The following is a 144,179-nucleotide window of genomic DNA, read 5'->3' as shown; positions in this document are numbered from 1 at the left end:
ATCTGTTCGATCTTTTGGTTTTGTCGGTGAATGACCTCATTGTTCACTTGGATTGCAAGGGTAACTTGCTCTTGAAATTGATTACATGCCTCTATGTGCTGATTGAGGCGTTCATTAAGTGGCTTTTCTTGTTATAAAACACATTCGTTAATTTATGGTTCTATACTGTCTGTCAGTTCCTCTTGTTTTTCTGTCTGTTGGTTCATCGGGTCACTAATTTGAGTGAAACGTTCGTCTTGTTTTTGCTGTGACTTTTTATTGCCATCCATGATTTTCGGAAACATGATCATATTGGCATTATTCGATAACCACCAATGTTTAAAGTATTTTGTGTAGACTGTTCAACAGTCTCAGCATTTTATATGTCTGTTGAGGTTAGGGAAATGTCATTTTGATTGGATTCTAAAGCTAAATGACCAGACTGCAAATTTAGTACAAGGGAAGTATGTATATCAGTGGCTTCCGCATTTGTGGAATGTGCCGTGTGACTAATTTCGACATCGGTAGGCAAAGCAAAATTCATCAGAACTGGTATTCATTGCAGCAGAGTAATTTGGCCAATGAGTATTTTCGGCATTGTCCATGACTGAGCTACGCGTATACTGTTAATCGTTTTACGCGGAATTATGTACACATATAATCAAAGAACAAACAAATAACTGACACATATTAGTAAATGCGCAGCGTAAGCTTACTGACTAAATTCGCCGAGTAACAAAGAGCATAGCGTATGCCTGACAGTATTATTTCAAAAGATTTCAAAAAGAATTTTGATCTGCACAAAGTTGTCGCAAAGTGAAACACGTACGTTAGAAATTACTTAACTGACAGTAGTCTGGAACACAACACTTGGAATGGGAATGGCATGTGAACATTTATTTTATTTCGCCGCTTATGCGCTTTACCCTGTACTGAACTTGAGAAAAATATTTAATCAACTGGGCATGGATCTGGGAACTGGTACTGACTTGGGGTGAGTAACAATATGGCACTAACCTTAAAACTTGTATTTTGTCTCTTTGAAAATTAATGATGCTCACAATTAACACACTCAATAAACTGATTATACATTAACGGCTAGCTTTACAAAATCATTGGATGTGAGTGCTATACCCTATACGTTGTCTCAATCATCACTTATGAATATGCACATGGCATTAGCAACAAAAAAACTTTCTTTACTCTGAACTCTGTAACGTATACCACGAGGTGGGCTCTCTGGGACCCCTATGTTTAAACCCAGATTTAAGGCAAAAATCGTTAGAAAATTTTAATTTATGCTATGTAACATTTATTTTTACAATTTTTAAGTGTTATTCGAATGTTTCTAGTTTATTTTATTGCACTAAACAAAGCCTACAGTATTTAACTATTTATTTTTTTGTGATTCTTTTAATAGTACACATAACTGGACTCTTAGACTGTGTCTTCTAGGTGGTCCCGGAAGTGGTACTGCTTGCGACCCCACGGTGCTGCAACTCTGTCAGTGGCGGGATCGAAGCTCATAGGGACGATAACGCTACGCGTGTGGTCGTGTGCGGCACCCTTGATGATAGCGACGTCAGCGCGGCCGCGTTTGGGAGAGAGTGTGGGGTGAAAAGGCCCCATCACTATCGCGTCGTGTTGCTGGGCCGCTCGCAGTAGCCTCCTCCCGCTGGTGGTCGTCACCTGGGAGTTCCACACCGGGTGTTTGGCGTTTCCACGCATCGACAACAGCGAGTGGAAGTCTCGCGGTTGCAGCAGCCGTCCCGGTTGGCGATACGCAGCCACAAACTTCATCTGGCCCGCTGAAGTGTTGACCACAACACCAGTGGCCTCGGCTGTGCGCAGCTCAGGCAGCTGAAACGGATGGTGGCGTAGCGATGTCTTCACATACACGGCCGTTCCGCCACCCGCCGTCTCCCAGCACCGGAAGTTCGGCGCCCGCACCTGCACTCCTGGTTTCAGCCAGGTTCCGGTGACGAGGCAGACGTCCACGGCCTCGTCACGCAGAAACTGCCGAAACTCGCCAGCTTGGTCACGAATGCCGTTTGCATTCCAAATGCAGAGGGTGAGCCCCAGTATTGGCGTATTAGCCTTGATGTGGAGCAGGGGCTGCACTTGTGGTGGTGGCCTGGTTGGCCGCAGTCAAGGCAGATACTATCATCTGCCGAAGCTGCAGTATGAACTGCTTGTATTCTGGCAGAATTTCATGCAGCTCTGCAGCTTCACTGGGCGCAGGTGCCGTCTCTGTCATCGGCGTCGGTGGAGGCAGGGCTTGCTCGGCGGGCGTTGTTTGGCCGTCCTTAGCGTCTGCCGCACTGATTTTCTGCCCTGGCTGGCGTGGTCTCTGCTGTTGGTGCTGCGCCGGCCGGCGCTGGCTGCTCTCTCCGCCGTCCACGCCCCTGGACGTCCGAGGGGTGGGCGGGCGGTCTCTGGGCCGGTCTCGATGTCGGTGCCGAGGATGTAGCTGCACCCGCCGCAAACCTTTTGCCCCCTTGCACAGTCCTGGAGGGCACAGGTCGTCCCCTGTTTGCTGCTCTCTTGAAGGCCTTGCAGCCTCTGTAGTCGGCAACATGGGCCTCCTTGCATTTGCAGCAGGTCGGGGCGTCCTTCCTGGGGAGCAGACACTCCCTGCTGGCGTGGTTTCCCACGCATTTCACGCTGCGCTGCATCATCTCGCAATATTTCGCGATGTGGTCGATGCTTTGTTAGCTGAAGCACTGTGGAGGTCATCTTCTGCGCCGTAATTTCTCCACAGTGACTTCAGCACTGCCCACCCGCTTTTCCTGGAAGATCTTTCTTTGTACAGGGTTGTCATCCAGGACAAAGAGGAACTGCGGCGGGTCGCTGTAGTCTCGGAGTGATTTCATCCGCGATGTGCTGCTGATGACGTAACCCTTCTCTTCGAGTAGCTCTCGTAGGTAGGCCGGGTCCATGTTGAAAGGCAGTTTCCAGAAAACTACCTTAAGTTTCTTCAAGGGTTCTGACGAGTACGTGAAGGAATGGAGTCGCGCACGCTTCGCCAGTTCCATCACGCCGCGGTAGTCATCCGGTGTGCGCGTAATAGCCCGGTACAGGTCTCGACCTGCTGTCCACGTTGCGAAAGAGTCCTTCACCAACTGTTTTAACTTCGTCTCGAAGTCTCTGAAGGTGCCTTCCCACTGGATGACGACCGGTGGAGGAGGTGGCACCCTCTTCTGCTGCTCTGTGTCGGTCACCTCCGCTGTTGCGTCAGGGAGGCTGCTGTAGCGGTTGGCGGTGTTTACTCTGCCTGCTGCTGCTGCTAGCATGACTGCCCTGGCAGTCTGCTTCCTCGTGGGCTTTCTAAACCCGGCTTCGTCGGTCTCAGGCGGGGTCCTGATCCCCTTCCGAGACGCCTTCTGCTGGGTGCGCACTCGTGGTGCGCTGTTGGAGGTGCTGGCGTCTGGGCGTTTTGCGGACGCGTCGTGCGATATGTCGGCACGACGCTTCCGGCAGGTGCGCTCCATGGCCGGGTTTTCTTCTTGGTTCCCCGCTTTTTGGGCTCCAGGGATGAGCCCCATCAGAAATTGGAGGTGTTTATCGGCCTCCGTTGCTCCCCCATTTTTGGGGTCGCTCGGGGCGCCATTGCTGATGTAGTCCACAGGTCGTCTGGCAGCGGCTTCTATAGTCTTGGAGGAGGTGGGTGGGTGAGGACGTTTCCGGCCCTCCCACGTCCAAGACACGCGCTACGTCAACAGCGGCAGGCCGTCGCTGGTAGTCATAACGCGCCATCTCGTCTTCTTGGCGCCACTCTTCGTACGCCGGTTTGCCGTAGATGACGCGCGGGACGTGCACGCCGCGCCACTCGCCTCGCCAGCCGAAGCCGGGTCCGCATAACGGCTTGCCGACGCAGTAGGAGCGTTGCCAGTCTCGATGTCCATGTCCAGGTGCAGGGCGGTCGTAGGTAGCGGATAGGAAGTGGCCTCCGCCAGAGCTAGCTCTGACAACTGCCGCCCCCCACCCCCACCCCACCCACCATGCTACTCACTTCAGTGGCGTGCGCCACCTCCGCATAACGACTGCTCATTCCCAGATTGTCCGCTAGCCCGTGAACCTCGTCCATTTGCCGGGTCTATGTAGTTGGGGGGCTGGATGGGGCCGCCGACCGAGCGAGCTCGGCCGGACAGCGATCCGCCACACCCTTTGGTTCGTCACTGCGGTACGCACGCGAAGGCATCTCTGCTCAGAATTCTGTTTCGCGCGACCATCCGACAAGCTTTATATACCCTTCACAGCTTGCGCTGCCACCTGCCGTCAGTGAGCGGTTATTCCACGTTGACGTCGAAGAAAGGTGGTGGTTACAATAATGTGACTGGACCGAGTATGTTATGTCTCCAAGTCCCGGATTATAGTGGAGCGGCGCAACACAGCAGAATTGAGCTGCACGTCGGGCAACTGCCGCAGCGCTGCTTCGCGTCCAGGTAGGGTGGAGGCAGGGACGGCGGGGCAACATAGAGGCTCTCTTCACTGCGTGGACAGCAAACACACAAGCCGGCCGATCTGCAGTCTTCCTCAAGCGATTTTAAAGAAACGACTCAGTTAAAGAAAATTATCCTCGCGCATATCATGGCTTTATTTGTCAGTTTCGTGAACTGAGTATCACTTCGTTAATCGTCGTAGCTATTGTGATATTTCAATATTGCAATAAAGTCGAGTAGTTAGCAATGAAAAATAGAGGACGCTATGAGTTAGCGCGTGGCGTATGTTTGGTCCATGTTGCCGCTATCAAATACAGATAACATACAGAACTATTCTTTAAACCTGGGATGGGATGCATAACTCACTTCATTCTCGAAAAATGGCTCGTATATAGCGCACTCCGTTCCACTCACGTCCTCAGACGATAAAACGAATTTACCATCCTTGTTGCTGTTGTTGTTGTGGTCTTCAGTCCTGAGACTGGTTTGATGCAGCTCTCCATGCTACTCTATCCTGTGCAAGCTTCTTCATCTCCCAGTACCTACTGCAACCTACAACCTACTGAATCTGCTTAGTGTATTCATCTCTTGGTCTCCCTCTACGATTTTTACCGTCCTCGCTGCCCTCCAATACTAAATTGATGATCCCTTGATGCCTCAGAACATGTCCTACCAACCGATCCCTTCTTCTAGTCAAGTTGTGCCACAAACTTCTTTTCTCCCCAATCCTATTCAATACCTCTTCATTAGTTATGTGATCTACCCATCTAATCTTCAGCATTCTTCTGTAGTACCACATTTCGAAAGCTTCTATTCTCTTTTTGTCTAAACTATTTATCGTCCATGTTTCACTTCCATACATGGCTACACTCCATACAAATACTTTCAGAAACGACTTCTTGACACTTAAATCAATACTCGATGTATTCTTCAGAAACGCTTTCGTTGCCATTGCCAGTCTACATTTTATATCCTCTCTACTTCGACCATCATCAGTTATTTTGCTCCCCAAATAGCAAAACTCCTTTACTACTCTAAGTGTCTCATTTCCTAATCTAATTCTCTCAGCATCACCCGACATAATTCGACTACATTCTATTATCCTCGTTTTGCTTTTGTTGATGTTCATCTTATATACTCCTTTCAAGACACTTTCATTCCGTTCAACTGCTCTTCCAAGTCCTTTGCTGTCTCTGACAGAATTACAATGTCATCGGTGAACCTCAAAGTATTTATTTCTTCTCCATGGATTTTAATTCCTACTCCGAATTTTTCTTTTGTTTCCTTCAATGCTTGCTCAATATACAGATTGAATAATATCGGGGAGAGGCTACAACCCTGTCTCACTCCCTTCCCAAATACTGCTTCCCTTTCATGTCCCTCGAGTCTTATAACTGCCATCTGGTTTCTGTACAAATTGTAAATAGACTTTCGCTCCCTGTATTTTACCCCTGCCACATTCAGAATTTGAAAGAGAGTATTCCAGTCAACATCGTCAAAAGCTTTATATATCATAAATAGTTTTAATCGTCGAAATAAAATTTGGGCAAATAACAATACGCAAAGATGGGAGCTTGTTGTAATATGGTTATTGTGCAAAACATCCTTATCTAGTGCGATTCACAAGTAATTACAGTTTTTTCAATGGAAAAATGTAATTTTTAAGGGTCATCAACAGCTGGTGAAATGAGAATTTTTACAGTTTCCTGGAAACCAGAAGTAGTTTTCGAGACATGGCTCTGACATTCACAATAGGATTCACAACTATTGTAAGAACTATGTAATCAACTACCAAAGTGTTGTGGGATTGCCTCCAGCCACTTCACATGAGAGAGCCTTCTGAAGATGACTTTCCAAATATTGTAAATGATTTATAGAATTTGCCAAATGCAGTCGGTGATGCTGGCAGAAAACACATTAGTATAAAATATGTAGAAAATTCTCGGTACAATGTCTTATAATATATTATTTCATTCGTTCATACTACAAACAGGTGCTGATACTCAAAGGTAATTCATTTTAATCGATGTTGGAGAGTACCATTGAGCCTGATGCTAAAAGGGGAGCTTAATGAACAGAAGACTCTCTACTACCAAAGACATCAATTCTGCTGTCTTTTGTGTTCATTGGAGGTAAGACACAGCCTTTGCTGAGGCATCTGATTGAATCTTACATTTGTCAGGTTTTAGATACAGGGAAAGAATATTCGAGCAAAGGCTTTTGCAGTGTATGACGATAAACTGATATGTTTTTGGAATAATAACAGCATATTTTGTAAGCCTAGAGAAACTCCACCAAAATTTGCTGGCAATTTTGTGAAATATACATGTTCTCCGTAATAATGGCTTTGTCGTAGAAGGATTCCCGAGTGGTGATGAAAAACGCAAGGTAGAAATCGAGCGTTCGATGTAGGACACTTATCAGAAAAGATGAAACTTTTAACAGAGCTTCAAATGAAGCTGTCCATATGAGATCTTAGAAAACTTTCTTTTACATGATAAAACATGATTTCATGAGTTTGTCAACTATGCTACTTCAACTTTATTACCACCTCTCGTTTTAAGACAGTGAAAGAGGTAAGAGATGAAGGAAATGAACTCTGTACTTTTCGAAAAGATATTTCCGACATTTGATTATATATAATGTGTTTATTTCACTACCTAAATTTCAATCTTAGGCCATTTTCAATTGTTACAACGTCAAAAACAGTCAGACTTGTGACGTCGAAAATAAGTATCAGGTTACACGTATAAACCAGTTGTCTCGTAAATAAGTTTGAGAACATACCTGCGACACATAAGGCTGAGCATTATTGAATTATATGAAATCAAATCATCATAACTTCTGAATGATTTGGGTTAGGGCGTTCAAAGAACACGGTTGGCCACGGGGCATGATGAGAAATTAATATGCGCATTATGGTTCGGTTTAGCGACGAAGCCCAGATTCATATGGATGGGTTCATCAATAAGCAATTTTGGCCCATTTGGGGACTTAGAATCCGCATTTCGCGATCTAGAACTCTTAACCCTCAACAGGTGACTGTGTGGTCTGCAATGTCCAGTCGTGGATTAATCGGTGCAATATTCTTTGATGGCGCAGTGACTACCGAATGTTAAGTGAAGATTCAGGAAGATGATTTCATTCCCATTATACAAAGTGACCTTGATTTCGACAAGATAAGACGGAGCTCTACCCCATCGAAGAAGGAGAGTGTTTGATGTCATCGAGGAGCACTTTTGAGACGGCATTCTGGCTCTGGGGTACCCAGAGGCCACTGGCATGGACCTCGATTGTCCGCCGTAATCTCCAGATCCGAACACATGCGACTCCTTTTTGTGGGGCTGTATTAAAGACAAGGTGTACAGCAATAGCCCCAAAACCATTGCTGTAATCTAGATAGTGAAATAAATGCATTATATCAATCAAGTGGCGGAAATATCTTTCAGAAACTTTTACGTGAGTGTAGCTCCACAAGTGAAAAAGCCACCTGGTCTGTACTTGCGTATAATTCCGCTGCCAACTAACCAGGTAACTTGTCCAAAATGAATCAGCTGCTACGACAGGTGCTTCGCGGGTCCCATAATTGGCACTGCTTAAAAACAGCCATTTTCCCAACAGTACAACAAAAGAGATACAAGTGCCAGTAACGCTACGGACTCCTCCGCCCGCATGAAGAGCCGAATGTTGCCGGCGTTGCGCGAACACGCCAGAAATCACTCGAACGCTCTGGTCGCTGCTCTGCGAAACAAAAATTTCTGATTCGCTCAGCGCCGCGCTACAAGTATGCCGCTGTTCCGAGCCATCCTGCTTCAGGTGCCACTATAATCACACGCACGGAACAGCACTGGTTTGTTTCGTCTGCGCTGTTTTGCTCGCAACGTCGCGCTTCTCTAGTCATGCCGTGTCGCTCCACTGTAACCGCAGACCACACTTTCATGGCATCTATAAAATGTGCACAAGACGTATTTTACGATTTCATGTGACAACAGTTTTTGCACGGAGACAAGGTCAACCTTCGTTTTGGGTTATAGCACGAGCATTAACAAGTCTGTCGAGTACGTGAGTACTAATGGTGAGGGTGTGGATGAGGGAGAGGAGGCGCGTCGAGAAGAAGGGATGGTATCAATCAGCGACTATACAGCTTGAGTCAATAGATCGGAGAAGACAAAGAATATTGTGCATTAGTATTCTGCCGAAGGCCATTGAGGACGTCTCTTCCTGAATGGTGGTTTGACATTGCGTGTTACTGCAGGACAATTGATGACACCAAGACATGGTACTAACAAAAACTTAACATACCGATTCCAAGTACACAATTCAGGGGCATGAAGATTTGGTTAGTAGCCTCGAAAACGATTATGTTATAGTACAGTAAACTACGTGACTGAAAGTAATTTAGTTGCAGTCCGAGGCAAATGCATTCTTCTTTCAAGTCATCATACGATTGAGTTCCCACGATTCCGTCAACGATGGATATTTTAATTATCAACAGACACACTTGCCACATTCATAACATAAACAACACTGATACACCACATTGAAAGGGGGCAGTGCACACGGAGGAAGAAAACCCTCCCCGATTAGGCGGATGAAGCTATTTCTCTGTGTCTCACAACAAATAATACCATGGCTATTTCTTTCTTTTTCATATAACATGCCTATAACTGGCCAAGTGGGAATTTAAAAGAATTACTGGAAAACAAAGCCCACCTTCAGCTTCATATGAAATGGCGTGCAAAGAGTTTCAAACCAGGGGAGATGAAAGACTGAAGGTAAAGACTGTGCCAGTACCATTCAAATATTCCGATAACGTTCTGAATGGAACTTCCAACCTTGGAAACACCAGAAGTTACACGGTCCTGGGATTAAGCTAAACTGTAGCAGCTGACTTTTCGAAAAAGCTTGTACTCTGTGGAGAAATATAGTCTTTGTGTTTGTCCGGAAGAATTCGAAGTGGGATAAAGAAACGGCTAAGTCATGAGATAGATACAAGATTTCTTTTTGAACAAGACCTGCTTAAGACAAGGAGATGTCCTCTCACAAATACAGTGCAGCTGCGTCCAGGAAAAGGTGATAAGAAAGTGGGAGAAAGGAATCCTTTCTAACGAAAAATTGTGGCTTGGAAAAGGGAGAAAATTTAAGGATAGGTAGGAACACACAGGCGATGTCGCAGCCTTCACCAGTGACGTGGAAACAGCAAAGGGAGCTGAACAGCTTTGGAGGTTAGTACAAGCCACAGGATTACAGGTCACGTTTTATAACTCTGAGTTCTTCACCAGCATCAAAGGTACCTCACACACTTTGGAGTTGGGAAAGGCAAAAGACGAAAGAGCTACATGTAGATAGGAGATATAAACAAGAGAACGTTACAATTAAAGAGCGTTTGAAGAACATCGAATCTGCCTATCAGCGAAGGACGTTTTGAACAAGGAAGCCTTTTCATATGTGTCTAGATTAAAACATCTCGATGTAGTTGTGAAACCTCAATGCTTCTATGCAGTGGATACATTGCAAATTATAAGAAAGATAAGTCTATAGGATATTTAAAAGTTGATGACAAAAAATGCACGAAGATGCATGCTGTGGAGGCAAGATTTAAATCTTACAAAGAACTGCTCCTGAATCCCAGGAAGTGATAGTATAATCTTGTGGGCATATATTAACATTGACCGACGAGAGTGTAAAGAAAATACTTTCCAGTTTCTTTAATCGAAGTGAGACGGAATCAAAACGGTAACGGGAGAAGTAATCTCACCAAATGTATAATAGAGAATGGGGGACCTTTACTAGGTCTTGTGGTTTTAGGAGAGTGGGGAAGTTATGCTTAAAAAGAAAATATTATATTTGGAAGACCAGAAGAGAGAAAGGATTAGGGAATATTGGTAGAACGTCAGAGCGGGAGTAATGAAATACATTGTAAAGACTGTTAAATGTGAGTCAAGGATGATTTACACTAAACCTGAATTAATGAAGGATGGAGAAATGACAATTTCGCTAAGCGAGAATATCAGGATTAAGAATCTATTTTTGATTTACTCAGAACAGAAGAGTGTAGATGTGGAAATAACTAAATGTGTAATCGAAAACTAATTGAAGCTGGTTAACTAAACTGAGGATGCGAAAGTTAGTGGTGTATTTCGTATATTCTACGTCAAAGATGTTTGACATGCTGCTTCATCCTCTGCAAATTCCATTACATTGAGCAGCCCTTATAAGACGTTGTAATAGAATAATTTAGAAATATGCTTGTACGACATAAACGAAGCAAAAGAAGATTCCTGCCTAAAGACTAACCATGCGAGTGACAAAGCACTATATGTTGTCTATGACAAATCGATGCTGTAGCAAGTCAGTACTGATTTGTTATTACTGTGATGTTCAGTACAGTAGTTAGGCTCACTAATTGATAGTGGTTTTTTGGCGAATTTCTCGCTAAAATTCCATCACTTCGTTAAAGTGTGAGATTTAGACAGTCGTTCAAGTAGACGTTTACCGGTTGCCAGTTTGTATAGCACTGCACTGCGCTATTGGAGGTCAGATAACGGCAACCCGGACCCAGGGAGGCAGCAGGTTGCGACGGCGTCCGATCCATCACCGAGCGGCCCCAGACGGCGACCACCTGTTGAGGAACTTTGTTTATCGCGATCGTTGAGACTGCTGGCTGCACAGTAGGCGGTCCAAGCCAGACGCCGAAGCAGGCTGCGTGCTCTGTGGAGATGTGTGCACAGCACTCTAGCGCAGTACCCCGCAGTTACGATGAGGCGGAGGAGGCGTTCGGATTATGTCAGTACGCATTGTCTTGTTTCGTAAGCAAGGGTGTAAGGTACTATTTCGTTCAGCTATTTGTTTCGTTTTCTTGCAGTATTAAGACACATATTATTCTGATGTCTGCTTCTGTAGATAAGCGACTAGCGTGTCTGACTGCCATGTAGAGGACCAGGGCTCTGTTCCTGGTACTGCCAGTACGGAGCACTTGAACGGTGTGCTGTTCGTCTCCTGAGAGCAGCTGAGGAGCTACTTTAACGAAAAGTAGTGCACCAAAGGTTCAGGAAAGTGAAAGACTAGGAGAGCGGTGTTATTACTTAGTGTCCCCCCACGCTGCATCTAACTGAGGCACAATGGTAGAGATGACACGGTGGCCGGTTGACAGCGTGTAGTCTTCTGGGCTAGGCCGTGTAGGTATTTTTTATTTTTTATACTGCCTTTATCATTTCCTAAATGTTTATGCTATTTGACCTAATTTCTCCTGAATCGAAGATTTCGTATCCAGTCTGATGTATGAATTGGAACGACGGCACTGGCACTGTTTTTACGTCAGAAGTGTATTCATGTTTGTGCAAACGATTTAGTCCCCGTTTATATCAATGCACTTTGTCTAATGGCTATCCACTGAGCAAAATCATAACCAAAGTGTATTCTGGAAGATTTGAAAAATACCTATCCATGGCTACAGAAGCTACCGCCTAACAATAACATTCTTTGAATGTTGGGATAGTTTGAAGTCAGCAAATACCAAACCAGATGAACAGTTCGTAAATCAGATACCTCAAATTTCCTAATGTCAGTTCACCTTTATAGCCGCGTTCATTTTCCTGCTAAAAGAGGTGTTTTTTTCATTTAAAACTCAGGCCCTCTCTCAATTCTTTTGCTTCATGCCATAGATCAAAGGGAAGTTACGTAATGTTTTTCAGTTATTGTATTTCTTCTCGCAAGATAATCAATAAAGAGAATCTCATTGTAACTGTAGCCGACATATTCGTCCCGAGAGAATAATCAACTGTCTTTAACGCAATTCTCATTGTTCTTCAGGCTCGGTTGTATAATCACATGACTGTTTAGATCTCTCTCGATCATCTTCAGAGATAAGCAATACTCTGGTATTACGTTCTGAGGCAGATCAGACGGATTCCTGACGCACATACTTGGATCTGAAGACGGTCCAGAGAGACTGAGACACGTGTAATAAACAATGTACAACTGAGCCTGAAGAATAATTGGGAATTGTTTTGAGTCCCATGTTCATTGCACATTTGGGGATGATGTGGAGAGATCGAAACATATAGTGTACTTAAAAATACGAGTGTGTGACTGAGACGGAATCCCACTGCAGAAAAATATGCGGCTTCTGGGAGATGCTATCAGTTTCGTTTTTCTCGTTTAGGACCATTGATTTTCATCCACTGGTATCATTGTTTCATTTTTGATGCGATATGATGGACTCAAGTCACATCCACGCAAAACAAGTCACCGCACACAATGTTCGTCTTCTCTTAAACGATGGGATCACGATCGAAACCTATTACGAAAACAAATGTTTAATTAATCATTCGTGCAATGGGGAAGCCAAATTGTACTAAGAATTCTCTTGCTTAATTTTTCATGTTGAATACAGTGTACTCTAATTTATTGATGGTATATTATGTCTGCTACCACATACACGCTTAGCCACCGTTCGAATAATGTACTGCACAGTTTCTCCATGATTTCACCTCTGGTGGCCGATCTTAGACGTGTTTGCCGTGGATCGTCTTAAGTGGAGCTACTTTTGGTGTCGTTTATTTATTAATAATTGTATGAGTAGAATACTGTTTTCTGCCTTCACCAACTTTGTATGAATTTTTGTTCGTCATACAAAGCTCAAAATAAATTTATAACCGCACAGTATTTTCGTTTTCCATTAAAATTAGACGCACACAACATGGCTACTAGTTTCAGCTGATCGTACAACCATCTTCAGATCTGGAATAATAACAGAAGGTTGCACGAAGCTAGTGTACCATAAGGGATTACAAAAACCGCAATAATACAAATAATCTCCTCTGTATGCGAAAATATCTTGTTGACTCCGATCTATATAGGTAGAAACGATCACCATGATACAATAAGGAAAATCAGAGCACGCACGAAAAGATATAGGTGTTCGTTCTTTCCGCGCGCTATACGAGATTGCAATATTAGAGAACTGTCAAGGTGGCTTGATCAAGCCTCTGTCAAGCACTTAAATGTGATTTGCAGAGTACCCATGTATATGTAGATGTAGATGTAGGGGGAAATATATACCAATTATAAAAATATGTGTATTGTCTACTCATAAAATAAAGGCTAAGACTCAAGATCTGAGTCACAGTGGATACTTATGTATGGCACAGATCGCAATAAAATAATTTCATACGCTATTATGTTAAAATATTAGGTATTTTTGACCTAAGAACTAAACAGAGCTGTACAAAATAAAATACAAAATTGCAATAAACCAAGCGAAAATATGTATAGCGCATCTGTATTAATTTGTACAACATTCTGCATAATATTATTAAACTAGTAACTTCTCAATCTAACCTCGTTATGTTCAAGAAACCTAATGAGTCTAGTACTATGTGGCCCATCCAGAGTTGTAAGCAGACTAATCAGTTATGTTTGTTTACACTGGCCCATAAAGAAAAGGCAACATGGCAATAGGTGGGCTACGAGTACACGTATCTGCACTAAATAACAGCACGTAATATACTCAATAAAATACATTGGGTAAGAGAATTAATAAAATAACATCCACCTAACATCATAAAACAGTATAGAAGATGAGGAAAATGTAATAAAAATTTCTGTGTAGAAGGCGAATATGTAAAAAATGATTTTGCCCACCAGTATGTGGGTTGGAAAGATGGTGTCCAGTGAAAGCATTCTTTGTGATAACTGCGAGAAAAACGTTAAAAATAAGGAATTCAGTGTTTTGTGTGGACTGTGGTGTGGAAAATCGTTTCACACGGAATGTGAGGGGCTCACCAACAGCGAAGATCGCATTCTAAAGTGCTCAAAAGTTCGCTTAAAATACGTTTGTGACAACTGTGAAGTGAGGTTAGCTGACGAAATCTCATAAGACATTAATACAGCGAAACATGAACAAATCTTGTATTCTAAGCAGCAGTGCAGTGTTGATCTAGTTGCATCAGTGAATAACCTTACGCAAATTGTGAAAAAACTTACCAGTGATAACAAACAGATAAAAGAAAAACTAGACACTGATTGCCACAAACGAAGTGAAGAAGCATCTCAATCATCGAGAAACACAGCAAGACAGTGTACATAGGATGTAGAAAACAACATGCCATGTATTATAGCCGGAAATAAAGAAGTAAACATCGCTAATCTGAGGCAAAGTTCAAATAATGGTTTGGAGTGTGTCAGAAGCAGCACCTACAACCATCACCAATCACAACAACAGCAAAAAGCCTGAAAATTCATCACGTGATAATTTTCCAACGAGAAATAACGTTGAAGATCCAAACATTGTTAGAGTGGCATCTAGTACAAATGTAAACAATGAGTGTGTCAGTGAAACTCAACCGCACATTAAAAACAAACCAAATACAGACGTAAACAATCTGATGGATGAAAACTCTTCGGAAGTCATGAATACAGACTGACAAGAAGTGAAAAACAAGCAAGGAGGCAGAATATATTCGACTGTAGCGAAACAAGAAAATGAACTAGCCATAACCACTGAAGACATGGGAAAAGACAACAAAACATCTTACAAGACTGTGCTGCAAAATGGAAAATCTGGTGAACAATGTTTGAGGCCCACTATACAAACCTTTTTGAATGCCAGTACCAAAAACAGAAATAAAGCCATAATAGGTATTGGCGATGATAAAGGAAAGCTGTATGGTGACAAAAAATCCTGGTTCCACCAAAGCAAACTAGGAGGTGGCACCACAGCTGAAACCGTAACTAATTTCTTACAGAACACTTTACCAAATCACAACAATTTTACAGTTGGAAGACTGGAAACAAAGGGCATAAATAATAGCTTCAAAATTGGTGTTGATTTCGACCTGAAAGATAAAATAATGGACAACAGTATATGGCCGAAGAACATTGTGATAAAATATTTTTTATTCCAGAGGATGCCCAGTGCACCAGTGCGATAAGATCCCAAGACCAAGAACATTCCAGTGAAAAAGGAAATTATATTATTGAATAAAATGCTGTCTTAGTTATAGCGAGTGTAAATGTGCAGTGCCTTAGAACAAAACTTGATACATTAACACTGTTTGTTGACGAAGTGAGACCTGATGTATTATGTATATATGAACACTGGCTAGCCCAACCACAAACAGAATACTATAGAAACACTGAATACTTAGAAATGGTGAATGCATGGTGTGGAGAAACTACTATCCGTGGTGGTGTGGCTGTGAATGTAAATAGTAAACTCATTGCCAATAAAATTGACGTAAGTAAATTTTGTGTAGATCTAGACCTAGAATTAGCTGCTTTGGGACTGTCAGATACCAACTTAATTGTTGTTTCTGTCTACCTGTAACGCCGGAAATGCATGTCCTCCTATTTCCATCTATTATACTATAAATTTTTTCCTTATTTTGTTACCTGAATATATGACATTTCTGTGCCTTTATATATTGTAATTGTTTTACTATTTGTATATATATGCATCTATGTCGATGTCTAATTGGTTTGTTTTCTAAATATTATTTGTGTTTTACGCTGGGTCTTGCCTTGGGAAAACTATGCTGTCGAACGAATACATCGATAGGTCGTGTGGAGAAGCAAAGTGTTTAGGATCTTTGGTAGTGTTGGCTCTGCCGCGTGGAGCGCGGGTAGACCAGAGTCTGGCTGGAGGAGGGCAGTGGAGCAGGTGTGTTGTGTGACGCTCCCGCAAGTTGCCGCGCTTTCGGGGTTTGGCAGCAGGTAATTGCGCTCGACTTGCTATGATAGTTTCTGACATGGTGTCGCGGACGGGAAGCGTTAGCTGGCACACATCAAGAGCCCGTTTCGGCTGGAGACCGTGTCGAGAAGAAGGCGCGCCAACATCCAGCTTCTGCAACAGCGACGGCCGACAATGAGTGACTGTCGCCACCTTCTCGATCGACGACTTCAAAACATCAGTCAACCAACAAGGAAGACTGGAAGCACGTAAAGTTTTAGAACTCTATGGCCGACCTCAGCTTTTAAAATTGTTGCATCACAAAATTACAGCAACTTAGTATGAACCTTTGTTGCTCATTGTCCCAATTGCATTACCAAGCAGGGTCCCTTCCTTTTCCAAAATGAACCCGAGTGTCGTTCAAATTCAGACGCCAGCATTAAAATACTATCATTCCATTTCACTGCTTTAATTTCAAAGTTCAGTTAAAGTATTCATAGCTGGCTACAATATTTAGATTACACAAGCACAAAATAAGAGTGCGAGTTTGGTTAGCATATTTCAGCTTACCTGTGACTGCAGCTCAGCTTGATACATACTAAATTTTACTATCGTTAATTGTTCAGAATCATTTAATTCAAGTTCAAAGTTAAATCTCTTATTTCTAAATTGCGTAGATTCAAGTAGCTTTTGAAATGATTGTTGAGGTAGCCCAAGACTAACCGTATTTTACTGAATTTCGATGTGCTTCAGAAACAAAGCTCACTATTAATTTCAGTCACTAAATTAACTTCCGATTTTCCGGTTTTATTAATTCTTTTGCTAAATTAAGTCAGAGTGCAGCGAAATTCTGACAAACTTTCAGTTTTCACACTACACGTATCAACCTTCAGTTGCCACGCTTCTAGTGCTAATTATATGTGTAATAACCTTTCTTTTTCAGTTACTATAGTAATTGTCCATAGGACTGGCGACCGTAATTTCCCCCGAATCTCAAATATATAATTACCGCTAGTTAATTGTTAATGTAATGGCCGCACATTTACTTTCTTTATTAACTTTACCCCTTTTCGAAATTAATTTCCACCAGTTTCATTTGCATTTTTCCTTTCATTTAGATGTAACCCCTTCCTCCCTCTTTGCGACAGATTAACTTCGGTGACGATTGCTTTTCCCAAATTTCCATTAGGTACAAGCGGTTTAATTTCTCACTGTCATTAAGGTCGATAAGGGAGGGGGACGTTACATACCGTTCTCCAGATGGAAATTTTGAAAATTTCCTCAACTAGTTGGAAAGCTCTCTGTGCCACCTAGTGCATGTACTTAGGGACAAAAATGTTTTTATGTGGAGACTTCAACATTCCTATTGGAGAAGGTAATGATAAAGAAAGCGCTTTCATGAACTTAGTAAGCAGCTATGGGCTATTTGTAGGAAACTCTCTATCAACAAGAGGAGCTATTTGTATTGACACAATTGTGACAAACCTAAATAGTTGGGACTACAAAGTAAGTGTGGTGGACCCTATACTGGCTGATCACCATGCAGTAATCATTAAGTTATGGACAAACTCAGTAAGTCCACAACAGTTTCCCAGCTGGCATTCAAGTTATGCATTCAGAAATAGAGTTATTACAAAGAAATGCTTAGATGATTTCAAAATTACAGTGTCTTCTATAGACTGGCACCAAATAATTGATGAATTGCCACCAAATTCTGCATTCAGTCACATGTTCCAGACCCTTAAAGTGACATTTAATGAACATTTCCCATTAAAACCCAAGAGATATTCAAATGCTAAATCAAAATGTAGACAAAAAACTAACAGAGTAAAGAAGTGGTATACTCCTAGACTAGCCAAAATAAAATGTGTTGTCCAAATACTAAATGACAAGGTCAAAGCTGCTAAAGATATAGATCTTGAGGATAGACTGTACTTTAGTTATTTACAGGCGAAAAGGATCTACAGAAAGGAAGTAGAAAAAGCAAAAAGGAAAGCAATGACAGATTTATTGAAGAAGCTCACAATCCTTATGAAGCAGCATGGGACCAGGTTAATGAGCACAGGAAAAACCCCACCTCTCGCTCTAATTCTTGCAGTCCAGATGAGTTTAATGACTATTTTATAAAAGTAGTGGAAAACACAGTAGATGAAATACCTGACTTTGGAATAGATCCTGCAGCTGCTGTTAAATTTGAGAATAAATGCAACATGGTAATGTGTAAGAGAATGTATCGAAAAGAATTAATAATAATTGTAAACAGCTACAAATCTTCAGGGTGGCCTGATATATATGGCATGACCTGTACTATGTTAAAAACTATAATCAGTGAAATTGCACAGCCATTAGCAGTAGTAATAAATAAAAGCTTCCATGAAGGGGAATTTCCAGACTTCCTGAAAGTAGCACACACAATGCCTGTTAACGAAAATGGCTGTCTACATGAAGTGTCAAGATACAGGCCCATATCTACAGTACCAGTACTAGCGAAGGTGATGGTATCGATAATGAGATAACAACTATTAAGTTACTTTGAAGGAAAAAGTCTCTTACATGGTGCGCAACATGGCTTTTGGAAGGGCAGGTGAAAAAACAACAGCTGTACTTGACTTAGTTACAAACATAAGTCAGGGTTTTGAAGCCACAAACTCTATAGCAGCAGTACTCTGTGACCTTAGTAACGCATTTGACTGCATCCCACAAAATCCCTGCTCAGAAAGCTAAAAACATATGATATAAGGGGATCTGTCCTACAAATTCTTGAATCCTACCTGAGAAACAGACAACAGACTGTCTCCGTGCAAGGAGCTGATTCAAGTGAGAAGGAGCTACAGCATGGTGTGCCACAGGGATCGGTAATGGGGCCCTTGCTGTTCCTTATCTTTGTAAATGATATAGGCTCCTATAGGGCACACCTTTCAGTTTGCGGATGATAAAACCTTGTTCTCAAAAGGAGAAAATGTTGAACAGGCAGTCCAATAAGCAGAAGTCTTGTTCAATGAAGTTAAGGCCTGGTTTATCATGAACAAAATGAAAATTAATGAAGAAAAATCTCAGAGGATGATATGCAGCCTCAGCAAAACTGGAGCACTGGGTAACGCAGCAGATGTTAAACTTCTGGGCTTTCTCATTGATGCCAAATTAACGTAGCAACAGCACACCAAACATTATGTTCCAAACTTTCACAGGTCCTGTACCTCTTGAGGAAACTGAAAAGTATAGTATCAGAACAGTACCTTCTAACTGTGTACTACGCAGTGTTTCACAGCCACATCAGTTATGGGCTGTTGTTGTGGGGCCATTCTGCAGGCTGCAAGAATATGCATTTACTGCAAAAGAAAGAAATGAGGATCAATACTTCATTTATAAACAGGCCACTGGAAACCAATTTTCACCAGGTTAGGAGTTCTGACTGTTTACAGCCGGTATATATTGAACTGCCTCTTCCACATACAGAGGAACCATGACATTTACAGGAAGAGAAATGAAGCTCACAAATACAACACTCGCAACAAAGACAGTATCGACATGCTAGGGTGTCAATTAGAAAACACACAAAACAGCTTCCCAATAGTGGACCTAAAATTGTTTAATGCTCTACCTGATTACATTTCAGTCTTTACTGTGGGAGCAGTTTACTACTACTATTTTGTGTAAGCTAAAAGAACAACCATTCTACAATTTTGAAGAATTCTTCTCTAGCAATAGCATAGTGTTCACCTGAGCTGCAGCTCAGTTCCATGACTCCAGCAGCAGATGTTATATTTAATTTCATTATATACTTGTATCTATTTTATAGTTGTGATATTATTGTAATCTAATTTATAACTTAAATATGTTTTGCGGTATTAACCGAATCTTCCGTCGGTTCTTGGTAGAACAACATTATAATCATAAACGAAAAGCACCAGTTTGCTTTTGTTCTACAATATTACTTTCATTGCTAACCGGTTTTCGGCTTACAAGGCCATCTTCACACATGTCTGAAGTTGGCCTTGTAAGCCGAAAACCGGTTAGCAATAAAAGTAATATTGTAGAACAAAATCAAACTGGTTCTTTTCATTTATTATTATGTTTTGCGGTATTAAATTACTATCATAGTAGAGTTCTATTCATGTATTTTGATAATGTTGTGTCTTGATGCTGTCTTTCCAGCTGGGGCTGGTGAATGTGAAACGTCCCCTTTTGAAAAATTATACAGGACTGTGCTTAAACTGGCACACAATATTTTTTAGCGCAACGCAATCTGACATTCAATAATCCCTACAAAAGAATGGCCCTGAATAACATTAACCTATACCTTTCACAAATCACTAACCTCACAAAAATATTCGTTACTCGAACCACTGCAATACAGCGAGCGCCACTACTGCCAGCTAAATAAAAGATTCAAACTACGGAAGGCACTAACTACTGATAGGCATAGTTAGCAAATGAAAGATTTTAATAGAGAACAAACAATGTATTTACCTTAATAGTCATAATATATATAGCAGTTCATGACATCCAGTCTTACAAATTTCAAAACTCCGCCATGTCTCTCCCCACATCCACCACTGCTGGCGGCTCACCTCCAACTGCGCAATGCTACGCGCTGTTCACAGCCAACTGTCGCTGCCCAACACTTCAATGGCAGACAACAATGCAAACTAGCCACAGACTGCACACAGCACAGCCAGTGATTTTCATACAGAGCGCTACGTAACGTTGCCAATAAGAAAACAAACAGTCTACTTACAAATGACATAGAATTGGTTGCTGTTGTTGTTGTAGTCTTCAGTCCTGAGACTGGTTTGATGCAGCTCTCCATGCTACTCTATCCTGTGCAAGTTTCTTCATCTCCCAATACCTACTGCAACCTACATCCTTCTGAATCTGCTCAGTGTATTCAGCTCTTGGTCTCCCTCTGCGATTTTTACCCTCCACACTGCCCTCCAATACTAAATTGATGATCCCTTGATGCCTCAACACATGTCCTGCCAACCGATCCCTTCTTCTAGTCAAGTTGTGCCACAAACTTCTCTTCCCTCCCAATCCTATTCAGTACTTCCTCATTAGTTGTCTGATCTACCCATCTACTCTTCAGCATTCTTTTGTGGCACCACATTTGAAAAGCTTCTATTCTCTTCTTGTCCAAACTATATATCGTCCATGTTTCACTTCCATACATGGCTACACTCCATACAAATACTTTCAGAAATGACTTCCTGACACTTAAATCTATACTCGATGTTAACAAATTTCTCTTCTTCAGAAACGCTTTCCTTGCCATTGCCAGTCTACATTTTATATCCTCTCTACTTCGACCATCATCAGTTATTTTGCTTCCCAAATAGCAAAACTCCTTTACTACTTTAAGCATCTCATTTCCTAATCTAATTCCCTCAGCATCACCCGACTTAATTCGACTACATTCCATTATCCTCATTTTGCTTTTGTTGATATTCATCTCATACCCTCCTTTCAAGACACTATCCATTCCATTCAACTGCTCTTCCAAGTCCTTTGCTGTCTCTGACAGAATTACAATGTCATCGGCGAACCTCAAAGTTTTTATTTCTTCTCCATGGATTTTAATACCTACTCCGAATTTTTCTTTTGTTTCCTTCAATGCTTGCTCAATATACAGATTGAATAACATCAGGGAGAGACTACAACCCTGTGTCACTCCCTTCCCAACCACTGCTTCCCATTCATGCCCCTCGACTCTTATAACTGCCATCTGGTCTCTGTGCAAATTGTAAATAGCCTTTCGCTCCCTGTATTTTACCGCTGCCACCTTCAGAATTTGAAAGAGCGTATTCCAGTCAACATTGTCAAAAGCTTTCTCTAAGTCTACAAATGCTAGAAACGTAGGTTTGCCTTTCCTTAATCTAGCTTGTAAGATAAGTGGTAGGGTCAGTATTGCCTCACGTGTTCCAACATTTCTACGGAATCCAAACTGTTCTTGAATTGGTAACAAAGGTAATAATAAAGTTACATTGCATGTAATAAAACAGGAAGAAAAGGGGTGCACAACAAATAACTAAACAGAAGACAAGACAGACTAGGCATAATATAGTTTGGTGACAAATTGCTTGATCAAAGATATTGTAGGAAAAATATGTTTGATCAATACGGACTGTAAAGATGTTTTACTACTCTGCTTATTTTTGCTTGGTTTACTGCATTTTTCTGTTTTCTTTTGTATGGACATCTCTATTTTCTACGTTTTCAATACCAAATATTTTAGCTCAATGATGTATGAAATTATGGTTTGTTGATAATTTTTACTTTTGGACCCTCTAGTTGCATCTAAATGAAACACAGTGGAAATGTATTCACTAGTATAAATTATTACTGCACCCAAAAAACCTGTTTTCATAGTGTACGGGGACTTAAGAATAACCTAAACAGTGAAGTATCAGCTGCCAAAATACTATATATTACTGAACACTTTTGAAGTCTCTCGAAATAGAGTCAATTGTATTACCACAATTCAGACTAGTTCAACACTTCAAGGAAATACTTCCAAGGTATAGGAAGGTGCATATTTGTGTAAGACAGTGTTGCAGCTACTGCACTGGACATAGGCAGCTCCTACTATGTTTAAAAAGACATAGAATTCCTTAGCGTTGAAATCGAAGATATTGATGATAATGTATTATGGGCTTATAGATATCTCTCGTTTCCCTTCCTTGTGTACAAATTTCACACCAGTATTAGGAAAAGTGATGCAAAGAAAACCATCAATGGTCATAATCTGGTGGTGACTATAACATTAATTTCCTCATATAAGCCAGTGACCAGTCTGACTTTAAAAACTTCATGAACTGTTACAGCCTCCATATCTAGGGTACATCCCCAACTAGAGTAATTAGTCAACATGTAAGCGCTCTTAACCAAATAATTAGCAACATGAATTGTTTTGTATGATCTATAAATCTGAGATTTTCTGACTATAATGTAGTGATTATACAAAGAGTTTTTCTGGACTGTAAACATAAACCCAAAAAATGACAATACATAGTAGATGTTACTGTCAAAATAATACTAAGATTTCTGTTCTGTATGCAAAGAGGAAACTGTGAAACTGTTTACCACTCTTAAACATTAGATGGAAAATTTGAAACTTTTGTGAAAATTTTCTGTTACTATTTCGTCATTTTCTTTAAAAACAAAAACCATATGTAACAACATAGCATCCTGTAACAGAATCACAGCAGTTACAATAACATCAGCAAAGAGAAAGAGAGAGCCTCTCTCCCCCAGCAAGACTAACGATGACAACAGTGAAAAATTTAAGAAATATCTCACTGCATAAAACAGAATTTTTATAAATGTGGTGAATGTTGCTAAAAAACTACAAAAAGACATCCTTCTGAAGTCGTCATATAATAAAAGCAATGCATATGGCAAACAATCAATGCTAAAACAGGTAGAAATAGGAAAGTTGCTTAGCAGAAAACTGAAAGTAAATTTAAAAAAAAAAATTGTTCAAATGGCTCTGAGCACTATGGGACTTAACATCTGTTGTCATCAGTCCCCTAGAACGTAGAACTACTTAAACGTAACTAACCTAAGGACTTCACACACATCCATGCCCGAGGCAGGATTCGAACCTGCGACCGTAGCAGTCGCGCGGTTCTGGACTGTGCGTCTAGAACCGCGAGACCACCGCGGCCGGCGGGTAAATTCAACATAAATTTCTAATCAAGAAGAAGTAGCTCGATAGTTGGATGAAAAAAGAAATGAATACAATCACACAAATAGCTAGGAACAGGGGGTATGGCACACATGTAGGACCCAGTGTCAATAAAAAAATAAAAACACAAATACAAACAAACACAACATACCTAATATTTTCAGAATGCAAGAAAACTCACGAGCTTCAAAGTCACAAACACGCACAACACACATACACAATGACAACATCACACACAAAAGAAGCAGATGGAACACTATTATCTACACACAGAAATTAAACATATTTAAAAAAACATAGCTTCAAAGTAGCATACAAAACTGCGAACCCTCCAATCAAACTTAGGCCAACCAACATCAAGAGCGACAAATTTCAGGGATCAGGAATATAAAAATCTGAATGGCAAAGTTCTACTGCAATAAACAAATACATAATTATGACGTGCAGGAATTTTAAAACACAATACAGATAAGACATGAGGTATTGGATTTTTAAACAAACTATTCCACATTTGCAGAGCACTTGAAACACCACAAACATCACCCCACATGCATTGAAAATTATCAGAATAAACAGCCATGACAAATACCATGTAAGAAAGCTAGCAGACTTGTACATCAAGAAAGCCATTGCTGAAAATAAACATGTGATAAATGTGCAAATGTACTTCAATACAAATTCTCTACTACAATTAATAAAAGAAGTAATAAGATAAAAATAATTCCACTTACCCAGGCAGGGACATTAAAATAAATACATTCTATCTCTCTCTCTGTGATCACGCACATACATGCAAAGTACATAAACAGATCACAGAAATCACAAAAATACGCTCAACAGCTGATAATAGGATTAGACCTTCGGCAATAGCGTTCGACAGTTGGCAGTACCAATGGAAACATAACGTCAACATAAGTGTTCAGTTCCTAGCGCTGCGAAGTCTGGAGAACAAAATTTCAAATGGCGACTATAAGAAGAAGAACTGCCTAAAAATGGAACAAAAACATGCCATGTGGAACAGCACACACAAAACCTGAAGTAGAACGTTAAATTATTAGTACATCATAGAAAAGCAAATAGCAAGAACTATTTGTAACCTTATATACATTGTCCTAAAATGTAAACTAAATCGTTTAAGCAAATATGTGTACATATACCTGGCCACCTTACAAAGATTAAAGATGAAACATGTATAGCACGAAAATTGTGTTACATTTAGTTGTAACTGGAAGGTCCAAAAGTAAAAATCATCAACATGCCATAATATTATACGCAACTGAGGACAGCAGGACTTCAGAAGATGAACTGTACGAAAATATTTTATGAAACAAAAAGCAAACTGCCTTCAGTTACAAATCAAGATTCATATCAATAGAAAATGCATTTCAAAGCCCAGGAGGCTAATCTTCAGGTGCTGGATCTGTTTACATCACTTTTCAAATTTCGGTTAATACTCAACCTGTTAATATTATGTAAGTACAATTACAAAGTGGTACTTCATGCATACAAGTTTTTATAAATTTTCTAAATTATTTACTTGTTCTTCATTCATTCATCCACTGGTGGTTGCTGTGAATTAACCATTCATTCTCTTCATTAACTATCAAGGATAAAAGTCAAAATCCATTCATACTTAACACGTATAGTCATGGGTGCTATCTTGCTATGGCCAATTATAGTTGCAGCCACTTTGGACTGAATACATACACACATCCCTATTGTAAGACGTAATAGCTTTGGCTTTGTAATTATGTGTTAAAATACATCAACATGCAATCAATTTAAGTACACAGAGGCATTCACATGAGGTTAATAAATGCTGTTAAAATTATTATGGTGTTTATAGACCTCAATAGCCCCTCTATAAATATGCGCATGATAATGCGACGTTTGCGATATGACACTCGTGTCAGTGAATTTTATTTCGTGATCACCCTCTTGGTAAAGATGTTCTGCTACAGCAGGTTTATCCGAATGTCCTAGGTGGCAATTCCTCTTCTGTTATTTATTTAAACAGAATAATACACTAACAATAAATTTCAAGTGCATGTCCACTTGAGCCATGAGATTCTTGGTTATCTGAAAGGTTCATACTGGACGATTGGTCGTTTTAATGGAGGATATTCCCGACTGAGTTCACAATTGCCCATTTGAACTGAGTAATTGAAGACGGTTAGAACTGCAATATCCACATGTTCTGTGCTCCAAAACAAAAAATAAAAAAGCCCCAACTAATGTATCATAAAGACATACATGTACTTTCGACACCGTCAATTCACAGTCCTTCACTCACTTCTCCACTTTGTCATGACACTCTATTGGCATGGACATCAACTACAAAACTCTCCGTGCACAGCAGGATCCTGATGTTTCTCTGGCATGGAAAAAACTATGTGTCGCTGTAACTCCTTCCACAAACTACTACAAAATCAAGCACAATTCAAGTACCCATCTCCATAATGAATTTCATAAAGACGAACCCTTCCCATTCTGCATCAATTATTGCGACATGCTGTGTCCTGCATTGCAATTCCTTCTTCGATTGGGAGACTGAATTTCATTACTTTTCGCCCGTTACATCCTTTATAGAGCAGCTTAGTCTTGCCTGGATCTGTTCTATTGCGTTTCAGTAACAGTTCCAGCCTCATCGATTGGTGGATATGGTGGAAATTTTCCTGTCCCCAGGGCTAAACCTGTTATTCCTGCCTTCATTAAAGTGATATTCTTGGCCCACTAAACTGCTTCTCCTCTTCTTGTCTGTCGCATGTTGTCCTCTCATAAAGCAAACTCTGATTCCCGTAATTGACTCTTAAGCGCTTCAGTGTCCTCACTACAATGTCCTCCAAATACCTGATGGTAATATGTAGGCAGTTTAATATAACAGAGCCTAATAATCTCACAAAGACTGCATGACCCTCTGAGAAATTGGTTTTTCTTGAACATTGTTTTGAAGAACTTCACAGGAATTTGGAATCAGGATGCTTCTAAATTCCTGTTCTTTATGATGTGTGTAATTCGTTCTGGGATTTCCACTGACCAGTCACTTGTTAGGAGATCATGTTCAAACACTTCATATAACTTACAATTTAGTAATATTGATTCCGAAATGGTTCAAATGGCTCTGAGCACAATGGGACTTAACTGCTGAGGTCATCAGTCCCCTAGAACTTTTAACTACTTAAACCAAACTAACCTAAGCACATCACACACATCCATGCCCGAGGCAGGATTCGAACCTGCGACCGCAGCGGACACGCGGTTCCAGACTGTGGCGCCTAGAACCGCTCGTCCACCCCGGACGGCAACTGATTTCATTTTTACCGTTGTTTCGCCTTCTTCGTAGCTGCAGAGAAACTCCAATTTCTGCTTAGTGGACATGAACATCGTCATGGTTTTTTCAAATTTCACCATCACTGTCTTAGGTTGCAAGGCGTCAGCATTTTTCTAAACGCTTGAATTTTTCAAACTGAGAGGAAGTGTTTATAATCAAATTCTTGTTTCACTTGCGCTGTTATTGTGGCTTCTGCCGATGGGCCTCTACCTCCTTCTATGCCTTGGAGACTGATAGAAAATCTGGAACATCAGCTTACTCGACAATTGCTTCTACTAGCCTCACGGACATCTCTTTTTCCGAGTGGGATGCTATTGTACACACTGTATACCTCCTCTTGCCAGCCTAACACTTGCATTATTATTTCTCAGAAACCAGTAAAACCTTTCCCTAAATTATAATTCCTCTTTTTTGTTTGTTATTGAGCACTTCTCGTCTCCATTTTTTTTTTAATGCAAGCAGATCTTGTTCTTATCCAGATTCCACAGTCGATAGAAGGCCCATTCCATATGAAACCTCGTGTATTTTCCTGACATCATCCTCCACAGTCCTTCAGTCACTAACTGCTAGTTATTTAATTGCTTCGCATAGTTTTGTTTTCATTTCTGCTGGCAAATGGGCGATCCTTTCTATGATCTCACTGACATGTCTTAGTATGTTATCAAATCATTTGTCCTACTCTTCTTGCCTCCCTTGCACCTCACTGGCATCTTTCTGCGAAATAGGAACTTGTTCTAACTGATTTTTTATTTCGCCTCCCTCTGTAGTTAATTCCGACAGATCTGCACGTGTTCCCTTCATTCTCTCTCTTGCTAGTTTCCTAGTTCCTTTCTTTTGAAGATTCAGATCCTTTAGATATTTCTTCATTTGGCCCCTTACCTCTGTTGCCTCCTGATCTATCTTCTTCGTTTCTACCTTTCCTGTTCTGTTTCTTCCCTTGCCTGTTTTGCCTCCACATCCATTTTTCTAATATCTATAATTTCAATATCAACATCGTTCGTTTCAGATGGCCTACTTCCTGGGGAGTGGCCAGACTCAACTGAATATCTCTAACTGTCATGATCATGTCAAGATGCCGTGATGCCATCGTGTCCCCAACCTCATTAGCGCCATTTCTATTTCCCTTTTTTCCTATGCAATTTTATAGTTTTGTCTTGGATACACTATAATTTAAAGCTCAGTAGGAAACTTCACCTGCTCTCTGTCTACCACAATCAATTTTCTTTCCTGATCTGCCTCCGTAATTTCGGATACTTAGTTGCTAGCCTTGTTTCTAATCTGGTCTGAGTGTTAGTTTGCATTCACTGACAAAAGACCGAACACACAAACTCTTAGCTCTAAAATAAGTTCACATAAAGCAACTCACGATGTAATATAATTTTCTCACATGTTAAATCCCCAAAAAGTTTCGCATCCATATTGAAGCTGGTAGATCAACCTTAAATCGAGCAGGGTCCGCAAAACCTGGAAGAGAAAAACAAGTATAACATTATCCCGCCAGCAGCTTAACTTGATTCCCGACTCGATCTAAATCTCGATGTTAAATATCAATTTAAAAAATGGCAATAAAAGTCTACCCGAAAATCTGGAGTTTACTGACTGCATTACGGAAAATCTTATTAATAAATTCAGTGCTGTCAGGGTAAACACCGACCTGAGTCCTTTACTTTATCTGCATCAGCGCTCCAGCTGAAAGGCATACTACTTCAATAAACTCAAATATTTATTAAAAATTAGGAAACAGATGTAATTAACGCATGCTATGAAAAAACATCTAATTCCAGGTACAAGTTTTCCCATAATTTACTATTAACTAACTTCGAAAATCTTGGACACTTACCAATATTTATTACAAATTGTTAGTGAGCAGAGAGTGATGAAGGATATTACAAGGTTGCTAAGGTAGCATACATCAAAGTGAGACATGAACCAAGCTGTAATATTCAACTACGTAGCTGGCAAAGACAATTTAACAAGGAAATTGGTTAGATGCAAATCAAATTCCTGATGTATTAATACTGGACCTTATGACCGCTAAATGGAATTAGTAATTGCCTGATCGTGCTAGAAGTAAAACGACTTTATGTTAATGTGCCTGTCCGCCGAGTCATGGAAGAACAGAGTGTATTTACTGAAACAGCAGCAATTATTTAACTCTGTTCCGCTCCAATTAGGCGATGCCACTACAGATTCTCGTCATTATGTGTGTGGGGACAAGTAGATATAGTGTTGCAGATGGATGTCACGTGCCAGTATGCCTCGCAAATGAACTCCGTCTGTTTACATCTAAGTCTGCCAGTAAAGAGGTCTGCATAAAACCGTCTGCAATTAGAGTGCCGTCAGAATGAAGTCTCCTTCCAGAATGAAGTCTCCTTCTAGAGTGATGTCTGCAGCCAGAATTGTAATATAAGAAAGACAAGAGCATAAGTCTCTTCTGCTTGCTTTTCTCAGAGACTCCTTCGAAAAAACGTTGCTCAACAATGAGCACCTAGCCAAAAATATAATTTTTTATGCTGTTAAATGATGGTCCTAAATTCTCCCACTACGACTGTGTAAAAATCGTCCTCCAATGGTTTGTTCTCCCGACGAACCGTTCACTATATTAACTTCACCCATTCACCAATCTATTATCTGAATTTGTTTCGCTAGTGAAAGAATGATGAGAGTGTTGCGAAGTATTCAGGTATATGAGCATAATAGGGCCTCCTGTAACGTACAGGAATAAAAATGTTGTTTTTTGAGGCACAGTGTGAAGAACGAGGATGCTTCAAAAATTAAAACGAAGCAGTATCGCAGACTGGCAGCATTTTATTTAGTCCCAAAGACGGTCCTTACACACCAAGAAGATAGGAATATTGTAATCTGAAACTAAGGAATAACAGAAGGTAGATAAAACGGTGAATCTGTTTTTAGTGCAACTACTCATGAGTGTTCGTATATCGTGATCAATAATGGGTTTTAAAGTTAGTTTTTTCCTTTCGTTGTAAATTGTTTTCTGCTCTTTCTATCTGATGTAGTAGAGGTCTGTGAGGCCAGATTCTGTCTGACGTTACTTTGTTAAACTGTTAGTATAACTTTCACTTTTAGTTTTAAATGTTTATTTCCGCAACAAATTTTTATATCTGTTTCTATAACATTGTGTCAATGTTATAAAAATGATCCTGGACGAATCTGTTGTGTGCTAAATTTTAATTCTGATCACTGAAATTCCTTGGCTACACATTATGACTGTGACCTTTGCTTGATTGCAATTACCTTTTTTTAGAGTTACTTTGTGTCCAAGCGATAGGCTTAAAATCCTTTCTTTTTGATTTACCACTTACTAGCTGAGTACCTGCATATCCTGGGTATGTAATAATTCCATTCTTTTAGTAGTTCACCTCCTCGTTCTTCCATTTCATCCTTCAGCCCTCTGTGTCTCTCTCCTACTTCATTTCTCTCTCCCTCGTCTCTGTCCACTTCCTCCTCTTCCCTTTCTCTACCCATTTCCTCCTCCCCTCTCTCTCTTTACTTCCTCCACCCCATCTATTAGCCTATCGCTTCCTCCCTCTGTCTCTGTCAACCTCTTCGTCTTTCCTTTCTCTGTTTAAGTCCTCCTCTGCCCTCTATCAGTCGATTTCCCCATCCCCTCTCTTTGTCCATCTCCTCCTCCGCTTATCTTTGTCCATCTCCTCCTTCCCCCTTGCTGTCCATCCCCTCATCCTCTCTCGTTCCACATTATTACACTCACCCCAATAGGACGCTGATGGATCTTACCTCCACAGTATTTCTTTCTATGAACTCATTCCAGGTGTTCAGTCTGAGCTTTTAACGGGTGGTTTGTCTGCGTACGCATCTGTCAGATATATTTAACATGTTTCACACACATTTGTATTGATATTTCACCTGTATCTTGAGATGGCATGAGCCCCCTCTCATTTTTCTGTCTTACGATTTTCCTCTCTAATTGCTTGGGGAGAAAAGTTGCTATTCCTTCACACGCGGACTTCCCATGCAGCGTCTCTCGTCACCCGGATGGTCCGGTGACAGGCGGGCACTGCTGATCTTGAAAGGGTAAGCTGACGGGTGTGAGGGAGTCGAGTGAATGCTTTCCAGACGCCGACATTGTAGAATAGCGGCAGACACGCTCGCAAGGGCCTGAAGTAGCGGTTGGGCTAGAGGTTCCGTTACTTCGCAGAAACTTAACGAAAACACTTTCTGGCGGGCTACCAGCGAGGCGTGGGAATGACTTGTGTACCCAGGCAGTTGTGGCGGGCAAATTCCCGCGCTTTCTGCAAAATCGTAACTGTGATTGGCTTGCTCATGGCATAGCTCCGTGACGTAGCAAAATCGGCGCAGAAATTGGCGCCAAGAATCTCCATTGGTGGAATGGTAGTGCTCCGGCAATAGAGTGAAATTTTCCGCCGGTTTTCGAGTTGCTTATTGGAACGGTTAACCACGGCCACTGTCGTGGGGGCGGGAATGTTCTGTGTTTGGTTTGTACGGGTGCTCTTGTGGGCAGTCGGCTCTCGCCTTTCAGTCGGAGTAGGTTACAACACTGAGCTCTCGCTGCTCTGGACAGCCTGCCTTCCGTTGGATGTCTAATATACTTTTATTTGATTGTAACTGTTTAACGAAGTTGCTGAAGTTTCGACTTCAACGTAACTTTCTGAGTACAGTTGGCAATTGAGCGTTCTGCGTACAAGCGGCCTATGTTGTCTGTCTTGGGCAGTTTTGGCTAAAGTTGACTGTATCGGAGTTACTGTGTGACTTCGCTTGTGAAAATCAATCACTGTACCGTCAGTGGTTGTGTGGCGAGCCTTCTTCGTCTCCCTCAGAGGCACATTTGTATTGATAGGAAGTCTTTAGTCTGGAACAACCAGACCAGGACAATTTGTTTCGGGCTATACTCGCGACATTATCATCACCATGACGGGACGTCGAAGCAACCAGCCATCGCTTCCAGTACGCCAGATCGTGTCCTTGCAGCTAAGAAGACAGCTTGGTAATGTACGTCTGCAGCACCGGCAAAGCAGGCATTTTTGCTAGGCGATAATCAGAGCTCAACAGAGCGCGCCTGTTCGTCTTTTCTAACTTTGTTCTATCTTGAGTGTTCATTGTCTGAGTTCTCACTGATGTAGCAGCAATTAATGTTGGGTTAGCTGTGTGTCTCTCTTAAGATTTGAGTTGCAAGGAATTGGCTTCACATACCACTTCGTCATAAACGTCACAATCTAGTTTAGGGACAACTTCACCTTCACAGCGTTTATTTGAGTATCCAATTTGAGCCAATTTGATGTATTGTAAATGTTTCATGTGTTTTTGTTTATTATTTTGTGTTTAGTCTTAATAAATCATATTGTTATTTTGGAAAGAACTTTCATTCTGTTAATCGGTAGAGCAACCCTATCATTTCTCACTACATTAATGAAACCTTCCTTTATTTCACTTATTTATCAAATGAAATTATTGCAGGTGCCAAACTCTTTTCTACTCCACTTGCAGGGTTGATTACAGTCAGTTCGCGTATCTTTTTAATCCATGTGCAACAGCAAAAGTCGGAGTTAGAATAGGGGGGGGGGGGGCTTAGAGTATCGTTTACATATGTAGATTCTAGAAGAATTTAGTGTTAAATACTTTGCTAGCCCCGGCACCTCGCAATCTCTAACGAATGTTGCCCTGCTTAACACAGCTTAATGCTTATGACGTCGTATTTCCTGAACAATATGCTGTACAGTTATATAATTATGGAGCTACATCCAGTGTTATATATGCTACTGCCTGCGATTTATGGTATGAATAGACTCAGGAGTAAAGAAGTAATAGATACAAACGTCATACATGATGCGGCAGTATTTGCCGTAATTCAGTGTTCTTGATGTCATATCTCCTGAACAATGTGTCACACAATGGTATAGTTTCCTAGATACATTCAGTGCTATATCTGGATAATGTCTGCGAAACGTGTTGCGAATAGAGTTAGTAGTAAAGAAGTAATTCAATAAAACGTTACGCATGAGGCGGCAGATTTTCTGGTTTCTCATTGTTTATGATGTCGTATCTCCTGATCTATACGTCGTATAATGATATAATTTTGCTGGTGCATTCAGTGATGTATTTGAATACTGTCTGAAAAATTTGTTGTCAATGCAATTAATAGTGAAGATGTAATAAACTAAATCGTTACGCTTCATGTGGCAGTTCTACTGCATGAACCGCGAAAATGTAGTAAGGGATAAACTTTTTTCCTTTTGTCATTACGTGAGGGTAGGCAGTGAGAAAAAGTTTCGTAATCGTTTCTTGTTATGTGTGAAGTTTATTCCAACTCACTAAGTGGTCTCATTCTCAAATATTGGTTGATTAAATTATGGCTACTCGCTCATCGTACGTAGGTACATTCATTTTTATAATGTGTATGGATTAGATGGCCGTACCGTACCGTAGGTGCAACCACAACAGAGGGGTATCTGTTGAGAGGCCAGACCAACGTGTGGTTCCTGAAGAGGGGCAGCAGCCTTTTCAGTAGTTGCAGGGGCAACAGTCTGGATGATTGACTGATCTAGCCTTGTAACACTAACCAAAACGGCCTTGCTGTGCTGGTACTGCGAACGGCTGAAAGCAAGGGGAAACTACGGCCGTAATATTTCCCGAGGGCATGCACCTTTACTGTATGATTAAATGATGATGGCGTCCTCTTGGGTAAAATGTTCCGGAGGTAAAATAGTCCCCCATTCGGATCTCCGGGTGGGGACTACTCAAGAGGACGTCGTTATCAGGGGAAAGAAAACTGGCGTTCTGCGAATGGGAGCGTGGAATGTCAGATCCCTTAATCGGGCAGGTAGGTTAGAAAACTTAAAAAGGGAAATGGATAGGTTAAAGTTAGATATAGTGGGAATTAGTGAAGTTCGATGGCAGGAGGAACAAGACTTTTGGTCAGGTGAATACAGGGTTATAAATACAATATCAAATAGGGGTAATACAGGAGTAGGTTTAATAATGAATAAAAAAATAGGAGTGCGGGTAAGCTACTACAAATAGCATAGTGAACGCATTATTGTGGCCAAGATAGACACAAAGCCCACGCCTACTACAGTAGTACAAGTTTATATGCCAACTAGCTCTGCAGATGATGAAGAAATTGATGAAATGTATGATGAGATAAAAGAAATTATTCAGGTAGTGAAGGGAGACGAATATTTAATAGTGATAGGTGACGAATTCGAGAGCAAGAAAAGGGAGAGAAGGAAACATAGTAGGAGAATATGGATTGGGGGAAAGAAATGAAAGAGGAACCTGTCTGGTAGAATTTTGCACAGAGCATAACTAATTCATAGCTAACACTTGGTTCAAGAATCATAAAAGAAGGTTGTACACATGGAAGAATCCTGGAAATACTAGAAGGTATCAGATTATATAATGGTAAGACAGAGATTTAGGAACCAGGTATTAAATTGGAAGACATTTCCAGGGGCAGATATGGATTCTGACCACAATCTATTAGTTATGAACTGTAAATTAAAACTGAAGAAACTGCGAAATGGTGGGAATTTAAGGAGATGGGACCTGGATAAACTGATTAAACCAGAGGTTGTACAGAGTTTCAGGGAGAGCATAAGGGAACAGTTATCACAAATTGGGGAAAGAAATACAGTAGAAGAAGAATGGGTAGCTTTGAGGGATGAAGTAGTGAAGGCAGCAGAGGATCAAGTAGGTAAAAAGACGAGGGCTAGTAGAAATCCTTGGGTAACAGAAGAAATATTGAATTTAATTTATAAAAGGAGAAAAAATAAAAATGCAGTAAATGAAGCAGGCAAAAAGGAATACTGACGTCTCAAAAATGAGATCGACAGGAAGTGCAAAATGGCTAAGCAGGGATGGCTAGAGGACAAATGTAAGGATGTAGAGGCTTATCTCACTAGGGGCGAGATAGATGCTGCCTACAGGAAAATTAAAGAGACTTTTGGAGAAAAGAGAACCACTTGTATGAATATGAAGAGCTCAGATGGAAACCCAGTTCTAAGCAAAGAAGGGAAAGCAGAAAGGTGGAAGGAGTATATAGAGGGTCTATACAAGGGCGACGTACTTGAGGACAATATTCTGGAAATAGAGGAGAATGTAGATGAAGACGTAATGGGAGATACAATACTGCGTGAGGAGTTTGACAGAGCACTGAAAGACCTAAGTCGAAACAAGGCCCCGGGAGTAGACAACATTCCATTAGAACCACTGACGGCCTTGGGAGAGCCAGTCCTGACAAAACTCTACCATCTGGTGAGCAAGATGTATGAGACAGGCGAAATACCCTCAGACTTCGAGAAGAAAATAATAATTCCAATCCCAAAGAAACCAGGTGTTGACAGATGTGAAAATTACCGGACTATCAGTCTAATAAGTGACAGCTGCAAAATACTAACGCGAATTGTTTACAGACGAATGGAAAAACGGGTACAAGCCGATCTCGGCGAAGATCAGTTTGGATTCCGCAGAAATGTTGGAACACGTGAGGCAATACTGACCCTACGACTTATCTTAGAAGCTAGATTATGAAAAGGCAAACCTACGTTTCTAGCATATGTAGACTTAGAGAAAGCTTTTGACAATATTGACTGGAATACTCTCTTTCAAATTTTAATGGTGGCAGGGAAAAATACAGGGAGCGAAAGGCTATTTACAATTCATGCAGGAACCAGATGGCAGTTATAAGAGTCGAGGGATATGAAAGGGAAGCTGTGACTGGGAAGGGAGTGAGACGGGGTTGTGGCCTCTCCCCGATGTTATTCAATCTGTATATTGAGCAAGCAGTAAAGGAAACAAAAGAAAGGTCGGAGTAGGCATTAAAATCCATGGAGAAGAAATAAAACCTTTGAGGTTCGCCAATGACTTTGTAATTCTGTCAGAGACAGCAAAGGACTAAAAACAGCAGTTGAACGGAATGGACAGTGTCTTGAAAGAAGGATATAAGATGAACATTAACAAAAGCAAAACGACGATAATGGAATGTAGTCGAATTAAGTCGGGTGATGCTGAGGGAATTAGATTAGGTAATGAGACACTTAAAGTAGTAAAGTATTTGGGGAGCAAAATAACTGATGATGGTCGATGTAGAGGGGATATAAAATGTAGACTGGCAATGGCAAGGAAAGCGTTTCTGAAGAAGAGAAATTTGTTAACATCGAGTATAGATTTAAGTGTCAGGAAGTCATTTCTGAAAGTATTTGTATGGAGTGTAGCCATGTATGGAAGTGAAACATGGACGATAAATAGTTAGGACAAGATGGGAATAGAAGCTTTTGAAATGTGGTGCTACAGAAGAATGCTGATGATTAGATGGGTAGATCACATAAATAATGAGGAAGTATTGAATAGGATTGGAGAGAAGTTTGTGGCACAACTTGACTAGAAGAAGGAATAGGTTGGTAGGACATGTGTTGAGGCATCAAGGGATCACAAATTTAGCATTGGAGGGCAGCGTGGAGGGTAAAAATCGTAGAGGGAGACCAAGAGATGAATACACTAAGCAGATTCAGAAGGATGTAGGTTACAGTAAGTATTGGGATATGAAGAAGCTTGCACAGGAAAGAGTAGCATGGAGAGCTGCATCAAACCAGTCTCAGGACTGAAGACCACAACAACAACTATGGATTATTCTCCATTTATTGTTATTTGCACCAACTGTTATCATACACTCTTGCCATGGATTCCACTACATTTGTCCACTATTCAGCACGTTGAAAATCAAAACCTCGTACACTTTTTGTTGACTCTTACCCAGTGTCCTCTGGTATTCTTTCTAAAACTGTTAGGTGTCTCAGTATTTCTACATAACCCTCAGACTCAGCCCTTCCGACGTCTGAGGCTGCTCTTCTCGTTCTCGTCCACCATTCACGAAACTGTGTCGTGTCCTGCCGCTACCTACTCTGGCGTCCCTTCAATTTATCGGCTCTGCCGTCTTGGCGACCACCTTTTGGTTGCCTCTGATTACACCCTGTGTCTTCATACGTTGCGCCAATGGGTACATTTTTAAGTCATTACCTCTTCTTTCTGGTGCTTTTTCTTAGCTTACTTCTTCAGTTCTGGGTAAATTTATTTGCCTATAGCACAGTTTTACTCTTTCAGAAGTTAATCAAATATGAGGTGACGTCGTGGGTTATGAAGAAATGGCAACGTTGCAGGCTCATCATACTTTGTTGACGAGCTCCAAGAAAGTCTCAAAAAAGTTGGAAGATGCTACATTTGTTTTAGCGTTCCATACCTCAATCGGTATGAAAGGAACCCCTGTTTGATCACTATGTCGTCCTTCTATCCGTCTGCCCGATTGATGAAAATCCTTCTTTTTAGGAACGGGTAGACGGACCTAGTCACTAAGATGTATGGTCCCCTGATGGTGTAAAAAATGGAAGCTTCTTACTCATTGCAGTCAAAGTTCACTGCCATGTATGTCACATATTTTGATACTCGCAATCTCAGTCATCAAAATCTATAGGGTACATCTCGTCGACCTTGAACAGTGGTCCCTAACTTATCTTAGACCTTTCCCCTGAGTACATTTAGACATTAGCCGATACCCCCGCCCTCCATTCCCCCTGCCATGTATTGCCCCCTACCCCTCCCCCACATTGCCATCAACTTTAGCACCTAACTAAATGTACAACGAAAGACTTTTCAAGGAATACTTTTATTTTTAAAATGATGAAAGATGAATGATATTTAGGGTGTGTGTGTGTGTGTGTGTGTTAGAATGAATGATGAAGGAATGTTTAGTGCAGGAGTGAGAGTACACACTTGTGACAAAACAAGCGTCCCCTGCATTACTCCTCTCCACTGCTGCACCTGCTGGACTTGTACGCTTCAACCTGTAGTGTCAACGCCAATAATCTGTGCCATCAGTATATGCGATAGTGCTTGAGATTTATGAAGTGGTGAATATTTTTCCAGAAACGACTTTTAAGCCTATACTTTACAACTGAGAAAAGACTTATAATTATACTGAGACTTATTATTGTATTGTGAAATGTCCAACAACAACACGTTTTATTATTTTTATAGCCAGTTTTCTACAAGGAATAATTATATAACAAAAGATAGTAGCACTAAAAGAATGTATTGGCATTGTCTTGTCTATGAAATCTTTCTTCTTCCGTTGTTCTGTATGACGTATGAAGTGGATGAGATCGAAGATTAGCTGAGGTCTGTTCTTTTAAATATTGTAAAAGGTCCAGAATGAGATTTTCACTCTGCAGCGGAGTGTGCGCTGATATGAAACTTCCTGGCAGATTAAAACTGTGTGCCGAAGCGAGACTCGCTCCGGCACACAGTTTTAATCTGCCAGGAAGTTTCACATCAGCGCACACTCCGCTGCAGAGTGAAATCTCATTCTGGAAACATCCCCTAGGTTGTGGCTAAACCATGTCTTCGCAATATCCTTTCTTTCAGGAGTGCTAGTCCTGCATGGGTCGCAGGAGAGCTTCTGTAAAGTTTGGAAGTTAGGAGACGAGGTACTGGTAGAAGTAAAGCTGTGAGGACGGGGCGTGAGTCGTGCTTGGGTAGCTCAGGTGGTAGAGTACTTGCCCGCGAAAGGCAAAGGTCCCGAGTTCGAGTATCGCTCCGGCACACAGTTTTAATCTGCCAGGAAATTTCATTGTAAAAGTTAGTCATATGTGATGAAAACAAAACTATAACTACAATTTACTAAATGGAATTCTAGTGTACAGACTTATTTGTAACTAGATAACCAAGTATGAATATTTTTAAGTTTTGTGTCCGCAGCAGTCCAGAATGTGCTTTGTCTGCCGCCATTACGTGAAAGTATCGAGCAGCAATTTCAAACTGCAGAACTAATCAGACATTAATTCTTTCGATCGATATGATAATATTTGAACTCCGAGGACAAGAACTTACGGGAATTTATTATTTTTCTATTCTAACAGTGAAAATATCATTCAGTAGAACAACCTTAGACTTACGTAAATGAAATAATTGTTATGACTGGTGCGTAAGATTAATTTTTCTCAGATTAATTTATCATACATTTTAATGTCACGCACTGAATTATTGAAACATCATTTCAACATTTATTTGTACTGATAAGGTATGACAAATTAATTTACTATAGTCGGGCTCAGCAGCACATAATAAGAATTATCAGAGATTATTTCTTATATTCAAATAATACTGTTATTCTTGCTGCTACATTTTCAAACGTTTTACAATAATACGTGCACACCACCATAACAACTTTAAACAGAACCAAAAACCAATTACAAAACCCATTTAAAGTCAAACAAGTGCAGATGGGTGCACTATACTTACTTATCATAAATCATTTTATTGCTGCACTCCGTACTTCTGAAGTGGCAGAAACTGGATGACTTCAGGCTGTTAATGCATTGTGTCTAACCACTCTGATAATAAAAAAACTGTTCCGCAATATAGAAGCAATTATGTAGTTACTGCTGTGTCGTGCTGCCTATTAACTCATTTATCTGATTCGAAGCGAGTAATAAAGCAATATCTGGAATACTACAGGCACTATCTACAACTTGGAGGAGACATTTCTAGGAATTTTAGCGTATACGTCTCACTTTTATGAGCAGCGATGTACGGGACAAATTATAACACAGATGTGTAGTGGGAGGACTACGTGAGGAACTGGTAATCTCCAACGTATTATTGCTGCTTCTAGATGTTAATTATTGATAACTTATACATATAATCAATATTAGTCTTACAAAATTGTAATAATAGTAACGATCGTTTGAAATTGATTTAGATTCGTGACTGAAACAGAATCGAGTAGTTTAGTATTTACTCCTCAGAAAATTTCATTGTCTACCTCAGGGGGTAATTACCCCGAGGTTGGGAACCACTGACCTAAAATCATGAAATTAGGCAAGAAGTAGGATTTCAAGTACGACCTAACGAAAAATTCTAAAATTGTTAATTTGTAACTTCCAGACTGTTCGTCCGTCTTTTAAGACACCTTTTTTCTCGGGAGCGTCTGGAGGTGTCACATTGACATTTGTGTTACATACTAAAGTCAATGGTCTCTTGGCGATATAATAAATGTAAACTTCAAAGTCAATACAACCAAAAGATATGGTCATTTATGTTACATATTCTCATTCTCACAAAATCACAGATCAAAATCTGTAGAGTACTTCCCATTGGCCTAGAATCATGAAACTTTGCAAGAAGTAAGTTTTCAACGTAAACGAAAAACCGAAAACTGTGAATTTGTAATTATATTGTACGAAACAAAGTTTTCCTTTCATTTTTTATCAGATAATCTATCTGTCCGTCCCCGTGTTAAGCCCACTTTTTCTCAGGAATGGGCAGAGGTCTCAAGCTGAAAATTATGTCACGTACTAAGGTTATAGTCCCTTGACGGTGTAGTGAAAGTAAGCTTCAAAGTCAACACAACCAAACGATGTGGCCATTTATGTCACACATTTTGATACTCGCACACTCACTCATTACAGCCTACAAGGTAAATTAGCCAAGAAGCGAGGTCTCAAGTAAAACTAAAGGGGAAAAAATCAGAAAATTGTTGATTTGTAATTATATCACACGACAAAAATATTTCTTTGTCATTTGTTATCCGACTTCCAGCTTCAAATTGAAACAGTCTCCATGTCGTGGAATCCCTGGGACCGATACCATGCGAGTATCAATGTCGATAACAAACAGAAATCGTCGAGATTCTCAATACCCTAGTAGATCAATTGTCTACATGCATAATTAAGTCTGAGCGGAATCCTAAGTGCTCGAGCCCGACTCGCATCTGACCAATTTCTTCTTTCTTATTAATTTTTTGTATGGATGCGACATGAAAACATTAATGTGGTTCGATTGTATCCCAAAAAAACAAGAATACCGATGTCATTCAGCTCATCTGCCGTTTACGATGATACTGCCTGATACACACTTACACGCCGATCGTCACGATGTATTCAGCTGTTAAGCAATTAGAGTATCCACACGAACAAGCAGATATACTGTTTGTAAAGTCAGACCCGAAAGGCGCAGTAGGCCAGCTGACAACAGGCACTTACCGGTTAGTTTTTTATTTTCAAAGCCATCAGACAGGGACGCTAACAAATACGTTATGAGTGAAGCCTGGTTCCAGGAATACATCTCCTCCCATTAACACTCGTGACGCTGCCAAGCAGTAGCTAATAGAGGTCTGGCCAACCACGGGGCGAGTACTAAGTGAAGTTGCCCGTCTACTGATCGCGGCTGAACCTGAAAGATATTAATGTTGGCATGAAGAGAGGATGCCGCGCTCTAAAACATTATTACTGCGTCTGTAAAACCTCCTAACAGCAAATAGTCTCATTACACTGGAACACGTGTAAAACAAAAGAAACCCTTTCAAAGAGTCTGTATTAGTGGGCAGGTATATTGGTACCTGTAATGAATATCTGCGTCGGAATACTCTACGATAAAGAACCATCCCTCAGGTACATCATTGTGAAATTAAATGCAACTGAATATCTTAATGCGGATGACGAACTTTGTCCCTGAGCAGTGAAACTGAAGTTGACACAATGTGTTCCATTTCAAAATGACTCCTTGATACGAGTTACAAACCGGACAGAATAGGAAGGACCAGGCCCCTTTGCTATTTTTTTTTATCGCTCGTTTATTACATCAGAGAAATACACATTTTAACACAAAATTTAAGTACATGAAATATTGCTCCCAGTAAAGCTTAACATAAGCAGTGACAAAACCAAATTCTCTTAAGGGTTTCTGCTGGCAACAAATTTTAAGGATGCAATGTAAGGTTTATATCAATTCAGCTCAAACACGTAGCTAGTGACTGAATCACGACACAGACTCTTTAACAATTTCGGCAACAAATAAATGGCGTGAATTTGTACTCACAGTAACCGACCGATCAACAGCCTTGCCAGTGAATAAGAAGTGGACCATTTGGAACGAATTACCAACACCCAGCAACTAGGGGAGTTAATACCAACAGTCTTTAAATGTCTTGCTCCTTATTAAATAAACAAACTTACTGTAATTAAATGAATAACAAATCAAACCTACTACACTCCACTCAAACTTTTCGGTGGAAGCCAAGCCAAAATGAAGATTCCATTAACTGGCTAGCACTGAAGTCACACTAAAGCTCATCTCTGTTCCCAGATTCACATGGGGCAAACTTATACAAGACATGATTTTGAAGGGAGCACATCAGTAAAACCGGTAGCGGAGCTAACTCATGCCACTGAAAATTAAGGTAGCCACTGAAAATTAAGGTACTAGACCGGGGCACAAGGTGGTATACAATGAGGTTGCCTTAGTGCTATACTGGACTCCCAAATATTAATTCAAATGGCCAATTCAAAATTAAGTACACATAAACCAGCATTAATTAACGAGGAGTGACACCAGGTCGCTCGAAGGGATGACAACACTCAATTGAACAGACGAATGCCGGAGTCACTTCTTGCTATCCAGGTAAACATTTAACCAAGCACAAGGAAGGAGTCCCAAAGAGAAAATTCAAATAAAACCCCCAAAAGACGAAAAAGGACAAGGAACCCCAACTACTTAAATTTAAAAGTATTAGCTCTCCCCAAAGGCAGTGTTAAAGCTAAGGCTACACCTAAGAGGCCACCAAAATTGGTTACAAAAAGTCTTATACATTTGTTCCTTTTCTTTAAAAAAAACCACAAGGCTGCTTAACTTCTGCTGGACGTACGATATGGCTCGTGTAGGATACACCAGGCAGCAACCCAAGCTGAGCGGTCGCAAGGCACAGCGAGCAAAATCAGCAGAGCAGACAGGCAGGCAGCCAACACATATCCTCCATCCTGAACCGACAGACCGCGTACAACCAACTCCACATATACGTGGTTGCTTCCCACCTCATATCTCGCGGCGTCTCAGCAGGTAGCCCGAGCAAACATCAACTGCCACTCACCCCGCGAATGCGGAAAACAACAAGACAAGCAAAGATAAGAAACATCGAAGGATCGATAATGGACATCCAAGAGACTGGCGTGCTAAGGCTCACTCCTGTTACATCTCACATCAATGAATTAATTCATAAGTTAGCAAAGTAATGCTGTGTACTTGGATAACAAAAAAAATGGTTGAAATGGCTCTGAGCACTATGGGACTTAACATCTGAGGTCATCAGTCCCCTATACTTACAACTACTTAAACCTAACTAAGTTAAGGACATCACCCCTAACTAAGTTAAGGACATCACCCATATCCATGCCCGAGGCAGGATTCGAACCTGCGACCGCTGCAGCAGCGCGGTTCCAGACTGAAGCGCCTAGAACCGCTCGGCCACAGCGGCCGGCACTGGAATAACAGATGGCATTCAAATTAACGACAGATTACCAAAAACTTGATTGTCTCAGGAGGTGGGTCGACGTGGCTTAGAACATGGACTTGATATAAAATAAAAATGATTACAGGGAAGCTCTTATTGAATAAACTGAAGTATGTACTGATGTACGATTGACAAAGCTGGCGAGAGGGTCGAAAAGTACCTTTAATACCTGACAGTAGTTGTGAACTGCAGAGCTGCAAGCAACCACAATACGTCTAAATCGGACAGTAATTGCTGTGTTCGGATGAACTAGCTGCGGACTCTGAAAATTCACCTTATAGGTGCCCAATGTGCCAAAGCTGTGAAATGCACACCATACATCTGTTGCGTTCTGCAAGGTAGCGATGAGTTCATCGATACGTCGACTCCTATGGAGGAACATCTCCTTCTCTCGTCCAGGATCAGCGTCTGTCTCTCCAAAGAAAACCACCCAGACTTGCTTCCTGACCATGGCCCAAATCCTCTACTCCATTCTCCTTCGCGGCCACAACTCGAATACCGCTTCTCCGTTATTCCATTATTTCCGAAAAACAGTCCGTGTGGGATACACTCGAAGAGCAAAATTCACCAGTCAGAAACGGCAGCACTTTCATGCACCAGTCACATAATGCTCCGAGTACAGTACAGCCTCACTACGAAAGACGGGAAAAACCAGCTCCTTCATCAAATTTTGTGACATAAAATAAGCACTCACCGGTACCTTTTCTGACGTCTATGCCAGTGTCACAATCAAGACACTGTTTTTTTTCTCTCGCCTAAGGAGCAGAGAGGCTGGGTTGCCCATGTGACAGCAATCCCGACAGCACTGTGTCGGGTGTTCTGTCGTTCTGGCCCGTTTCAGCCACCGAGGCAAAATGTTTTCGTGACTAACAGATACTTATCGCACACAAAAATCCACAGGAAACATCAGGTGGACAGCTGAAGAATCGGAGGAATGCACTCTCCTCGACAGAGAACAATTATCAGTGCCACGGTGGATCGCGACTGTGCTACAATTCATAAAAAGTTCTGCCACGAGCCATTGGGACTATGTACTGTGACCAGCTAAGTGGTCTTTCTGCCTGTGTCCAGCTGACCTCTGTGGTTCAGACCGTGTCCATCATCGTGCTTTCGTTTGCATGAAAGTGGCGACCTGAGACTTTCCAGGCCCAGCCGATATTCCCTCTTCCGCGTTCCCTTTTGTTCTCCGAACTCGCACCAATAAAGCAGCCTTTTCGCCATTTGCACACGGCGAGCTTTTCTTTCCCCGACTGCTGTTGTAAGTCCAGTCTCGTCATCTCAGATAACTTCGTGCAGTTACCTAGCAATGAATTCAGTCCCTCACCACTGTCAACCCTCTTCAATCGATCGCTGACCCTTCCTAAATTGATGTACGCATGACTGAATAAGGAAACTGAAAGAAAAGTGAACCCAAAAGACTTGCCATCTTCCACAATCACTCGCAGCAAATTTCTGCTGGTTATGGACAGGCAAAACTTTGACTGTCATAATTACTCACAAGTCAATTAATCTGAATACACACTCATATATATATATATATATATATATATATATATATATATATATATATATATATATATATATATATATGAATCGTGAATTCGTGAATTTGCCAAACGACTAAAGTCCCTAGAGGTACATTTTCAGAAACAACAAAAAACTGTCTGTTATCTTACTGAAGCGGATATTGCACTAAATTATTGCGTTATTTGTTACGTACATCGAAACTACATAAGACTGTTACTGCAGAAGCATGATCTTGTAATTCCTTCATGTTCAAATTTTGGTTTAAAAAAGCAGGACTTAAGTCGTTTTTCAAATTAACTTCAATTTTGCTTCTTATGTGATAAAGTTCTGGCATATAAACACATAATAATGTATTTTCTTTATTGAAAAACATATTCAGAATACATAGAACAGTAAATAATTCAGGGAAATAAACATGCAGGACAAACGAAATTGCAAATTACTCATTTATCTTTGTTTCTCAAGCTGCAATTTTCTCATAAAATGCATTGGATTCATTACAGTCTGGAATGTACTTGAGCATTTTGCATATATCTTTAATTTTATTTTCATTGATTGGAGACACACCATTTGGATAAGCTGTCTGTGTGATAGTTGGCCCAAGGATGAAAGAATGTTGAATTATCCCTCCTATGAATGGTTTTGCAATGACTGTTCCGAACTGTTCTGCTGAAAAGCAGACTTACATAAAAGTTGAAACAGTGAAAGATACCTTTCTATCTCTAGGAACGTTCTTAACAGACGTCCCTATGGAATTGGCATTTTTTTTTGTAAGAATGTGTCCACCAATCGTTGTAATCATAAACATCCTCACTTTCAACCATTGTAACTGTAAAATTTCCTTTAGCGCTGGAGCAGGTTATGTGCTCACATACATCCTTCATTGTGTATAGTCTGTCCACACGCCTTCGTCGTCTTTACACCACTGTGAAGTCCGTAAAATTTGGCAGAAAGGAGTATCCTCTGTTTAGCTGAAATTAACTTCCCCATATGATTTACGTGCTCCAGACTTATAACCTTAGCACGTTTTATTGTAGCTCTCTTGTATTCTGTAGCCCTTTTCATACCTTTCCTCCTTATTTGGTCATTATTTTCGTCATTTTCAACAACACCAACACATAAAGAACTGCTGTTAGACGCCATTTTCGTTTTCAACTAACGTATCGCATGTCTACCACACAAACAAAAGTAATGTAGATGATTTACCAACTTAAAGTTATACATGAATCTGTTAACAATTATCATTACCTGACAAGCAAAACAACTTAAGCCCTGGACTAAGGCTGTATTTCCGGTAAATACGAATGTTCAGTTATGGGCAATAATGTACAGACGTTTGGTATTAAGCGATGTGTGTTGGGTATTGGAACATTGCTGTGCCCATAACTCAAAAGCATGAAAATGTAGATTTAAGTCGTTTTTCAAATTCACGATTCATATATATAAATTTACATCCAGAAGTTGTGAGTTGGAAGTACCCCTATATACCGTCATACGCCACCTATTCACAGGATAGACGGAATGGGTTTATAATTTTAAAGTAAGGCACAGACGCTGTATGACGCTTGTCATACTTGGCGATAGTGTTGTTCGCCATCTCACAGTGCAACCATAAAAGACGGACTCCTGAAGGCTTTAAGTGAAACAATAAGGTCTCGCGCTCTGTCGAGCTCGGAAATAACCAACGCGGACGTGGGGAGAGGCTATTCCCATTTTGTTTCTTCATTATCTTTGTTTTATTTGTTTGTTGTTTATTTTGTTTTATTTCTTTGTTTGTTTGGTTTTGGATATTACGTTTGACATCTACTTTGTTATTTTAGATATTTAGGTTGTGTTGCATTATTTTGACAGTGAGTGCAATAATGAGGAGACGTTGTATTATCTATTGCAAATAAGTGCTGCATACGCATACACATTGTGCACCATGCACATCTGATTATTGCTACATTACTGCACAATTTACAGCACGTATCAAAATTTGTAAAGCAACAGTTAACAAGAGGTTCACGTTTATCAGGTTTTTCTGCGATGTGCCGGCTCTTGAACCTAAACATGTTCAGAAAGCGAGTGGACGGAAACTGATTATGAATCAACGATTGTAGGGAGCATTAATATGGGCTTATTCTGACCACATGTGTATTGCGACATATAATGCGACCATCTACTCTGGGGGAAGGGCGGCGATGAGAGCACGAATCCCTCCGTCTACCAAAGATCTCCGCACACGGCATGCAGCAGGGCTGGTATGGACATCTAATCGCTCGTCGGAAACATGACGATGAGGAAGTGTTGGTAGGAAGTGTAAGACAGGTATATATTAATGTATGCATGAAGTCCAACTGCATGCATACAGATGCACATACTGTCATTCGATAATCACCTTCCCATAAATGGGCGGCCGGAACTTGCAGACCAAATGTCGGATTGAAATCGATTATCGTATAAAGAGTGTAACACATTGAGTGTATACGCGTTTATTCCGAATGTGGCACGATGACTCCATAGACTGTATTACACCTATTACACAAAATCTTCGATCATCCGCAATAGGATGTCGACTCTATCGTTACCAACGAAGAAAGAACCTTCGCATTACATTTAGCAAATTTGATGAAAGGGTCCATTAACACCGACATGTTTGTAGACAGCTACGTACTTTGACCTGTGACGATGAAAGGGTATTTCCTGAGTCTGTCGCAGTGGAAGAGGTGTTTGAAGAGGATTATGAGGATATTGTGGAAGACAGCAAGAAGAGTAAAGTGGTAATAGATTTGGAATCTAAAGAAAAGGTAGTTACGATTTGGCGTGGAAAGAAGAGAAATAAGAGTTTAAAAACAGTCCCACATAATTTCAGAAAGGTTAAGGATACTAAATCACTATAAAGGTGCGTAACACAAGTCACTGAAGGTGGAACGTAAAGCGACCAATTATTACAGATTCCCAAATATGTATTGGAACAATTCCACAAGCCATGCTATGAGTCACTACCTATTCATGACTTGGAACTGAAACGATGCGGTTTGAGAGCGAGAGATGAAGTTAATTTGTCGTGCCACATATTCACAGCATAGGCGGAATGGGTTCTTCATTTTAAAGTAAGGCATAGAATTATTTCCAGAGAGATTAATAAATTTGTTACTCAGAAACAATCAATAAAGCACAATTAGTAGAACAAGCTAATGCATTTGTGGCAAAACTAATATGGAATATCGCATAATTAGGAAAGGACAATGTTTACAATTCGGCCCAATCTGGTTCAAATGGTTGAAATGGCTCTGAGCACTATGGGACTCAACTTCTGAGGTCATTAGTCCCCTAGAACTTAGAACTAGTTAAACCTAACTAACCTAAGGACATCACAAACATCCATGCCCGAGGCAGGATTCGAACCTGCGACCGTAGCGGTCTTGGGGTTCCAGACTGCAGCGCCTTTAACCGCACGGCCACTTCGGCCGGCGGCCCAATCTGGATTTCGTTTGGAGACACAAATAGGTCGTTCCTTTAAAGGAACACTAAAAGTTGAATATCTCGCTCACTCGTTGAATTCGTGAACCCTTATCTACAAGATACAGCCAATCCTATCTGCAAGTGGGGTTTGACAATCCCTTTTCTCCTAGTCCTGCAGGAAAAAGGTGACCATTTTTGACTCATTTTTCAACAGACTATGTACAAAGCCAGTAATATTGTTGCATTAGCTTCTACATCTGTTAAATTGACATCAGATCTCGCTATTAAATGGTTTTCTAATGTTTACTTACCTACTGTTGGTGAACGATTGTTTGGATTCCTGGACAGGATAAACGGAAAAGAAATTTAACAACATAGATGAAGGTAATAAGGACGTAAAAATTATGGCGATTCCTACTTTTTAACAACTGCCATAATTCGGGCACTTGATGTTTACACATTAAGACAATGAATTAATTTTCTAAAACAGTCCTCTGATGTAATTCTACTATACGGCTACGATGTAAATCTGCGCCTTAGGAGTAACATCCTAAAAATCCAATCTCTGATATATGATCAGTTTTCATCCACTCGTCCTGTTAACATGTTTCGGTTTATGTGGTTCAAGAGCGGACATATCACAGAAAAACCTGATCAATGAGACCCTCTCGTTAATTATTGCTTTAAAAATTGTAGTACATGCTGTAAATAGTGCAGTAATATTGCAATAACCAGATGTACAGGGTGCATAATGTGTATGTGTATGTAGCACTTACTTGCAATGGATAATACAACGTCTCCTCATTATTGCACTTTCTGTCAAAAATAATGCAAGGCAACGTAAATACTCTAAAATAACAAAGTAGATGTCAAACGTAATATCCAACGCCAAACAAACAAAGAAACGAAACAAAACAAACAACAAACAAATAGAACAAAGCTAATGAAGAAACAATACGGGAATAGCCTTCTGCCAGCTCCGCTTTGGTTATTTCCGAGTTCAACAGAGAGCGAGACCTTATTGTTTGAACTAAATACTTCAGGAGCCCGTCTTTTATGGTTGCACAGTGAGATGGCAAACAACGCTATCGCCAAGTATGACAAGCGTCATACGGCGTACGTAGCTCATGTATAGGGGTATATAGGGGTGCTTCCAACTCATATCTGACTACTGGAAGTTCGGGATGTAACTTTATTGTATATGGTTGAGTTTGTTGTTAAATAGAGAATTAGATTTACTACACATAAACTTCTTACCATTTCAAAAATGGTGAAGTGAGAGGAGGATTTCGAAATATATCAGAATGTTTAAAGATGTGATTGCACAGTTGTAAAGTACAGTAGCGACAACAGAAATCATGTTTCAACGTTTTTGTTACATCTCCTAGCGTTCTGACGATACGTTGTCAGAAAATCAACAACCGCGTTTTCTTTGGTAGGTTTCTCACCACTTCAGCGGCCGTATGGGACGTAAAAAAAATACGTGCCCCATATTTTTACCTAGACTACAACATATTCGTAGTGGAATCGGTGAGTGGCACCTGGGCAGAGTTACTTGCGAGTTTGGCTACGGTCTAGCTGAATGGATGAGTCACAAAAACTCAGTTGTTGAAAAGGTATCAGTGTAGATTGCGGGATGTCACTAAAAATTTTACTATAGTGGGTCGTGTTGAAGCATGTCAATTCTTCTGCATGTTAATTCTTCATGTTAATTCTTCTGCGAATACTCCAGATGTAGTTGAGCCCAAAAGGAAGAGCTTTGTTCTCGCCCCTCCCCCCCCCCCTTCCTCCTGGCGCCATACTGTCTGCTCCCTTTAATGTTTGCCAGCACTGGGTAATCCCTCTGGAATGTTCACTGTCATTCATATTTTCCCTCACTGGGAATGCTCAGGATGCCAGGCAACATACCTCAGAAGTCCCACTGCTCCCAAAAGCGGCCAGTTTCGACCTAGTGAAAGTGTAGTGAAGCGAATTTTGAGAGAATGTAGAGAAACTTCATGTCTTTTATCACCAAAAAAGAGTTCTGGCAGGCCACAGAAATTTGTATTGGACGAGGTCACACAGGGATTCATAAGAAGAAAATTCCACGACTTCTGTATGCAAAAGCAGTTTCCTTCAGTGGCAGCAGTGTTTGAAAGGTTGAAGACTGAAGTGGAAGGTTTTCCTGATACGAGTGAAACACCGCTTGGTGTGCTATTCAAAAACTGGATTTCAGATACCAAAATTTCAACAAAAGCCTGTGCTGATGGAAAATAACCAAGTAGCAACAAAAAGAGGCGAGTTCTTGCACGAAATAAGACACTTGCACAACAGTGAGTGGACTATTTATTCCACCGATGAGAGTGGTATGGCGTAAATCATTCCAGAAAGTTTGGTTGGCAGGAACAAAAAATGCCTTAAGCAACAGGAAATGTGTACGACTATCACAAAGGAAGTGTTCAAGAGTGGACTGGTTAGAAAGGGGGAATTCAGACAACGTCCGGTTATGGAAAAAGGATTATAAGGTGCCACACTGGGAACGAAGAAGCGTTTGTGCAAATGCTGGGTTATGTTTTATTGGACAAAGAAAGGTGCAGATTATCATTCTGAAACGAATGCCATGAATGCCAGACACTACGAAGAGTCTTTTAGGAGCGTTCTCGAAAAACTACCAAAGAGATCTGCAGTTGTTTTAGATGAGGCTCCATATCACACGGTGATAAATCCAGTACGACGCAATCTATCAACCAAATGGAGAAGGGATTCTGTTATTGAGTGGATGGAAAGCAATAATGTAGAGCTTCCATCTATTGCCTTATCATATGAGGAATTTACTAAAGCTGGCCTACTGGAACACGCACGACCGCACATTAGGGTGTAGGAAAAGCTTTTGGAAAGCATATTGCGATCAGCGGACAAGGAAATTAAACTTATTTGGTTACTTGTAGGGCACTATGAATTGTTCCATTAAGTTTCGTGTGTGCAGCCACAAGAAATCTCCTTCTTCTTCTACTTCTAATATTTCGGCTGTATAACGTACAGCCATCTTCAGAGTGAGCCGCAAGACTGCCGCTCCAGTTTTTTTTTTTTCCTTTATTGAATTTCAATTCCCCCCGAAGGGGGCGGGCTGGCAGCAGCTTAGTATGCCGCTCTTCAGCCTACAGACTTTTGTTAGAAAGATGAAGAGAATAAATAATAAAAACAGGCGATAAAATCGAAGACTTAAAGAGTAACATGGCGAAAAGAAATTGTGGAACTTAAAACAAAGAACAGAGGGATGATGACGCTAAGAAAATACATACAAAGCAGACAGGTAAAACAATAGACAGACAATTAAAAAACACGGCGACAGTCTGGTATCTGTTCGCAAAAGACATAAAAGTCACACCCAGCGACAGCATGGTTTCTGTTCACAACACGAGAAAGACGAACAACACAGAACAGTCACTGGAACACTGCACTAAAAAGTTGGCAAATGTGACATACCACAGCCGAGAGCAGGTGGGGGGAAAACTGGACAGATGATGGGGAAATAAAAAAGGAGGGGAGCCGGGAAAGGAGCTGATGGAGGATGAAGACCCATAAGAGGGGTGGGGGGCACTGGGCAGACGCGACAGGGGTAGGCAGAGGAGGGGAATACAAAAGGACTCGGGGGGGGGGAGAAGGGAGGTAGGGAGAGGTTTAGTGGGGAGAAAACAGGACGGAAGGGGGGAAGAGGGAGCCCAGGGAAAGGACAGAGGAAAGGAGGGGGAGTGAGGATCAGAGTTGATAGGAGGGATAAATGGAGGGAGAGAGGGCATCATCCGGGAGGGGGAGTTGATGGAAGCCACCTTGGAAAAGGGGATGTAGGGTGTAGAGATGGAGGGTAGTGGGGACACAACGGTGAAGACGTGGCAGGGGGCGGGGAGCCGCTCCAGTGCTCGCTTCGTCCCTTTATACTGTTGTACCGCGCGACTGCGCATGCGGCCACAGATGCAAATGCGCCAGAGACGTTGGTCGGCGGCAGAGACGTGCATAGTGCGCGAGTTGTATCTATGACTCCGCAGTTGATCAGTGTTTTCATATCGATATATCATTGTGAACTGCACTGTGACGACGTCTTTGCGAGTTTATTACAGCAAGTGCTGGATTCCATGATTTATCAAGATTGAAACCACTATCTCTATTAATTAAATTCGTCGTCAAGCGAATTTCAGTTGCCTCCTTCACTATCGAGTCCCAAAAGGATGATGTAGTTGCCAAAATTTCGACGTTGTCATACAACATACTGTGACCATTATGAATACAGTGCTCTGCCACAGCCGACTTGTAAGGTTGTAAAAGTCGTGTGTACCTCCGGTGTTCTGTACATCTTTCTTGGACAGTATGAGTTGTTTGTCCGATGTAAGAAAGGCCACATTCACATGGAATTTTGTAAACTCCAGATTTTCGGAGCAGCAAATCGTCTTTGACGGAGCCCACGAGTGCAGCTGTCTTGGGTGGAGGACGAAAAATCACTTTTACTTTGTGTCTGCCGAGAATGCGTCCTCTTTTTGATGAGAGGCTACCCACATATGGCAGGAAGGCCATCGATTTAAAGGTTTCTTCATCTTCGTCTGCTTTCTTTGTGGCCTCTTTCGGGAACCGCGCGACCGCTACGGTCGCAGGTTCGAATCCTACCTCGGGCAAGGATGTGTGTGATGTCCTTAGGTTAGTTAGGTTTAAGTAGTTCTAAGTTCTAGGGGACTCATGACCTCAGATGTTAAGTCCCATAGTGCTCAGAGCCATTTGAACCACCTGAACCTCTTTCGGTTTCATTTTCAGTGCCCTCTGTATTTGTTGTGGAGAGTACCCATTGTCTTCAAGCACTCTTTGTAAGTGGGAAAGTTCGTCTTGCAGACTGGTTTCGTCAGAAACAACATGGGCTCTGTGAGTCAAAGTTCGGAGGACTGCAGGTGAGCTACTAAAAACAGCATAGTCAACGCATTATTGTGGCCAAGATAGAAACGAAGCCCACGCCTCCTACTGTAGTACAAGATTATATGCCAACTAGCTCTGCAGATGACGAAGAAATTGCAGAAATGTATGATGAAATAAAAGAAATTATTCAGATTGTGAAGGGAGATGAAAATTTAATAGTCATGGGTGACTGGAATTCAGCAGTAGGAAAAGGGAGATAAGGAAACGTAGTAGGTGATTATGGATTAGGGGTAAGAAATGAAAGAGGAAGCCGCCAGGTAGAATTTTGCACAGAGCATAACTTAATCATAGCTAACACTTGATTCAAGAATCATGAAAGAAGGTTGTATACATGGAAGGAGCCTGGAGATACTGACTGGTTTCAGATACAATATATAATGGTAAGACAGAGATTTAGGAACCAGGTTTTAAATTGTAAGACATTTCCAGGGGCAGATGTGGATTCTGACCACAATCTATTGGTTATGACCTGTAGATTAAAACTGAAGAAACTGCAAAAAGGTGGGAATTTAAGGAGATGGGACCTGGATAAACTGACTAAACCAGAGTTTGTACAGAGTTTCAGGGAGAGCATAAGGGAAAAATTGACAGGAATGGGGGAAAGAAATACAGTAGAAGAAGAATGGGTAGCTTTGAGGGATACAGTAGTGAAGGCAGCAGAGGATCAAGTAGGTAAAAAGACGAGGGCTAGTAGAAATCCTTGGGTGACAGAAGAAATACTGAATTTAATTGATGAAAGGAGAAAATATAAAAATGCAGTAAATGAAGCAGGCAAAAAGGAATACAAACGTCTCAAAAAAGAGATCGACAGGAAGTGCAAAATGGCTAAGCAGGCATGGCTAGATGACAAATGTAAGGATGCAGAGGCTTATCTCATTAGGGGTAAGATAGATACAGCCTACAGGAAAATTACAGAGACCTTCAGAGAAAAGAGAACCACCTTAATGAATATCAAAAACTCAGATGGAAATCCAGTTCTAAGCAAAGAAGGGAAAGCAGAAAGGTGGAAGGAGTATATAGAGCGTCTATACATGGGCGATGTACTTGAGGACAATATTATGGAAATGGAAGAGGATGTAGATGAAGATGAAATGGGAGATATAATACTGCGTGAAGAGTTTGACAGAGCACTGAAACACCTGAGTCGAAACAAGGCCCTGGGAGTAGACAACATTCCATTAGAACTACTGATGGCCTTGGGAGAGCCAGTCCTGACGAAACTCTACCATCTGGTGAGCAAGATGTATGAAACAGACGAAATAACCTCAGACTTCAAGAAGAAGTCCAATCCCAAAGAAAGCAGGTGTTGACAAATGTGAAAATTACCGAACTATCAGTTTAATAAGTCACGGCTGCAAAATACTAACGCGGATTCTTTACAGACGAATGGAAAAGCTAGTAGAAGCGGACCTCGGGGAAGATCAGTTTGGATTCCGTAGAAATGTTGGAACACGTGAGGCAATACTGACCCTACGACTTATCTTAGAAGCTAGATTATGAAAAGGCAAACCTACGTTTCTAGAATTTGTAGACTTGGAGAAAGCTTTTGACAATGTTGAGTGGAATACTCTCTTTCAAATTCTGAAGGTGGCAGGGGTAAAATACAGGGAGCGAAAGGTTATTTACAATTTGTACAGAAATCAGATGGCAGTTATAAGAGTCGAGGGACATGAAAGGGAAGCAGTGGTTGGGAAGGGAGAGAGACAGGGTTGTAGCCTGTCCCCGATGTTATTCAATCTGTATATTGAGCATGCAGTGAAGGGAACAAAAGGAAAATTCGGAGTAGGTATTAAAATCCATGGAGAAGAAATAAAAACTTTGAGGTTCGCCGATGACATTGTAGTTCTGTCAGAGACAGCAAAGGACTTGGAAGAGCAGTTGAATGGAATGGATAGTGTCTTGAAAGGAGGGTATAAGATGAACATCAACAAAAGCAAAACGAGGATAATGGAATGTAGTCGAATTAAGTCGGTTGATGCTGAAAGAATTAGATTAGGAAATGAGACACTTAAACTAGTAAAGGAGTTTTGCTATTTGGGGAGCAAAATAACTGATGATGGTCGAAGTAGAGAGGATATAAAATGTAGACTGGCAATGGCCAATGGCAAGGAAAGCGTTTCTGAAGAAAAGAAATTTGTTAACATCGAATATGGATTTAAGTGTCAGGAAGTCGTTTCTGAAAATAATTTTTAGAGAGTGTAGCCTTGTATGGAAGTGAAACATGGACGATAAATAGCTCGGACAAGAAGAGAAAATAAGCTTTTGAAATGTAGTGCTACGGATGAATGCTGAAGATTAGATGGGTAGATCAGATAACTAATGAGGAGGTATTGAATAGAATTGGGGAGAAGAGGAGTTTGTGGCACAACTTGACAAGAAGAAGGGATCGGTTGGTAGGACATGTGTTGAGGCATCAAGGGATCACCAATTTAGTGTTGGAGGGCAGCGTGGAGGGTAAAAATCGTAGAGGGAGACCAAGAGATGAATACACTAAGCAGATTTAGAAGGATGTAGGTTGCAGTAGGTACTGGGAGATGAAGAAGCTTGCACACGATAGAGTAGCATGGAGACTTGCATCTAACCAGTCTCAGGACTGAAGACCACAACAACAACAACAACAATAGTTTCCTAAGTCTTTTATCACTCATTGAAATGAATTTTCGGCTGAATGTCATGATGAGATATGTACAAGCATAATGATGCACCTCTTGAACGTAGCCTTCCAACTATGTGATCCAAACTGAGGACCGTTATCGGAAATTATTTTGTCGACATGTCCATCTGCACAGCACTATTGACACAAGGCCATTATTTCTCTTAGTGGCGTGAGTTTAACGAATTTCAGAGTCAGCTCCACAACCATCATAATGTACCAAAAAACAAACACACTCGCACACAATATATATATATTCCTCCAGAACAGAATAGGCCATGAAGGCGCAACTGTACCGACCGGCCTCCGTGTCATCAGTCCGTAGGCGTCACTGGATGCAGATATGGAGGGGCAAGTGGTCAGCACACCGCTCTCCTGGCCTTATGTCTGTTTCCGAGACCGGAGCCATTACTTCTGTCAAGCAGCTCCTCAGTTTGCCTCACAAGGGCTGAGAGCAGCCCGTTTGCTGATAGCGCTCGGCAGAGCGGATGGTCGCCCATCCAAATGCTAGTCCGGCAGCGCTTAACTTCGGTTATCTGTCAGGAACCGGTTTTATTGTATCAGGGTTGGGGTTCCCATTAAACCTGTTGCCACTAATTCGTTGTTTCTTAGGCATGATGAGGTACAGTGGTGTCTGCATTATTACTGTGAAATGTTTTGCCTTTGGACAGAACTTACAGACAGCCCAGACTTTCCTAATTCCCCGCTCCATATGGCAGGAAAAATCTTGAAAAAACAGAACTTAGCAGTAACCTACAAACCCACCTGTAAGCTACAGTATCACTTAAAATTGGCCAAGGCCGTTCGCAAACCGTTGGAAGAAGGCGGAATTTGTAGGATTCCATATAGTTGTGTGGAAGTGTACTAGGATACTACGAAGGGAACGGTCAAAAAACAAATAGAAGAGCACAAAGGCAAATGTAGAATGGGGGAGAGTGTCAAAGCAGCTGCTGTGGAATGTGTTTTGAAGCCAGGAGACCACAACTTCCATTTAGATAGGACTCGGAAGTAATGGTAGCACCATGAAAGGCTATACAGAAGCCATAGACATCGTAAAACACCCCAGGAATTTTGGTAGAAAAGAGGGCGGCATGAAATTTGTTGACGTTTGGATCTTAATGCTGAAGAAGATGTGTGACAGTTTTTATCCATGGGCTGACAGTAACAGCTCGAATATTCAAAACTTGTGACGTCATGCCATTGTGCTGCAGCATGTGTAAATAGAATTTAGCTGGAGTCAGTAGAGAACCAGAGTGTGAATCGGACACTGAAAGAGGCTACGATCCCCCTTGAAAATGTCCTCTGCAAATGGGGACGAAGCACTGGGTTTTAGTGTGAAATCTATTCGACAACGGCATAATAGTCCAGGACATTTTATTATATGTGAGAATGTCCTCAGCTACAAGAAATACTTCCTGAGTGCAAAGTGAGCTTAAGTCAGTTGCTTGTTCCATATGACTTCGATGACGAGTTCCTCCGATATACACAACTCCTACCATGAATCTCTTGCTCTGCTCTGGAGGACAGAATTACCTCATGTAATAAGTAAGATTGCCTAATGGCTGCTTGGATCTGATCTTTCCATTTTTTTGGCAATGTGATCACAAAGTCCCTTGTTTTCCTCCTTCCAGATATTTTTCATGCTGGCCATTATATAATTTTCAAATGCTAGTTAATGCATGTAAAACAGACTGAAGTGGTTCTCTTCGAGTTCCTCAGTCACACTTTCAAATAAACAAAAAGGCATGACAGCGTATCTGCAAACACATTAGTCTTGCCTGGTACACACATTTAGGTGAAATCTGTTTCCACAAGATAGAGCACCCATCACGCTAAGTGCCTTGTGGTCTGTGAGGATTCTTGTTTTCCTGTCAAACAAGAAAAATCTGAATTTATGAAACCCCCAAACAACAGCCACAGCTTTTGCCTGAGTGAGTTAGCAGTTCTTTTCACACTTTGATAAGAACACGACTCCCAGATGCAGTTGCCCTGTGGACTTCACTTTCTTCATTTTCACTTTGTTGATAAGCACTGTCTATGGTCACGTTGGATTCTTCCGGCGTATTGAGTTATGGGATGCAGATCCTGCCTTGTGACTTTTTCTTACTCCTCTGTCAGTAGCTGCCCTTAGTGTTCATAAAGCACCAACTTCATTCATTACATTCTGATCATAGCTGTGCGTGGGCTTTGAACCTGTTCCACATCTGCTCTCTGTCAATCATGTAACACTGTTCATCTGATAGATTTGGAGGCTGCACCTCTACAATTTCCACGTGCTGATGGCTCCTGTCTGACTCTGTCCAGATTCGTTCCAAATGACTATTGTTATTCCCCCAATGAAAATTATCCCAGCTGTTTGTTTTATCAGGTTGTGGTACTTCTGCTCTCAGTCGCCCTTAACCGTGTACTCTTGGTGATCCATTTCCTTATTATTCCTCCTATCATTGTTGATAATTTATGACTCACTTCCTTGTCTTCTCTCTCTCTCATGTGTTGTGTTCCGTAGCCGGAACCTAGCTCTCTGAGAACCCTTTAGAATGCCTGAATATTGTCTCTGTACATTCTTGCAAATACTTGTTGATAGCTGAGTGGTAACTTCCTGTAACAGAAACGGTTAGTTTCACTGTCACTACTCGGCTTGTCCGGAAACTGACTCTTTTTGACTAGTGATATGAAGAGCTTTTATACGGGGCTTTTGAATTCCAGTGATTCCAGGTCCTGACACATCACAATTTCTTGTTTTACTCTGTATTCAGTCTCACGTGTTGGTCACGTGCTGCTGCACAGGCAACTGCATTGAACGCCGCCAATATGCCGTACAGGAGATACCGACGTCGTCGTCGCACAACTGTCTACAAGAATATAGAGAACATAGAACTTACTACTACATCTAGGGAAAAGAAGAATCGCATTCGAGTGACGAGTGTTGCAGCTCACGCTCTCGTCGATGGACCTTGTGTATTTCTTGGATGTTCTCTTAATTTTAGCTTGGATATAAATAACACATTCTCACATGGGAATGGATGGTTCACTGTCGCCATAGTGAGAGGTGGTACCGGAGTTTCTAGTGTGCCTGGACTTGAAAGTTTTAATGATAGAGATGTAATTGCCTATCGTACCTACCATATGTTTGAACTTCCTAATAAAGACTTTGGTAAATCTGCTTATTGGTGTTGAAACATCACTGAATTCTTTGTACGTTCTACAGGTGGCCGCTATAGCTCTCATTTTCTCGTCTACTGAACCTTCCGCATTTTCTTGCCCTGTTCCTGTAGTGTGTCCAGCACCTTCTTCATTTGACTTACTGCTACTTTTTTAGCAATCTTCGCGTGTTTCTTCATTACTAGTGCCTCTTCTCTTATTCCTAACGCTTCAGTCATTCCTTCGCTTGTATCTTTCTTTACGTCATATGCTATATGTTCTGACTCGGCTGCCATACCTCCACTTCTTATCCTTTCGCCTCCTCTCTCCTGACTGCTTGAAAAATTCCTGACATTCGTTACTTTCCTTTTGGATTTTCTCTTCTAGCTGTTCAAAAAACTCATCACTTTCTTCTGCCTTTTCCTCTCTGCCTGCTTTAAAAACTCTAGGACTGTGTTCACCTACATATTCGCCTCCTCTCTCCTGACTGCTTGAAAAATTCCTGACATTCGTTACTTTCCTTTTGGATTTTCTCTTCTAGCTGTTCAAAAAACTCTTCACTTTCTTCTGCCTTTCCCTCTCTGCCTGTTTTAAAAACTCTAAGACTGTGTTCACCTACATATTCGCCTCCTCTCTCCTGACTGCTTGAAAAATTCCTGACATTCTTTACTTTCCTTTTGGATTTTCTCTTCCAGCTGTTCAAAAAACTCTTCTCTTTCTTCTGCCTTTTCCTCTCTGCCTGCTTTAAAAACTCTAAGACTGTGTTCACCTACATATTCTTCCCCTTCACTAATTGTGGCATAGAAGCACATGAACTCATTGTGTTACGGCGCTCTAGTGGAAAGACCAACCGTTAACTATTTCTTGCTGAAGCATGTGGTTGTGACTACAGCATCTACATACTGGAAACTTATTCTCCCTTCTTCTCAATGTTATCGACTTCATTAATCAGTTCCGCACAATCTGAGGCTTTTCCATACTATTAGCTCTTCTGTCTGACTGCTCCACACTATAGTTTATCAGCTGGTAACTGAACTCGGCTATCTCCCTTTTAAAAAATTGCGTGTCACTCATGCGTTAGGGCTCTGCAGGATTATTAAAGATGTGAAACGCATGTGAGATCGTGCACGGCTTGTGGAAACCTGATCCAAAACGAAACTCGACGAAGGCAGTTTTCGTCTAAAATGAATGGAACAGGAAGTGAATAGGGGCATATTGCGTTCACATATAACGGAAGCAGTCCATATAGCAGACTCAACAGTATGTCGATCAGCTGTCGCATCTACACCAGCAGTGAGTGCGCCGCAAGTCACAAGCCGTGAACCGCAGTCTGAACCGTCACACAATGTTGTGCTACCCGTTGTTGTTGTAGTCTTCAGTCCTGAGACTGGTTTGAGGCAGCTCTCCATGCTACTCTATCCTGTGCAAGCTTCTTCATCTCCCAATACCTACTGCAACCTACATCCTTCTGAATCTGCTCAGTGTATTCATCTCTTGGTCTCCCTCTACGATTTTTACCCTCCACGCTGCCCTCCAATGCTAAATTTGTGATCCCTTGATGCCTCAGAACATGTCCTACCAACCGGTCCCTTCTTCTTGTGAAGTTGTGCTCTTCTCCCCAATTCTATTCATTACCTCATTAGTTATGTGATCTACCCATCTAATCTTCAGGATTTTTCTGTAACACCACATTTCGAAAGCTTCTATTCTCTTCTTGTCCAGACTATTTATCGTTCATGTTTCACTTCCATACATGGCTACACTCCATACAAATACTTTCAGAAACGACTTCCTGACACTTAAATCAATACCCGATGTTAACAAATTTCTCTTCTTCAGAAACGCTTTCCTTGCCATTGCCACTCTACACTTTATATCCTCTCTACTTCGACCATCATCAGTTATTTTTCTCCCCAAATAGCAAAACTCCTTTACTACTTTAAGTGTCTCATTCCCTAATCTAATTCCCTCAGCATCACCCGACTTAATTCGACTACATTCCATAATACTCGTTTAGCTTTTGTTGATGTTCATCTTATATCCTTCTTTCAAGACACTGTACAATCCAGTTCAACTGCTCTTCCAAGTCCTTTGCTGTCTCTGACAGAATTACAATGTCATCGGCGAACCTCAAAGTTTTTATTTCTTCTCCATGGATTTTAATACCTACTCCAAATTTTTCTTTTGTTTCCATTACTGCTTGCTCAATATACATATTGAATAAAATCGGGGACAGGCTACAACACTGTCTCACTCCCTTCCCAACCACTGCTTCTCTTTCATGCCCCTCGACTCTTATAACTGCCATCTGGTTTCTGTACAAATTGTAAATAACCTTTCGCTCCCTGTATTTTACGCCTGCCACTTTTAGATTTTGAAAGAGAGTATTTCAGTCAACAGAGTCAAAGGCTTTCTCTGAGTCTACAAATCCTAGAAACGTAGTTTTGCCTTTCCTTAATCTTTCTTCTAAGATAAGACGTAAGGTCAGTATTGCCTCACGTGTTCCAACACACCTACGGAATCCAAACTGATCTTCCCCGAGGTCGGCTCCTACCACTTTTTCCATTCGTCTGTAAAGAATTCGCGTTAGTATTTGGCAGCTGTGACTTATTAAACTGATAGTTCGGTAATTTTCACATATTTCAACACCTGCTTTCTTTGGGATTGGAATTATTATATTCTTGCTAACCATATGGTAGAGTTTCGTCATGACTGGCTCTCCCAAGGCCGTCAGTAGTTCTAATGGAATGTTGTCTACTCCCGGGGCCATGTTTCGAATCAGGTCCTTCAGTGATTCTTGAGCCAAGTGTTAGCTATGATTAAGTTATGCTCTGTGCATAATTCTACCAGACGGCTTTCTCTTTCATTTCTTATCCCCAATCCATATTCACCTACTGTGTTTCCTTCTCTCCCTTTTCCTACTCTAGAATTCCAGTCACCCATGACTATTAAATTTTCGTCTCCCTTCGCTACATGAATAATTTCTTTTATCTCATTATACATTTCTTCAATTTCTTCATCATCTGCAGAGCTAGTTGGCATATAAACTTGTACTACTGTAGTAGGCTACTCAGTAGGTGTGTATCACACATTACAGATGAATGTGCAGGAAGATGTAGCATCCAGTTGCCTAATAACGGCACACACCACATGAAAGAAATACGCATTTCAGAAGCAAGGGAAAGAATGAACACTAGTAATGTCATGGAATTCGACCGTAAGGATTTCAGTATTGCTCAGAATTTCTGACTTCTTTGTTTAGTCTCTTCACTCTCTAACCGTATTTTATTTCTTGTTATCATTCACATGATCCTCTAAAATCTCGTTATTAAAATAGAATGATTTGTGTATTATTCTTTCCAAAACTTCACTATTAACATACATGTACTACAGGAAACAACCACTCCAAAATTGAACAACATTGTCTTCGACACCATAAACCATAACAAGTGGTGCAGAAACCACCAACCGAAACATACTTAAGACTGTACAGCTGAGAAAGAAACACGTAGCAAATTAGCGCCAGCGACTGTAACTACAATCGATCTCAATGTTCACAATTTTGTAACATGAAACTGACTGGTAATTAAACTGAAAAATATCAGACTGCAAATCATATCAACATAACAAAACCACATCTTCCCAGGCGTTGACTTATACAGGATATTAGCACAACAATATTTGCCTGATTGCATCACAAAAAATTCTGAATTCTGCCGGGGAACGACAATTTTTTTAAAAAGTGTCCGGACTAGATGGCAAGTTTGTGGGTAGGCTAATTCCAATGAGCTACTGCATCGGAATATTCTGTGACACCGTATCACCCCTCAGTTACGTGACTTTCAAATCAAATGCTGCAAAATATCAATGTGCGAGTGACAAAGATTGGTGCTGAACAGAGACTCTGAAGTTGACACAACGTTTATTCTCCAAAACAACTCCTATTGTTTCCTATATCAATGAATTAATTTGTTAAATGAGCAAAGGAGTGCTGTCTGAAAGCATAACAGACGCTATTCAAAATAACGACAGATTTATTACTAAAGAAATGAATGATATTGAACTCTGATTGACCTAAGATAACACAGACTACGTTCAAGCTCATGTTGAATAAAATTAAGTATGTAGTGACGTACAGTTGACAAAGTTTCGGAGAGGATGGAAAATTTAATTCTGATTTTATTAGCAATGACGTAATCTGCCTGTAACTACTACGTTTGACAGTGACTGTGAACTACGGAGGTGCAAGCTACCAAAATAAGCTTAAATCGGATAGCGACGGCTGGTGTTTCAAAGAGCACGCCGCGGACAGTGAAAATTCACCTCGAAGGTGCCTAATGTGCCTTAGCTGCGAAATGCACGTCGTACACCTGCAATGGTGTGCAGGGTGGCGATCAGTGCATCTATGCGTTGACTCGAACGGTAGAACTTGTGTCCTTAATTCACCCAGGAGCAACTTCCATCTCTCAAAAGCCGGCCGCGGTGGTCTAGCGGTTCTAGGCGCTCAGTCCGGAACCGCGCGACTGCTGCGATCGCAGGTTCGAATCCTGCCTCGAGCATGGATGTGTGTGATGTCCTTAAGTTAGTTAGGTTTAAGTAGTTCTAAGTTCTAGGGGACTGATGACCACAGATGTTAAGTCCCATAGTGCTCAGAGTCATTTGAACCAACCATCTCTTAAAACAAAAGCCCAAATGTTCGATCAGACGTGCACTGCGACCAAGGCCAGAGCCCTTTACCCCATCCTCCTTCACAGCCATATCCCAAATACCGCTTCTCTGCCACTACTATGATTTCCATAAAACACTCCACTTGGAGTAACAAAAATCACGAACATGGAATGGCACCCCTTTCATGTGCCAATTGCATAATCCTCTGTGTATAGTACAGCCTTCCTCCAGAGGCCGAAAAAAAGTCTGCCCTTCCAATGCTATAAAATTTTGTGACACAAAACATATGCTTAAAAGTACTTTTTCTGACGTCACAGCCGACGTCCAACCCGAGCCACTGCTTTCACGTGTGTGTGGGAAGTGGTACGGCTTGGGTGCCCATGTGACTTACAAAACGCAAGAGCTATCTCGGCGACATTGTGTCGGACGTACTGCTGTTACGGGACGTATCAGCCATGGGAAGAAATGCCTTCATGACCCAAACAGATACTGATATCACAAGAACATCCAAAGAAAACATCAGGCGACACTTATCAGTAGAGAATAATTATCATGACACCAGTCTGTTGCGACTCAGCTAAAAAGTAGTAAAACGCTCTGCTACAAGCTCTTGGAACAACGTACTGTGGCCCACTGTGAGCGCTCCTCTGCTCATGGTTAGGAGACACCCAGTGGTTCAGGCCGTATCCACCACCATGCTTTCCACTGAAAGTGGCGACCAGAGATTTCCTAGGCCCTGCTGATACCCCTGCTTCTGCGTGTCCCCCCCCCCCCCTCCCCGCCCCCCTTGTTCACCGAACTGACAACAACAATGTGGCCTCTTTTGCTATTTATATCGAGCAAGCTTCTGTTTTCTCCTACGGTGCTTGGAAAAAATTTAGGTACATGCAACGGAATACCGACAACACAACAGCACTGAAAACTCGTTTTGTAATATATGGCACTTAAAGCGTTTGACATTTCCACTCTTCAAATGAGTGTCTGTTATTTTAATATGTAGGCCTAACCGCTCTCGTAGAAGACACGAGCGCGAACATCGTTCCATACACGTCAACATTTTAAAACAACATTTCTGCGGAAGCGGTGTACGAGCATAAATAGTCATATGTCACACACAACATTGCTATACACTGTCGAACAAACACGTATAGAGTAATGTTCTATGCGATATAATTACTGCCACTCCGGCAGTAATGTTATTTTAAAATGTTTACGTGTATGGAAAGTTGTTCTCGCTGGTGTCTTCTACGATATTGGTTACGTATTAAAATAAATGAAGCACATTTGTATACACAGACACAGAGTGACGGTGTAAATTTACGATGAAAGGATTGGCATGACACTAAGTTGTTTTGTAGTTCTTATTTATTACGATCAGTTTCGGTCACCGAACATCCTCACGGTTGAAAAAGTTACAATAGCAATTGTCTGACATGTGTTGTGATGTGACTGTAATAACTCTTATCTCTCGTGAGGATGGTCAGTGACCGAAACCGGTAGTGTTAAATAAGAATTACAAGACAGCATGCATATTTTCAAGTATATGAGGGGATCCTTGCCAGGGCGTGAAGGCCCGAGGGATGTCTACCGGTCATCCTTTACTTTGCGGCGTCATGGGGATGCAGTATGAAGAGGCATGTGACAATCATGCGATCTCCCAGCCGTTTTGCAGACTTTGCAAACCATGGAACCTCTGCTGTTCAGTCAAGGAGTTCCTCAGTTGGCATCAGTAGGCTGCGTACAACTCGTGCCAGTCCTCCCACCGTGGAAAAAAATCCTCGGCAGTGTCGGGAATAAAACTCAGGTCCTCCACGTGGTAATCATCTACGTGGACTTCCCAGTATATATAACTGTTAACTGTCGGTCACCTGATAAAAGTGTTTGAAAAGCGTAGAACTTGGAAAACAGTACAATGCTGAAATTAGTTGATTGGTGATATAGATGACTGGCTGTATTACAGCCATGGTGGAATACGGAATTGTCTTTTAAGACGAGTATCAATTACTTTGCTGTCTCACTCGAGAAAGACGGAACTAGGTTTCAGTAAGAAACGACTTACAAATAACCTGCCTCTGATTGAGTGCGACTTGGGATTTGTGTCGTTAGACTTTCTTGTCACAGTTACTTTCAAAATGGTTCAAATGGCTCTGAGCACTATGGGACTTAACAGCTATGGTCATCAGTCCCCTAGAACTTAGAACTACTTAAACCTAACTAACCTAAGGACATCTCACAACACCCAGTCATCACGAGGCAGAGAAAATCCCTGACACCGCCGGGAATCGAACCCGGGAACCCGACAGTTACTTTAACTAAAATCATTTTGTTGCTTGACGTCATCATGATGCAAAACACTGCTACGTTTCCGCCAAAGTAAAGGTGGCTTTTATCGTAATATATTATCCACTGTGACGTAAACATACACAGGGGGAAGAACTTTATTGGAAACGATATTGCGTCGTATGTTGTGGAACAAATTAAGCTAGGTGCTCTGTGGGAGGAGAGCGCTCTTTTCACCACATCGACTTGATCAATGCCACGAGTCATAATGCCGCAAGACCGTGTGCTGCCCGTCGACATGACGAACAAGCCCAAGGTGGGTGAGATGGTCCAGATATCGCATCTGATCGCGGTCAGAACGTGGACGCCAGATGACTGGCATACTTCATTTACTTCCGAAGTGTCCGACATGGACGTGGACTGTGGATAGGCCCTAGTTGGGAATAGGGGTCGGCCGAGAGCCGAGCTGACATAGTCCGCTCAAATTGCGATCAACGCTGTGCCCGGGCTCGCTGTTATTAACACAACTGACAACACACTATCACTTGTCGTCGCTAATTCTGCATAAAGTCCCGATGCAGCTGACATCAATAGTTCCTTCCCTTTCCTATCTATACCCTCCACATTCAACTTACAAATCACCACATTTTCGATGTAGTGAGGCGGATGGGTTTTTACGTGCCTCCAGGATAAGCCTGAACCACGAGTACTTTGATTCGGTGAAACCATCTCCCTACGGTTATCCACTGCAGAGACCAACATTGTGATGGCAGGGGTGTCCGTCGACTATCGCATATTGGAAGAAAGGGTGGACTGGCCACAGTAAAGCAAATACACAGCCGCCCTACATTTACCTCTACATATATATTAGTGAAGGCAGCAGAGGATCAAGTAGGTAAAAAGACGAGGGCTAATAGAAATCCTTGGGTAACAGAAGAAATATTGAATTTAATTGATGAAAGGAGAAAATATAAAAATGCAGTAAATGAAGCAGGCAAAAGGGAATACAAACGTCTCAAAAATGAGATCGACAGAAAGTGCAAAATGGCTAAGCAGGGATGGCTAGAGGACAAATGTAAGGATGTAGAGGCTTGTCTCACTAGGGGTAAGATAGATACTGCCTACAGGAAAATTAAAGAGACCTTTGGAGAGAAGAGGACCACTTGTATGAATATCAAGAGCTCAGATGGCAACCCAGTTCTAAGCAAAGAAGGGAAGGCAGAAATGTGGAAGGAGTATATAGAGGGTACTTGAGGACAGTATAATGGAAATGGAAGAGGATGTAGATGAAGATGAAATGGGAGATAAGATACTGCGTGAAGAGTTTGACAGAGGACTGGAAGACCTGAGTCGAAACAAGGCCCCGGGAGTAGACAACATTCCATTAGAACTACTGATGGCCTTGGGAGAGCCAGTCATGACAAAACTCTACCATCTGGTGAGCAAGATGTATGAGACAGGCGAAATAACCACAGACTTCAAGAAGACTATAATAATTCCAATACCGAAGAAAGCAGGTGTTGACAGATGTGAAAATTACCGAACTATCAGTTTAATAAGTCACAGCTGCAAAATACTAACACGAATTCTTTACAGACGAATGGAAAAACTGGTAGAAGCGGACCTCGGGGAAGATCAGTTTGGATTCCGTAGAAATGTCGGAACACGTGAGGCAATACTAACCTTACGACTTATCTTAGAAGAAAGATTAAGAAAAGGCAAACCTACGTATCTAGCGTTTGTAGACTTGGAGAAAGCTTTTGACGACGTTAACTGGAATACTCTCTTCCAAATTCTGAAGGTGGCAGGGGTAAAATACAGGGAGCGAAAGGCTATTTACAATTTGTACAGAAACCAGATGGCAGTTATAAGAGTCGAGGGGCATGAAAGGGAAGCAGTGGTTGGGAAAGGAGTGAGACAGGGTTGTAGCCTCTCCCCGATGTTATTCAATCTGTATATTGAGCAAGCAGTAAAGGAAACAAAAGAAAAATTCGGAGTAGGTATTAAAATTCATGGAGAAGAAGTAAAAACTTTGAGGTTCGCCGATGACATTGTCATTCTGTCAGAGACAGCAAAGGACTTGGAAGAGCAGTTGAACGGAATGGACAGTATCTTGAAAGGAGGATATAAGATGAACATCAACAAAAGCAAAACGAGGATAATGGAATGTAGTCAAATTAAATCGGGTGATGCTGAGGGGATTAGATTAGGAAATGAGACACTTAAAGTAGTAAAGGAGTTTTGCTATTTAGGGAGTAAAATAACTGATGATGGTCGAAGTAGAGAGGATACAAAATGTAGACTGGCAATGGCAAGGAAATCGATTCTGAAGAAGAGAAATTTGTTAACATCGAGTATAGATTTAAGTGTCAGGAAGTCGTTTCTGAAAGTATTTGTATGGAGTGTAGCCATGTATGGAAGTGAAACATGGACGATAACCAGTTTGGACAAGAAGAGAATAGAAGCTTTCGAAATGTGGTGCTACAGAAGAATGCTGAAGATAAGGTGGGTAGATCACGTAACTAATGAGGAGGTGTTGAATAGGATTGGGGAGAAGAGAAGTTTGTGGCACAACTTGACTAGAAGAAGGGATCGGTTGGTAGGACATGTTTTGAGGCATCAAGGGATCACAAATTTAGCATTGGAGGGCAGCGTGGAGGGTAAAAATCGTAGAGGGAGACCAAGAGATCAATACACTAAGCAGATTCAGGAGGATGTAGGTTGCAGTAGGTACTGGGAGATGAAGAAGCTTGCACAGGATAGAGTAGCATGGAGAGCTGCATCAAACCAGTCTCAGGACTGAAGACCACAACAACAACATATATTTCGCGCGCCACTGTACTGCGCATGGCATCATAGGGATACCACCAGTTTTCTTTCCTGTTCCAAATGCTTACTGATCCATGGCAAAAATGTCTTTGAATGTACATCTGTACGCGTCAAATCGTGGCCTGTTCTCAGGCGCTAAAGGGCAAAACATGATGGTTGCAGCACAATATCCGCGCAGTCTATTCAGCGCTGTACTACAAAAATCAGCCATGCTATCCGGGGCAACGGTATTGCTGCAGCTACAGCGGACGTTCTAGGCACCGCTCTGCCTGCCTGTAACGACGGATCGTTGTAAATGTTGTTCAGCAACCACAGCACAGCATGATGCCGTTGAAAACCACGTGACTCAATATATTTCTTTATCTCCAGCATGCTCGGGTTGGAACAGGTGCCGTGCGGAGTGGCCGCGCGGTGTGAGGCTGCCATGTCACGGGATGCACTCCTGTATGACTGTGTGTGTGTGTTGTTCTTAGCACAAGTAAGTTTAAGTAGTGTGTAAGTCTAGGGACCGATAATACAGCAGTTGGGTGCCTTAGGAATTCACACACATTTGAAACAGGTCTGCAATTATTATGTGATTACAATGACTGTTAGATGGACCGTCCGAAGCTGTGTATGAAGTTCTACTGGGTTGCTGCTTAAGTTCGTAGCGTTTTCTATAAGATTAATAAGCACGACAGATACGTACAACAGAGACTTTAGTCACCAATAATATATTATCCTTCACCATTTACAAGTCTCCCACCGCCGGGGTAACTTTTCGATTCTGTGACTGTAGAATTCACGTGATTTTGAGGTGAGCCTTGTTCGGTGCGCATTTTCATCCGGAAAGCAGGTTCCTTGAAGGCTGCTCGACAGGGAAGGAAAAATATGAAAATCTGAGGGCGCAAGATCAGATGAGTAAGGGGGGAGGGGGTGCGGGGTGCGGAATAACTTCTCAACCCCAGTGTTGTATCATCTTTTTTGTCAGTCTGCCAGAATGTAGCCGGGCCTACTCGTGGAGTAGCGTCACTTCACGCAGTCTTCCTGGTCGTTGTTCTTGGACTGCGTCTCAGTTGTTGGCACTGTCAGCAGTAATAGTTAGCTCTCAGGGAAGCAATTCGTAGTACAAAACACTGTAGCTGTTCCACCAGATGTATAACATTATCTTTTGTGGCTGCACACAGGTCTTTTTACCGAAAGTTGCTGTTTTCTTTGGGTTCAACCATTCCTTTCTTTTCCTTAGGTTAGCATAAAGGCACCATCTCTCGTCACCAGTAAATATGCAGGATAGGAATGGATGGTGTTGTTCATGACGAGAAAACAGAGATGTACATAGGGCCACTAGCTGATTTTTTGTGATTTCGGCTTAGAGCATGCGGTACCAATACGCCCGATTTTTTAACCTTCCCCATTGGATGCATATTTCCTACGATGTAGGAATGATCACATTTCTCCACGTTTGCTAGTTCTCGAGTTCAAAGACTTGGATTGTTGTGGACTAACGCGTTGAAACGCATTAATCAAACTGCGGAAGCCCTCCTGAAGGCGGAGCGTCACTATTGTTAAAACGATCCCTCTCAAAACGATAAAATCATTTTCTTGCCGTGCTCTATCCAACGGCATTATCCCCACACACGGCGCAAATGTTTCTGGCTGTCCCCACTGCTGTCAACCATCTACTGAACTCAGAAGGAAGATTATGTCGGAGTTGTTCCGATAACTGCACCTGGCAATCCATTTTCTAGCGTCCACAGCTCCATTCACTATCTCCAAATGCCAAAATGACAACATATTAACTCCAGTAGCATCAGTTTACTACAAATAAAAACTGACTGTCCATAAATAAATCCATAACAACCGTAATGCCAACATGCAAAGCCAAAACGCCCACCCTAATACTTGTTTTTTGATGACTAGTTTCGGATGGCTTCTCCATTATCAAATCACCGTGAAGAAAGAAATACATACAGTGAATGTCACAAATCATAGCAATGAAGGCATAACAAAATTCCAAATCTGTTCAAGGCAGATAATACACTCCTGGAAATTGAAATAAGAACACCGTGAATTCATTGTCCCAGGAAGGGGAAACTTTATTGACACATTCCTGGGGTCAGATACATCACATGATCACACTGACAGAACCACAGGCACATAGACACAGGCAACAGAGCATGCACAATGTCGGCACTAGTACAGTGTATATCCACCTTTCGCAGCAATGCAGGCTGCTATTCTCCCATGGAGACGATCGTAGAGATGCTGGATGTAGTCCTGTGGAACGGCTTGCCATGCCATTTCCACCTGGCGCCTCAGTTGGACCAGCGTTCGTGCTGGACGTGCAGACCGCGTGAGACGACGCTTCATCCAGTCCCAAACATGCTCAATGGGGGACAGATCCGGAGATCTTGCTGGCCAGGGTAGCTGACTTACACCTTCTAGAGCACGTTGGGAGGCACGGGATACATGCGGACGTGCATTGTCCTGTTGGAACAGCAAGTTCCCTTGCCGGTCTAGGAATGGTAGAACGATGGGTTCGATGACGGTTTGGATGTACCGTGCACTATTCAGTGTCCCCTCGACGATCACCAGTGGTGTACGGCCAGTGTAGGAGATCGCTCCCCACACCATGATGCTGGGTGTTGGCCCTGTGTGCCTCGGTCGTATGCAGTCCTGATTGTGGCGCTCACCTGCACGGCGCCAAACACGCATACGACCATCATTGGCAGCAAGGCAGAAGCGACTCTCATCGCTGAAGACGACACGTCTCCATTCGTCCCTCCATTCACGCCTGTCGCGACACCACTGGAGGCGGGCTGCACGATGTTGGGGCGTGAGCGGAAGACGGCCTAACGGTGTGCGGGACCGTAGCCCAGCTTCATGGAGACGTTTGCGAATGGTCCTCGCCGATACCCCAGGAGCAACAGTGTCCCTAATTTGCTGGGAAGTGGCGGTGCGGTCCCCTACGGCACTGCGTAGGATCCTACGGTCTTGGCGTGCATCCGTGCGTCGCTGCGGTCCGGTCCCAGGTCGACGGGCACGTGCACCTTCCGCCGACCACTGGCGACAACATCGATGTACTGTGGAGACCTCACGCCCCACGTGTTGAGAAATTCGGCGGTACGTCCACCCGGCCTCCCGCATGCCCACTATACGCCCTCGCTCAAAGTCCGTCAACTGCACATACGGTTCACGTCCACGCTGTCGCGGCATGCTACCAGTGTTAAAGACTGCGATGGAGCTCCGTATGCCATGGCAAACTGGCTGACACTGACGGCGGCGGTGCACAAATGCTGCGCAGCTAGCGCCATTCGACGGTCAACACCGCGGTTCCTGGTGTGTCCGCTGTGCCGTGCGTGTGATCATTGCTTGTACAGCCCTCTCGCAGTGTCCGGAGCAAGTATGGTGGGTCTGACACACCGGTGTCAATGTGTTCCTTTTTCCATTCCAGGAGCGTATAACTCGCACATAAGACCTGCTTTACAACCAGATGCGCATGTAGATTACTGATCACAAAACATATAAGTGTGGAATAGATGGTTCAAATGGCTCTGAGCATTATGGGACTTAACTTCTGAGGTCATCAGTCCCCTAGAACTTAGAACTACTTAAACCTATCTAACCTAAGGACATCACACACATCCATGCCAGAGGCAGGATTCCAACCTGCGACCGTAGCGGTCGCGCGGTTCCAGACTGTAGCGCCTAGAACCGCTCGGCTACTTCGGCCGGCTACAAGTGTGGAATACACTACGTGGAACCACATATGAACAAACTGATACTAAGGGTATTTGCAACAACCACGTAAGCTACACTTAAGGCCGCTAGTCGCACCGTGCGTCAAACGATTGAGGCTTGTTATTGTAACACAAATACAGTTTACAAAAATCATTGGTAAAATACAATCATAACAGGTTGTGGACAGTCTATGTTAATAAAACACCCTTAAAATATAAAAATAAAAGTACATGAGGTATTATGATGTCGCATACAGCGTACTCTGAAACTAACGCAAAGGAAAACAAGGCAAGGACTTCCGACAAATCACCTACAATACAAACAAATTACAACAAAGTATAGCCTGATATAAAACGTCTTTATAATGTGGACGCGGTGTCATATATTATACAAAAGGACCTATTTTTAGTTATCTGTATATCAAATGTAAACGAAGCAGTAAATCACACTAAATGTTGACGTTAAAATATTAAATTCAAAATTAAAAGGGGAAGGGTTATGGTAGCCTTCATACAACAGGGTTTGTTCGTCTGTATATTTGACAAAAATATACAGCCACCTTGGTGACAGCGTTGTGTTAACAGTACAAAGCATGAAAACATAAATTTGCATAAAATACTATTGAAATGGAACTGTAATAAATTAGTGAAAGTCCCAGTGGAGTATAACCACAGACTATGATACATAAAAAACATCATGTGTCATACAGCAGTGTGACAAGATACTCTAAATATTTTATGATATTTAGTTACATTTGCCCAACACTGTGTCATTGAAGTGGAAGGATGGATCTGTTTTTGGAAAGTCTGGACTCTGCATAGCAAGAGAGCATTACAAAAAAGGAAATAGGCTCCATGAAATTCAGATCCATCCTTCCCCTTTTCTTATCTAGTGATGGGCAAACATAACTACATATCACAAAGTATTTAGTGTAGGTTGTCATGTTACTGTATGGCATATGATGATTTTTATGTGAACCTCATAGTTTCCATTGTCACTTTTGTCGTACGTCAATCTGCACAGTGAGTGTATTAATGTGTGCAAACTTATCTTACCTCTTAGTGCGCAAATGGACAAAACCACTGAACTGTCTCCTGAAGCCCAGGGTGTCAAACAGACATTCTATATAAATATGACCTTGGCCCTGTAAAGTAGCTAATATCCGGTGCAGATCGTAACAAAAATCATGAGAAATCCTGCTGTCCAGTACCTTGAATGCATGAATTATTACAAGTGGAAGTTTGGGGGTCTATTCTAGAAAAAAAACACATATTCCCTTTTTCATTCTATATATATTTTATCAACTGGTGCTTGCAGTGGTCAAGTGGTACAACAATTATGTTCAATAAGTTTTGATAATCAGTAACAAAATATTGAATTCTTAGACATACTGAAATGATGATTATTAAAATCGTTATTTCTACACATGAAAATTTTTTATCACAGGGAAGAATGAATATTGAAACCCTCATCAGCTCATTTAAATCTATGTTGTCGTAGCTGGTCAATGCACCGAGTTGGTGGAGAATGAATTTACTTTTTGAACCAATGAGATAACTCTGATGTACTCAGTGTGAGTGTAGGTTAGTATCCTAGCTTTTGATATTCAGTGATCAAAGCATACGCAACATGGAGTGAGCAAAATGTAGACTCAACATTTAGTGTGGCCTAAGGCATGATGGTACTTTACCAACTGGCATCTTCAACAGCGTTGTCTCTGTGCTGGATCGGAAATGCTAATTCCCTCTCTGGCCTTGACTGAATTCACTCAGTCGCCACTTTCCTGCGTAGAGTAGAACGTTAATCTTTCACTGGTCAAAATAATGGCTATTACACACTCATTACGGGTTGGAGTTAACGTGCACAATTTCTTTGCCAGCAAATATTCCTGCAGGAATATTTAACTTCCGCTATCGCCACGATATGTGAAGCGTACTATCCTCACTTTGCAGAAAGCAAACTCCCAATGCCTTTGCTATTTCCACACACTTGTGCGGTCCAGCGTGAGATGAGAGAGTGAGACAGAGAGAGAGAGAGAGAGAGAGAGAGAGAGAGAGCCTTAAATTTAGGTCTCAAAATGCATTTGTATAATGGGAATCTCCCTGCCGTGTTGTGTCTGTATCGCCAAGTTTGGCTTCAGCCAATCACCATCTCGCTTGTGGTGAATAAACATTTTTACTTTTCTTTATGGGTCATGGCCTAGCCCTGTTAATGACATGCAGCCACTTACCCTTGGTCCTGGCCTTATTTTCACTAAAAGGAATAATGTATTGATCTGGCCTTATCCCTTTCTTCACTGGAGCTCGGCGTTCTCTTGTTAATGGGAGTTTCACGATAAAATTAGCCACCTGCTCGGTTTGTCTCCAAAATGCATTTTGCTTCAATTTTTTTGTATCATGCCACTGTCCATATATTGGTAGAGATTGTCTTTTTAGTTTTCGGGTACATGACATTAACTGCAATTGCCTTTTGTTGATATAGTATAATTATTATTTCCTGAGGCTGTCATACTGTATCATACTGTCAGTATGGATTAAAGCTCATGTAAGGTACGTTAAAATCATGATGCCTTACACCTTCACTAATTTTTGGCAGTTCTGCCTGAAGAGTACTTCACGCAAGTTTGTCTTTATGCTTTGCACTGGTAGCACAAGGCTTCCACCAACGTGCCGGTTTGTTTTTGTCAAATAGACAAACGTACACACTTTGTTCTGCAAGGGCTACCATAACCCTTCTTAATATTTTTTACTAGCTGATAAACCAGGCGTTACCCAGGTATTCACTTCGCCAATTCTGTATTAGAAACGAGAACAAAGAATGAACTGTGTTTGTAGCAAACTACCGAAAAACATTCATTTCCGTGCATTCGTGAAAAAACATTTGGCATTATGAAACAGTCATACAAAGAAATATGCATAATGTACAGACGTATAGGTATAGCATTCAAATTAAGAAACATGATTCCAGAGAGTTGCTGTATGCTGTTTCTTCGTGTGTCTACAGCTCAATTTCGTAAGTGTGTCTATGGCAAGCTTCTTCAGAGCTCTATAGACAGTAATGCTTCCACCTATAGTAGTTTGCTCTTCACAGTTGAAAGTTGTCAAAAATTCTGCAAGGTGACAGTGATTTCCTTAATTTGCCTCCACTGTACTACTCTCTTAGTACAAAAAAAAATTAGTAGATTAAAACTTCATACATGAAGTGGCAGGTTTTCATGTATGTCAGTGTTCATGATGTCATACATCCTGACCTATCTATAGATTAACTTTGTAGGTACTTCAGCGGCATAGATGGATACCATCTCCCACATATATCGAGAATATAGTTAGTAGAAAAAAGGAATAAATTTAAATGTCATGCTCAGTGCGACAGTTTCCTTATGCACTTCAGTGTTTATGACATCGTATCTATTAATGGTACCATGATACACTTTTGTTGATGCACTTAGCTCCATATGTGCATACTGTATGACATATTTATTGCAAATACAGTTAGTACCACAGAAGTAATACATTTAAATGTTATGAGTGATGCTGCGATTTTTCACGCATCTCATTGATTGTGACGTCTTACCTCCTGTGTTATGTTAAGTAGGCGTTTCTTATCTTTTATATTTTAACGTCTGTATTTAGGGTGGTTAACTGTTCCATTATTATCTGACGTACTCGAAGAACAAAACTATGACTGCTTCCTTTTGCATAATATGGGGCACAAAGCCTGCATTATTCAGATGCCTTATATCAGGCAATATTTAGTTTTATATGTTTGTATTGTAATTGATTTGCAGTAAGTCATTTCCTTGTTTCCTTTTGTGATGGTTTGAGAGTACGTGGTGTATGGTGTCATAGTACCTCATGTACTTTTTTATATACTAGCGAGTCTATCAATGCTTCGTAATTTGTAAATATTTTGTAGATATGCATCCTAATCTTCTTCTTCCTGTCTCTTTGTCCCTCACCTCTTGGCACCCCTCTCTCAGTTTATCACCTTCTCCACCCTGTCACAGTTTATCTCCTCTTTCTTCCTTGCTACATCCATTTCCTCTGACACATCACCACCATCTGTCTATCTCCTCTTCGCCCCTCCCCCCCTCCTCCACCCACCCCAACCACCACGGGTAGAAACTTCAAGCAAATCGGCCAATAGCTTTTCACGATTGTTGGTAATAACGTTAAGCAACGGCTTTTGTTCATATTGTAAGGTGGCTGTAATTTCGCACCTTACAAGCACTCATCTACATATTTTACCGTGATCTACAACCACAATTAGGTATCATTTGATAAGTTGTACATTTTATACATGAATATTTAAAGAAGACTGAAATTGTCCTGTACACCTGGTAAATAATTTTTAACGCTTTTGCATGAAAGGTGACGGAGTGTCTTTATTGTCAAAACGGTATAATGAATGATTGTCTATACTAGTAGACGTTGGAACGCCAGTGGAGATGAAACGGCAGCCAGAACTCAAGCCCTGGATGAAAAAAGCCCACACGGGTGTGTTGGTCCTGGCTGACACAGGAAATGCCAAAACAGACAGCCTGGACAGCTGGGCACGGGAACATAATACAGCGGCGGCTGGCCGGTGTTCTAACTAGACCAGAAGAATAACTGGAAACTCTGGAAATCTTGGATGCAGCTGAGAGGAAAGAGGAAGCGTCACCTCGGAAATCATGCGGGCTGGGTTATTTCTAAGGATTTTTACTCAGAAGCACACCATTCTATGAGTAAAGGTATTACCTCACGAACTGTCCGTGCTGGACGACAAAAGACTAAAACATGGTTGGTCGGCCTTCAGAAGAATCTGTAGAGAGGGCGAATATTCAGTGGTTTCGGGAAGAGGATTCGCCTTCTAGAGTTGCGAGGGAGGGGAGCTGAGTCTTGCTGAGAAGCCAGTGGTGGATAGGTTCAAATGGCCCTGAGCACTATGGGACTTAACTTCTGAGGTCATCAATCCCCTAGAACTTAGAAATACTTGAACCTAACTAACCTAAGGACATCACACAAATCCATGCCCGAGGCAGGATTCGAACCTGCGACCATAGCGGTCGCGCGGTTCCAGACTGTAGCGCCTAGAAGCAGTGGTGGATAGGAAGAGGTTTTCTAGGAAGAGGTCTTCTATTTTGAGCGACTGTGTGTGATGGTCGCTCAATATCACCTTTGTTGGTACAGATGGACTTTATGTCTTCACTCTCAGGAGAGTTTATAAAATGGCTCTGAGCACTATGCGACTGAACTTCTAAGGTCATCAGTCGCCTAGAACTTAGAACTAATTAAACCCAACTAACCTAAGGAAATCACACACATCCATGCCCGAGGCAGGATTCGAACCTGCGACCGTAGCGGTCGCGCGGTTCCAGACTGTAGCGCCTTTAACCGCTTGGCCACCAAGGCCGGCGGAGAGTTTATAGTTAGAAAGGTTAGGCAATGTACTGTTGCGAACTTATATGGTTCTGGACTTCGCCTCTGGGTTGAAAGTCGTCATTGAGTACGCAGCGTTCAGTGGTTGAGAGCACTTCTTCTGCCTATTCTTACGTTGACACGTTATTTGAACTCCGTCCTTGGGGCTGGGAGTTCGCGTTTCCCGTCTGTAGAAGACAGTATTACGAGTATATTAACAAATTTCTCTTCTTCAGACACGCATTCCTTGCCACGGCCAGTCTATATTTTATATCCTCTCTACTTCGACCATCATCAGTTATTTTGCTCCCCAAATAGCAAAACTCCTTTACTAGTTTAAGTGTCTCATTTCCTAATCTAATTCCCTCAGTATCAACCGACTTAATTCGACTACATTCCATTATCCTCATTTTGCTTTTGTTGATGTTCATCTTATACCCTCCTTTCAAGACACTATCCATTCCATTCAACTGCTCTTCCAAGTCCTTTGCTATCTCTGACAGAATTACAATGTCATCAGCGAACCTCAAAGTTTTTATTTCTTCTCCATGGATTTTAATACCTACTTCGAATTTTTCTTTGGTTTCCTTCACTGCTTGCTCAATATACAGATTGAATAACATCGGGGAGAGACTACAACCCTGTCTCTCTCCCTTCCCAACCACTGCTTCCCTTTCATGTCCCTCTACTCTTATAACTGCCATCTGGTTTCTGTACAAATTGTAAATAACCTTTCGCTCCCTGTATTTTACCCCTGCCACCTTCAGAATTTGAAAGAGAGTATTCCAGTCAACATTGTCAAAAGCTTTCTCCAAGTCTAGAAATGCTAAAAACGTAGGTTTGCCTTTTCTTAATCTAGCTTCTAAGATAAGTCGTAGGGTCAGTATTGCCTCACGTGTTCCAACATTTCTACGGAATCCAAACTGATCTTTGACGAGGTCAGCTTCTACTAGTTTTTCCATTCGTCTGTAAAGAATCCGCGTTAGTATTTTGCAGCCGTGACTTATTAAACTGATACTTCGGTAATTTTCACATCTGTCAACACCTGCTTTCTTTGGGATTGTAATTATTATATTCTTCTTGAAGTCTGAGGGTATTTCGCCTGTTTCATACATCTTGCTCACCAGATGGTAGAGTTTCGTCAGGACTGGCTCTCCCAACGCTGTCAGTAGTTCTAATGGAATGTTGTCTACTCCCGGGGCCTTGTTTCGACTCAGGTGTTTCAGTGCTCTGTCAAACTCTTCACGCAGTATTATATCTCCCATTTCATCTTCATCTACATCCTCTTCCATTTCCATAATATCGCCCTCTTAGAGACCCTCTATACACTCCTTCCACCTTTCTGCTTTCCCTTCTTTGCATAGAACTGGGTTTCCATCTGAGTTTTTGATATTCATACAGGTGGTTCTCTTTTCTCAAAAGGTCTCTTTAATTTTCCTGTAGGCTGTATCTATCTTACCCCTAGTGAGATAAGTCTCTACATCCTTACATTTGTCCTCTAGCCATGCTTGCTTAGCCATTTTGCACTTACTGTCGATCTGATTTTTGAGACGTTTGTATTCCTTTTTGCCTGCTTCATTTACTGCATTTTTATATTTTCTCCTTTCATCAATTAAATTCAGTATTTTTTCTTTCATCCAAGGATTTCTACTAGCCCTCGTCTTTTTACCTACTTGATCCTCTGCTGCCTTCACTACTTCATCCCTCAAAGCTACCCATTCTTCTTCTACTGTATTTCTTTCCCCCATTCCTGTCAATTGTTCCCTTATGCTCACCCTGAAACTCTGTACAATCTCTGGTTTAGTCAGTTTATCCAGGTCCCATCTCCTTAAATTCCCACCTTTTTGCAGTTTCTTCAATTTTCATCTACAGGTCATAACCAATAGATTGTGGTCAGAATCCGCATCTGCCCCTGGAAATGTCTTACAATTTAAAACCTGGTTCCTAAATCTCTGTCTTACCATTATACAGGGTGATTCAAAAAGAATACCACAACTTTAAAAATGTGTATTTAATGAAAGAAACATAATATAACCTTCTGTTATACATCATTACAAAGAGTATTTAAAAAGGTTTTTTTTCACTCAAAAACAAGTTCAGAGATGTTCAATATGGCCCCCTCCAGACACACGAGCAATATAAACCCGATACTCCAACTCGTTCCACACTCTCTGTAGCATATCAGGCGTAACAGTTTGGATAGCTGCTGTTATTTCTCGTTTCAAATCATCAATGGTGGCTGGGAGAGGTGGCCGAAACACCATATCCTGAACGTATCCCCATAAGAAAAAATCGCAGGGCGTAAGATCAGGGCTTCTTGGAGGCCAGTGATGAAGTGCTCTGTCACAGGCTGCCTGGCGGCCAATCCATCGCCTCTGGTAGTTGACGTTCTGGTTTCATAACTAACCTTTTTCGTAGGACTCTCCATACAGTTGATTGTGGAATTTGCAGCTCTCTGCTAGCTCTGCGAGTCGATTTTCCTGGGCTGCGAACAAATACTTGCTGGATGCGTGCTACATTTTCATCACTCGTTCTCGGCCGTCCAGAACTTTTCCCTTTGCACAAACACCCATTCTCTGTAAACTGTTTATACCAACGTTTAATACACCACCTATCAGGAGGTTTAACACCATACTTCGTTCGAAATGCACGCTGAACAACTGTCGTCGATTCACTTCTGCCGTACTCAATAACACAAAAAGCCTTCTGTTGAACGGTCGTCATCTTAGCATCAACTGACGCTGACGCCTAGTCAACAGCGCCTCAAGCGAACAAATGTACAACTAAATGAAACTTTATAGCTCCCTTAATTCACCGACAGATAGTGCTTAGCTCTGCCTTTTGTCGTTGCAGAGTTTTAAATTCCTAAAGTTGTGGTATTCTTTTTGAATCACCCTGTATAATGTATCTGAAACCTGCCAGTATCTCCAGGCTTCTTCCATGTATACAACCTTCTTTCATGATTCATGAACCAAGTGTTAGCTATGATTAAGTTGTGCTCTGTGCAAAATTCTACCAGGCGGCTTCCTCTTTCATTTCTTACCCCCAATCCATATTCACCTACTACGTTTCCTCCTCTCCCTTTTCCTAGTGCTGAATTCCAGTCACCCATGACTGTTAAATTTTCGTCTCCCTTTACAATTTGAATAATTTCTTTTATTTCATCATACATTTCTGCAATTTCTTCGTCATCTGCAGAGCTAGTTGGCATATAAACTTGTACTACTGTAGTAGGCGTGGGCTTCGTATCTATCTTGGCCACAATAATGCGTTCACTATACTGTTTGTAGTAGCTTACCCGCATTCCTATTTTCCTATTTATTATTAAACTTACTCCTGCATTACCCCTATTTGATTTTGTTTATAACCCTGTAGTCACCTGACCAGAAGTCGTGTTCCTCCTTCCACCGAACTTCGCTAATTAATATTTTACCTCCGGAATATTTTACCCAAGAGGACACCATCATCATTTAACCATACAGTAAAACTGCATGCCCTCGGGAAAAATTACGGCCGTGGTTTCCCCTTGCTTTCAGCCGTTCGCAGTACCAGCACCGCAAGGCCGTTTTGGTTAATGTTAAAGGCCAGATCAGTCAATCATCCAGACTGTTGCCCTTGCAACTACTGTAAAGGCTGCTGCCCCTCTTCAGGAACCACACGTTTGTCTGGCCTCTCAACAGATACCCCTCCGTTGTGGTTGCACCTACGGTACGGCTATCTGTATCGCTGAGGCACGCAAGCCTCCCCACCAACGGCAAGGTCCATGGTTCATGGGGTGAAATTGTAACATAAAGAGTTGTTTTTTAATCTACAATCAATGTAAAATGAGCAACAACGTTTATCATGTAGTAGTATTTGTTGCCTTAATCATTCATGTATATTTAGGTTGTAATTGATATGCTAAAGTGCATTAAGAGATTCTAAGATGTGCTTTAGGGGTTAGTGAGACAGGGCCTAATCTTGATTATAGTGTTCAATATTTTCCGTTGGGCACATGCATTTTACACCTGCCTGGAGTAGCGTCTAGTAATACAGTACTGTACTTTTTGTAACGTTTTATTAATATTTACTGCAATAAACTTGTTATGATTGTATTTTACGAACAGCTTTTGTAAACTGTATTCGTGTTACAATAACAAACTCCAATTTTTCTGGGTGGCTTTCGAAACAAGATATTTTAAAACATGCCGTGTAACCTTTCCACTGCAAAACGACTCAGTGAAAGGGGTATGGCATCATACCAGAACCAAGACTGATACTGATAAGGCTTGGGATGTGTTAAAAAACTACACTGCTCAAAGGTATTTCGTGCCAGAGGGAACTAGTCAGGAAGAGAAAGCGTGAGCATCGGACTAACATTAACAAATCATGGAGTGAAACATCATCACAGTTATCTTTCACAAGACTGGAAATGCTCTCCTATATCACATTTTGTTTCAAGATTCGAAATTATCATCCAAAATTCATTGTGGTCGGACTAAAACTGAAGCTACAGCAAAGAATGTATTGGCTCCACATTCTCTGCAACAAATTCTGGAAAAAAGTTTAAGCAACTCCATTCTCAACTGCATGTGATGCTTCAAATAAAGGAAGTACGAAATAATTACGAGTTGCTATCCGGTACTTTGATCAAGAAATAGGAACGACTTCAGCTGTTACCGATTTTTATGAAAACGCCGACGAAACAACTTCTACAGCCTAGAAGCTTACAGAGAGCTTCGTTAAGACTGGTCTTGCTACATGTAACTAGTCCTTACAACTGTTCCTTCAATCACAGGAAAAACCAAACCGTTTTCATGGAGTTGAAAGAAATGTTTGAAGCATCACATCTTATTGCAGGACATTGTCACTAGCATATACTGCAAAATACTGCGAAATATGGACTAAAACTACTGTCATATGATGTTGAATCGTTAGTGGTAAAGGCACTTAATGAGTTTCTTCAAGTGCCAAGAAGGGAAGTGAGCTGAAGAACTTTTCTGAGTTCCTACAGTCAGAACACAGCACACTACTCGAGCATGTTCCTTTTTTACGATTTCTTTTGCTGTAGATAGATTGTTGCAGAGCTGGACATCGCTGATGTCATATTTTCGTAGCCAGGGTGAAGACAATACTGCCATACTTATTTGGACATCCGTAGCCCATGAAAATGAAAGTGAAGTGGACGATGAAGTAACACTCCGAGACATTTACATCTATTTTGTCCAAAATGTAATGCATTTATTTATTTAAGCCATAAAACAAGTGGAATGTGATTATATACAGATAAATGAAGTATGTTCTGTATTCCTGAAACTGCGTACAGAAATTATTAATAGACAAACACATAATTTCTTCGGGCTCAAGATATTACGAATACTGATCAAGCAAAATTTATCAGAGAAGCTCAGCAATTCTATCAGATTTTGGAGTATCTAGAAAAATGTTTGAGTTCAGTGAAGACTCAATTTTCAAGCTAAGCTCTAAGTTAAATCTTGAAGAGCCCCTTAAAATGGAAAACATACAGAAACTTATAGATTATTTCAACATAAATATAAGCGGCAACGAACTATTTTCTGAAATATGAGCACTGAATAACGTCTTGCCATTCATTAAAGACTTACCAGGCCTAAATATTTTAAACAAATTATGCAAAGCACATAGTTTGCTGAAAGTTTTTCAAGATGTGCTAGCAGTGCCACCACCCAATGCTTTTGTAGCCGTTTCCACCCGAACCCACACCATCGTGCGGGTTTGGTTTTTATTTTTTTACGACAAACTTGCTTCCAACTGACCTACAGCGATCGTGCAGGTTGTGCGCTACGCGTTTCTCATGTTTATGTTGCCATTCGGCGCCAACAGATTGCAGCACATGTTGCTTAAGTTGGTCGAGAAGTGAGCATTATGCCGGCACCTGGTTAGTAGCTCATAATTAAGTTAAATTGAATTGTTTCGGCGATTTGTTGGATCTGGTTACTTGTAATAGTGTGTACAACGTTGTGATATTGATAATTATTAGCAACTTCATATCTTTGCACAGTAATTGTGCGTTAAATTTGTACTAGCATGATTGTGCGGGCTAGGTGTTGACTGTGTAACTTCATCCTCGAGTGGGTGTTGTTGATTGTGTCATTGGCCTCCCTATATTACTGCTTTTCATACAGTTTTGAATGGGAAAGTTTTTATGCACATTCCCGTTATTGTATGCAGGTTTATCAGATAGTCCAATTCGTTCTTTATTAGAGGATTCGGATTTGAGTGGCATTTCGTCAGATGAAGACGACGAGTTTGTGCCTTCTCCTTGAAATATTCAGCAGGCAGACGACTCGTCTGACGATGATTTGAGTGCCGAAGAAGTTCCTGAAGTTCCTGAAGAGCGCAGGAGTTCACACAGTGTCACAGAAGGTGTCAGACCACTGCTTTTTCGGAGATCAAATTTTTTTCAGAAGTTTCATCCACCAAACATTAATTACAGTGCTACAATGAAATTTTCACTCTACAGCGGAATGTGCGCTGATATGAAACTTCCTGGCAGATTAAATGTGTGTGCCGGATCGAGACTCGAACTCGGGACCTTTGCCTTTCGCGGGCAAGTGCAACTGAACTACCCAAGCACGACTCACGCCCCGTCTTCACAGCTTTACTGGTACTGGGGGAATTAAAGCTGTGAGGACGGGGCGTGAGTTGTGTTTGGGTAGCTTAGTCGGTAGAACACTTGCCCGCGAAGGGCAAAGATCCCGATTTCGAGTCTCGGTCCGGCACACAGTTTTAATCTGCCAGGAAGTTTCAATTACAGTGCTGTTGGGGTCAGTGGCAAAGAGGTGCGATCTGAGTTACCTGTGTATCATTCCCATTTTCTTACTAAAATATCTTCTTTTTAATTCTAGAGTCCTTCATCAGTTGGAACTCTTGCTAAATATTTCTATGAATATTTCAGTGAAAAGTTTTTTGAAGAGGCAGCGAAATATACAAATACAGGGAAATCCCTAGGGACTACAGCTCAGGAACTGAAGGTGTTTTTTTGGGATAAATTTAATGATAGGGTGCATAAGGTATCCTAGGCTACCCATGTACTGGAAGAAATCTGTTTCTTTATCAGCTTTTAGTGACATTATGTCTAGAGACCGGTTCCTTGCACTCAGGAATAATGTGCACTTTGTTGATACTATAAAAACACCTGAAGAGGCTAAAACTAATAGACTGTGGAAAATTCAACCAGTGATCGACACAGTAAGAAGAAGATGTCACAGTTTGCCTCGTAGCTTTAACTACTACAGTTAGAGGTCTGCGCGGATAAGAAAAGTGCAATCCGCATCCGCACCGCATCCGCAAGGTCCTAATCGCAACCGCATCCGCAGCAATTAATCCGCATCCGCAAGTTCCTTATCCGCATCGGCATATATTTAAGTTTTGAATGAGTAAGTAATAGTAATAGACAGTAGTACTTAGAATTATGGTATGTAATGACATAGTTATTGTTTCTGCGACAACTTAACTACTTTTGACTTCTTAAATCACAGGAAATGCTCTATACCTACTCTAAAGCAAACTATTCCAAACAGGAAAGCATTGGCGCTCCGGAGCACACACAGTAGCGGCTCGGATCTCGTGAGATTGGAAACGCTATTTAAAAAACTAAAATTCAATTTAATAGTATTAAATGATGTAAATACGTGTATAGAAACAATTATATTTCGCTTCTCTTGTGCCAAGGCAGCTGAAAATGACGATGGTTTTAAACTGTTACTAGCACATTGCATCATTTACCGACAGTTTTTTTGTACTCACTGCTTGGATGTGTCAAATTTTGAAGCCATTCATGTCAGCTGATGATTATATTATAGCTTACGCATTCAGTCCTCGTCATTTTCAGGTGAAAATATTTACAGTATTAGGCTTACACTGCAAAACGCTGGCGCACCCGTGAAAAAGTTAAACTGCCAGCAACAATTGACGTTGTCTGGAAAAAATAACTCGTCTTCCGAAGAGTGACAACAAAATCAGTGGTTATAGAAATTAGGAGTCCATTTAGCTTTAGCTAAAAATACGATTGAAATCTCGAACCTCACCTTTTGGCTGATTTATCAAATAACAACCTAGGGATAAATGAAATGTCTGTTTCATTCTCAACTAAACAAAGTTTTTCACACTTTAATACATCCTCAACATAGGTCTAAATTACTAATACAAGAGCCGGCCGGTGTGGCCGTGCGGTTAAAGGCGCTTCAGCCTGCAACCGCGTGACCGCTACGGTCGCAGGTTCGAATCCTGCCTCGGGTATGGATGTGTGTGATGTCCTTAGGTTAGTTAGGTTTAATTAGTTCTAAGTTCTAGGCGACTGATGACCTCAGAAGTTAAGTCGCATAGTGCTCAGAGCCATTTGAACCATTTTACTAATACAAAATGTGCAGTGGATTTCGCAGTTAATACTTTCAATGTTACAAAATAATTTTTTTCAGAGTTTAATGGAACTGCAAACGATTTCAAGATGTCTACATAAAAACAACTGCCCCATAACTACAAATGTTAGGCACTGTTCCCTGTTAAGCAATACCGAGTTACAGTTAAAATGTTCAATTTTGTTACGAATTTCAGCCCTTATCTTTACTAATTGGCTGGTAAACTAAAAGACACATTATTATTTTGGATGATTTGAATATTTTGTAAGTTTTCAATGTGATCAGAATAATCTTTCACGGGCTATCGCAGTCACAGCTTGTTGGTAGTCGTGAGCCGTAGTTTGAAGTCCCACTCGTAATTAATTACAAGGCCCGCCGTGCCACCGCTCCGGCCGGGCTGTTTCACTGTTCACAAAGAGCGACAATTCTCGGCGGCTGCAAATGTTACTCTAGTGCACGTTAAAATTTAGGTAGGCACTTATGAGATCATCATTACCTAGTTTAATAATATTGACGTGTTAGATGTTGAATGTTCTTGTTGCGAAGACTAAAAACTTAAAATTGAGCTCTTTAATATGAAAATTACAACAAAACAAATTGCTTGTTAAATATTTCCTTCATTTACCTAATGCTACTTAAATGTTCTTGTTGGGAATAGTAAAAATACTAAGCATATGTCGAGGAAATTCTTTACTATAAATATTACAATAAAAACTCACAGGCTTCAGACTAAATATTTTCATCTTCTGCTTGTTTCTGATTCAAATTCTGTAAAAGAAAGAACCAGATGAAAAAAATGTAAGTAATTCAGATAAGCCCAAAAAATACAGTGAAGTAAGAGAATGTGTACAAGTACCTTTTTACTTTGGAAGATTACTATGAAAGAACATGATGTCACCAATCGTCTGTGGCTTCTAAAGACGTGTGTCGGTCCTGCATTATTTGTCCCGCAGTAGAGAAGGTTCTCTCAGATGGCGTGCTGGACGCTGGAATGCAGTGCACGAAGTATGCGAGTTTGGAAAAACGCGGATAGACGTTTTCACGTCCATGCCACCAAGCTATCAGGTCGATGCCTTCCGAAAATTGGACTTTATCATTTGTATATCTGAGAATTTCATCTGACTCAAAGTCAAGATCTCTCGTCGATCCATCTTCTGAGGAATCTTCAAATTCATTAAAAAGTACGTTAGACTTCTGTTTTTTTTTTTTTTTTTTGCAGGAATTCCAGATGTTGTTTCCTCCTTATCTTTTAACTGTGGACAATTTCTCCCAACATAATTTTTCGCTTCCTTTACAACTTCATCTTTTTCGGCACTGCTAAGAAATTTTAGGTTTTTATATTTTGGATTCAAAAACGTTGCAAGTTTATGGGTTACTGTTATGTCCCACTTGCTGATTAAAATAGATTTGCCTGTACTCTTTAAATCTATCAGAAATGGGCTGTGGCCATAATTTTTTTCAAGGAAGGAGAGAAGTTTTAACTTCCACAACACACATAAATAAAGCGTAGGGGTTTTGGAGGCTCCGAGATCACAAGAAGCTATTTTAAATGGTGTCAGAAAAGTTATTATAGCTTCTAACATCCTCTTGTCTATAGAATCAATCAAATTATCTTGATTTTTCTCTGACAAAATTGACAGAAGTTCTAACCATTGTGAATTAATATACTCAAACATATCCAATTTACTGTTCCATCGTGTGTCTATATCTCCTTTCAATGACTTCTGAAGGCGATTCTGAAGACCAGATCTTTTAAAGAAAGTTGTGATAGCTCGACAGGAATTTATTAGTCGCTGAACGTCACTCTTCTCGTCATTCGCGTCTCCTCGAGTCGTGTGCTCCAGCACAGTATTAAGAATGTGTGCTGAGCACGAGAGCCTCTTGTATTGGCGAAGTGCTGCCACAATATTTGGACCTCTATCCGTAACGAACACGATGCTATTCACAGTATTAAATAAATCGAACGACCGTAGTACCTTAATTAATTCAAGTTTACTGTTTTCTCCTGTTTTTTTAGTCTCACTCTCAAAATTTCTGGTGCACAACACTCGATTAACATGTTTCACTTATTCATAATTAACATAATGTGCAGTCACTCCCATATAGTTTATTTTACGGTACGAATCAGTCCATAAATCGACAGTGCTCCACCTATATCTCTGAATATATTCTTCACTTACGCGGAAACAGTTTCACGCAGACGATCGGCCGTTTCTTTCAAATTTCTGGATATGGTGGTTGGATGAGGTAGCATTTCCTTAGCACTCACTGCACCATACTTAGCTCCCACATCAATAAGAAACTGTGCCGTCTCGAGAAACCAAGATCCACAAGCAACTTCGAATGGTAAAATGTCTTTGCTAACAAGACTGATAAGTTTTTCTGTCGCGGCTGTCTTCAAATTTGGCGGAACTTTAGGAACTTTCACGTCTCTTTTGGTATTTAAATAAGTAATTATGCTACTTTGTTCAGCCTCACACGAATATTTTAGCAAATTTGAAGTTGCACTTTTGAGCCCAGTGTAGGAATATACTTTTCTATATGCAAAACAAGCCACTATATCTTTTATCTTTTCGTTGCCATCAAATACGTATCCGAATTTTTTCCAAATTGGCGATTTCAATTTGTTTTCCTTCACTAATGTAAAATCTTCTTTTTTCACCTTACACGAAATTGTATCCATCGATATGGTGTTCATTTGAAGAAAGAACTCTCACTGATACTTGCTACGATGCACGTTGTTACTCGGTCACTACAAAGCGCTAACTGAAGGCAGCGGAAAATTGCAACGGGCACCTGTCTGGTAGACAGGCAGGTTTGCCACCCGGAAGGCACTTCACAGGCCACACAAAAGACACGGGAGCGGAAACAGATTAGGCGCAGGTCTCTTGGGTACAGCTACGTCGGTCGTAGCCAGATGCTGAGGACAACAGACATCCGCTCTACCCGGGCCCTGCAAGATTCCAAGAATGTCAGCAGACTTGAAGTTTTCAACTAACATTGCAACATACGTCCTGGATTGATGACTTGCTCATTATCCGCAGATGACCCGCGGATATCCGCGCCGGTCGCGATTTTATTCGCCAAGTAACAAATACCGCGGAAATCCGCGGATATATCCACGAATATCCGAACCCGTGCAGACCTCTAACTACAGTATCGATGAGCAAATGACCCCCATTACTGGGTGTCCGCAGCTCGTGGTCGTGCGGTAGCGTTCTCGCTTCCCGCGCCCGGGTTCCCGGGTTCGATTCCCGGCGGGGTCAGGGATTTTCTCTGCCTCGTGATGACTGGGTGTTGTGTGATGTCCTTAGGTTAGTTAGGTTTAAGTAGTTCTAAGTTCTAGGGGACTGATGACATAGATGTTAAGTCCCATAGTGCTCAGAGCCGTTTGAACCGTTTGAACCCCTTTACTGGGTGTTGCAAACTGAAGTAATATGTTAAAGGAAAACCAAGGCCTGTAGGTCCTAAAAACTTTATCATGACCTCAGCATCAGGTACAGTGTTGGATTTTGATATCAGGGAAAAGCTCATCAGTGCACTCGTAACTAATGTTGAAAGTTTTCTTTCTGTGCTTGTCTCTCTTGAGGCAAAAATTGCAACTAAAGTAACAGTGTACTGTGACAAGTGTAGCTGTAATAATCACGTAGCATTTACCCGAAGAAAGGTCAATCTTTGCGCCCTTTCTCTAAGGAAATTAAGCCATAAAATGCAGCCCGTATTCAGTTTATCTACTACAAATAACAGGTATTCATTTACTCCATCTCCCGGTTCTACTTTGATCCAGGCTTACAACTTTACACTGTGACCTGCTGCCAAAAGCACCAACAACCCGACAGTTCTGCACCGGATACTTAAGGACTTCATTACTATTTTTTATTTGGTCAAATAAGCCCTGGGAAGCCACACTGATAGCGGCGACTGTATACAGAACGACAGCTGTAGGAATTTGCTCAACATTGCTTTGGTCTTTGGTTTCACAATTCGTTTGGGCTTGTCTACACAGTTATTATATACTTCCAGTAATTCCTGCCTCATATCGGCATCATCGTTGTATCGCAAAAGATGCAAGAATACTTCAAGAATCTCTCTCTCGCTCCATTCCTAGGCCAACATGTGAGAGCAAAATGTCACCGACCTTAGTCTTGAGTTATTCACCTGAGGACGTGACTCCTTAACCACTACAATTTTGTTCATGGTCGCATCTTTTCGAACATATTTGATATCTTCATAGTACCCCTCAAGAGAGACAAGCACAGAAAGAAAACTTTCAACATTAGTTACGAGTGCATTGATGAGCTCTTCCCTGATATCAAAAGGTAAATTAGTCTTTAGTATCCTTAATACATTTCGTTGCGAAATGAGTTCACTGCAGTACTTTATCTTACTCAGATGCTTCCCACAATATTTCCGTAAATTAACATTCTATCTATTGAACCTCTCAGGGTTGAAAACCTGCTGATGCAATCGCTCATGAATACCTTGCGACCAGTACTTAGTTTGCTCAAACTCTTGAAACTTTTGACAGAATTCAATAGCTTCAGTTGCCGGGAGGACCCCGTCACCTTGAATGAATCCTGCCACATATTGTATTTTCTGCTGCTCTGACCATGAATTTGGTAAAATCCTACTAAACGATCGTATGAACACTGCAGGGTGTAAGTTATGTTTTTCATGAATGAAAATTTGTGACTAAAGGTTTCTTAAAAGGTTTTTTTTCGTAACACATAGACAGTGTTGGATCTGCCGCCATATTATGTGCAGGAAAAGCTGGCGCCAGATTGTAACTGTTGACTATTCCCCTAGGGAACCGCTCACTCGGTGTCATATGATCATATAAAGACGGCATTCTGTTTGCTAAACTAGACTATCCTTACCCATTCCTTTTGTAAATTACCAAGCCGAGTATTAAATCTCTCCATACCGGTATATCTTTATTTATAATTTCCTTAATTTGACTGGGATCCGTTCGAAGTGACTTCTGTGTTTCTGTCTGTTCTACGTGTACGTCATCGACAGAACTGTGTATGGCTTATCTTACCTCTGAAGCAATTACCTCGATAAGATGTGTTTCTTTATGTACAAAAATTCATTAAATTTTTGTCCTTGATTAGCAGAAAGCCGTTCTAACGCGTCATTAAATTCCTGAATATTAGTTTCCATCGAATGTTGTTCGGTTTATGTAGCAGTCATCCATTGCGAAAGTTTTCTTTTTCGGAACTTCATGATACGCAACTTGGAAATTAAATGTATCAGTTCTTACTGTATCTTGCCTGACAGTGAACCCGACTAATGCTGACACTACCGGCGTCATTTGTGCTCACATACTCTTTTGTTCCTCACTAACTGGGATGCCATGCCTTTCTCCGCGGCTGTTAAAGGGGCTAGTTCAAGACGTACATGTTCAGTATGTGGTTAGCTACATGTTCGGTTAGCTCACCTTTTGTTGGTTTCAATTGAAGATCCAAATGTGCAGAGATTTCGATTTTAAAACGTTCGAACTCCTGTTTATTTTCATTTCTGAAATGATCCAGCTGATATTTTCTCTGATCCGAGTGTTGTCTCACCATTCCCATGAGAATCACCGAAGGAGAAACCTGTTCGGACTTCGAAGTTTCTCTAGGCAAATCAGAAATGAGATCTGTGTTTTATATTGCAACGTGATCGCTATCCACGAGTGATTCACATTCATCTACAGTAGCGTTCTTGTTTTCGTTTCTGTCTTCGGCGAATTCACCATGTGTTGCTTCAAGATGAGCAGCATTCGAAAACGAGACATCATTTTTATTAACTGTCTACACGTCCTTACTATACTCGTAAACACAACACCAATACACAAATATTTATCTCTTCACGTTATGTGTTTGATTCATCAACAATTTCACAAAGTTTAACCCACTATTAACGTGAACTTTCCCTGGCTGGACACTGTCTGCACATTAGCATTTCCACCATGTTGTGGAAAAGACACGTTTAAATTTTGAAATGTTAAAATTTTGTTCACGGTCACTACTAGCATTGATAAGTTGCTTTTCTCACATATTCTCCTGGCGGGAAAAGCACCGCAGGCGAACAGCAAATATAAACCAGGCTAGAAGTTACTCTTAATTTCACGCTGAGCAGCGATGTTGTAGCCCAAACTCTTGAAAATCTTCATAATTATGCCTGTTTCTTAGCTTCTTATTGTCTCACGATTCTTGCAACAGTATTGTGAATAATTTCTCCGGCAGCGATTACAGTAGCAGGGCATGAAAAATTGGAACAAGTTACAGTACACAGACAAGATAAAATTTTATATCTACGTAATGACATGGAGTTACCTTTGGGAATCGATCCAAGTGTTCTGGCACTACTTAAAACGTTTCCCCTAATTGGAGAACGGGGAACCAACACATGCTTTGATTAAAGTTTGTATTTGTATTTAACATGGACAGAGCTCAAACGTTATACCTAGCAGTACCGTTACGTAAGTTGAACTTGCCTAATTTCGCTTCTGTTAGGCACAGAACTGCTAAAATTTAAAAAGATTTCTCAGCTGATTATTTCATTGAAAGTTAGAATGAAAACTGAGTATAATTTTTATGCCATTATTTCTACATCGTCAGCAGTACGTCAATAATTGACTATGCGCCAGAAAATTTAAACTGCCGTGGTCAATGAACATTGGCTTAGAAAAGATTTGATAAGCTGATGCATAAAAAGCATATTTACTTTTAGAACAAGATTTATATATTAAGAAGATGAGATCTGTGGTTGTTGGCGTCTGATCGAATGTTCTAGTCAACGTAATGTTACCAAATTCTGATGAGCTACAAAAAGATTCTTGTTGACATTTATCACTAGGATACAGTGTCAAATTCCCTGTCATAGAATTACAATTCATGTTTGGGGAAAATGATAAAACTAATAATTATCACTGTACAATGCAGTATTCATTAACTATAATTCTGTAGAGAAATTCCTAAGTCCATTTGGAGGCGCTACGTGGCCTACATAGAACTTGGCACATTACAAGTGATTTAGTACGTTCCCCTCTTGTAGAAAGCTCTTGAAGTGTGCTTTTGGCATTGGGGAAAATTGTCCAGTAATGTTATGTGCATAAAATGATGTTTAAAACTTCCTGGATTTAAGCGTTCTAGCCTCATTCGGTGACAATCGCACACTATTTATTAAGGTCTTGAGGTAATGGGTCCAACACAGGATAAAGAAGAGAGGAGATCTGTTGTTTCTGTTTTTTATGCATTATGGAATTCATCACGGCAGGACTGTAGATACCGCTTGATGCTATTGTTTTATTCTATTTAATTGAGTTTCAAAGTTGTGATCACTCATGAGGATGGATACTAACTGTTGTATCATTGAACGAAAGGCAATATGTTTGTCAGTCACTGGGTATTGAAAATTGCCAGATATTACAATGCCAGTTATGGTAAGCTTCCTGTAAATCTTTAAATTATGAATGTGATCACAGATATCTATAGTTAGATCTAAACAATTTACAGAGTTGTCTCCATACTCCATTGTGAATTTGATACTGTTGTGTTTCGAATTTATCTGCCTGATGAATGTTTGAAATATCTTTTAGTTTCCTTCAGCGTAACACATCATCAGCATACCTAAAGCAGTAACCAACCTTGGAAGCCATAGAACTGTTTTCCAAGAAAGGTTTTTCAAAACTGTCCAAACTTTCTGCTAGGACTGGACTGAGGGGGGATATCATAGCTAGACCATACAACCGTTCATATTTCTTGTCACTGAAACGGAAGTAATTCTATGTTAGACATGTGTGTGCTTCTAGTCTTATATTATCTGTGACGACTCTGTTTTATCAAGCAGGTCTGTGAGACTGACCTAGTGAACAAATTAAATGAAATCCAAATCCCGCTTAGTACAAGAGCAGTTTCCTTTTATGCCAGCAGATTATTCACTAATATTCTTGTTCAAAGTACCTAAACTATTTCTAGAAATAACTGCTGCCTTTGAACGTCTATGTTTACCAGATTGTGATCGTAATGACATGATCGTTGATACGAGGGGTATTCCACAAGTAATGCCACGCTATTTTCTCTGCCAGTTTCAGTGGTAAAAACGTGGAATTTATTGTGGGACATCGTGGTGTGTTCCTACCTAATCCCCAAAAGTTTCACGAAGTTCCGATAGGAGGCGGTGCTATACGTACCCTTCAAAATGGCGTCTATAACGGTGGAGCGTTCCAAGCAGCTAGCTGTCACTGAGTTTCTTTTGTCGGATACCTAGAACGTCGCAGATATTCATAGGCTCTTCCAGAGTGTCTGCAGAGAGTGTGTGACAGTAAACAAAAGTACGGTGAGTCGCTGGGCGATGAGTCTCTCATCATCACTACAAGGTCGCGCAAACCTGTCCGATCTCACGCCTCCCTGCCCGCCGCATGCAGCTGTTGAAACGTCCTCCTAGAAAAATTAGTGAATGATTGTGCTGGTAAACATCTTACGTTATTTGATTTTCAAACAGCTGAGCAGAACTGAACGTACTCAGACATTTTGCTCTTTACTTATCCTGATCAACACTAAACTGACACACAACATTTTTAGCGCAACGCAATCTGACTTTCAATAGTCCCTACAAAATAATAGCCCTGACTAACAATAACCTATACCTTTCATGAATCACTTACCTCACAAAAATCTTCGTTACTCGAACTATTGCAACACAGCGAGCGCCAATACTGCCAGCTAAATAAAAGATTCTAACTACTGAAGGCACTAACTACTGATAGGCACAGTTAGCAAATGAAAGATTTTGATAGAGAACAAACAATGCATTTACCTTAAAAGTGTTCAAAAGTCATTATATATATATAAAACAGCTCATGACATCCAGTCTTACAAATTTACTCTTTCTGGCTGACACACGTCCAGATCGTCCGCTCTCACAACCCCGCCATCTCACTCCCCACATCAACCACTACTGGCGGCTCACCTCCAACTGCGGAACGCTACGCGCTGTTAACATCCAACTGCCCAACACTACAATAGCAAATTGCAACAATGCAAACCAGCCACAGACTGCACACAGCACAGTCAGTGATTTTCATATAGAGCGCTACATGGCGTTACCAACATAAAAACCTAAACAGCCTACATACACTGTGACTCCTGCAGTGTTGAAGAAACTACTAGAACGTGTTCGTCGCTACAAAAATTTAAACGAACTTCTCCTTCTGCATGACAACGGAAGGCCTCACACAAGTCTGCGCACCAAAGAAATGGTTCAAATGACTCTAAACACTATGGGACTTAACACCTGAGGTCATCAGTCCCCTAGACTTAGAACTACTTAAACCTAACTAACCCAAGGATATGACACACAGCCATGCCCGAGGCAGGATTCGAACCTGCGACCGTAGCAGCAGCGCAGTTCCGAACTGAAGCGGGTAGCCGGCCGGAGCGGCCTTGCGGTTCTAGGCGCTACAGTCTGGAACCGAGCGACCGCTACGGTCGCAGGTTCGAATCCTGCCTCGGGCATGGATGTGTGTGATGTCCTTAGGTTAGTTAGGTTTAATTAGTTCTAAGTTCTAGGCGACTGATGACCTCAGAAGTCGCATAGTTCTCAGAGCCATTTTGAAGCTCCTAGAACCGCACGGTCACAGCGGCCGGCCGTCTGGGCACCGTAGAGGGGTGGAGTGTTCTTCCTCATCCACACTACAGCCTGGATCTCTCACTTTCCTGTCCAATAAAGGATGCACTCCGCAGGAAGCAGTACCTGGATCATGAAGTGGATGTTAATGCAGCAAGACTGTAGCTCTGACTTTGACCAATAGAGAGGTGCCATGTTTGCATTGACTCTTTCAGTAAGGTGGCTTAAGGCCATCGCATTTAACGGAGACTATGTTGCAAAATAAGATTTTCTAGCCAAAAGAGTGGAGAACGATTCGGTGTAATACAATTCTGTACAAAATCAACCTGCGTTTAGAAAAATGGTTTTCGTGAGCTACCGAAAGACCCACGCATATAGGACACGAGGTACGTGCACCTAGGAACCGCCTTAGTTTAATCGCCATGAACTGTGGATGGCTGTTGTAAGGCAATGGTCAGGAAAACATGCCGACGATATCACTGTTTCGTGAAGGCGACCCCAAGTGTCGGTACCAAGGCCATTACAATGGAGGTATGCGTTTTACTGTTATTCAGCGGCTGTTGTCGGAGACTTGAAAATGTGAAAATCTAGAAAGACTAAAAGACTGAACAATAGCGATGTTCAGTACAACTTGGAAGACTGTACAAGTGTGCATAAGAAGATGGTTAGACGATCATTTATATCTAACAGATCCTGTACGCGTCTGTGGATTGTCTGGATGAAATGTTTCACTGTCTGTGATTTACCGATATGGGATCAGCTTACTTATATCTCTGGAAATGCTGTGCCAGTCGAAAGAAGACGTTACAAGTTACAGAGACGGCACCGGGGCAAGAGAACCAGACTTCGCTACAGTGCCTTCTGTATTTCGACACGGAGTCGGATAAATAACCGTGTGCATTACGCTTCTCGCCGATTAGAAGCAGCGAACTGTTTATAAACAGTTAGAGACAACCTTCGTGGAGAATCCGTCTTTCGCCGGAACCAAAGCCGCTGGGCAAGTTATTTATGAGGCAATGATTTCTCGATAAAGTTAATGGCCGTAAACATCCGGCGGCGCAGAAGAAGCGCGTCATTGTTTGTGTGCCGCCGACGCGGCGGTCCCACGTGTGCGCCGCCGCGCCGCGGCGCGCCGCTTGCCGGGCCGGGCTGCCACGCATGTTCGTTCGGTCCATTGCTCTGAGGCCGGCCTGAGACTCCGACTCTGGCGATCCGATTAACGACTGATTGTTTAACAATCGAGTGGCTAGTCGGTTGTTTTTTCGTTTGGTCATTTTTTCTTCAGTTGAATAAAAGAATCGAATTAAAATACTCTTTGTGACTACTTCAATTTTGTCATGTTTTCCACTCACTCTCCAGGTCAGAGTGGTTTCCCTCGATGCGAGACACTTGACTAACACAAGTCTCTGTCGGTTACGTACTTTGTATGAATGTTTTCCATCTGACTCCGAATTTGAGTATTGTATTTACACACTTTTTCAGCGTTTTCAGTTATAGATGAACCATAACTATTTGTTATGGGCTTGTCAACTTTTTTAGAGAAAAATAACGTATTTTATTTCAAGGAGAGCTGATTAGTAAGTGCATTTATATAACTGAAGTATTTTCTAAATTTATGTATTTGTTTACTTACATATGAACATATCGTAACTCCACAAGCTACGACATCGTCGCGAAAAACAGTGACCCGTATATGTAATATGTTTCCTTTAATTTACGTCTATGGTCACAAACATTTTGTTAACAGATTACCGGTTTCGGTCTTTAATTACCATCATCAGATCTGCAGCAAAAATGGGAAAAACATAAATACACTCGCAAACTGTATACAGTTTAAGAACAATACATAGACCATAATGAAAAGTAGTGCTGACAAAAATTTACATTTGCGCGCTTTAAATATCAAGAGGCATACCTGTATCATAAAAACAAAGTCCTAATGTACTGCAACCATAGTGGCATCGTCAAATGTTAAATGCGGAATCAGCACCAGCATCCTCAAATACATTGGCTCGTGCATGTGATGTTATCTATATGTATTTGACGATGCTGGTGCTGATTCCGCGTTTAACATTTGACGATACCACTATGTCTGCAGTACATCAGGACTTTCTTTTTATGATACAGGAATGACTCTTCATATTTAAAGCGCGCAAATGTAAATTTTTTTCAGCACTACTTTTCATTGTGGTCTATGTATTGTTCTTAAGCTGTATACAGTTTGCGAGTGTATTTATGTTTTTCCCATTTTTGCTGCAGATCTGATGACGGTCATTAAAGACCAAAACCAGTAATCTGTTAACAAAAAGTTTGTGACCATAGACGTAAATTAAAGGAAACTTGTAATAACCTCATTAAATCCGGATTTCTTGTTGGTTTTGAAAGGTTAAGAACTGGTGCTACGTTATCTCTTTGTGTTTAAATAAACGAACAATTACTTTTATATTTAAATGTATTGGAGCTCTCTGTGTCACTTCTCGATGGTTCACACCCATCGCTGATAATTCTCTTTCAGTAAACGCTGAGGTGACGTGAGACAATGCAGTAGTTTCTTTAAATTTTTGAGAACTTGTAAGTAGGCTGTTTAGGTTTTTTTATTGGTAACGCCACCTCTGTATGAAAATCACTGGCTGTGCTGTGTGCAGCCTGTGGCTGCTTTGCATTGTTGTAATACTCGCCATTGTAGTGTTAGGCAGCTGGCTGTGAACAGCGCGTAGCGTTGGGCAGTTGGAGGTGAGCCGCCAGCAGTGGTGGATGTGGGGAGAGAGATGGCGGAGTTTTGTAATTTGTCATGAACTGCTATATATATGATGATATCAAGGTAAATACATTGTTTGTTCTCTATTAATATCTTTCATTTGCTAACTATCCCTATCAGTAGTTAGTGCCTTCCATAGTTTGAATCTTTTATTTAGCTGGCAGTAGTGGTGCTCGCTGTATTGCAGTAGCTTGAGCAGCGAAGATTTTTGTGAGGTAAGTGATTTGTGAAAAGTACAGGTTAATGTTAGTCAGGGCCATTCTCTTGTAGAGATTATTTAAAGTCAGATTGCGTTGCGCTAAAAAAATATTGTGTGTCAGTTTAAGCACAGTCGTGTAAAATTTGTTTAAAGGGGACGTTTCATCAGTCTTGTAAAATTGTTTAAAGGGGACGTTTCATATGTCGACCCTTAGCCGAGGATACCTCACTGGAATCTTCTGATTTTTTCTTGTAGTTTGTGTAATTAGTGTAGCTTTTGTTTATTGCCAGCGCGTAATTATCGAGAGAATTTCCATTGTAGTTGTAGTTTTTCATTGTTGTACAGTAAAACAGTTGTGGCATGCATGTAGATTTGCACCAAGTATTTCGCAGCTGCAATTAACTAGATATTATTTTCAGTGTTATGTTAATGTGTTCTCTTATTTTTGCTCTTCAAATTGTGTTTTTCTGTGTTGTCGTGTGAAATACTGTGACAATAATGGCGTGTGAAAAACGTAATACTAGGCTCCAAAGTAAACTGCGAAATGACAGTGAAAACGAAAGCAGTGTGTTAGCGCCAACGAGTAATGAATTAACTGATGTTCAAAGTAATAATTTGGTAATTGTGCATAGGGAAATGGAGCGGGCGGCAAACAATGGCGTAGACAGTGAAACAATCAGTGAGCAGGGAAGCATTATCGATCGGTCGGTCGGCAACAGCTCGCCTCAGGAATCCGAAATGACAGGACACAATTTTTCAAATATTGTAGACTCAGGTTTTGGGTCCTCACGGTTTTCTCAAATGAGTCAAGACACATTTTCTGCTTGTCAAAATGTGAATGTTGCCGGTGCAACTTCACTGCCGAATAGCACTGAGGAACATGTTTCAGACACCAGTGCATTGTTATTACAGTTAATGCAACAAATGGGACAAAAGCTTCAAAAGTTAGACATAATGGAACAAAATCTTCAAAAGTTAGACACAATGGAACAAAATCAGAGACAAACACAGCAAAAGCTTCAAAAGTTAGACACAATGGAACGGAATCTTAAAAAATTAGACGCAATGGAACAAAATCTTCAAAAGTTAGACTCATTGGAGCAAACTCTTGAACAAACACGTGAGGATTTAACTACTGAGTTACATAACATCGAATCGAAATGTCAAAAAGTCTGTAATGACGTAAAAACACAAACTTGTGAGCATTTCCAACCTATTTTTTCGCGTCATGAAAATGCACTACAGAATCACGAAGCAGCCATAAAAGAACTGCAAACTATTGTTCATGAAAATCATGAGACCTTGCAAGCTAAAATTGACTCAGTTGCATCTACCGATTCGGTTACGCAACTTGCAAAAACCCAGGAAAACTTAAAGGACACAGTAGAAAGACACATGGAGGAAATTAGTACATTATCAGAGAAAGTAGTTGAACTTTCGGATCAGCTAAATAATTTATCTACGAAGGTAGATGATAATCTGAATGACACAAAACCGGTAGTCTTTAATGACAGAGAAGAGTGCGAACAAATTAGGAAATTCAAACAAAATCAAAATCAAATCAATACACAGTACAAAAGAGAAATCCGGGAAGTACAAGATCAGTTGACGCAGGTAATACAAGAATTACATATTTCAGAGGACACTCGCGCTCCAGTACAGGAAGAGGGACATAGAAATACGGAACAGCCACAAAATAATAACACAGCGCATTTCGGAAATTATGAAAGAAATTGGCAAGGTGCACCGAATTTTGAAGTGGAACCGCCGAAACGACGTAACAATGACCGATATGCGACTCGCCGACATGATGACTTTGACTATAAGCTGTTCATTACTACACGTAAATTCAAAACGTTTAAAAGTTCTGCCAACGACATTCATCCACAAGCGTGGCTCCATCAATTCTCTCATGGTTTTCCCCCCAACTGGTCATTGGAGCACAGGTTAGAATTTATGTGTGGCTACTTGGAGAATGAACCAGCTGTAAGAATGCGATCGGTCATTCACGATTGTCACAGTGAAGGAGATTTTTATCATGCCTTCCTCTCAGCATATTGGTCTCAAGCCACACAAGACCGAGTAAAACATAGCATCATAATGATGAAACGTTTCGAACAATCTAAATTCTCCAGTCTTGTGAAATATTTTGAAGACATGTTGCACAAGAATCAGTACCTGTCAAACCCATACAGCCCCTCAGAACTCATCCGCATTTGCTTAATCAAACTGCCTGAACATTTACGACATATTATTTTAGCAGGACGTTGCAAAGACGACATTGAAGCTTTTCAGGGACTCCTACAAGAATTAGAAATTGACACAGACAGTCGCCGGGTGCGAAAACAGGAAAACAATCACTACAGGTCACATACGTCACAATTCCGTGACGACAGAAACAATAACTGGACGCGACAAGGCTATTCTTTCAACGTAAATCGTGACCAAAACAGACACCACCCGTATGACAACCACTGGCAGAGTAATAACTACAGAGAAAGTTCGCATTTCCGTAGTAATGAATATGACAGAGACAATCATAGAAACAGACAATATGGTAACCAGAACTATTATTGTCAGGGGAGACAGAATAACTTCAGACGCAACAGTTCAGCGTGCAGTTACGATTCAGGGAGAAATTCTCCACCACATGACCGACAAGAAAGAAACTATGGCATCTACCGACATGACGACAGACGATATGATCGTAACGACAGACCTGAATTTCATCAGAACTGGCGGGATTATAACAGAGCTGGGCGGCCCTCTCGGCAAGGCGAATTTGTAGAGGTTCGGTCTCCTAATCCCAATAACGACGCGCGCCAACAAAGGGACAGACAATGACGCGCTCCGCAGGCAACTGCGTGCGCCGGCTGGCTCCGAGAAAAACAACATACACGCTAACCTTGAGAAAAATTCCAGTATTCTTTACCGACTTATACCGCATTCTGCACCACATTTCACATGTAAAACCGTTTATTGAGAGATAATGTGCTTTTTTAACTTGAGATTTTAATGCAACATTTTGGTTTATTTGAAAATACATTCTGAAATTAAAGTGCTTTCTGAGAGATACCAGATGACACAGAGGTTAGTTTATGTGACAGCTACACGATTTTATCACGACGCTACTAATGAGTGACAATTTACAATGTTGCTTTTGCGGTGTATCTGTTTTATATCTGCACAGTTTTTCGGCATTATTCAAGAAATTAAAACATGTTTTAGTAGTAAGTTTTGCGGTATAGCTACAATGAGACAGCCTTTTTCGTGGCACAACAATACGTTACTGTACAGTACTTTCTTCATCACGCCAATAAGCATAATAACTACGATATCTATACGCAAAGCATTTCACTTTTGTGTATCATTAGGTAAGTACATTGACTTCTGCAGAACTTAGCTTTCGGAGGACGATAACTACGACACTTCCACAGAATTATCTTACAGCAAGACGCACATTTAGCGCTACAGGACACGCATTTGAGTGATCAATTTTGTACTTAAACCATTTATTTTTCAAGATTTTTGAATTACAAAGAAAGTTTTCCGTGATACATTTCATTCCATTGCTGTAATCTGTAACTCCTGAGGGTATAATTACATTTATCCTCAGGGGGGTACACGCTTACTTTGTGTACCATGTGTGTGGCAACCACAAGGAACCCTAGCTAATATGGTATTTGCTTATACAACTTTACACATCGGTACCATATTTCTCTAACACATAAATTACACAGCTATCTGATGATTTAACTGAGAGATAAGCTTTTTTTTTAATACATCAGTGACACATGTTTACGCAATTACACAGTTGGATACCTTCACACTTATGAAATTGTATTTTGTCTGTACTTTGTAAATTGTTCATATTTTTTCGGAACCATTGTGATACTATGAGAGCTTTGAATGATGTATTTGGTATGGGATCATAATTTTTAAAGTACATTTGAGGTAGATGACACTATTGAAATGAGCAGAGAATATTTTTTAGGTTTTGACATTATTGGAGGAAGCTACGACGATTTTGAGATTTTGCTGAGGTTTTATGATGTTATTATTACGACGACGATGTGTATTATGCTGCTGAATGTTTATGGTCAATAAGTTGATGCTATATGAGGAATTTGATTATGCTACTTATATGTTATGGTGAAATATTAAAGAAGCGTCGACGAATATATATATGTGTAATAAGGTAAGGAGTAATGAGTAGTGGTTAGGAACTCTGCCTTGTGAAGACATATGTTGGAAACCGAGAATCATACTTTTAGAATTATGAAATGTGTGTAAATGCGTGAATGTATCACAATGCCGACGAAAATTTTTTTGGACACTGTTATATCAATAAGATTTTGTTTCTACAGATTTGCAACGCTAATTCTTGACCGATGAAATTTTTATATGAGACTGTCGCTGTAGCGAAAACTGCTGTCGTAAATATTTCGTTAAGAAAGGTAAGTGACCTTGATGTAATGCGTTGTGGCGCGCAGCTGGGCCAGCCGCCCGGAGAAAAAGCCATTAGGTGAAAAAAATAAAAAAAAGGGGGAGGCCATTATCCTCGCTATTGACGTTCCTTTGTAGAAAGCATCGCAAATGCGACACGCTCATTACTTGGAAACATATCGTACTTTCTGATATTTACTGAAATGCCTAATGAAATGACAAGAAATAGTTTGTCTACACACCTGATTATGACTACTGTCTTTCTAGATGAGATATTTTTTTACTACTTACGAAATGCCACATGGCTATTGAACGATGTTTTTATACTTTACTTTGTACATAGTTGCTTATTTCATTTGATATCTGGTTTCCAGCTGTCTTGTAGCATTGGTTTCATAAAATAAAATTAAATGCATTTGCTAATGTGAACACTTTCTGTCAACAGATCTATTAAATAATAATTTTGTGATCCACATTTTTCAAAAAAGGAGCACTTGGAAAGGAAAGAACAATAAGGAGGGACTAGTAACAGTAAATGCATACATAATATTCTTTTCAAGTACATGGTAATATTTTTTTTTTACAATAAGTTGTTGTGGTGCACCACTTTAATTACTTAGACATTAAGATGTGATTATACATTTCCCTTATCTGCATTGTTATCTTTAGTGTACTATTTTTTCTGCTTGAGCTATGTCATGTTTAGGTATAAGTTGCTGCTGTTTGCCAGGCATAGTGTTATTGAATTTGACTTTGTATTATTCTGTTAAGCCAGTTTTACTAATGATTTATTTTTATTGTTTGCTGCACATTGCCTTAGATTAGTTGTAATATTACAATTGCTTTGCTAATTTCTTAATGCAGCTTGCTTCGCAAATCTGCGTCTTTTTTCATTGCTGTTTATATTAATTGTTTTATGTGATGCTGCATTGCCTCGTCCATTGGTATATATATCTGAGCTCAGTAGATTTAAGTTAGCTTAAGAGGGGGTAGACTATATAAGAAACTAACTATGATGGATTGGAAGAAATGCATTGAGAAGCTTAAAGAAAATGCTTTGGCCAAAAAAAAGGGTATTTTGAAAGAGGATATGAACCAAAAAAGTAGGGTTTAGGGACAACAGGTTTAGGTAGGATTTTCTTGGAAATAAATGATGAAGTAAGATAATGGAAAATAAATAATGAGGTAAGAAATATGTGAACCTATATATACAGAAAGCATGCTTGAATAGTATTTTTTTGGTGGAAACAAATGTGGAAATAAGACGAAAGATCTAGGGAATGAAGTCTTGGGTTGGACTGCAGTACCAAAAGTTACTCTGAAAACGAACCCTGTCCTTTCCATTGGGTTATCCCCCTATGTGTTTGTGTACCCTTGTATATTTGTTTTCTTCCTGTCTCTGTGTAGTTTCATAGATTTTTTTTCTAATACTATTCACTATGATGAGGAATACTGTCATCCTCAAATATAATTGGTATTAATAATATGTTATTTAACTTGTAAATATGCTTAGATATTATTTATTCTGTTCTGTTTTAATGCTCATGTGTAAAGTTGATGTTTCAAAAGCTATTCTGATCTTTTATGTATGTACTCATGTCATAATTCCTGTAACACTGATGTATATGTTTATTTCTATTCTTTTGTAAAGCCCCTATTCCTACAAATGTTATCTGTATTATTATGTTTTTAATGATGTATTTTGTACCTTTGTAATTGTATTCTCATGTTATAAAATTGTAATTGACACCAGTTCTTCAAATTAAGTTACATTTCACTGCACACATTTCTGTTGGTCATACTATATGGACAACATGTGACAAGTAGGGACTGTTAGTGTTTGCACGTGTGTTAATAATTCAGCAAGGGACTGGATAACAGCATTGCTGGTTCTAAGGACAATTCCAAAAACTTTGTGAGTGCACAAGTGGTGGTTATGGACTTGCTATATTATCCACAAGACTCTTCAATGGTGATTGTGCACCTGCACAGTCACAACAGATGGCTGCTGGCTGTCTCTACAAGGACTACAGTGGGTCTGCATCTTTGATGGCCCACCAGTACCATCATTTCTACAAGGACTGCAGTGGGTCTGCGCCTCTGGTGGCCCACCAATACCGTAATCTCTACCAGGACTACAGTGGGTCTGCTCTGTGATGACCTACCCACCAATACTCTTCAAAACGTCGAATGACTCGGCTGTGGGTTTGCTCTGTTGTGGCCCATTACCTGTCAGCATGTCAAGAGTCAGCACTGTCTTTCCGTTGGAAGGACAACGCTACTTCTTCAAGACTGCATGGAAATCCACTACTTCCGTGTGCATATTCTTTTACTGCTCAGACTTTGAGAAAAACACTGCAATGTGATGAATGATCAGGACTGTCTTTATGGACTGTGAGAAAATTTTTGCTTTTGACCAACATTGTATCAATAAGTGTGTGCATTTGATTTCTTTGTTATTGTAATTGTGAAAAAAAATTTTAACAAATATGTATTGGCCAGTGCCCAACAAAATTTGTAAAATTTTTTGTGGGGAGCATGGGGGCTATGAAAGTAGGCTGTTTAGGTTTTTTTATTGGTAGCGCCACCTCTGTATGAAAATCACTGGCTGTGCTGTGTGCAGCCTGTGGCTGCTTTGCATTGTTGTAATACTCGCCATTGTAGTGTTAGGCAGCTGGCTGTGAACAGCGCGTAGCGTTGGGCAGTTGGAGGTGAGCCGCCAGCAGTGGTGGATGTGGGGAGAGAGATGGCGGAGTTTTGTAATTTGTCATGAACTGCTATATATATATGATGATATCAAGGTAAATACATTGTTTGTTCTCTATTAATATCTTTCATTTGCTAACTATCCCTATCAGTAGTTAGTGCCTTCCATAGTTTGAATCTTTTATTTAGCTGGCAGTAGTGGTGCTCGCTGTATTGCAGTAGCTTGAGCAGCGAAGATTTTTGTGAGGTAAGTGATTTGTGAAAAGTACAGGTTAATGTTAGTCAGGGCCATTCTCTTGTAGAGATTATTTAAAGTCAGATTGCGTTGCGCTAAAAAAATATTGTGTGTCAGTTTAAGCACAGTCGTGTAAAATTTGTTTAAAGGGGACGTTTCATCAGTCTTGTAAAATTGTTTAAAGGGGACGTTTCAAACTTACCAGTTTTTAAATTTTTGTGAACTTATCACTTGCTTTTTAAGCGTTTACTGCCACTTGTGGGGAGTATTTTGTCGCAAGACATATCTGCCGACATTCGTTAACTTTCTTTGAATTTCTTTAATTAATATACAGGGTGTTTAAAAAATGACCGGTATATTTGAAACGGCAATAAAAACTAAACGAGCAGCGATAGAAATACACCGTTTGTTGCAATATGCTTGGGACAACAGTACATTTTCAGGCAGACAAACTTTCGAAATTACAGTAGTTACAATTTTCAACAACAGATGGCGCTGCGGTCTGGGGAAACTCTATAGTACGGTATTTTCCACATATCCACCATGCGTAGCAATAATATGGCGTAGTCTGTGAATGAAATTACCCGAAACCTTTGACAACGTGTCTGGCGGAATGGCTTCACATGCAGATGAGATGTACTGCTTCAACTGTTCAATTGTTTCTGGATTCTGGCGGTACACCTGGTCTTTCAAGTGTCCCCACAGAAAGAAGTCACAGGGGTTCATGTCTGGCGAATAGGGAGGCCAATCCACGCCGCCTCCTGTATGTTTCGGATAGCCCGAAGCAATCACATGATCATCGAAATATTCATTCAGGAAATTAAAGACGTCGGCCGTGCGATGTGGCCGGGCACCATCTTGCATAAACCACGAGGTGTTCGCAGTGTCGTCTAAGGCAGTTTGTACCGCCACAAATTCACGTAGAATGTCCAGATAGCGTGATGCAGTAATCGTTTCGGATCTGAAAAATGGGCCAATGATTCCTTTGGAAGACATGGCGGCCCAGACCAGTATTTTTTGAGGATGCAGGGACGATGGGACTGCAACATGGGGCTTTTCGGTTCCCAAATGCGCGAGTTCTGTTTATTGACGAAGCCGTCCAGGTAAAAATAAGCTTCCTCAGTAAACCAAAGCCGGCCAAAGTGGCCGTGCGGTTAAAGGCGCTGCCGTCTGGAACCGCAAGACCGCTACGGTCGCAGGTTCGAATCCTGCCTCGGGCATGGATGTTTGTGATGTCCTTAGGTTATTTAGGTTTAACTAGTTCTAAGTTATAGGGGACTAATGACCTCAGCAGTTGAGTCCCATAGTGCTCAGAGCCATTTGAACCATTTGCACCAGTAAACCAAATGCTGCCCACATGCATATCGCCCTCATCAATCCTGTGCACTATATCGTTAGCGAATGTCTCTCGTGCAGCAATGGTAGCGGCGCTGATTGGTTGCCGCATTTGAATTTTGTATGGATAGAGGTGTAAACTCTGGCGCATGAGACGATACGTGGACGTTGGCGTCATTTGGACCGTAGCTGCAACACGGCGAATGGAAACCCGAGGCCGCTGTTGGATCACCTGCTGCACTAGCTGCGCGTTGCCCTCTGTGGTTGCCGTACGCGGTCGCCCTACCTTTCCAGCACGTTCATCCGTCATGTTGCCAGTCCGTTGAAATTTTTCAAACAGATCCTTTATTGTATCGCTTTTCGGTCCTTTGGTTACATTAAACCTCCGTTGAAAACTTCGTCTTGTTGCAACAACACTGTGTTCTAGGCGGTGGAATTCCAACACCAGAAAAATCCTCTGTTCTAAGGAATAAACCATGTTGTCTACAGCACACTTGCACGTTGTGAACAGCACACGCTTACAGCAGAAAGACGACGTACAGAATGGCGCACCCACAGACTGCGTTGTCTTCTATATCTTTCACATCACTTGCAGCGCCATCTGTTGTTGAAAATTGTAACTACTGTAATTTCGAAAGTTTGTCCGCCGGAAAATGTACTGTTGTCCCAAGCATATTGCAACAAACTGTGTATTTCTATCGCTGCTCGTTTAGTTTTTATTGCCGTTTCAAATATACCGGTCATTTTTGAAACACCCTGTAGTTTCAGCACGTGAATCATCCTTGGGATACTGTATATAGCACTAAATTTATTAAGACCATGAATTTCTATCTAGTTACGCGAGTTTTGCCACTCTCACGCCACTGAGCTTTTCGGCACTCTGATCCAAACACAAACTTCGCTATTAAGAAAACGCCTACTGATAAACATGCAGCAAATACTGAACTAAAGCTACCTATTGTCACTCAATCGAAAGCAGACATAGGAACGGCAGTAACAGTGATGACAGACGATAACAGAGTGCAGTGAACGGTAGTGATTTAACAGTGTGCAAAACGATCGAATGTTTCCGCTCAGGACTTAATGCACATGGGATGTGCTGACTGTTTTCTTTCAGTTGCTCCTGAAGGCTGGTTTCTTTCATAAGAACGAATGAATAATTCAACACATATGTATTCAACAATTGACTCAAGAAATTTTTTCATTCGATTGTTCACATTACTAATGCACTTTAACTGAAAACCTCGCCATTAAAGCAGTATCTTGGGGTCTTCCAAGTTTCAAGATCGCTTCTCTCCTTTCTTTGTGTTTCCTCACTCCATAGTGCCAGAGGTGTGGGTGCATGCTGACAATACTGCGACGAACTACTCGTCCAGGCCATGAAGACTCTCTGGCACAAGGGTCTCCGTGTCGTTCTGTGCCTTGCGGCGCCATGTGGATGCGGCGTGTAGGGACACGCGGTCACCATACCACTCTCCCGGCCGTTTTGCTGACTTTCGAGAGCGTGCAGCCGCTACTTACTCGGTCAAGTAGCTCCTTAGTGGCATCACGGGGCTGAGAGCACCTTTTCTTGCGACGGTTGTATGTTTTTACCACACGACTCATATTCTGTGATGAATAGTGAGAACAGGCGAGATGCCGCATAGACCTCTCACAGAAACTTCCAAAACGGAACGCGAGAGGCATAATACACTCCTGGAAATTGAAATAAGAACACCGTGAATTCATTGTCCCAGGAAGGGGAAAATTTATTGACACATTCCTGGGATCAGATACATCACATGATCACACTGACAGAACCACAGGCACATAGACACAGGCAACAGAGCATGCACAATGTCGGCACTAGTACAGTGTATATCCACCTTTCGCAGCAATGCAGGCTGCTATTCTCCCATGGAGACGATCGTAGAGATGCTGGATGTAGTCCTGTGGAACGGCTTGCCATGCCATTTCCACCTGGCGCCTCAGTTGGACCAGCGTTCGTGCTGGACGTGCAGACCGCGTGAGACGACGCTTCATCCAGTCCCAAACATGCTCAATGGGGGACAGATCCGGAGATCTTGCTGGCCAGGGTAGTTGACTTACACCTTCTAGAGCACGTTGGGTGGCACGGGATACATGCGGACGTGCATTGTCCTGTTGGAACAGCAAGTTCCGTTGCCGGTCTAGGAATGGTAGAACGATGGGTTCGATGACGGTTTGGATGTACCGTGCACTATTCAGTGTCCCCTCGACGATCACCAGTGGTGTACGGCCAGTGTAGGAGATCGCTCCCCACACCATGATGCCGGGTGTTGGCCCTGTGTACCTCGGTCGTATGCAGTCCTGACTGTGGCGCTCACCTGCACGGCGCCAAACACGCATACGACCATCATTGGCACTAAGGCAGAAGCGACTCTCATCGCTGAAGACGACACGTCTCCATTCGTCCCTCCATTCACGCCTGTCGCGACACCACTGGAGGCGGGCTGCACGATGTTGGGGCGTGAGCGGAAGACGGCCTAACGGTGTGCGGGACCGTACGTAGCCCAGCTTCATGGGGACGGTTGCGAATGGTCCTCGCCGATACGCCAGGAGCAACAGTGTCCCTAATTTGCTGGGAAGTGGCGGTGCGGTCCCCTACGGCACTGCGTAGGATCCTACGGTCTTGGCGTGCATCCGTGCGTCGCTGCGGTCCGGTCCCAGGTCGACGGGCACGTGCACCTTCCGCCGACCACTGGCGACAACATCGATGTACTGTGGAGACCTCACGCCCCACGTGTTGAGCAATTCGGCGGTACGTCCACCCGGCCTCCCGCATGCCCACTATACGCCCTCGCTCAAAGTCCGTCAACTGCACATACGGTTCACGTCCACGCTGTCGCGGCATGCTACCAGTGTTAAAGACTGCGATGGAGCTCCGTATGCCACGGCAAACTGGCTGACACTGACGGCGGCGGTGCACAAATGCTGCGCAGCTAGCGCCGTTCGACGGCCAACACCGCAGTTCCTGGTGTGTCCGCTGTGCCGTGCGTGTGATCATTGCTTGTACAGCCCTCTCGCAGTGTCCGGAGCAAGTATGGTGGGTCTGACACACCGGTGTCAATGTGTTCTTTTTTCCATTTCCAGGAGTGTATGTGGTATCTGTATAGAACAAATATGAAATGCCTGTGCCAGCAGGACAGAGCGGATTAGGTTGTGGAAAGGGGCCAAAATAGTTTGCTGTTAGTTGCACTAAACATACAAACATTATTTACCAACACACAGCATACAATAAGGATGCAAAACACTTAAAAATTTAATCGACCTCCTTTGATTAACTTCAGATGTGCTGAAGGTCACACTCAAAATCCAAGACACAATGCCTAATCAAGAAATTGAATACATGGTTCTTCTGGAGGTTTCACCCAAAAATGTTTTATTAAATCTTCAATTTAAACTGGCTGAAGGCCTTAGCAATTTAATTTTAATGGAACTTGGCTGGAGGCCGCATATTAAGCAATAAGAAGTGTTTCAATCAGAAGGCAGACGTCCTTATCCTAAAACATTTCATGCAAAATTCAGCTGAAGGGCTCATACAAAAGCATAACAATCTTATGCCTTAAGGGCAAGCCAAGAACATTAATTTAAGAGATATTAAAACTCGGCTGGATGCCGCACATCAGCAAATAATTTAACGGCTTAAGCCCTAGAAAGAAGAGTTTCAATTTTAAAAGCCAGACGGCCGTATGCTAAAACATTTCATATAAAATCCGGCTGAAAGCCCCTATAAAGAATAACAATCTCATACCTTAAGGGCAAGATAACAACAATAATTTAAGAGATATTAATACCCGGCTGAAGGGCACATATCACCAAAAAATGTTTAACGGCTTAAGACCTAGAAAAGAGTTTCAATTTAAAAGGCAGAAGGCCTTATCTTAAAACATCTCATGTGAAATTCGGTTGAGGGCCCCATACAAAAGAATAACAATCTCATGCCTTAAGGGCAAGACAAGAACATTAATTTAAGAGATATTGATACTCGGCTGTAGGCCACACATGAAGCAAATAACTAAAACCCAACAGGGAAATTACTATGTAACACACAAGGAATGGCGCTCATAAGTTTCCAAGGGTAGGCCTGAGATTGTAACACTAACGCCAGTTTAGGTGAGACAGGCAGCCTGTCCAACGACTTCTTAATCTGAAGGCAACCCAACCGACAGACAGCCGACCGACCAATCAACTAAATCAGTTCCGCTCCCCGCAACCAATAAAACAGCCACAAAATTTCAGTACAACGACACACAGAATACTGGCGCCCACTACGACCAGCAACACCTCAGCTGTCGAACTACACGCCGCGCTGGACAGCAACGAAACAACGAGGAAAATACACTGCCGAAAATTACGTCAACGACCAGGACAGGTAACCCGAGCGTCAACGGCGACAAGGCAGAAGATATAGCTGGTCAAATTCAATAACAGGGAATAAATTAAGTTCAACCTCACAGGAGGAACCAGGATCAAACGAAGAAATGTAAACAATTGAGGCTCGATAGTAGGTTAAGTGAGTACTCAACTTTCATGTACAAGATCGGTGGACGACGAACTTCGTAATACCCGCAAGCAGCACCTCACACTCCAACCCCGCGTGCACACAGCCAGCGGCCCCGGCCAGAGTATGCGCGACAGAGACTTCCTTGCTGCTCCACGCCAACCGATCGACTGGTCACACACCACCCAGCAGGAAATTATATCCGCCACAGCAAAGATAGTACAACAGTACTAGTATCGATACACGCTGCTGCTGCCACTCACGGAGAGAACAGCAACATTATCACGATAACTGCAGAAGAAATAAAACCACGGGACAGCAACCAATGTGTAACCCAAGACAAGCATTACTCGAGCCAGCCTCAGCTCAAAATAGGAGGTACGTACGTCTGGAGATCTCTTCGTTACACGTCGCTGTTGCAAACTGAATATTGGAAATTTGTCATAAGTACTATGGGACCAAACTGTTGAAGTCATCGGTCTGTTGCAAGCTGATACATATGCAAATTTAAATACACCAGACAGAAACGTCAATGACTGGACGGAAAATTCATAATTTTGTGGGGGAAAAGAAATGTGGGACAGAGTGAGATTTGAATCCTGGTCTCCCCCATCAGAATCCAACACGATGCCCACATAATCACGACACGATGAAAGTTGACGTTGCTCGATATTATGCATATTAAGTTTGTATTGTTCACTATTTCTATTTTTCTTCCTTTTTCCACAGTTTAGTACACCTTCCTGTCTCCATGCTTGATCTGTGTTCAGTTTTTGACGGACTGCTCTCTAAACCAGAGAGGGGCGCTATGGGGAATTTCCCTTGTGAGGTGCCGGAACAATAATCCCCTTTCAGCAAATGGAGTTTAAAACAAAGATGTAAATAAAGTTATAGAAGTTTGAAGTATATACAGCTGCTACAATCTGCATAAATGCACTGGGAGACAAAGTGGGCATTTGATTCGCTTAAACACTTTGAGATGACTTGACTACAATTTGATTAATCCAATAAGCGGTACGCTTTATGACTTACGTCATTATCAAGGGCTGTAAAAATAGAAAGACGAAATTGGTGTCAACAGAAATACAAGGCATGTTACCTTTTTACCGATAATTAGAACCTTAGTATAGAAAGTAAAATACGGTTGAAAGCCTATCAACCAGTTAATGACATGATTACGAGTCAGTAGAAACTTATGAAAACGTATAGATGATATCTGATCAACTTTCCTTAACAACAGGCAGATGCAAACTGCTTTCAAGGATCAAGAATAATGCAAGTGGAATAAACAGCTATGCGGCTCTAGGGCTTTAGTATAATGAGGCAATTGTTTAACTAACAAACCTCAGCGATTCACCAGTTTCATCCTATAATTCATTCCAGTAATGAAGAGTGCATAAAATATACTGTACAACTGCAGAAAAAGTATTTTTATATTACTACTCACAAAATTCAGTAATTATATTGAACAACCGCTGCTGCTTACATATTTTGTGATAAGTATTTTAAAAACGCCTTTCATAAAACTGTATTGTAAATTTTATGTACTTTTCAATGATGCAATTATTTATATCACGATACATGAAATTGGTAAATCACTTAGCCTTGTTGGGAAACAATTGCCTCTTACATCAGACCATAGTGCCGCATAGTGGTTTATTACACTTGTATCATTTCTGATCCTTGAAGATAGTTTGTGCCTGCCAGTTATTAAGGAAGGTTGACCAGGTATACTGCATCCATTAGTACAAGTTTCTACTGACACGTAATAATGACAGTAACTGGTTGGTAAGTTTTAAACCACATTTTACTTTCCATATCAAAGTCCTATTAGAAATGAAAAGGTAACATGTCTTGTATTTCTGTTGATACCAGTTTTGTCTGCGTATTTTTATATTCTTTGATAATAACGTAAGCCGAAAAACGTAAGGAATATTGGAAAAATAAAACTGTGATCAAAACATCTGAAAGTGTTTACGTATATGCAGATGTTTTAAAACCCATAAAAGGACTTTTCTAACTGGTGATATTTAAAATAAGACATAGGAAAATGAGGTACAACATTTAAAATCAATAAGCTGTGAGAAGATTAATAAATAAACTGTACTCTATTACACTTTATGATCATTTGATGGGAGGACATACATTTAGAAGGAGTAGCGGAGAAATGGAAGCATTTAGGAGGAACAGTAACGAAATGGAAGGTGGATTGGTCCTCTGAAGAAGTTAAAGTGATTATGGAGCTACTTGTTTCATGTGGGTTGGGTAGTGGAGTTAGGTGCAATGGGGGAGGACAGATGATAGGATAGCGATTCGGGGTACAATGGCTGTTATGGGGACGGGGATTCGGTAAGCAATGTGAAGTACAGGGCTTTCAAAAATTTAGGGGTCTGACGGAATCCAGCCTGCATTTGCATTGAGGCAAGGCGGTGGCCTCCTGAGACTCTTGCGTGTTGCGAGTGGTTCAGGTATTTTGATTGATCTGTCATGATTGCACAAGAACATCAAGCAAGAAACAGATGTTGAGGACATTAGGACAAATTTGGTTGATGAAAGATATTTTAAACTTAAAAACTTTTACAAAATATTTTACATGTCTTGATCGAAAAGAAATATATTAGATGCAACTGATTACGAGCTTTGGTTGCTAAACACCCATCTTCAGATCAGAAAAAACAATTAGAAACAAAACCTTGTTTTCAGTTAAGTTGACATAAACACACTTCACAACATACTTATTTCAAGGTAACGACCGGTAAACACTGGTCTGTTTAAGACACCCCATCTACCTTCACTATAGACTTGAGAGCCATAATCTGCTACTACAGCTCGGTGCTGAGTAAAGAAATTGATTATATCCACCAGGCTGTTGTGGACAATAACAGTTACAAGGAATTACAAAAGATACAAATGGAAATAATGAAAACATACCATTCTCATGAATGAGTCAAGTTTCGATACGCTTTTGGCGATACTAACGAAGTTACAGAGTGCAACTCTGAACCTGTCGGGATAAATAAAACATATTCTTTCGTTAAAAATAAAGGCACTGGACAAGTTTACACATCCTTGCAGACTTTGTGCTCAGATTTGAAGATGGTTACTTAGTAACAGATGCTAGTAATCAGTTGTATGCTACATATTTTTTCACTATCAAGATAATTAAAATATTTTTAAAACATATTTTTAAAATGTTTTAAGCATATATAGGATCTCTTACCTATTACCTGATGACGTCAGGTCTTACCAAAGAAAAGATAATGAAAGTTTGCAAAATTGTCATTTCATCTGCTCGGTTGGAGACCACGTGGCCAGTAATTCCAATTATACTGAGGTGACAAAAGCCATGGAGTACCTCCTAATACCCTGTCGGATCTCCTTTTGCACGGTGTAGTGCAGCAGCTTGAGGATCCATGATCTCAACGAGTCGCTCGAAGTCCCTTGCAGAAATATTGAGCCATGTTGCCTCTATAACCCACCATAATTGCGAAAGTGTTGCTGATGCAGGATTTTGTGCACAGACTGACCTCTTGATTACGGCCCATAAATGTTCGATGGGATTCATGTCGCACGATCTGGGTGGCTAAACATTCCCTCGAATTGTCCAGAATATTCTTCAACACAATTGTTCACAATTGTGTCCCCATGGCATGGTCCATTGTCATCCACAAAAATTCCATTGTTGCTTGGGAACACGACGTCCATAAATGGCTCCGTGAATGGTCTCGAAGTAGCCGAACATCCAGAGGAATTAGACCATTTCATGTAAACACAGCCTACACCATTATGCAGCCACCACCAGGTGGCACAGTGCCTTCTTGACAACTTGAGTCCATGGCTTCGTTGGGTCTGCGCCACTTTCGACCCCTACCATCAGCTCTTTACCATAAGAAATCGGGACTCATTTGGCCGCGCCACGGCTTTCCAGTCGTCTAGGGGCCGACCGACTTTGTCACGAGCCCAGGAGAGGCATTGCAGGTGATGTCGTATTGTCAGCAAAGGCACTTGCGCCTATCGTGTGTTGTCATAGCCCATTAACACCAGATTTTGCCTCACTGTCCTAACGGAAACGTTCCTCGTAGGTCCCACATCGATCTCTGCAGTTATTTCAAGCATTGTTACTTGTCTGTTAGCATTGGCATCTCTACGCAAACGCCGCTGCTCCCGGTCGCTAAGCAAGGACCGTCGGGCACTTTATTGTCCGTAGTGGATGGTAATGGCTGAAATACGCTCTTCTCGGCCGGCACACACTTGACACTGCCAACTGCGGAATATTGTATTCCGTAACGATTTCCGAAATGTAATGCCGCGTGCTTCTAGCTCTTAACTACCATTCCACGTTCAAAATCCGCTAATTCCCGTCGTGCGGCCGTAATCACGTATGAAACCATTTCTCACATATCACCAGAGTAGAAACGACAGTTCCGCTTTTTTTTATTATTTATTTCAATGCCCCATACTGGTTTGGCTGGCAGCAGCATAGGCGCCGCTCTTCAGCCGAGAGACAGGCAGTAAGTACAGAACATGGAGACAAAAAAAAAAAAAAATGTGTGTGGAATCTTATGGGACTAAACTGCTAAGGTCATCAGTCCCTAGGCTTACACACTACTTAACCTAAATTATCCTAAGGACAAACACACACACCCATGCCCGAGGGAGGACTCGAACCTCCGCTGGGACCAGCCGCACAGTAATTGACTGCTGCGCCTTAGACCGCTCGGCTAATCCCGCGCGTTACATGGACACATTTGAGAAACAACAGAAAGGAGGAAATACGGCGAAACAGACATATAATAGGGGAAATATAATGGAAGATAACTTAAAAAAGGGGGTGACTGTAAAATGGCGATAAAAAGCTAAAAACTGTACACAAAATACCACAGACTGTGACGATTAAAATAAACACAAGGCGAATTATGGCTGGAGCATAAAAGTAGCGATGGGCGGCGTAGCACATAACAATCACTGACAGTAACACTACTGACAAGTCTAGCACACAGTTAAAATAACAGGTTCTGACATCATGGGAGAACTACACCAAACACAACACTGAATGAGGTTCCGTAAGTGTCATTGTATTTGCCAGTGGATTTGAAGTGTATCCCTGTCACGAGTGTGCAGGAAGGAGTGATAGGGGCAGTGGGATTTGTAGAGGACGAGAACAGCCCATGGAGGGAAAGTGGGACAGTGGGGGTGGATGGTTTTAGTGGAAACATGGGCCTGCACGGCCTTCTGAAGGAAGGATGAGGCGTGGACAATGTTGTCAGGATGGCGATAGGTAAGAGTGTGGCTTTCGACCAGGGTGGCGATGGATTCCCGGTAGGTATCCCTATTGGTGCGACAGTAGTCATGAACTACCTTGGGAGGGGGGTGCAGGGCAGGGAGCATGAAGCAGGTGGTGAGCAGACGTTATGGTGAGAAGGATAGGGATTTGGTCACTACCTGTTGAGTCACAGATGTCAACAGTGATATGCCCAAGGAGGTTTGCAGAGGCAGTGACAACATAGGGCATTGTGTTGCTTTCGGGATGATTGTGCTGGAGAAGGAGAACAAGATCACGTTGGATACTGAGGAGGAACTGATGCCACTGCCAAAGGGCGGCAGGGAAGCCGCTATGGATGTCGATGTCGGCAGCAATCACATAGGTGGAGAAGGTGTGGTCCATGTGGGAGATGAAGTCATAGGGAACAGGAGTAGTGGAGCGGACATAGACGGTGGCGCAGGTGACGGTGATGGAGGGGAAGAAGACACTGAGGATAAGGTGTTTGGTAGTGTCATTGAGGAGGAGCTGTGGCCAGATGGTTATGTGCTTAAGGTGTCCAATGCAACTCCACCCTGTGCTCAAGGACCAGGAGCATCAGTTTGTTGGAGGAGATAGGGGGTGGCACGGATAGTGTGGTGGGACTGAGAAAGGTTTAGTTCAGGAGGAAGGTGTTGGCCCAGTGGTGGGAGAGGGTGCTCATGAGTAGGTATTTGTTGGTGCAGAAGGAACAGATATTCTGGAAGAGGATGCGTCACTCATGCCACGCCATGACAGGAAAAGAGGGGGGTGAAGAGAGGGAAGGGAAAAGGCTTAAACTAAGGTGTTGAGGCGGGTGAAATGGGCTTGGTTGTGGGAGTAAGTGGCGAAGGTGTTGAGATGAAAGATGGAGCGGGCGGCGAGTGAGATCTGTTGGAGGGTGTGGGGGTGTTGGGAAGGGTGAATGCTTTGGAGGGCTATGGTGAGGAAATGGATGGTGTCTTCTGCTGTGGGGTATGGGAATTGTTGGGGTGGATGGGGGGATCGATGGGACAGGCAGGAACAGTAAGCTCGGGGGTGGTAGGAAGGGGTTTAGCTTTACACTTGTTGGAGTTGGTGGGATGGGGGTCATTGCAGATTTTCCAGGAAGGAGGGGTGGCGAGGTTGGGGCTGTCTTTGTGAAGATGGGGGGGGGGGGTTGCATTTGGGGGTCCGGTGATCGTTATACATGAGGCAGTGCTGACAGTGGTAGGATTGTGGAGGGGCTTGGAGGATTCAACAGGGTGACGGCAGTGGAAATTCACGGCACTGTGGGTGAGGAGGTGGTCGATGGAGGGGCTGGACTCAGAAAATACCTGCTGAGATAAGTGGGACTGGAGGCATTGTGGATTCGGCAGGCAGAGTGGATTTGCAGGTCAGTGTGTGAATTCAGTTCAGCCAACACCTGACCTTCTGATCCGAAATTGTTATATTGTCGCAAATTGTTTTCGGCTTGGGAACTTCGCTTCAAGTCCTATTAAACTGTAGAAGAAAAAAAATCATGAAGCTGAAAAAGAAACAAGTATTTATAAAATTTAGTTCTAAATAAGACGTGGATTCAGAAAATCATGAAAATATCCAAAACACACTAATCACACTAGCTGTGTAGTATGCAGTTGAGTTGGGAACGCTGTTTGATGGCACAGGGTAGACGAAGATGACACAGGAAGTTATTACGGTACCTGAAGCACCATATTTATGCGTATCTACACCTGTATTTCGCAAGCTACCTTAAGGTGCCTGACCCATGCTCTGGCCACCACTGTCACTTTCTGCCGTTCGTGTTCCTTTCATGAACTGTGCGCAGAATGAACGACTATCGGTAGTTCTCCGTCTGAGCTCGTATTTACCTCATTTTGCAGCCGCAGATATTTCACGAAATGTATATGGGAAAAAAGTGATTGTTACTTGACTCTAATCGGAACATATGCTCTCGATATCTTACATGTGAAACTTGATATCATGGAGAAACTGGCGAAAAACATCAACATCTCCCTCCTATCGAAATACAAGCCCTCCCCCCCCCCCCTCCCCACAGCCACCGAACAAAAATTTTCAAACTAACGTGGCAGCGAAGTACAAAAGGTATGGACAGTGTTTATGGATTGGTCTTTAGCACCAAAGACACAATGTCTGTGCGTTGGTCTTTAACACCAAAGACACATGATATTGGGTCATTCAGTGGAAGAGCCCTTGACGCCTTTGGTTTCTCAACTCGGAGCTCATGACAAAAGAAATTGTTATTATTAACAGATAAAGACCAAGTCACATGAGCATTAATAGCACTAGATATCTGATAACATTATTTCTCCAAACTGTGATTTCTACCTCATTGAAGATGGCATTTTCCATATATTTACAAAATATTATTAATACAACCACCAAAGTACAGTTTAAAAGCAATGTCCTGTTTGTATCTTCCCTAACAGTCCTACATAGTAAGAGTCACAGTATGAGGAGAAATTATAAGTATGGGGGTAACGAAGATTCCGCAAACCACCCCCTTCGTTAGGGGACTATACTTCTTGAGGATTCTTTCGATATATGGCTATCCTAGATTTAGTTTCATTTCCTGTTTCAGTATTAGGAGGGAAGAGAGAGAAAGAGATAGAGAGAGATAGAGAGAGAGAGAGAGAGAGAGAGAGAGAGAGAGAGAACATGAAGTTCGGGTACTCATTCAAAGGACAATCAATACAGAGTGAAAGAAAGTCTACGCCATCCACCAAAAGGTGAATATAATAAATAAAAGAGAATCAAGTTTTCAGGTCAGCATGACCTGAAAGAGTAATCGCAAATTCCGTTTATGTGACAGTAATGTTGCAGTCATTGTTCTGATCTCATAAGAGTTTGATATCAGGTAAATTGTCTGAAATTAAAGATTTGAAACGCTTCAAATGGCTCTGAGCACCATGGGACTCAACATCTGTGGTCATCAGTCCCCTGGAACTTAGAACTACTTAAACCTAACTAATCTGAGGACATCACACTCATCCATGACCGAGGCAGGATTCGAACCTGCGACCGTAGCGATCACGCGGTTCCAGACTGAAGCGGCTAGAACTGCACGGCCTCAGGGGCCGGCTAAAGATTTGACTGTGTTGTGAAAGATACACGAAAGAACAGTGGGAATTACGTTTATGAACTAGTAAGAACTTTGGAAAATACTTAACACAGTTCCTGCGATATGAGGTATTGAGATTAATTAGCCATGCAGTGAGTTCCGAAACGCTGATTTAGTTCTTTCACGTGCGTACAGAATCCTATAATGTCTCTGTCGGAGCGCGTAAACACCAATGATTCCCAATTGAACCTCATTTGTGAATGCGAACCATCATCCCATTCGAGCCGTAAAACCCCTCTATTGACGTAAGAGACGCCAGAACGTTTTTCACAACTCGATATCTTCTGCTATTATCTGTTTATTTGTACAGCGAACGTAATTTGGTATTCAGCGCGTTTCAAATGTCATTGAAAACCCCGGACCGCGAGCGCTCGCACGCGTAGCGAGCGGGGGGGGGGGGGGGGGGGGGGGATTGCTGCCAGCTAATGCGTCGTGCCGGATGAATTCCGTGATACCTGCGAAAGGGCCCGCTCGTTTAGCTATCGATCGCCAGCGATCGATATGGCACGCGCGGCTCTCCGGTCGCGTATTTACTCCCACGTGTGCTCGGACGTGCGCCGGACAATGCGCTGCAAATTGTACATTGTATCGCGTTTCACGGGCGGCGACCTCATCAGCGGCTACTTCTGCCCGCTAACAAACTCCTGTCGCCTGCCAGTGGCGTAATGGGCGCTCGTCTCTCGTCTCTGCCTGTGGAGTGGATGACGCGGCAGCGGCGCTTGACCCCGTGGAGATGCCGGCGCGGCGGAGCGGGCCGCGCGCCACTTGAACCGGGCGTCTAGCGAGCGAGCGGAGTGGCGCAGCTGCCGGCACTTCAGGTCCTCGCGCACGCTGCACACGGGTTTTGTCGGCCTTCTTTTTTGCCTTATTTGCTTAGGAGAGGACTGTGGCGTATGGAACTTGCGTGCACGGCCTTTGGCACTGACGGAATTAAGTAAAATTCGGGACAAAATTGTGGCGACAATTGCTGCAGTAATCTAGGTTCCTAGCTACCAGAAAGGGTGAAATAAAATATTTGATGATGGATGCTGGAGGGTACTCCTTCCTTTAATATTTTCAACATTTTGATGCTCTGTCAGCAACTGTATAAATAATAATTTTAAATTAACAACAGCCTCAGTTGCAAAGTTTACCTAGATGTACCTAGGTTTCAGTTGGGTGACCCAACCTTCTTCAGGAAGCCTACGTTTTCTGACAATGTCATACCCGCTGATTCTGCACACCCGCTAGAGCTTAAAATGGCTTTTTTTTCATTTGGTATATATACAGGGTGTTACAGAAAGGTACTGCCAAACTTTCAGGAAACATTCCTCACACACAAAGAAAGAAAATATGTTATGTGGACATGTGTCCGGAAACGCTTACTTTCCATGTTAGAGCTCATTTTATTACTTCTCTTCAAATCACATTAATCATGGAATGGAAACACACAGCAACAGAACGTACCAGCGTGACGTCAAACACTTTGTTACAGGAAATGTTCAAAATGTCCTCCGTTAGCGAGGAAACATGCATCCACCCTCCGTCGCATGGAATCCCTGATGTGCTGATGCAGCCCTGGAGAATGGCGTATTGTATCACAGCCGTCCACAATACGAGCACGAAGAGTCTCTACATTTGGTACTGGGGTTACGTAGACAAGACCTTTCAAATGCCCTCATAAATGAAAGTCAAGAGGGTTGAGGTCAGGAGAGGCCATGGAGGCCATGGAATTGGTCCGCCTCTACCAATCCATCGGTCACCGAATCTGTTATTGAGAAGCGTACGAACACTTCGACTGACATGTGCAGGAGCTTCATCGTGCATGATCCACATGTTGTGTCGTACTTGTAAAGGCACATGTTCTAGCAGCACAGGTAGAGTATCCCGTATGAAATCATGACAACGTGCTCCATTGAGCGTAGGTGGAAGAACATGGGGCCCAGTCAAGACATCACCAACAATGCCTGCCCAAACGTTCACAGAAAATCTGTGTTGATGACGTGATTGCACAATTGCGTGCGGATTCTCGTCAGCCCACACATGTTGATTGTGAAAATGTACAATGTGATACGTTGGAATGAAGCCTCATCCGTAAAGAGAACATTTGCACTGAAATGAGGATGGACACATTGTTTGATGAACCATTCACAGAAGTGTACCCATGGAGGCCAATCAGCTGCTGATAGTGCCTGCACACGCTGTACATGATACGGAAACAACTGGTTCTCCCGTAGCACTCTCCATACAGTGACGTGGTCAACGTTACCTTGTACAGCAGCAACTTCTCTGACGCTGACATTAGGGTTATCGTGAACTGCACGAAGAATTGCCTCGTCCATTGCAGTAGTCCTCGTCGTTCTAGGTCTTCCCTAGTCGCGAGTCATACGCTGGAATATTCCGTGCTCCTTAAGACGCCGATCAATTGCTTCGAACGTCTTCCTGTCGGGACACCGTAGTTCTGGAAATCTGTCTCGATACAAACGTACCGCGCCACGGCTATAGCCCCGTGCTAATCCATACATCAAATGGGCATCTGCCAACTCCGCATTTGTAAACATTGCACTGACTGCAAAACCACGTTCGTGATGAACACTAACCTGTTGATGCTACGCACTGATGTGCTTGATGCTAGTACTGTAGAGCAATTAGTCGCATGTCAACACAAGCACCGAGGTCAACATTACCTTCCTTCAATTAGGCCAACTGGCGGTGAACGAGGAAGTACAGTACATACTGACGAAACTAAAATGAGCTCTAACATGGAAATTAAGCGTTTCCGGACACATGTCCACGTAACATCTTTTCTTTATTTGTGTGTGAGGAATGTTTCCCGAAAGTTTAGCGGTACCTTTTTGTAACACCCTGCAGATGGATATCCATTCCCCTATCCGTAGAAGCCTTGGAACACGAACTGGTAAGCACTGAAACAATAGCCCGAAATAACGGTTACGAGCCTGGAATGGTGAGACGGCTCTATAACAAGAAAGTAAATAATAATAGAACTACGACAAGTTCCACGTTACGTACCATGCCGGAAGCTAGTCCATCTGCCATAATGCCTATTCCATTCATAGGTAAAGTTTCACATAAAATAGGCCGTCTTCTGAAGAACCAGGGGTTCAAGACTAATTTTTTCTACTAACAGTAGCCTGCAGAAGAATCTGATTCACACTTTAAAAATGCCTAAAGATAAATTGTCAGTATCCGGAGTTTACAAGATTACATGTGGCAATTGCCCGAAATCTTACATCGGGCAAACAGGAAGAGCCTTACTAACAAGGTACAAGGAACATATCCCTACTAAAGCTGGAGATGGCACGCGTGGTTCGACATTCGCTGAATACTTTGTGTAAACGGCTCACGCACTCAACCCTCCGGGTAATACTCAGCTCTTACATTGCGAAGTGAACGGTGCGACGATGGATATTTGGGAAGAAATGCAAATTTTTAAACACTTACTATATGACAAAAATTCCCTCCGCCATAATTTTAGGGAGTAATCATTATACCCTTTCCAACATGTTTTTAGCACTCCCGTTTGCTGAATAGCTGGGATTATCTGGTATTTAAAACACGCAGTTATCCTCATGCTGTCAAGTTCGATGATTAACCCGAATATGCTAGGTTGGTTTAAAATAGTAAACGCATGGCTCCCTTCACTTTTGACGTCCAACAAATTATTACAAATGTTGACAGTCGATAAATCTTTGTTCCTTACAGGATAATGTATACGTCCATTTCGTTAGCCGCACCTGGTTATTCATAAAATTTTGAAGTTTAGGAGTACATGTTGGTACCAGTGTTAACAATTACGCATGACACACTATCGCGCATGCGCTCTCGAGACTATAGCCAGTTCCAGTATAACATCCGTTGCTGCCGCACTGCGGTCGCGAAGTGGTTACGGCAATATGACGATGTATTACTATATTATAGTTTTAGTTTTTGACGTTGTCCATTATGGACAAATCGTAGTTCTTTTTATTCTGAAGAAGTTTGGGTTATCCCGACTGAAACCTAGGTAAATTTAAGTAAACATTGCAACTGAGGCTGTTGTTAATTTAAAATTAATACTCCTTCCGTTACCTGTTGTTAGCAACAGATCAAATAAGGCACAAGGAATAGATAACGTTCCATCAGAATTTCTCTCATTCACGTAAGTGGCAACGAAGCGACTATTCATGTTGGTGTGTAAAATGTATGAGACTGATGATATACCATCAGACTTTCGGCAAAGAGCCATCCACACAGTTTCAAAGATAGCAAGAGCAGGAAAGGGGACGAATTATTGTACAGTCAGCTTAACAGGTATGCATCCAACTTGCTGACAAGAATAATACAGAGAAATGTCAAAAAGAAAATCTAGGATCTGTTAGACGACTATCAGCTTTGCTATAGGGAAGATAAAGGTGCCAGAGACTCCATTCTCAAGTTATGCTTGATAAAGGAAGCAAGACTGAATAAAAAGCAAGGCACTTTCATAGCATTTGTAGAACTAAAAAATGCGTTCGGCAGTGTGAAATGGTGCAAGGTGTCTGAAATTCTGAGAAAACTATGGTTAAACAATAGGGAAATGCGGGTAATATACAATACGTACAAGCACCAAGAGAGAAAAGTAACACCGGAAAGCCAAGAATCAAGTGCACAGATTAAATAGCGTGCAGGAAAGGGATATAATCTGTCGCTCCTGCTGTATAATCTGTACGTCGAAGAACCATTGGGAAATAAAATAGACGTTCAAAACTGGATTACAATTTAGGGTGAAAGGAATCAGTGATAAGATTCGCTGATGACTCTACTATCCTCAGTGAAAGTGAAGAAGAATTACAGAATGTGTTGAATGGAATGAACAGTCTAATGCGTAAAGAATACGAATTGGTGAACACTAATTTTAAAATTAAGTTTCAGGTAGATAAAGTTAAGAAATTCTGCTTCCTAGATAGCAACCCATGATGGACGGAGCATGGAGGATATAAAAAGCAGACTAGCACAGGTAAAGATGGCATTCCTGGGCAAGAGAAATCTAATTAGGTATTTATTTGAAGAAGAAATTTCTGAGAATTTACGTTTAGCGCATGACGTTGTATACCAGTAATACGTGGACTCTTGGAAAACAGGAACAGAAGAGAATGGAAGCATTTGAGGCGTAGCGCTATAGAAGAATGTTTAAAATTAGATTGACTGTTACGGTAAGAAATGAGGAGGTTCTTCGCTGAATCTGTGAGATTAAAAAAAAAAATGGCTCTGAGCACTATGGGACTTAACATCTGTGGTCATCAGTCCCCTAGAACTTAGAACTACTTAAACCTAACTAACCTAAGGACATCACACACATCCATGCCCGAGGCAGGATTCGAACCTGCGACCGTAGCAGTCGCGCGGTTCCGGACTGAGCGCCTAGAACCGCTAGATCTGTGAGATAAGAAACATATGGAAAACGCTGAGATGAATAAGGGAAGGAACTGTAGATGGTAAAAATGGTGACAGAGGTTGGAATACATCCAGCACATAATTTTGGAAGAGATGAAACGTTTCGCAGAAGAGAGGAATTGGTGGCGGGCTGCATCAGACAGGTCACATGAATAATGACTCAAAAAACAAAACAGAAAAAAACAAAAACAGAAAAAGAGCAACAGCAGCTTCATCCATATGTGAACCACATTTACAAGGATACTGATTATGTCATGGTGTCACAGTTTTAAAGTTGCGTGTTAAAGAGTCACAAACAAATTTCAGTTGTATTGGTATTTTATTTCGCGAACCAGTCATTGATGAAGGTATGGAGGGATAGTATTCTGCATCAAGAATCGACTGTAAACATTAGGTTAAGTTGTATAGTCTTTGCAGCTTGCAGGAAATCATGTCGATGGTTCTGGTACTGTGTGAGCTAGACGCGTCACTCCCTGCCTGGCGAAGAAAGCTCTAATGTGCACTGGTATGCAAAGTAAATTTCGCATAATGTGCCACTTGCAAGTAATACAGGGCGCGAAAACTTGGAACATTTGTGGGAAGAACTGCTAAGTGTAGTACAGAAGGTTACTGAACGAAATACGCAATAAGACGATTAGTAACGACACTTTCAGTCATAGACAGTAATTACACTGAAGGTACCTCGATTTATTAGCATACAGAACGAAAGGTGGGATGATGTTAGATCACCACGGACAGCAATGCATGCTCTGCATCATGCTCCCAAGATGGCTGTAACAATGAGTAATAGGACAAGGTTCGTATGGCTCCACGTTGTATTACTGCAAATTCATTCAAGATGGCAGATCCAAGGTGGCAGCAACAGATATAGCATGGTGGAAAGTTCAGATTTTGGAGGGAACATAGGTCAACTGAGCTACATCCACTAACCTAACCCCCACCCCTCCCTTTCCTCCACTCCTCCCCAAGAAAATGGTGGGAAGTTCAAATTTTGGCGGAAATACGGTCAATTGGGCTTCCTCCACTAACCTGAGACAATGGCGGGAAAAAAGGTCACCTGGGCTACCTCCACAAACTTAAGTCATCCGACCTCCACCTCTTCCTTGGAATTGGCAGAAAAAGGACAGCCTGTGCTGGGCTGCTGGATAGGATGCACTTAAGTCTTTATTCAAACAGTCTTTATTTAAACAGTTTGAGGTAGCAGATCCATCCAGTGTATTCACCATGAGGTCCAGAGTCCAAATAATCTAGTACACAGGTTGCTGTCGTCCCATGGCAGTCTGGGGGGGGGGGGACTATTCTGGGCTGCTGGATTGGAAGGACTGTACTTCATTTATTTTAGAACAACTGATTTAGGGACGGATTTCACATAGTTCATTAATTACACTGATACAAATCACTCACTCTGATGTGCTTGAGATCACACTACATAGCCTACAGACCTGCAAACTACTAGTACATCGCCGAAATAATGCAGAACACTGATGTGCAGACACAAAAACAACTGGTAAATTGTCAAAATAATGCATGTAAAACGCTCTGGAGACACGCTCACTAACTGTAGGGTGTCGAAATAATGCAATACACAACATACAGACCTGTAAACTACTCGTAAATTACTGAAATAATGCAGTACACTGATGTACAGATGAAAACAACTCGTAAATTTTCAAAGTAATGCATGTAAAAGGCTCTGCAAACACACAACGCTTAAACAGCTGAAAGTAATGCAGTGCACAAACACTCAATACACGTAAAAAACGCTTTTGCACTATAGTCAACTGCGACATACCAGCGAACTGTTCCAACGCGCACACATGCCGATGCCGCTGACACTGCACAGGCGCTTTGCGGGGCCAGCCGGATTCAAGCCAGCGCTGGAGAAACGAACGCCAGGGCGTGAACCATTGCTCTCATGCTGCTGCTGCTCACAGCCAGCAGATGAAAGTAGCGTCTATTTTCGGGTATACAGTTAGAGTTCTTCGATTGTTATACTGTCGTCACATCTTTATGTAAATAAGAGCCAAGTTATCCTCTGTACACGCTCGTGTTCACCTAACCACCATGGCTGAGGCGTACCTGCCAGTCCAGCGCCGAGAGAAATGTTTGTCACAGGTCTATGTAAACATGATCAAGTCTCCCCTCTGAACACACTATAGATAGTGTTGCAATGTTTCCCAGAACAGCACAGGGTGCATTCTCCCTAGGATCTTAACAGGACATGGGATTAAAGCTTGATAATAAATTCAACTGGGAGGAGCACACCACAGAACTGCTGAAGCATCTTAACAAATCTCTACTTGCAATGCGAATTGTGTCAGACATATGGGATTTAAAAATGAAAAAGCTGGCATACTATGCTTACTTTCATTCCATAATGTCACATGGGATTATTTTTTGGGGTAATTCATCAAGCCAAGCTGAAGTTTTCCGGGCACTAAACGTGCAGTAAGAGTTATATGTGGTATGAACTCAAGAACATCCTGCAGAAGCATGTTTAGGGAACTAGGGATACTAACTACTGCCTCCCAATATATTTATTCCTTAATGAAATTTGTCATTAAAAATACGTCACTTTTTCAAACCAACAGCTCAATTCATGGAATCAATACTAGAAATAAGAATAATCTTCACAAGGATTTAAAGTCACTTAGTCTTGTACAAAAAGGTGTGCATAATTAAGGAACACACATTTTCAATAACTTGCCAGCAGCCATAAAAAGCTTAACAACCAATGAAATTCAGTTTAAGAGAGGATTTATTGATGGCCAACTCCTTCTACTCCATTGATGAATTTCTCAGTAAAACCAACTAATATAACTTCTGCACAATTTCAGTGCAGTAATGTGTTCATTGTAAATATGTGTGTGTGTGTGTGTGTGTGTGTGTGTGTGTGTGTATGTATGTGTGTGAGTGTGTGTGTGTGTGTGTGTGTGTGTGTGTGTGTGTGTGTGTGTGTAAGTTCAATCTAACTTCTGCACCATTTCTGTGCAGTAATATGTTCATTGTATTATAGTAGTTGTATTACACGTTTATTACCTTATAAATAAATAAATAAACTTTTTTATTTTAAATTCAGTGCATTACTATTTGTAAAATGACTCTTTCATATAGTGTTCATTAAAAAATGACGATCATTCCATTTGGGACCTGTGGAATGGTGTTGTTTTTCTGACATGTTCTACATCCTGGAGGACCTCCACACTATGGATCAATTGGAATGAAAGTAAATCTAATCTAATCTAACATGTGAGACGCCTCCTGCTGCATACGTGTTTACTCAGCCACCACGTGTACCTGCCAGCCCAGCACAGGCCTAATTGCTAAGTGCGAGATGTTTGCGTAACGGCTCACCACCGCATGTGCATCTAAAGGTTCTCAGTGTTATAATGACAACACATGACTATGTAAATAAAAACCTAGTCTACCTCTCGAAAATAGTCAAGTGCTGCAGAAATAGTTAATGGTCGCTTTTGTAGGAGCGTTTGTGATGTCTCAGCTTGTCTGCATGGAAACTCTTGTCCTAACGGAACCTGTTTACGAAAATAGCCCAGATAACGCCGAATGCATTCCTCCTGATGGTGTTAACATGACACCCCGTCCATCACGTGTTACCCTTCATGGAAATCGTTTAGTCCTGCCTTCAAAAAACATCATCAAAACGCAAACCTACTCAGTGCTATGTAGAGGCTCCTATATCTCACCACAAAGGATGTCTGGCGAATGAATGAAGCATTCTGATAGGCTCTTACTGAATATACCCGCCAAATTACTCATGCTGCTTATGTGGAAGTACTTCCACATTTTTCTTTCTGCAGACAAGATTTACACCAGCGAAACTATTTTGTACAGATCGCCATATGGCATTGACAGTTAAACCCCGCAAAAGTGGCCTACAGATCATCAAATACGGAAAGACTTTTGCTCAATTACACTGCTATGCCACTGAGTAAGGAAGCTTGAATATTTCAGAGTGAAACGGATCTCCAAGTACCATATTGATGTAATAAACACACTATTCGTACCCTGCACCACACAAAATCGCCCCATTTTGCATCACGTCTATAGCTATCGACCAGTATGTAATCATGATGGTTGATGCCTGCTCAAGCTTCTGCTGGTTAATCCCTAACCGCGGAGTTATGGCTCATATAACTATTCATAATCTCTGCTGAGGTATTAAGTTAGCGATAATGCCTCAGCTTTTAAATCTTAGGGCTTTAGGAGATCTTGCTTTGAGCAGACTATTCATCACATCACAATAACCCCCTGTCATCCTCAACTATCTTTATTCTAACGTGTTAACCGAAATTTGACAGGGGCTCTTATTGCCTTCCATAGTAATTCGCTGAGGAAATGGAATCACTTGAAATCTGCCCCTGCTTCCCTTGTGTTGGGCTATTAAGTTAATCCACCTCTGACCAATTTGTGGGCAGTTAACGACTTGCTCCCGGAGACTATTGACGCAAAGGTTCTGCAGAAGAAATGGAGGAAGGCGGGTCGAAACATTTAGCACGCCCACCAGAGGTTGACTGCTCGTTATAATCAGAGGCGTGGGGAATTTAAGGTTAGCATAGGTGATCAGGTTTTTCTGTGCGACCCCAGAGTTAATCAGAAAGGGGGATAGGACTGCTCATGTAGGTCACTACCCCGGTTTTTTGGTGCCTTTCAGGTCGTCCGGGTCTTGCTTTGGGTTAGCTGTCCAGGGTTTACGTCTTCCAGGTTAAGGAGAGCTTGCCTCTTCCCTGGACGTTCAACACAGCAAAAAGAGGAAGGGATTTCTGTGGGTACAGCTGGGGACGATGAGCTATGTGGCTCAGCTTCCTTCGAATTCCCAGGGTCTGTGTGTGCTTTGTTTTTTCGCTTCCGTTATGTTCTTGTTCTAGTGGAGGCACTCGTCTCATGGCGGCACCTCCCTTTCAGCGACGGTGGCCCCGAGAGGTCGCGATCAGCAGTATGGCGGACGAAGTGATCGATGCAAGAAAGTCTTGTGGAGGAGCTCTGGCCACATGGAAGAGGCAGTCTGAGTTATGACGCGACAGTCAGAATGAACAGGAGGAGGCCCCATCTGTTTTCAGAACGAGAGGCCCACGGATGTTTGCATTCGGTTAAAGGGGATTGTAGTGCACCATGTTCCTTATTTAATTTCTGTTATTTGGTGTAGTGGCTGTTGTGCTGCGATCCCAGATACGAATTTTATCCTAGTTATAAAGTTCTGACTGACGAAATAGCTGTTTGTTTACATAAATTCCCAAAGGAATGAGCCTGAATAGTGCCTGATAGTCTCTCTTGTGTTTTGGTTCGATATGAAGGCGTGCTGGTTGCGGGCCTTGGTTTCTGCCCATTGCCTTTTGAACCCCTGGTAGACTGGTGCTTCCATATTGACTTTTTTTTCACCTAGGCACTGTGCTATTTCTCACTGGACTTATATTTCCCTCCCATGCATATTTATTAAAACTACTTTTGGGCAAGTGGTATGGAACCGACGTTAACACATGCCTTAGTGTGTTCCAGTTTTGCTGATGTGAGGACCATGCCTTGTCAAGCACGACGCCGGCTGCCGGGGTGGAGAGACAGACGTCGGGAGCTCCAACAACTGAAGGACAATGGCTGTGCAAACGCCTCACGGAATCCGGATTTTCGTGTTTGCAAATTGAGCTAGGGTTAGCTCTCAAATGGTTCTCGTTTTCTTAAATATTTAACACTTTAAGAATATTCCTGTTGTTTGTCTGGCTGAAAGAAATTGTACTATTTTATTAAGGATGGTGGGATCGCTGACACTTTAATGTTGTAAAACAGTTATACATAATTGGAAGCTTGCCTTATAAACACATTCTGGGAGTGTCTCTCAAATGATAGTGCAGTGTGACGATTATTGAACTATATCAATTAAGCCGGCCGCGGTGGTCTCGCGGTTCTAGGCGCGCAGTCCGGAACCGTGAGACTGCTACGTTCGCAGGTTCGAATCCTGCCTCGGGCATGGATGTGTGTGATGTCCTTAGGTTAGTTAGGTTTAAGTAGTTCTAAGTTCTAGGGGACTAATGACCACAGCAGTTGAGTCCCATAGTGCTCAGAGCCATTTGAACCATAATTTTTACATCAGTTAACCTCGTCATAACTTCTGAACAGTTTGCGTTAGGGCGTCCAGAATACACGATTCGGCGCGGGATATGATGGGAATTAATATGCGCATGCGCATGGTTTGGTTTGGTTTGGTTTGGTGTAGCGACGAAGCCCACTTTCATTTGGAAAGGGTTCGTTCATCAATAAGCAAAACTGGCGCATCTGGGGGACTGAGAATCCGCATTTCGCTTTCGAGAACTCTTTTCACCGTCAACATCTGACTGTGTGGTGTACCATGTCCAGTCACGGAATAATCGGTGCGATTTTCCTTGATGGCTCGGTGACAGCCGAACGGTACGTGAAGGTTTTGGAACATGATTTCATCCTTATTATTCAAGTGACCCTGATTTCGACAAGATGTGGTTCATGCAAGACGTAACTCAACCTCATCGAAGCAGGAGAGTGATTTCCTGGAAGAGCATTTTTGGGACCGCATTCTGGCACTGGGGTACCCAGAGACCAGTGGAATGGGCCTCCATTGGCCACCATTATCTCCGGGTCTCAACACATGCGACTCCTTTTTGTGGTGCTGTCCGCAGCTCGTGGTCGTGCGGTAGGGTTCTCGCTTCCCACGCCTGGGTTCTCGGGTTCGATTCCCAGCAGGGTCAGGGATTTTCTCTGCCTGGTGATGACTGGGTGTTGTGTGCTGTCCTTAGGTTAGTTACGTTTAAGTAGTTCGAAGTTATAGGGGACTGATGACCATAGATGTTAAGTCCCGTAGTGCTCAGAGCCATTTTTTTGTGGTGGTATATTAAATATAAGATGTACAGCAGTAATTCCAAAACCATTGCTGAGCTGAAAGCAGCCATTAAGGAGGTCATCGACAGCATCGATGTTCCGACACTTCAGCGGGTCACGCAGAATTTTGCTATTCGTCTGTGCCACATCATCACCAATGACGGCAGACATCTCGAACATGTCATAAATACGAATATCTGTAGTGACGTTTACATGTTGAATAAATTGTGTGCACGCCGTAGCTTGTAATTAATTAACGATTTTTTCATATAGTTCAATAACTGTCACCGTGTACGTTTAGAATTTCCCGGATCTTTGTTTAACTGAAAAAATTGTAAGATTTGGTTAAGTATGGTAAAATCACAGACAATGAGTCTTTAACATTGTAAAGTAATTTTACATAAATGGATATTTGGCTTGAAAGTACATTTTGGGGCTTTCTATTAAACAGTTTTTTTAAAGTTAATACCGTCTTTTTTTAAAAAAATTTCCTGTTGCTTGTTTAACGGAGAGAAAAATGTAAGATTTTGATAAATATTCTGTACTCATTGGGAGTATACTAGGATTTGATACATATTTGTAGAGCGAAAAGCACATTTTTGGGGAATCTCGTATATTGTTTTTCTTCTAGTAAGCGGTTAACACTTCTTTGACGAATTGGGCCATTGTAACCTTTCTTCAAGCGGTTGAGTAGTACTGTCGTTTTTTTATTTAAATCCTTTAAATTTCATTATTATATTTCTTGTTCAAAGCAAATGTGTAAAGGAAAGGACACCTGATTGTCAGTGCCACGAATGCGCTTCACCTTGAATTAGAAAGCCAAAATTCGAACGACCCAGCAAGCTATACGACCCGCCTTACGTCGGCGCGCCAAAACGCAACTGAGGCTTCATTATCAGTTTCAAGTAACAATTCGAGGGGTTCAAGGTAAAACCTAGACCCTTCTAAAGCGAAAATCACAATTAGCGCTTCCCATTAGTAGGCAGAATACTTAAACAACCTTCTAGAGGCATAGGCCAGCGGTCTACAATCTCCTTCCTGCTCTGGGGGGAGCTCTGCCGCTATCCCGCAAGTGGTGGTATCAGTTTGGACCACAAAGGGCAACTCGAAGTTTCGAGCAGCCAGGACGGGCGGGTTACTAAGAGCTTGCCGAACAGCTTTGAAGGAAGCCTGGTAAGTTTGATCCCAACGGAAATTAACTCTTTTCCTGCGTAACTCATTAAGAGGGGCGGCCAGTTGTGTGAAGTTAAGCACATAGCTGTCCATCCCAGTGAATCTGGCGACCCCCTTTTTATTAACAGGAGGGAAAAATTTTCGCAGATCCCTCATACGCTCCTTATCTATCCTAACCCCTTCGGCAGAGACTAGGTGGCCTACAAAGTAATCTGCCTGCTTGCGAAGATGACCTTAAATGGTTTCACGGTCAAACCTGCCTCCCTAAACCTATCTAACACTGCTTCCAAATGCCGTAAGTGTTCCTCTAAGGTGAAACTACACACACTTAAATTTTAAGTCGTCGAGCACCCGATCCAACAACCTAGATAAAGCAGCCACTCCTGTCGAGAGGCCAAACGTAACTCTGTTTAATTCGAATTGATTCGATGTGCTTTGAATCGTCTGACAGCGATATTTGGTTATAGGCTTGGTTCAAAACTAAAACTTTGAAATACTTTGTTCCAGAGAACCATGAGGAATAATGATGAACATCAGATAAAGGCAGAGACACAAAGATAATATTTTCGTTCACCAACCTGTTATCAAACAGCGGTCGGAACTCCCCCTTGCTACCCTTGGGAACCAAGAACATGTGTCATGCGTAGGAGAAGGCAGAAGGTCTTATGACCACGCAACATACTGCCTATCAGGACACGCAGACTCTTCATCTAGGGAGGGGAGGGGGGATAACCTGTATGGCGATCGTCAGTTTTTGTACTGGGTCTTGTTAGTCATGCCAAGCCTATTGGTGAGGACTTACGCAAACTTATCAGGCACTTAAGTCAATGAATCTCTCTGCCGTGGCGCCAAATGATTCAGTTTGTAACACCCAGTAGCAGGCAAAACAGAACGCGGCAATGAAATATTACACGAGCATAAACCGATTCCGTCCCCTGGGCGAAATTTAAAATAACAGCACGTTGTTGACCATCCAACTTAACCCTGCATGAAATGTAAAATCACACACAAGTTTATAACCACCAACAACTTAACAGGCCAGGAAAACATCGCAATACTAAAACTAACCACGAACTCGCCGACTAAAAGCTGCTGATGGCAGCTAACAGATCAACACTTCCGAGAGGAAGTTTGTAAGGGAGCAGTCTTCATAAAGATCGATAATCCATGTACCAGCGATAGTCCAGCAGCGGGAGGGAGCTCCCAGAATCAACAAGGGCACAAACTGGCTCATGATTCAACTGAACACAGACAAAGGGTAGGGCTCACCCACTATGCCCCCAATTCTACGACAACGTCTGGAAATTGAAGATATGAACTCTTTTACTGACTTCCGACGTCAACTGTCTGCCTCCCCTTTTCACTTAAATGGACACTCACGAACAAAATGTCACACCTGCCGGCAACGAAAACAGACTTTAGATCGTTGTCACGGGAGACGATCGAATTTAGGTTGCACTGAACAGCCACTAGCTCCAAAACAGCCACAGGATAATTGAACCCGCTGGTTATCAGTGTAACTTAGTCCCACAATGCTGGAAACCAAAGGACTTAATTGATCAAATGGGGGGTTTAACTAGCAAAAATGATGCGAAATCGGTCCTCGGGCCCCATTCCTTCCAATATGTTAATGACGATTTGACCTTCAGGAATTTGAAATTTTAAAGCCGAAACTGCAGCTCAGGTCCGCTCAGTAAATATACTCAAGGTCTAATTACTTGATTGCACCCGCCAATGCTTACACTGCAAATCGTTGTTGAACCGGGGTAGAGTTCGAAACTGACCACCTGTTGACTTAACTCCTTCAACCACTTTCCGTCGCCCAAAATGTCAGTAAATATTTGACTTAATGTCCCAGTAGTTGGCGGGTACAATAACTGAAGAATCGGATCTTGAGGAAAATTCAACACATTAGCCTGATACTCAAATTTAACAGAAAATCATAAAACCGACTCCACATCGCTCATGGACTCAATGGACAACTTACCAATTTCCTCTGAATAAATTTGCCATAGAGTGTGGTAGTGGGCTGAAATTACTCATAGCAAAACACTGAGGTGAAGTAAGCACCTGACACGGCTTATTCAAACCAACTTGGGTGTCAGAAAACTGGTTCCCATTCGAATTTGCTACATCTTCTACAGCAAGCTGATTCAAACACCTTGCAATTTAGCAATCTGACCCTGCTGTTGTTGAACAACTTTCACTTGGTCTGCACCAGGCTTAAGATGGCCAAGATCACTAACCCGACTGTCCCAATGCAGTACTTGTGCCTGAAAGCGAGCAACTTGTCTATCAGTGGGAGGGGCACCGTCAAGAAAATCAGTGTTCTGCCCTAAACTGAGAAATACAGCGACATAACGTGGCAGCCCATCACCTACCTCGCCAACTGTTTCCTCGGTGACGATGAGGGGTTTATCCAATGCCGCCCTCGCCTGCACAGTGAGATCAGGAACGCTTCCTTCGCCAGCTTTATAGCGAATGTTAGCTTTGTGTGCGATCTGCTCTTCCTTTAAGAAGTTGAGCCCCTGGCAACACCATGCCTCCATAGTGAACCGTGACCCTAAAATCCAAATGTGTAAGTAATAATAATATACCTTAAATATTGTACGACTAAATAAACAATCAGTATGATTAAAAGCCCCCCCCCCCCCCCCTTCCAGCAACAAAAACCATGCTGTACTACCATTTGACAAGGCTAATCAAAGAGTAATAACAGTTTTAGAAACAAGGCCAAGAGACGTGGAATGGCTAGGCTAGATTCAGGGAAAGCACCTTTCATCATTTAGTTTGACTCTGTTTGAACAAGACCAAACTTTTTCAATAAGCAACATTTTCGGTGTTTTAAGAAACATAATTTCGAAGTTTGAATGATTTACATAAAAAATACCTAGCATAAACTACAGGCCTACTCAAGTTCTTGAAGAAGACTTAACAATTGCTCACCTCTTAAATGAAATGCTAGCCACTTAAGAGGAGAAAAACCATTTTAAGAGTCCCCCAAAAATGCACTTTCAGCTCAACTTACAAAATCTGTATCAAATCCCTTAAGATATTAAACTCGCAACAAGTCTAGAATGTTTATCAAAATCATACATTCCTCTCTCAGTTAAACGAGCAATAGGAAATTTTTTAAAAAGGATATTAATCATTTCAGAAAATAACAACAATTTAAGAGACACCCCGAAAATGTGGTTTCAAGCCAAATTTCCAGTTATGTATACCTGCTTTAAAATATTAAAATCTCAGTGATTCCACCATACTTAATTTGTTTCAGTTAAACTGACAACAGCAAAATTATTAAGGTATTAATCATTTAAGAAAATAACAACCATTTGAGAGACACCCCCAAAATGTGCTTCCAACTCAGTTTGCAAATGAATAAAAATTGCTTTACATGACTCTTTATTTGTTGTAGTTGAAAAACGACCAGAACAGACTATGATCTCCTTCAATCGAACACAAAGACTTGTGGGCCTCCTGTTCTCAAAACCAATGGCGCCTCCTCCTGTCCGTTCTGGTGGTGTCCTAACTCATGCCTCTACTTCCGTAAGGCCTGAGCCGCTCCATATGACTGCCATGTATCGATCACTCCATCCACCGTATTAGGATTGGACCCTGTCGTGGTCACCATTGCTGAAATCGAGCTGCTGCTGTCAGACAATTGCCTCCACCAGAACAAGAACATCTCAGAAGTGAACAAACAAAGGACAGACCCTGAGAATTTGAAGAAAGCTGAGTTGGATGGCTCATCCTCCCCAGCCAGACCCGCAGTTGCCACTCACTAAAACAACCTGGAGACTTCCTGGCATCAAGGGAGTTAAAGTCTTGCCTCCACTAAACACATGCACTGGCCGCTCTGTTCGTATCGTCCCAGCTTCTAACATGAAAACGCCTACAGTTTTATGACCGTTCTACCATTTTCACAAAAAGTCAAATTACAACAGTCTGTCTTAAATGGCTCCTTCTACCGACTTTCTGCCAACTGGCCAGCTTCATGATGGTCTGTCGCCTGGCCCAGGTAAAATGTTTTGCAAGTTGGCGCCCTCCTTCTCTTATCCTAGGTGGGAAGAGTAGAGTGCCGTGGCCTGCAGTTCCTCTGCAGGTAAAATTCACAGAGCGCTGCATCCTGAAATCCCTTCAACAGCAAAGTCGCTGTACACAACTTTTATAGCCCGCAGTCCATCTTTCTCCCTGTTCTCCGTTGCCTCTACTACAGCCCATTGGATACAACTTCTATACAGGCTACATATGCAGTTACATGAAAAATCTGCTCGCAATTTCCTCATCACAAAACGTTATAACTACGCATATCAGATGTAGGACTGGAGAACTCGGAAATCATGTCCTAAAATATGAATATTAATCTGACTGACAGGGTAGTTAAAGTGAGCAACCTCTCAAGATTCCACCACCGTGCCGCGTGGTAGTCACTGAAGCATGCCAAGAGCTTAAGGTGACCAGGGATTGGTGGCGGTTACCAGTACCCAGCTCGTGTACCCCAAGGTCGCCAAGCCACAAGCCACACGACAGCACACGAATGCTGAGCCCCTCGGGGCAGGCGGTCAAGTGGAGGTAGTGGTGAAGCATAGGTGACCATAAGGAGCCATCCAGCAAAAGTCGTTGGTTTCCAAACCTGCTGCATTGGTGATAGCTGCATCTGGAGGGTGTTAACTACCCCACGGTGGAGACTGATAAAAGGCAGGCAACAATCTGAAGCCCAGCAGTGCTGATGACCTGGTCTGCTAGCCTAGCAACATAAATAGTGCAAACTGGGGGTTATTAATTCAGAAGGCACATATTACTACATACTTCAGTGCCATGGAGTATTAGTGAAGGCTGGTCATTTCCCCGATAACTGAGAAAGTCAACAGTAGGGGGGAAATTCTATTGACTGGCAGCAACTCACTCCCTGAACACCGCACTGGGCTTCTATTTTGGACGGTACCGTGTCATTGCAAAAAATTGTTCAAATGGCTCTGAGCACTATAGGAGTTAACATCTGAGGTTATCAGTCCCCTAGACTTAGAACTACTTAAACCTAACTAACCTATGGACCTCACACACACCCAAAGAGGCACATTAATATCCCTCTTGAGGGAATCCGAACGAATCATGCCGTATGGATTTTACATTATTAGCATGACATTACCTGTATGATCAAAATAGTGTATGACGTTCTTGTCTGCAACTAATTCAAAAGGACATGGACGAATCTCTTCACAATGGCTACATGGCCGAAATTGCTATTGTGCATGTGGAACGCATAAAATAACAATAAAATGGAGAAAGCGCTGTCCATTGGATAATTTTACGGGTCTAGTGCGCGGAAAATCCGAGACGTTGCCATAGAGACGTACGCAGAACTGACAAAAGTCGTGGGCGACTTCTGAGTATTGCGTCCTACCTCCCTTTGCCTGGCGTAATGCAGCAACTCGGTTTGTCATGGACTAAGCAACTCATTTCGTTCGAAGTCCGCTGCCGAAATAGTGAGCAATACTGCGTCAACAGCCGGCCATAAGTTGTGCAGGATTTCGTGCAGAAACTGACCTATCGATTATGTCCCATAAATGATCGATGCGATTCATGTCGGGCGACGTGCGTGATCAAAAATCCGCTCGAATTGTCCAGAATGTTTTTCAAACCAATCGCGAACAATTGTAGCCTAGTGACACAGCGCATTGTCATCTACAAAAATTCCATGGTTGTTCGGGAACATAAAACGTCCGTGAATGGTTGCGGATGGTCTCCAAGCAGTCTCACATAACAATTTCCCGTCAGTGATGGGTTTACTAGCACCAGAAGACTCATTTCATTCCATTTATCCCAGCCGACACCATTAGGGAGCCACCACCAGCTTGCACAGCGACTTGTTGACAACTTGAGTGCACAGTTTCGTAGGGTCAAATGGAAACTCATGTGACAAGGCGACGGTTTTCCAATCGTGTAAAAGTCGAAGCAGTACGGTCACGAGCTGAGGAGAGATGCTGCAGGCTACGTCGTGTTGTTAGCAAAGGCGCTCGAGTCGGTCGTCTGTTAGCATAGCCCATTAACATCAATTTTCGCTGCACTGCCCTGAGGGATACACTCGTCGTACGTACTACCCTATTTCCGCGGTGATTTCACGCAGTGCTCCTTGTCTGTTACCAATGACAACTTTACGCAAACGTCGCTGCTTTCGCTCGTTAATGAAGGCCGTTGGCTGCTGCGTTGTCCCTGGTGTGAGGTAATGCCAGAAATTTGCTATTCTCGACACACTCTTGACAACGTGGATGGCGAAATACTGAATTTCTTAACGATTTGGAAAAGGAGTATCCCGTATGCCTAGCTCCAACTACCATTCCGCGTTGAAAGTGTATCAGTTACCTCGTGTGGCTGTGATCACGTCAGGTACCTGAGTGCAAATGACAGTTCAGCAATTGCACTGCTCTTTTATAATTTGTGTGCGCAATACTACCGCTATCTGTATGTATTGCATATCGTTATTCGCTGAGTTTTGCTACTGCAGTGTATACAGAACTGTGTTATGTGATCAAATCTACATCTACATCCATACTCCGCAAGCCACCTGACGGTGGAGGGTACTTTCAGTACCTCTATCGGTTCTCCCTTCTATTCCAGTCTCGTATTGTTTGTGGAAAGAAAGATTGTCGGTATGCGGTATCTCTCTCATTTTATCCGCATGGTCTCTTCACGAGATACACGTAGGAGGGAGCAATATACTTCTTGACTCCTCGGTAAACGTACATTCTGGAAACTTCAACAAAGTCCGTACCGAGCTACTGAGCGTCTCTCCTGCAGAGTCCTCCAGAACAACAATAATAATAGTTTATCTATCACCTCCGTAACGCTTTCGCGATTTCTGAATGATCCTGTAACGAAGCGCGCTGCTCTCCGTTGGATCTTCTCTATCTCCTCTATCAAGCCCATCTGATACAGACCCCACATTGGTGAGCAATATTCAAGCAGTGGGCGAACAAGTGTACTGTAACCTACTTCCTTAGTTTACGGATTGCATTTCCTCAGGATTCTTCCAATGAATCTCAGTGTGGCGTCTGCTTCACCGACGATCAGCTTTATATGATCATTCCATTTTAAATCACTCCTAATGCTTACTCCCAGATAATTTATGGAATTAACTGCTTCCAGTTGCTGACCTGCTATTTTGTAGCTAAATGATAAGGGACCTTTCTTTCTATGTACTCGCAGCACATTACACTTGTCTACATTGAGATTCAATTGCCATTCCCCGCACCATGCGTCCATTCGTTGCAGATCCTCCTGCATTTCAGTACAATTTTCCATTGTTACAACCTGTCGATATCCTACAGCATCATCCGCAAAAAGTCTCAGTGAACTTCCGATGTTATCCACAAGGTCATTTATGTATATTGTGAATAGCAACGGTCCTATGACACTCCCCTGCGGCACACCTGAAATCACTCTTACTTCGGAAGACTTCTCTCCATTGAGAACGACATGCTGCGTTCTGTTATCCAGGAACGCTTCAATCCAATCACACAATTGGTCTGATAGTCCATATGCTCTTACTTTGTTCATTAAACGACTGTGGGGAACTGTATCAAACGCCTTGCGGAAATCAAGAAACAGGGCATCTACCTGGGAACCCGTGTTTATGGCCCACTGAGGCTCGTGGACGAATAGCGCGAGCTGGGTTTCACACCCATGCTGATTCCTACAGAGTAGATTTCTAGTCTCCTGAAGAGTCATTACTCGAACATTAGTTGTGGCAGACGCACTAAGCAGTCGAGCCATGCAAACGTTAACTGTCACGGCTCTTCTTTCTTTCGTTCAGACCATTCAGCAACCCCCCCTCCTCCCCGCCGTTCGTCCCACTTTGGCAATAAGCGCGTGATGCTACTACTTTGCGCCTTTCGCAGCGCACCAGTCCATCCCGAGCATCTGACGTGCATTGCAGACGCGGAACAAAGCTGCAGGCAGCAGGCCGCAGCCGCCTGCTGATACGACGGCCAGCGGCGGCTAAGCTGACAGCCGCCACGGCAGCGCGGCCGACAGCCCGGCCGGCAGGGAACTGGCCATCACGACACAGCGGCTGGGCTCGGCGCACGTGGGGGTAGTTAGCCGCGGACGTGCGGCACGCATGTGCCACGGCTAATGCCCGGCGAGCGGGCGGCCAGTTCGTGAATACACATCGTTACTAGGCTGCTAATAGTCGCCGCGCGCGGCCCAGCGGACGCACCTGGTGCCTCTGAAGCTTTGTGCGAGCGACGTGACGGCCGAAGCTGCGTTTCACTCGAGCCCTTAATGTCCGGAGATGGCATCCTGAGCCCACTGTCCGTAACGTATGGCGCAAATGTGCCATGTAATAGCTCTTTGTGTAACGTCACCAGTGGCCGTAGTGAAGAAGAGGTGGTGAACCTACGTAGCATATGTATTTATTTATAAATAAATCTTGTACTTGCCAAAGAGCAGACTTTCACGTTCTCTCTTTATTATCATTATTATTTCTTTACTTTATCAGACGTTAAGTCTGGTTAAAAATGGAAAGTGACGCGGACCTTGATCAAGCGTCACTTCCTTTTAACTGTACGGTATATGTTATATTGCATTTAGGAACTTTCGGGTAATTGAACATGTATCAATAATTACAGATTTCTGTAGTTGTATATATAAGTTTGGATGTAGCTGTATTGCATTGATGTACTGGTGGATATTGTGTGGTATAACTCCTGTAGTTGATAGTATAATTGGTATAATGTCAACTTTATCCTGATGCCACATGTCCTTGACTTCCTCAGCCAGTTGGATGTATTTTTCAATTTTTTCTCATGTTTTCTTTTGTATATTTGTTGTATTGGGTATGGATATTTCGATTAGTTGTGTTAATTTCTTCTTTTTATTGGTGAGTATGATGTCAGGTTTGTTATGTGGCGTTGTTTTATCTGTTATAATGGTTCTGTTCCAGTATAATTTGTATTCATCATTCTCCAGTACATTTTGTGGTGCATACTTGTATGTGGGAACGTGTTGTTTTATAAGTTTATGTTGTAAGGCAAGCTGTTGATGTATTATTTTTGCTACATTGTCATGTCTGCTGGGGTATTCTGTATTTGCTAGTATTGTACATCCGCTTGTGATGTGATCTACTGTTTCTATTTGTTGTTTGCAAAGTCTGCATTTATCTGTTGTGGTATTGGGATCTTTAATAATATGCTTACTGTAATATCTGGTGTTTATTGTGTGATCCTGTATTGCAATCATGAATCCTTCCGTCTCACTGTATATATTGCCTTTTCTTAGCCATGTGTTGGATGCGTCTTGATCGATGTGTGGCTGTGTTAGATGATACGGGAGCTTGCCATGTAGTGCCTTCCCCTTCCAATTTACTTTCTTCGTATTTGTTGATGTTATGTGATCTAAAGGGTTGTAGAAGTGGTTATGAAATTGCAGTGGTGTAGCCGATGTATTTATATGAGTGATTGCTTTGTGTATTTTGCTAGTTTCTGCTCGTTCTAGAAAGAATTTTCTTAAATTGTCTACCTGTCCATTCATTATTATTATTATTATCTTTACTTTCTCAGACGTTAAGTCTGGTGAGGAATGGAGTGACGCAGACCTTTATCAAGCGTCACTTCCTTTTTGCTGTACGGTATATGTTATATTGCATTTAGGAACTTTCGGGTAATTGAACATGTATCAATAATTACGGATTTCTGTAATTGTATATATATGTTTGGATGTAGCTGTATTGCATTGATGTATTGGTGGATATTGTGTGGTATGACTCCTGTAGTTGATAGTATAATTGGTATGATGTCAACTTTATCCTGATGCCACATGTCTTTGACTTCCTCAGCCAGTTGGATGTATTTTTCAATTTTTTCTCCTGTTTTCTTTTGTATATTTGTTGTATTGGGTATGGATATTTCGATTAGTTGTGTTAATTTCTTCTTTTTATTGGTGAGTATGATGTCAGGTTTGTTATGTGGCGTTGTTTTATCTGTTATAATGGTTCTGTTCCAGTATAATTTGTATTCATCATTCTCCAGTACATTTTGTGGTGCATACTTGTATGTAGGAACGTGTTGTTTTATAAGTTTATGTTGTAAGGCAAGC

Source organism: Schistocerca nitens, chromosome 1 (genome assembly GCF_023898315.1).
Source record: "Schistocerca nitens isolate TAMUIC-IGC-003100 chromosome 1, iqSchNite1.1, whole genome shotgun sequence".
Taxonomy (NCBI): domain Eukaryota; kingdom Metazoa; phylum Arthropoda; class Insecta; order Orthoptera; family Acrididae; genus Schistocerca; species Schistocerca nitens.
The sequence above is the reverse complement of the archived record's forward strand: the minus strand, read 5'-3'. Positions refer to the sequence as shown.